General features: G+C 40.6%; 4 protein-coding genes, 1 long non-coding RNA gene and 1 pseudogene across 11 annotated transcripts in view; 4 read left to right on the top strand and 2 right to left on the bottom strand.

The window, feature by feature from the left end:
• Positions 1 to 3,355: 3,355 nt before the first annotated feature.
• ZNF189 (zinc finger protein 189) lies at positions 3,356 to 14,990 on the bottom strand. 4 transcript variants are annotated; one of them, XM_043453679.1, is made up of 3 exons: positions 14,621 to 14,990; positions 13,819 to 13,945; positions 3,356 to 6,082 (listed from the first exon to the last, which is right to left on the bottom strand). In XM_043453679.1, exons 1-3 carry the CDS (start codon positions 14,651 to 14,653, stop codon positions 4,362 to 4,364), a joined length of 1,881 nt encoding a protein of 626 aa, XP_043309614.1. In that variant the 5' UTR covers positions 14,654 to 14,990; the 3' UTR covers positions 3,356 to 4,361. The 4 variants fall into 4 exon arrangements, with proteins under 4 accessions (XP_043309614.1, XP_043309615.1, XP_043309618.1 ...); XM_043453680.1 differs by having other exon boundaries at positions 13,819 to 13,903; positions 14,621 to 14,987; XM_043453683.1 differs by lacking the exons at positions 13,819 to 13,945; positions 14,621 to 14,990 and adding an exon at positions 9,952 to 10,037.
• Positions 14,991 to 15,158: 168 nt separating this feature from the next.
• Positions 15,159 to 22,503, top strand: MRPL50 (mitochondrial ribosomal protein L50). Its single transcript, XM_043453688.1, has 2 exons — positions 15,159 to 15,302; positions 21,722 to 22,503. Exons 1-2 carry the CDS (start codon positions 15,214 to 15,216, stop codon positions 22,107 to 22,109), a joined length of 477 nt encoding a protein of 158 aa, XP_043309623.1. The 5' UTR covers positions 15,159 to 15,213; the 3' UTR covers positions 22,110 to 22,503.
• Positions 22,504 to 34,007: 11,504 nt separating this feature from the next.
• Positions 34,008 to 63,079, top strand: LOC122431787 (annotated as a pseudogene).
• Positions 63,080 to 70,135: 7,056 nt separating this feature from the next.
• LOC122431993 (acyl-coenzyme A amino acid N-acyltransferase 2-like) lies at positions 70,136 to 83,736 on the top strand. Of its 2 annotated transcripts, none has more exons than XM_043453684.1 (4): positions 70,136 to 70,229; positions 76,871 to 77,365; positions 77,575 to 77,777; positions 81,269 to 83,736. In XM_043453684.1, exons 2-4 carry the CDS (start codon positions 76,903 to 76,905, stop codon positions 81,860 to 81,862), a joined length of 1,260 nt encoding a protein of 419 aa, XP_043309619.1. In that variant the 5' UTR covers positions 70,136 to 70,229; positions 76,871 to 76,902; the 3' UTR covers positions 81,863 to 83,736. The 2 variants fall into 2 exon arrangements, with proteins under 2 accessions (XP_043309619.1, XP_043309620.1); XM_043453685.1 differs by lacking the exon at positions 70,136 to 70,229 and adding an exon at positions 73,890 to 74,365.
• Positions 83,737 to 88,240: 4,504 nt separating this feature from the next.
• Positions 88,241 to 124,093, top strand: part of LOC122431996 — a 164,370-nt gene continuing 128,517 nt past the window's right edge. For both annotated transcript variants that reach the window (XR_006266688.1, XR_006266687.1), the window contains exon 1: positions 88,241 to 88,960. This is a non-coding gene — a long non-coding RNA (uncharacterized LOC122431996). The remainder of the gene's footprint in view (positions 88,961 to 124,093) is intronic.
• Positions 93,247 to 124,093, bottom strand: part of PLPPR1 (phospholipid phosphatase related 1) — a 558,611-nt gene continuing 527,764 nt past the window's right edge. For both annotated transcript variants that reach the window (XM_043453687.1, XM_043453686.1), the window contains 4 exons: positions 107,382 to 107,632; positions 103,020 to 103,196; positions 100,301 to 100,432; positions 93,247 to 94,373 (listed from right to left, as the gene is read on the bottom strand). In XM_043453687.1, the coding sequence (XP_043309622.1) occupies positions 94,341 to 94,373; positions 100,301 to 100,432; positions 103,020 to 103,196; positions 107,382 to 107,632 (593 nt within the window). In that variant the 3' untranslated portion in view covers positions 93,247 to 94,340. The remainder of the gene's footprint in view (positions 94,374 to 100,300; positions 100,433 to 103,019; positions 103,197 to 107,381; positions 107,633 to 124,093) is intronic.

Here is a 124,093-nt window from a genome sequence, read left to right as displayed (position 1 = left end):
AATAAAAAAAAAAAAAAAAGAGACGTGGGTTCAGTCCCTGGGTTGGGAAGAGTCCCTGGAGTAGGAAATGGCAATCTGCTCCAGTATCCTAGCCTGGAAAACTCCAGGGACAGAGGAGCCTGTAGGACTAGAGTCCATGGGGCCGCAGAATTGGACAAGACTGAGTGACTGAGCACACACATTAAAAGTTCCGCCTTTTACTTCAGCTGGGCCCTAAACAAAACTCCAAAAGCCCTCTCCAAGTTTTTGATTGGTTCTTTCCCATTGTCGCTAATGACTACTCAAAACTTTCACTATTGACAAGTTTCCCTACTCCTCATGGTATTCACCCCTCTTCCTTCCCTCTCATGAATTTGACTATTTTTGGAAAATGGGTCATCTCAAGTGTATTCCATTTCTTTCTCTTCCCTCAAAGTGAAAGCTGCTCAGTGGTGTCCAACTCTTTGCGACCCCATGGACTATATACAGTCCATGGAATTCTCTAGGCCAGAATACTGGGGTGGGTAGCCATTCCTTTCTCCAGATCTTCCCAACCCAGGGATTGAACCCAGGTCTCCTGCATTGCAGGCAGATTCTTTACCAGCTGAGCCACCAGAGAAGCCCTCTCTTCCCTCAGCCAGACACTAAATCTGTACTCTTTCCTTTTCTCCCAATTGGGAGGAAGAAAGCTGCCATAGTAAATCCTTCCATTAGTGCTAAAATTCATCTTTGTTTATCCAATAATTCAATTTTCAGACCAGTAAAATTAATAATAATCAAAAAAGGGTTGTCATTTTTCTTTAAGTAAAGACATATAGTCACAGACCAAAATTACTATTATTTCATGAAAGGACTTTTTTAAAAGGGGGCATTATTTCAGAATAAGGTTAAAGTCTTGAATCAATTTAGCTTTTTTACAAAGACATTATATTGTCCTTGTTTTACCATTGGAATGTAGAAGTTACCTTTTCACCATGAATTTACAGCATTTGAGAATTGATGTACTCTTCAGACACTATTTAAGCCCCTGAAAACTGGCTCTTCTCTATTTCAGAAGCTGCTCTTACAGAACTCATTACCGACTTTCTAATTATCCAATCTAAAGGACACCCTTCAACCCTTCTTTGACATCTCTGCAGCACTCTTCCAGGTCACTTCCCCGTACCAATTATCACTATATACTGGGTCTCCCAGGTGGTGCTAGTGGTCAAGAACCCACCTGCCAATGCAGAAGGTATGAGACTTGGGTTTGATCCTGGGATTGGGGATTCCCTGGAGGAGGGCATAGCAACCCACCCCAGTATTCTTGCTTGGAGAACCCCATGGACAGAGGAGCCTGGCAGGCTATGGGCCATAGGGTTGCAAAGAGTTGGACACGACTGAAGTGACCGAGCATGCACACTCTGGGTTTTCCACGCTTCTGGCTCTTTCTCAGTCTCCTTTGACTCTTTCCCACTCACTAAACAAGGCTGGACTTCATGATTCCACTCTGGATTTCTTATTTTCTCCTTAAATCTTAACTCATTTCTGTGTCTAAGCACTGGTGAATTCCTAAATCAAATTCTAATCCAGATCTTCCCTATGCACCATATCCACATCTCCAATTATCTTTAGACATCTCTCACAGATAGACCGAACATTACATGCTCAAAAACTTTGGTAATTAACCTCTTCATTCTACACCAGGTGACCTTCCTCCTCCCCCACCCTCATGATTGAGTACCAACCACCCAAACCCACCTTGCACCTTTAGTCTTCTTCAGCCTTTCTCAATCAACTAGCAATCAAGTTTTACTCTACATTCTAAAGTTCATATCCTTCTTTTCGTCCGGTCTTCAAGACACCACAATGTCTCAATAGTACTACTCTTAGGAGACTCTTGAAATTAACATGGAAACAACAGGCCCTTAAACCCTTACTTTGTGCAATTTTCTGAGGTTAAGATCCCCAGATGTAAGAAAGGTCAAGAACCAGTCTTTTCACTCCTATTCATTTCCACATCACCTCGAGTTAAAATGAAGGCACCACAAGATGTGTTGTGTGTATATTTGAAAAGGTACACAAGAATCTGGGGTATCCATAATATTTCTTAAGTGGAGTACCAGTTACTTAGGGGTTTACTTGTGAAAACTCACTGAGCTATATTCTTAAAATGTGTCCTTACTCAACATATCATAAATAGAAGGAAAACATTACCACGGGATTTTAGGCAGAAATCAAGTCCTGTCTCTTAAGCATGATGCTTGTTTATGGGCAGTCTTGCCTCTTGTCACATTTCTATCACGAGTTCACTCTGTAGCTACCAGATCCTCTCACAACTCTGTCTTCAGACAGTATTCACCTTTTCTAGTACTCGACTTTGTCTCATCTTAGGTGTCATTTCCTCCTGAAAGACTCAACTTTTTCCTTCCCGGTCTTCTATGAACTTCATATCCCTCTCTAAACTCCCCTGCCTATTTCTATCTTTTTCTTGGAAAAAAGCAGTGTATACTGCAGTGGACTTGCTTAAAAACAAAAACAAAAACCTTTCTGGCTATGCTTTTTTGTAGCCAATGAACTGAACACATAAGAACCATTTCATTGTTACTGGAATTTGGAGCTAAGATTCAAGATTCATATTCATGTTAAAAATTATGTACTTTTAGTGGGAATATTTCATACCACCATGGCCCCAAATTACAGTGAAGTTGACAGCCAGAACTTCTGCTCAGCTAGATAACCATACATGAAATAATGCAACTTCAGCAAAAATCAGAGAAAATGTTTAGTGTGCATGCAGCAAAAATACACTTTGCATTAGGTTTTCAAAACAGAGAACAGGTCGAAGAACCTCATTATTAGTTGTGAACCTGGGCTGGGGAATTACTGGTGCAGAAAAAGTAAAATGGGACGATTTAGGGTAGGAGGATAATTTTACTGAAAAATGCATTATCAATTATGTTTTCTAACTTCTTACTTGTACAGTTAACTATAGTCAACGGTTCAGTTAACTGTACGGTAACTATGAGTACTTGAAAAAGGAAGTGCACAAAGAGGTATATTTTTACACACACCGTAACATCCACACTTACATGTGCACACACACACACACACATTCAGAGGTGGGAAGAGGAAAATTTAGAGGTGATATCAAGAATGTCTAGGTTATAGGAGAAAATGAGGTCTTTTGCTTAAAACTATTAAGAAATCTAGAATATGAGTGTGCTAGTGATTTGGAATTAGGAATGAAAGACTTAACCTCAAATGAACTATCCCAGAAAAGGTAACTAGTCAGAAGTAGAACAAATGAAAGCAATTTAAATTCTTGATTCTAATTTTTAAATGCAGTAATGCATTTGACAGGATAGATTTTACAATGGAGTAATAAACTCTTACACAAAGCAAAAAACAAAACAGATTTAATGACTAGAACAGATGAATTAATAGGTTTATAATAACCATTAACTAAGGGAAGCCCTAGAACCAGAAATAAAGATTGCATGCAAAGTCTAGTTACCATAAAAACCAAAGCAATACCAAAATATCTGTTTCCTAGCATAGACTCCAGGTCTTTTTATTTCCAACTCTCGTAATCAAAATATTTACACTTTCACATGCTACTGGTAGTAGAGGAATAAGATTTAATCTAAGACTACAAATATCTTTCACAGAATGGAGGGCATAAAAAGAACAGTGTCTTTTCCTCCACCTTTTTGGGCCCATCTTAGGGGGAAAAAAAAAGGCACTCCCAAAGGTTCCTTGGTAACACCTTTGCTAGGTTTGTTACATAATCTTTACATATAAAATTAATGGTCCACTCATTTCACAGATCTGGGAACCACATGGCATTGGAATTGCCTTTAACCCACATGCCAAACTGGCTTTAACAAGGACAACAGCTTTGGACGTCAGTTCTTTAAAAAAAAATGGGGGCTTTGTTTCCTTGAAAACATAATCATATGCTTAACCATTGAACTTTGGCATACACAGCCAAACATATTGTGGAACTGAAAGAACCACCATATATTTCAGTGCCAGAGGACTAAGTTTTCTAACATCAGCTGCTTCCAACTCCCCTAGGCATTATGCAACTTTGTTCTTCTCACTTTTATTAATTATAATTAAGTGCTCTGAACTTGGCCTTAACCTCTCCACTGAGAGATCTGGGGGGGAAAAAAAGGCAGCTTAAATTACTGAGTCTTTCTCTGATCAAAATGAAGAGTAATGAAGTCTTCAACTACTTGTGGGCAGCTACCCATTATTCACAGAATCTTTAGAAACCATTTGCCTGAGGCCAAAGAGCATCTGCTTTGATCACTAAGTGGGACTCACATTGAGCCATACTGAAACTGCACTTGGGTACCTGATCTAAAGTCAAACTGAACTTAAGTATTTCTCCACATTTACTGCATCCATGTAGCGTGCAATTTTTGATGCTGAATAAGAGAAATGCGGCAATTGAAGGCTTCACCACAAGCATCACATTCATGGGTTTCTTGAATTTTCACCTCTGCATGGATCTTCTGATGGTTGACAAGGCTGCGCTGCTGACTAAAACTTTTGTCACACTTCTCACACTTATAAGGTTTTTCTCCTGTATGTATTCTCTGATGCTGAATCAGGCCAGAGTTCCGGCTAAAGGCCTTCCCACATTCATCACATTTATGGGGTTTATTACCTGTGTGAACGCCCTGATGTCGAATAAGATTACAAAGTTGACTAAAACTTTTGCCACACTGTCTGCACAGATAGGGTCTCTCACCAGTGTGGATTCTCTGGTGTTCAATAAGAAATGAGCTCCGACTGAAGCTTTTCCCACATACAGTACATAGGTAGGGCTTTTCACCAGTGTGGATTCTTTGATGTTGCACAAGATGAGCACTGACACTGAAAGTTTTCCCACATTCATCACATTTGTAAGATTTTTCCTTAGGGTAGACTTCCTGTTGTATAACAAGACCACCATTTGGGTCAAAACTTTCCTTGGTTTCACTGTATGAATAAGTCTTCTCCCTGGTGTGGATTCTCTGGTGCTGAATAAGACCTGAGCTTCTACTAAAGGCTTTTCCACATTCCTCACATTTATGGGGTTTGTCCCCTGTGTGAATTCTCTGATGACGAGTAAGGTTGCAAAGTTGACTGAAGCTTTTCCCGCACTCTTTGCACTGATAAGGTCTTTCACCTGTATGGATCCTCTGATGTTCGATAAGGAATGAGCTCCGACTGAAGCTTTTTCCGCATTCAATACAAAGAAAAGGTTTTTCACCAGTGTGGATTTTTTGGTGTTGTATAAGATATGTACTTAATCTAAAGGCTTTCCCACATTCACCACATTTATGGGGTCTTTCCCCAGTGTGAATTCTCTGATGTTCAACAAGTAACGAATTTCTACTAAAGCTTTTCTTACATTTGGTACAGTGATAGGGTTTCTCACCAGTGTGTGTTCTCTGATGTTCAATCAGGTGTGACTTCCAACTGAAGGCTTTCCCACAGTCACTACATTTATGGGGTTTCTCACCTGTGTGAATCCTTTGATGTTTAACAAGGCTTCTTCGCTGGCTGAAGCTCTGTTTACAGTGATTACACTGATAAGGTCTCTCTCCAGTGTGGATTCTCTGATGTCTAATAAGGGTTGAGCTCACACTAAAGGTTTTTCCACAGTAATTACACTCATAGGGCCTTTCCCCGGTATGAATTCTCTGATGTTCAATAACAAATGAACTGCGACTAAAACTTTTTCCACATTCATTACATTGGAAAGGTTTCTCTCCAGTATGGACCCTTTGATGTTGAATGAAATGAGCTTTGCGGGCAAAACCCTTTCCACATTCTTCACATTTATGACATTTCTCTTCTGAATTTGGTCTCTTACGGATAATGTTAGTGTTTCCTCTGAACATTCTTTGTTCCTGGGTCAAAGATTCCCTTGGTATTTCCCATAAGAAGATTCCTCTTTGTTTATCTAACCTACCAACAAGTTCAAAGGTTTCTCTATGCATGGGATCCTGATCAATTTCACTTTTGATTCTTGTAACTATTATACCCTGTGGTTCCATTTCTTCCTCAATTTCCTCAATTTCTTGTTTCACAGTTGGCTCCTCATCCTTATCTCTGTTCAAAACATCTGGAATAAATGGAAAAAAGAAATGTCAGCCTAGTTCTTTGCCAGAAAGAAGAAACTGTCATAAGATAATTAATCTACTATGTACATAAAATGTAGTTCACTATATCATAGCACGTTTGTGACTACATTAGTTCAAATACATAAAGTATTTAAAACTACCTGGCAAACAGTACAAGCTATATAAATATTATTTACTATTAGTTTTCTGATAAAATGAAATGCTTTTCTTAAAGAAAGGGTAATAAAGAAATTAAGTAATGGTAGGATAAACTAGCTATCAGGAAAGAAAGGACAATGTGGAAAGAAAACAATAGGTTCAGAAAAACTTAGGATGAAGTAGCATTATTGTAATGTGAATAAGCCAAATAACTGAACAGAAAAGAACACATAAAATGATGCTGAAGGAAAACAGACAAAAACCAGAGGAAACAACAATTCATTCATTAATAAGAATTTATTGAGAATAAAAGCATTCCAGGCATTGTATTAATATAATGAATTAGAATTTAGAGATAAGGCAAGAAGCCTCTTACCAAGTGGAATAGTTGATAAGTACAAACAGGGAAAGAGTAGAATATGACAAAGAAGATATCAAGTAAAATAGTTCTTATATGGAGATAAATGGCTTTAAAAAACTGAGTTGAAGTGACATGGACTCTATTATATAGAAAAACAGGGGAAAAAAAAAGAACATGTTTAGAGCTAATGGAAGAAACTAGGAAAAAGAATAGTCTGTGGTAGTTCATGACTTCACCTACCACAGATACCACATTCTTCAGGTATAGATGAGTCTCATTCCTCTAAAGATATAAGACCCACGTTGGAACTATCTATTTCCAACTGGGAGTCTACATGACATCTGAGAAATGATAAACTTACATGCATTGGAAGAAAGATAACATAATGGTCTATAATAAAACAGAGCAGCATATGCCTCTTAGGTATGCCTCCGACTTCTTTCCTGATTTTCTATCTCTTGCTGCCTGGTGGATACTCCATGAGAAGATTCAGTCACCACTAAATTCTTATTTGACCCTAACAATTTTTCCTTTTTTATACTTCCTTTTTTCTTTCAGTTTTATAATATTCTAACTGTGGAGTCATCTTTGAATTTTCTTTTCACTTACTTCAAACTAGTCATTATTTTATTCAAAAAAACCCCTCTTCTGTTATTTCCCTAAGAAATTTTATTTTTACTTAAGGCTACTTACAGTGCTGTCTCTCAAATTCATTTTCAGTAGACAGTGTTTTCTTTCACTCAAAGAAAAAGGATGAGAACTGCCTCACCAATTTGCCTCCTACCTAAAATTACCTGCACTGCTACATGAAGATATATCCCATTCTTATCCAAGGCTAAGTCATCTACTCTCTTGATCCCACTTGCCTCTGGGCACTTGTTCAATTACCATTTCTTCCTCTTTCTTCAATCTGTATTCTCCACAGAATTCTACATACACCTTCTTACCAACATACAAAATATATCCAACTTTATCTTGAACCTGAAATCCTTTTCTAGATGAAATCCAAGCTTTGAAAAAAAAATCTTAACACTGTACCTCTCCATTTTCTAACTAAGTTTTCCACACTCAATCTCTTCCCATTCAACCTACTCAATAATCTATTATAAAATCTGGTTTCTGTTTCTAGTATCTAGAGAAACTTCTCATTAAATCACCAATGACTTTCAAGTAACAAATGCAATGGACATTTTTTAGTCCTTATTTTACTTGCAGCATGTGATATTGTTGACCACTCCCATTTCTTTGCACTATTTTTGGTTTTTATGCTCTTGTATTCTAGTTCTCTTCCTACTTCTTATTTGGCCTTTTCTAATACATTTCCCGCATGCATTTCTCTTCTCCTCAATTGTTTAAGGATATTATTATCCATGTTTATATCCTCATCTTGCTCTATATACACACTCTCTGAATATTGCCACTAAGCTGTCTCAAAAAGGTCTCACAAATAACATGACCATCATCATTTGCTGTCATGTCTATCTCCACCTTTAATCATGTTCCTTTAGGGAGCATTAACTGTCCATCACCCTACAGTCCCACAGCAGGAAATCATTCTAGATTTCTCCCTTTTTCTTACTATTAATCAATCACCAAAATCAATGATTCTACTCTTTAGCATTTGCCCTCTCTGTTTTCCATAGATTATTGCAAAAGCCATCTAATAATCTTTGGCTCTGGTCTTTAGGTTGCATCTATTTCATTGAATCCAGAGAGATTTTCATGAAATGGAATTCTAATCATGTCACCACCTACAGATCCTATTATCTCTAAAATCAAACCAAATCTCTCTATACTATGATACTCAGTACTTCTTGAGGTCTCTAAGCTTCAACTCACTCTCCTTCCCATGCTCTCACACTTTAAGTGGGTAAATTGCTTATGCTTTAGTCATTTATGATAGTTCTTTGCATATTTCATTTATGAAATATCCACTGACATTGTTTACTTGGGAATCTCTTGGTTTCTTTTTAAAATTCAATGCAATGCAATAGTTCCTCTATAAAGCCTTCGCTTAATCCACTAGATGATTTAAGTGTTCTGTTTTTGATGACCATCCCTTGTCCATAACTGCATTATAGCTATTATTACACTGTACTTCAGTTTGTATTTTCCATTGGATTACAAGTTCTTTCTGAGACTTTGTGTTAAAGTCTCTTCATAATATTTACTCAGTGGATACTGTTCCAGGGTTTTACTCAAATGAGTAATACAATTACACTATTTGCAGATGATATGACTGCCTCCCCTTCATAGATCACACCTATGTTGTGGCAAAGGGGCTTGCATAACTCAATGCAGCTATGAGCTATGCCATGCAGGGCCACCCAAGACAGACAAGTCACAGTGGAGAATTCTGAGAAAATGGGTGGCAGAGGACGAAATGCTTAGATGACATCACCAACTCAATGGACATGAATCTGAGCAAATTCTAGGAGACAGTGAAGGACAGGGAAGCCTGGCATGCTGCAGTCCATGGGGTTGCAGAATCAGACACAATTTAGCAACTGAACAATGACCCCCTACCCAAAATTCCTAAAAGAATTAAATGAAATATAATAGCTATGAAAGGACTAACATATAAAACAAATACTGGTTCTTACTACCAAGAATAACTAGTTAATAAATATTATAAGAAAAGAAATGTGCTCTTCATGATATTAAAAACCATAAAGCCTAGGAATATATCTAACAAGAAATGCAAGATCCATAAAAGAATCCATACAATTTTTCTGAAGGACGTAAGACAGTTAACTAGAATCAACCAATTGCCAAAGACAGTCAACATTATAAGGCTCTTACTTCTTCCCAAACCAACTAACAACTTAACAATCCAAACCAAAATCCCATGAACCAATTAAAAAACCCCAATGAATCTAAATTTCAACTGGAAGAATGCAGAAAACTAGTTAAGTACAACTGACCCTTGAACAACATGAAGGTTAGGGGCACTGATCCTCCACTCTGTTGAAGATGTACATATAACTTTATAGTTGGCCCTCCATATCCATGGTTTTGCACCTACGGATTCAGTCGATTGCAGATTGTGTAGTACTCTAGTATGTATTTAGTGAAAAAAATTCATGAACAAGTGGACTTACATTTCAAACCAATATCGTTCAAGGGTCAACTGTATAACTTGAAAGAGAATGTAAGAGTGACTTTATCTTACCAGACACGAAATATAATATATTGCTAAAGTAAATAAAACACAGAGGCACTAGCATGAAAACAAACAGGTCAAATGGAGAGACATGTAAAACGAGTGAGTCTAGGCTTCCAAACAGAGCAGCCTGGAAAGGACTAGCCATTAGGCCTGGGCTTGGGAGCCATAACCACCTTCTGAGGTACCTGCCATGCTTGTACTGCAGGTTCCCATCCTCTGGTCATAGCTAATTTTTCTAGAGTAAACAGGTGCCTCAAAGTGCAGTTCTCTCAGTTTTCTAGGAAAAAAAAAAACAAAACAAAACAATGAGAGAATGGGGAAGGACTTGCATTTTTAGGCCAAGCACAATGCTTTATAATTATTTACTGAATGAATGAGCAGTTGAATAAATACTTGGAAAGAGACTAAGGTCCAATCTGGCTCTAGCAGTCTGGAGAGAAATTATCAAAACTGAAGAAGTCTAATTCAATTGAAAGAACTGAAAGGTCAAGAACTGAGAGATCAAGCTGTCATCAACGTAGTTATTGCAGTTTTTAAAGAAAAATCAGCATGGAAAGGATAGGTATGACTAAAGAGGCAAAATTACAAAGCTAGACAAGTTGTGTTAAGTACAGTAACAGAATGAAATACCAGAAAACACTACACTCGAATAGTTGAGTAATCATAGTCTCTCATCAAGGGAGCACAAATCAAAGGAGTGGATACAGAATTTATACAGGAAGATGAAAAGATTGTGGAGGAAGAAATAATAACTCATGGAAAGCTGTATTTCAGCTACAATAAAGAAGAGAGCCTGAAAGCAGGAGATCACAGATGGGCTCACTGCCATTTTACAGCACTAGGCACAGGCAAGGCTGGGCATTCGCCTGATATTATCAACCAGGACACCATATGGGTGGAAAAAGCTGTCAGTGACTCAGAGATATCATAGCATAATGGAAAAAAATAACCTAGCATCTGATATGGCTGGAGACTAAAGTCGTATGCTGAAAACAACAGATGAGGCTAGAAAGCTACACGGGAGCTACATAAGGTGGTTCTAGTATACAGGAAAAGAAATTAAGATTTTTTTTTTTTATCCTTTAAAAGGTGTCAGAAATCACCAGAAGTTGTAAGCAGTTAACTAACACAAAATTACTTTGGTAGCAATAGAGAGAATATATTAGAAGAAAGGGAGACTGGAGGCCAGGGGCTCGATTACAAGCTAGTGCAATCAGCTTGTCAAAAGATACTGAGTCTTAAATATACTCACTCAGTTACCCATTATTTAAGAAGCATATAATATATGCCTGGCTCTACGCTAAGTCCTGGAGAAATCAAATGAAAGAATACAGTTACTCTCCTCTTGAAGATCAGTCCGCTTAGAGAAATAACATAATGATTATGGTACACTATAATAAATTCAACAATGGAAGTGTATAAAAGACAGCACAGAGAATGGAGTACTGAATTCTGAAGAGGAGGCCCTTATATCTTAGTAGATAATTTGAGATCTGCCAGATGTGAGTTACTTATGTGATCTTCAAAGGAGATGACTAAGAAGTTGGAGTTCAACAGAGAAGATAATGACAATGATGATGAAGGTAACAATTGACATTTATACATTCTACTTAATACATGCTTGTCAGTGTCCTAAATGCTTTACATGTATTAACTGAGTTAATGCTCACAATAATGCTAAGAGGTAAGTACTATTATTATTTCCATTTTTATATAAAAAAAGAAAATAGGCACAGAAAGGTTAAGTAATTCACCCATGGTCACAAGTCTTGTAAGTAGTAGAATTGGGATTATTTTTAGGCAGTTAGGCTCCATATTTTCTCTCTACTTAAGTAGAGATAAAGATTTGAGACTTATCATCACATTCTTGATGACCTGAGTGTAAATAAGATCTGCTAAGGTAGGTTTATAGACTGAGAAAAGTCTGAGAATGCAAAGAAATAGAAGGAAGCAATAAAGAGTTTCAAATATCTATAAAGAAATTAAATTAAATATAGTCCCAAAAGAATCTACTGTATTTGACAACTGGGCCATTATTGACAAATGTTAAACAACTGAAGTAGCAAAGGTACAGAAAGAGGCTTAGAGATAATGGAAGTAAAGTAGTAGAGGATATACATTAACCACTCTCAAAAAAATCTGGCTGTGAAGCAAACAAGTAGTAGGTTACAGGAGCAGCAAGAAGGACTCTGGCTCAAAGGAGAGCTCAGGCACCATGAACATACCCATCATCAGAATAAAGGTACCAGGGTAGAAAGAATACAGACTAAAATTACACGGGGGTGGGGTGGGGGTGGGGAGACTGATAAGTTCTTGAAGAATGTGCAACCTTACATGTGCAATGAGGGGTAGAAAACTTGAGAGTTCATGTGTGGTAGTCTCTATCTTCTCCGTGAAACAGAAAGTGAGGTCCACCACTGAGTGATGAACCCAAGGAAAACTCAAAGTTTCTGAAATAGTCACTAAAAGAAACAGGGGTAGGAGCAAATCAATGATAAAAAATTTGCTGAGCTATATAAACCCAGTGGTTTTTATATTCAGAAGAAGGAAACCACCTGTATATATGCAGGGCATCAATTCTTTCAGTTACAGAACTTCTCTTGCTGTGTTCAGCAAATCAGGTAAGAGAAAAAGGCAGACTTTATAACCAGTACAGGACTTCAAGATGTAGAATGGGTAGAACATGATGACAAAGTGGCAAGAGAGCATGCTGGTGATCATTTTATGTATAGGTCTATGAGTTAGCGGAGAAGGCAATGGCAACCCACTCCAGTATTCTTGCCTGGAAAATCCCATGGATGGAGGAGCCTGGTAGGCTGCAGTCCATGGGGTCGCTAGGAGTCGGACACGACTGAGCAACTTCACTTTCACTTTTCACTTTCATGCATCGGAGAGGGAAATGGCAACCCACTCCAGTACTCTTGCATGGAGAATCCCAGGGAGAGGGGAGCCTGGTGGACTGCCGTCTATGGGGTCGCACAGAGTCGGACAGGACTGAAGCGACTTAGCAGCAGCAGCGGCTATGGGTTAGATGAGAAGGTGAAGCATGAGGGAACTAAGAGCCTGGGGGGGAAGAAAGGAAGTCAAGGAACAGGAAAGATTAAGAATAAATAGGTTCAGTAGGAAAGGAGGAGAAGAGATAGACAGGTAGGAAGTTACAGTAAGCTCCACATGGAGCTTAGCAGACATAGCAGGGATCGTGTCTGTTTTGTTGACTTGTTTAGTTATAGTCAATAAACATCTACTGCCTGAGAAAGAATAAGGTATTAGTCAAAATACAAGATACCGGGGTTTAAAATTTGCCTGTTATAACAAAATTGAGGGTGTGATCATTGATGTGAGGTGCTTAATAAGAATGGAAAAGCAGGGTCCTTGAAGATACAATGAGGCAGAAGTAATGACTGTATGATGGATGGTGTGGGTTAACAAAGAGAAGATTCTGAAATGTGACAAAATCTATGTGTGAGACACCAAAAAAAAAAAAAATTGACAGATGATAGTGAAAAGAAATTAAGAGGGTAGAGCAAGACAGCTGAGACCTCAAAAGAGAAATTACATTTGAAAATGGAAAACTAATGCTTTGGGAACAGTACTGAAAAGTTAGGAGAACAATTATTTTTCCCTTTCAGCCCTGAGACAAAGGAAGGGGAAGGAAGAGGATGTGGGAGAATAAGCCGCCTCTGCCAGAGAAGTAGTGTCCTTGGGAAATTGCCAGGTTTCAGTTAAGACCAGGAGGGGTAGGGAACACCATGTGAAGAGAAACAGGGGCTCCAGAAGGCAGAGTGAAAAGGGTGGGAGGAAAGCAGTGGGAGGATGAGCTAGGAGGGAAAGTACAGAGCAATATGGGAATGAGAGTAAGAGGATGGAAGCCAGAAAAGCTTGTATTTTGGTCACTGCAAGGACGGTAGGGATGAGAGCCATGGAAACAATTCATGGCTGAAAGGTCTGAATTGGAGCCTTGGAACAAAGCAATTTGGTATGGTACTAGCTCATGTGTTCTGCTTTCTTACAGTTTCTTAGCTATTTTGATCCAAGAAATAGCAGATTCTTACCCAGTGAGACCAGGTTTCCATAATTCTCCATCATGACATCTTTATACAGGCTTCTCTGAGCTGGATCCAGATAATCCCACTCCTCCTGGGTAAAAAACACAGCCACATCCTCAAATGTCAGCAAGCCCTGAAATAGTATGATTTCTGTAGTCAGTTCTTGTTGTCTCAAGGACAATTCTACCACTGAAAGTAGCAGACACAACCACTTATCAGGGCCGGGTAGGCTAGCAGGAACATAATAACCAAGAGTTACAAATGGGGCTCAATTCCGGGAACTGACAGAATTCGGACACCTCAAATTAGAGGAAAACACAGCTGGATCTCTGTCCTCTGTAGTGAGGAGCCTAAGGATAAGGTTTACCCAGTATGCCCTAATAATTTAATTTTAGTAAGCTGCACTAAGGCCTTCCCAAGTTTCCTGCACCTCCTCGCCCCGTTCCAACTCAATTATGACTCTTTTCAACTCAATTTTATGTTAATTCTTCTAAGCGTCTACTTTGGGTCCAGGCATGGGGCAGGTGTAGAAGACACAAGGGAGGATGAAAAAAGCTAACTTCACCTGGAAGAACTCATAAATGAAAACGCTAGTTTGGAGCATTACTAATTTTCTTTAGATTTATCAAGTCGCTCTTGACAAAAGCAGCCACTGGGCAGTGATGGCGAAGGGCTCCCCAGTACATTAGGGGGTACTTCATTGCACCGCGCTGGCCCTAAAGACCCGAGAAGGGGGGTGGGGGCGGTGGCGCGGCCTAGCGAGCTAGGTAAAGGCGAGAGAACGGGGATACTCGGAGGGGCGACTTACTTTTGGCTCTGGCGGGGGACTCGGCGAGGCCATCTCTCAGACAGAAAATCAGGGCAGGAATCCCGGGTGGCCGCACGAAAAGGAGGCTCTGGCAAGGCCTACCCGGCCGCTGAATATTAGGCCTGAAGAAAGCCAGGCCTCTAGGCTGGATCTGGTCAGGTCCTGCCCCGAGCGGTCACGACCTCAGCAGCCTGTCAGACGCGCTACTTGGCCGCCCCCACCCCGCACCCCCTCCCCTGCCTGGCTGTGCAGCCTTCCAGGCCTCGCTAGAGCCTCCTCTCGGTCGCCAGTTCCTGCTGCTTTCAGCCAAAGAGCGCTGTGACCGCCCGCCCCCGGACCAGAAGGCGTCACCGGGAACCTTCCCGGGACGCCCCTCAACTACAACTCCCGTCATGCTCTGAGAGAGCGCTGGGGTCCAGCCTGCCAAGGCCATGGCTACCGAACTACGCTTCCCGGAGTGCAAAAGGCGAGGGAGCCTGGCTTAGTCGCAACCGGAAAAGGACACATGCCACTAAGCTTACATTTTATTGGCTGATCTTCGCGTGCCGCTGCCGCCCTGGGGGTGGAGCTCTGTCACCAAGCTCTCCCCGAAGATGGCGGCGCTTTGGGTGGCCGGCGTTGCCAGAAAAAGCCTCACAGTAGCTTCAGGGGCGCCACGCAGAGAATTTTGGTCTCGATTCAGGTAAAGCGGAAGGTTAGACCGTGGGTCATGCTCACAGAAAGTAAGGAGAGGAACTGAGAATGATGAACTTAAGACGGGACCGTGGCCCTGCGCCTTACCAGGGAATGGATGAGAAAGTGCGTGAGGGTTCTGAGTTCAGGAGCTTCATTCAGCTCCTGTTTCCGCGAGTGGTGGGGTCCAGTTATTTCGTTTGTCCTCAGTTTACTCATTTTAGAACCGAAATACCGCCCCCTTCTCCTTCCATTTCACTTGTTAATTTATTAGGTAAACCAACTTACAGACCACGTGTTCCAGACGCGCAGTATAGTGTGGTGTCGGGAAACAAATGACTGCTTTATGACAGGCAACTCAGGACATGAATATGAAAGTGTTCGCTGAACTAAATTCATTTGGAGTGTATTTATTCACAAGAAAGATTCAGAGTGCAGCGTTCTCATTTTGTCCGCTCGTTGATTTACTCAAATAGTTATTAAACAACTGCCCAGGCCCAGCATTTCTTTATATAGGATGCAGCAGCGAAACAGAGTCCCTTCTCAGAGCGTGAGTACTCTGGCAAGAGGGAACCGAATCTGCACCGGAAGGAAATAGCAATATTTTGCTCAAAGTCAGAAAGCAAGTTAATGACAGGGCTGGATCTGGAATCCCGGTCTCTTAACTCCCCCATCTGCTGCTTTTTCTGCAGGGCCAAGTGGAATTTTGTGAAAGTAAGTCTGTGACATAGTGTTAGGACATGAAGATTTGTAGGAACCTCAAGAAATTGTGTATACCCTCTTAAGTTTCCAACAAAAACTTCTTCAACCCAAAGGGATTTTTCTCATCAGCTCATGTTTTATTAGCTTTCCTTCTGTTCCATTTTGTTTTGATTCTTTTTTTAATATGTGATCTGTTTATTTAATTTTTGGTTGCACTCGGTCTTCCTTGCTGCTTTCAGACTTCTGTAGTCATTGCGAGTGGGGGCTACTCTTCGTTCTCTTGTGCGGGGTTCCCGTTGCTGTGGCTTCTCTCTTGTGGAGCACAGACTAGTGCCGGGGCTTCAGGAGTTGTAGCATATAGGCTCAGTAGTTGTAACTCCTGGGCTCTACAGTATAGGCTCAGTAATTGTGGTGCATGAGTTTAGTTGCTCCTTGGCATGTGGGATATTTCCATACCAGAGATCTAAGCTGGTATGCATTGGCAGGTGGATTCCTATCCACTGCACCGCCAGGGAATTCCTTGTTTTCCCTCTATTTTGGTTAGTATTTATTATTATCTCTCAAATCTCCTTCAAGTTTGTTTCACTGACTCATGTAACAAGTATTTCTAGAGTGTCTACTGTATACCAGATGTGAGGAATGCAGTTGTTAATAAGATAAACCAAATCTTTGTCCTCATAAAGCATGTTTTGGTGGAGGGAAAAGTGAACAAATATAATTTCAAAAAGTGGTAAATTATGAAAAAAACTAGAGCAGTACAGGCATACCTTGGAGTTACTGAAGTTTGTTTCCAGATTACTGTGATAAAGCAAGTATCTCAGCATGTTATACAGATTTTGGGGTTTCCCAGTGCATTTAAAGTTATGCTTACATCATACTGCAGTGTTTAATGTGCAATAGCATTAGTCTAAGAAAACAATAAACATATCTTAGTTAAAAAATAGTTTATTGCTAAAAATTTCTAACCATCATCTGAGCCTTCAGAGAGTTATAATCTTTTTGATAATAGAGGGTCTTGCTTTGATGTTCAGGGTGTTGGTTGCTGAAGGGTTGGGTGTCTGGTAATTACTTAATGTAAGACGAAGTTTGCAGCATTGATTGACTCTTCCTCTCATGAGTGATTTCTCTGTAGCATGCAGTGCTGTTTGATAGCATTTTACCCACAGTAGAACTTCTTTCAGTATTAAAATCAATTCTCTCAAACTCTGCCCCCTCTTTATCAACTAAGTTGGTGTAATGTTCTCAGTCCTTTGTTGTCTTTTCCACAGTCTTGACAGTATCTTTACCAGGAGTAGACTCTATCTCAAGAAACTATTTTCTTCTCTCATTCTGAAGGAACAACTCTTCAGTGATGAGGTTTTATCCTGAAACTGAAAGTGTTAGTTCCTCAATTGTGTCCGACTCTCTGCAACCCAGTGGACTATAGCCCGCCAGGCTCCTCTGTCCGTGGAATTCTCCATGCAGGAATGGGTAGCCATTCCCTTCTCTGGGGGATCGTCCCAACTCAGGGATGGAACCTGTGTCTCCCGCATTGCAGGCGAATTCCTTACCATCTGAGCCACCAGAGATTGCAGTAATTCAGTAACGTCTGAGGGTCCACTTCTAATTCTAGTTTTCTTGCTATTTCTTCTATATTTGCAATTACTTCTTCACCTACATCTTGAACTCCTGAAAGTCGTTCATGAGGGCTAGAATTGGTTTCTTCCAAATTTGTTTCTGTTGCTATTTTGATCTCTTCCCATGAATCATGACTGGGCTTCTCTGGTGGCTCAGCTGGTTAAGAATCTGCCTGCAATGTGGGACACCTGGTTTCGATCCCTGGGTTGGGAAGATACCCTGGAGAAGGGAACAGCTACCCACTCCGGTATTCTGGCCTGGAGAATTCCATGGATTGTATAGTCTGGGGTTGCAGAGCTGGACACAACTGAGTGACTTTAACTTTCATGAAACATGAATATTCTTAATGGCATCTAGATTGATGAATTGTTTTTAGAACATTTTCAGCTGACTTTGCCCAGATTCATCAGAGGAATCATTGTCTATGGCAGCTATAGCTTTACAAAGTGTGTTTCTTAAATAATAAAACTTGAAAGTAAAGCTCATTCCTTGCTCCATGGACTGCACAGTGGGTGTTGTGTTGGCATGCATGAAAACATTAATCTTGTACATCTCCATCAGGGAGCTTACTTAGGTGACCAGCTGTGTTGTTAAATGAGCAGTAATATTTTGAAAGGAATCTTTTTCTGAGCAGTAGGTCTCAACTGTGGGCTTCAGATATGCAGTAAAACTTGTTGTAAGCAGATGTTCTGTCTTCCAGGCTTTGTTGTTGTGTTTATAGAACACAAGCCTGGTAGATTTATCATAATTCTTAAGGGCCCTTGGATATTCAGAATGGTAAATGAGCATTGATTTTAACTTCAAGTCACCAGCTATGTTAGCCTCTTGCAGAGTAAACCTGTCCTTTGAAGCCAGGCATTGACTTTCTTCTGTCTGTCTATAGAAATTCTAGATGGCAGTTTTCAATAGAAGGCTATTTTGTCTACATGGAAAATCAGTTGTTTAGTGTAGCCACCTTCATTACCTTAGCAAAATTTTCTGGATAACTTGGTGCAACTTGTAGTTGCTGTTTCACCCTGCACTTCTATGTTATAGGGACAGCTTATTTCCTTAAACCTCGTGAACCAACCTCTGCTGTTGTTCAGTCACTAAGTCCTGTCCCACTCTTTGCTACCCCATGGACTGCAGCATGCAGACTCCCCCATCCTTCACTTTCTCCCAGAGTTTGCTCAGATTCATGTCCATTGAGTCAGTGAGCCTGTCTAACCATCTCATCCTCTGCCACCCCCTTCACCTTTTGCCTTCAATCTTTCCCAGGATCAGGGTCTTTTCCAATGAGGCAGCTCCTTGCATCAGGTGGCCAAAGTATTGAAGCTTTAGCTTCAGCAGCAGTCCTTCCAATGAATATTCAAGGTTGATTTCCTTTAGGATTAACTAGTTTCATCTCCTTGCAGTCCAGGGAACTCTCAAGAGTCTTTTCCAACACCACCATTTGAAAGCATCAGTTCTTCAGTGCTCAGCCTTCTTTATGGTCCAGTTCTCACATCCATACATGACTACTGGAAAAACTATAGCTTTGACCTTTGTCAGCAAAGTGTCTCTGCTTTTTAATATGCTGTCTAGTTTTGCCATAGCTTTCCTTTCAAGGAGCAAGTGTCTTAACTTTTGTGGCTGCAGTCACCATCCACAGTGATTTTGGAGTTCAAGGAAATGAAATCTGTCACTGCTTCCACTTAGAGCTTCCTCACCTTTTTCAGCCTTCATAGAATTGAATAGCATTGGGGCCCTGATCTGGATTAAACTTTGACTTAAGGAAATATTGTGGCTGGTTTGATCTTCTGTTCAGACCATTAAAACTTTTTCTACATCAGGAATAAAGCTGTTTTGCTTTTTAACATTTGTGTGTTCACTGGAGTCATACTTGTAATTTCCTTCAGTAACTTTTTCTTTGCGTTCACGACTTGGCTAACTATTTAGCCGGAAGTCCTAGTTTTCAGCCTAGTTTGGCTTTTGACATGCCTTCACTCAGCTTAATCATTCTAGCTTTTGATTTAAAGTAAAAGATGGGCAAGTCTTCCATTCACTTGAACACTTAAAGGCTCTTGTGGGGTTAATTGATCTAATTTCAGTATTGTTGTATCTCAGGGAATAGGGTGGTCCAAGAAGAGGGAGAGAGCCCTTGGTGGCGCAGTGAGAACATGCACAATATTTGTCAGTTAAGTTTGTTGTCTGTAGGAGCATGGTTTGTGACACCTCAAAACAATTACAATAGTAAATCAAAGATCACTGGTCATCACATAGCAAATAAAATATTGAAAAAGTTTGACATATTGTGAGAATTCTGAAGATGTGACAGACATTAAGTGAGCAAATGCTGTTGGAATAATGGTGCCCATAGACTTGATGGTTGCAGGGTTGTCACAGACCTTCAATTTGTAAAAAAACACAGTTTCTGTGAAGTGCTATAAGATGAGGTATGCTTGTATAAGAGATTACTGAGATGAAGGGAATAGACTACACTTCATTGCGATGGGTTGTGAAACTGGGGTAGTTTCAATAGAAAATGGGAGATCAGGAGGTACAGAAGTTGTGTAGGCAACTCTTGAGAAGTTTTGTTGTAAAGGCAGCTGGAGTGGAACATGGAATTTGGAGATTATTTCCTTTAAAGATGGGAAATACTATAGACACACATATTTGTATGTCTTGAGAATAGTAGATAGGGAGAAATTGATAAAGAATTGATGTAGAAAGAGGAAATTGATAAAGAATTGATATAGAAAGAGGCGAAAGAGTCTTTGAATAGACACAGAGGAATAGCAATACAAATCATTTCCTTGACTAATGTCCATTTCTGATACTCTCCAATATCTGTATGGATGACCGATCCCAATCAGGACAGCTCCATAGGAAGCAGGAGTTAGTTTATGAACAGATATTAAGCACTGAAATAATGTGTAAAGACAGACTCCCTCACATTGGCCCATGTGTAATAGTTACACAAGCTGTTTTAAAGGACTCCTAAACACATCTCTGTATTCAAGTTTATAATCTGACACAGTGATTCTTAACTGGGGCCAGTTTTGTCCACCAGGAACATTTGACAGTGTCTTTTGGTTATTATGACTGGAGGACAGGAGTGCTACTGGAATATAGTGGGTAGAGGCCAGGGGTGCTGCTGAGCAACCCACGGTGAACAGGACAGCCTCCTGCAATAAAAAATTATCTGGTCCAAAATGTCAGTAATGTTTGCGCTGAGAAATCCTGATTTCTCAGGAGAAGTAAGAGAAGTAGAATATAAATAAAATTGAAACTCAGGTGGAATGAGGTGTGCTCTGAGAACAATATTAAGTACTGTAATATATGTGGGATCTTAAAAAAAAAAAAGAGGAACTTACTTACAAAGCAGAAACAGACTCACAGACATAGAAAGCAAACTTATGGTTACCAAAGGGGAAAGGAGGGGAGGGATAAATTAGGAGTTTGGAACTGACGTATACACACTACAATACACACACATATATATTCAAAACTAAATCACCGCTGTACACTTGAAACTAACACAACATGTAAATCAATTATACTTCACTTTTTTAAAAAGTGCTATGAGAAATCAGAGGAGCTTATAGTTATATTTGATTGAGGAAATCAAGTAAAGCTTGAGAGAAGAGTTTTGTCCTAGGACTTAAAGGATGGATTAAGAATTCTGTAATTGGAGGTGAAAGATAGATACTTCAGGTAGGATATAACTTGAGCTAACGTGATATCAGAAGAGTGGGAAACAGAAGGTAGTTCAGTTTGAGTAGGGCATAGAATGGATATAAGATGTTAGTGCAAGATGAGGTTAGGTAGATTGGGTTTGGATCTGGGAGGACCAGAAATTCCAGAGGATTTATCATCTTCATCCATTCTTGGAAATTCTTAGGGCATGTAAAATCTGAAGTTAGTTTCTGTTTTCTCCTTGTGCCACTTGAGTTCAACTATGAATGTATAAGTGCAGAAACCTATTTAATTCTTCTCTCAACAGTGCCCAGAGAGAGTTAAGTGTAAGTAGTAAGTGTGCAGTATATTGATTTAGATTGATGGGCAGAATTAGGTCTGGTGTTGGTCAGCACGTCAACTTCGTTAATGCAGTGAACTGAAGATTCACTTACTTGTTTTTGATCCCTCCAGAAAAGAGAAACAGCCAGTGGTAGCTGAGACAGTAGAAGAGGTGAAGAAAGAACCTATCTTGGTGTGTCCACCCTTACGAAGCCAAGCATACATACCACCTGAAGATCTCCAGAGTCGTTTAGAATCTCATGTCAAAGAAGTTTTTGGTTCATCTGTTCCTACCAGTTGGCAGGAGATCTCCCTGGAAGATGTTCATATGAAGTTCAGCTTCTTAGCACGTTTAGCTGATGACTTGGGCCATGCAGTGCCTAACTCCAGGCTTCACCAGATGTGCAGGGTTAGAGATGTTCTTGATTTCTATACTGTGCCTGTTCAGGATAGATCTAAATTTGATGAACTTATTGCCAGTAATCTGCCTCCCAATTTAAAAATCACCTGGGGTTACTGAACAGTTCAAAGGAAGAACCCATTGAAATCTTTTTTTTTTTTTCCCCCTGAAAAGGGGGCTGTTTATCAGACTTTTTGGTACTTTACCTTGTGAAATGCTGTCAGAACTGGTCTCTACACCCACTTATCTCTGTGGAAGGAAGTTATTATTTTTTTTTGTCATTAATTGAAAAATAAGATTTTTCCACATTTGCAGAAACTTTTCATGGAATCAGGTCATTCATAATTTGTGAAAATATATATTACATATACAGATAAAGTAACATTTTTAAAAGATAAAAATTGTATATTATGAAAATTGTCTCACTATTTGCTTTACTGTACAACTAGAAATAGTAGAAAATAATACTGTTCAATCTAGATAAATCTCTTGGAATTAAAGTAGATTTGAAGAATGTTTTTGTTTTATTTAAGGTGATATTTGCTTTTCTGCCTCATCATTTTCTTGTTCAGTTGCTAAGTTGTGTCCTACTCTTGTGACCCTATGGACTGTGACCCACCAGACTTCTCTATCCATGGGATTTCCCAGGCAAGAATACTGGAGTGGGTTGCCATTTCCTTCTCCAGGGGTCTTCCCGACGCTAGGATCAAACCCAGATCTCCTGCGTTGCAAGTAGATTCTTTACCACTGAGCCATCTAGGAAGCCTGTCATTTTCTTCAGTATTATAAATGGAGAAGAATATGTGCCAACTATTAAGAGCTATGGGCTTCCCTGGTAGCTTTGCTGGTAAAGAATCTGCCTGAAATGCAGGAGACCTGGGTTGGTTGGATTCCTGGTTCGGGAAAATCCACTGGACAAGGGATGGGTTACCCACTCCAGTATTCTTGGGCTTCCCTGGTGGCTCAGCTGCTGAAGAATCTGCCTGCAATGCGGAAGACCTGGGTTCAATTCATGGGTTGGGAAGATCTGGAGAAGGGAAAGGCTGCCCGTTCCAGTATTCTGGCCTGGAGAATTCCATGGACTGTGCAGTCCATGCAGCTGCAAAGAGTCGGACACGACTGAGTGACTTTCACTTTTGTTAAGAGATATAATCTTTTGGTCAGATATATACCAGATTCTGTATTGGAATGGATATTCTCTTCAAAGGAGATGATGTTTATTTCAAACCTTTTTTAAAAGGTGGCCTTGAATGCTTTATGAGTATCCACTAGAGTTTATCTTTGCAGACTCATGTACTTTAATTTGTGGAAATTACTTATATAGCTAAACAGATGGTTCTAAATGATAAAAATGATAAAGTGATTAAACTAGGAATTATTATTGTTCAGACTTTAGAGGTGGCTAAAGAGTAATGACATGAGGAGAAGGAATGTCGTATATTTTGTCTAATAATTCTGAAAGAAAAGTGACAACTTTTTAAACAAAGGAATTTGCATTTATTTTTTTCCTAGGGTGACTCCTTTGAAGAGGGCAAAAATTAGTTGGTTATATAAATTCTGGCATGTTTATTAGAAAAATAAGTTACAGTACAGTCATGCCCTATAAATACCATCAGTGGATAATCAGATTTTCAGTAACCTCTACACTGAAGATTCCCTGGTGGCTCAGACAGTGAAGAATCTGCCTGCAGTGCAGGAGAACTGGGCTCAATCCCCAGGTCAGGACAGAGGAGCCTGGCGGGGTACAGTCCATGGGATTGAAGAGTCAGACACAACTGAGTGACTTTCACACTACATTGAAGAGCTTCAGAAGTTTCTGCAGTGCCAAAATGTCTAGAGCCCTGGGACTTAAACATTCGAGCTGTTGTATCCCTTCTGCTTCTATGTGGAATGGGTTCAGGGTGGAAACATTTGGATTCTTTGTACAGGATTTGATTATCTCATTTCCCGCACAACTTTTATGTCTGATCTGGAGGTAAAGAAAAACGTCCAGAGGGCAAGATGGAAGCAAGGAATGGGCAGTGTGGGAAACACTTGGTTTCAGCTTTGTTGTTGCTCAGTTGCTAAGTTATATCCAACTCTTTGTGACCCCATGAACTGCCAGACTTCATGTAAATATGACTAAAGAATTACTCTTGTAGACTGGAGTAGTTTCTCAAAATTTAATGTGCTTATGAATCACTTGGCATCTTTTTAAAATACAGATTCTGATTCTCTAGGTCGATAGTGGGTCCTGAGCTTGTTTAAAAAACTCCTAGGTAATTCTTACATTTTGAGTACCATGACCCTGTGTGTGCTGTGTTGTGCTAAGTCACTTCAGTTGTTTCTGACTCTGCGACCCCATGGACAGTAGCCTGCCAGCCTCCTCTGTCTATGGGATTCTCCAGACAAGAATACTGGAGTGGGTTGCCATTTCCTGTTCCAGGAAATCTTTCTGACCCAGGAATCGAACCGACGTTTTTTAGGTCTCCTGCATTGGCAGCCGAGTCTTTTTTTTTTTTTTTTTTTACCACTAGTGCCATCCTAGACACTGGTATTGAAGTGGGAGACAAGTTGTGTTGCAGGGAGGAAGCCAATTCTGACTCCATGTTGGAACTGTTTCTCTGACTTGCTTTTCATTGCTTTTATTATAATCATACAGAATGGTTTGCCTCAGAGAATCCTGCCCCTCTGCCTAACCGTTAAACTGAAGTGCCTTTGTTCAGAACCCTGTCTACCTATTGATGGTAGGAAGGAAGAAATGAACACATTCCCCGCCTGAGGAGATGTTTGTAAGATTAACGGCCTTTTTACTTTGCTTCCTCACTGCTCCTCATCTCTGATCTATAAAAGAACCTGGCCTCCAGACCCCATAGATGGTTATTTTGAGGCGTTAGCCTGCCATCTTCTCAGTCTGCCGGCTCCCCGATTAAAGTCTCTTTGCCTCCACACCTCATCTCTCGGATTCATTGGCCTATCTATCATGCGGCCAGCAGAGCAAGCTTGGACTTGGTAGCAGTTGTCATTGTTTAGTCGCTTAGTCCTTTCACACTCTTGGTGACCCCATGGACCATGCAATATGCCAGGCTTCCCTGTTCTTCACTCTCCGAAGTTTACTCAAATTCATGTCCATAGAGTCAAGTAATGCCATCTGTCTCATCCTCTGCTGCCCTCTTCTCTGCCTTCACTCTTTCCCAGCATCAGGATCTTTTCCAATGAGTCGGCCCTTGCATCAGGTGGCCAAAGCATTGGAGCTTTTTTTTTTTTAATAAATTTATTTATTTTAATTGGAGGCTAATTACTTTGCAATATTGAAATGGTTTTGCCATACACTGATGTGAATCCGCCCCGGGTGTACATGTGTTCCCCATCCTGAACCTCCCTCCCCATCCCATCCCTCAGGGTCGTCCCAGTGCACCAGCTGCAAGCATCCTCTCTCATGCATCGAACCTGGACTGGTGATCCATTTCACATATGATAATATACATGTTTCGATGCCATTTTCCCAAGCTTAAGCATCAGTCCTTCCAGTGAAACGCTTTAAGAATATTCACAGTTTTTATTCAGTGAAGCATAAGTAGATGTTTCTTCTAGAATTCCTTGGCTTTCTCTATGGTCCAGCAAATGTTGGCAATTTGGTCTCTGGTTCCTCTGCCTTTTCTAAACCCAACTTGTACATCTGGAAATTCTTGGTTTTATACTGCTGAAGCCTAGCTTGTAGGATTTTGAGCATAACCTTACTAGCATGTGAAATGAGTGCAATTGTATTGTAGTTCGAACATTCTTTGGCACTGCCCTTCTTTGGGATTGGAATGAAAACTGACCTTTACCAGTCCTCTGGCCACTGCTGAGCTTTCCAAATTTGCTGACATTGAGTATGGCACTTTAACAGCATCATCTGTTAGGATTTGAAATAACTGCTGGAGTTATATCACCTCCACTAGCTTTATTTGTATTAATGTTTCATAAGGCCCACTTGACTTCAGACTCAGGATATCTGGTTCTAGGTGAGTGATAGCCACACCATCATGGTTATCCCAGTTATTAAGATCTTTTTTGTATAGTTCTTCAGTGTATTCTTGCCACTTCTTAATCTCTCTGCCTCTGTTGGGTCCTTACCATTTTTATCCTTTATCAAGCCTATCCTTGCAGGAAATGTTCCCTATCAGCTCCAGTTTTCTTGAAGAGATCTCTAGTCTTTCCCATTCTGTTGTTTTCCTCTACTTTTTTGCATTGTTCATTGAAGAAGACCTTAAATTACAAATACTGCCCCCTGAAACAGTAGTCCTGGAACGTTTAGCTAACCAGGAAAGATAAACTGCACATTCACCAATAACTCTAGAGGGCAGCCCTGATTTATTGCCCAATATAATATACCAGAGTAATGACTTTTAAGTTTTCATGGAAAGATTAAATTAGGTTTGCTAACTTGTTCACTAAAATAAAGATGTGCTATAATTATAAAAGGCTTGCATTTTTAAAAATTAAATGATGACTATATAAAAGTGTTGGCAATTTTACTTTGTTGGGCTGTTGAGCTCACTATGAATGTTTATATAAAAACTATAAAGATTCAGGATTAATAGAATGATCTTACGTAAACAGTGCCAGTGCTAAATAACAAAGATTCAATTGATTAGTGATTCTAATTGGCTTTATTAAATGATTTAGGAATCAGGCAGCATCCCATCCAGCAACAGAGAGGTGCTTTGTTGAGCTTCAGAAAAGGAAAGGTTTTTAAGGCAGAGAGGGAGCAGAAAAAAGGAAATTACTAGCAAAAAAATGTATTATTTTAGGCATTCTCCTTAAGGGGAATGGATAGGGTCTATCAATGGGTTTCCTACTTCTGCCAACCAGGAAATTCAAGATTAGCTGGTTAAAGGTCACATTCCTGGGGAAGTCAGTTCAGTCACTCAGTCATGTCTGACTCTTTGGGACCCATGGATTGCAGCACGCCAGGGTTCCCTGTTCATCACCAACTCCCGGAGCTTGCTCAAACTCATGTGCATTGAGTCAGTGACGCCATCCAACCATCTCATCCTCTGTCATCCCCTCCTCCTGCCTTCAGTCTTTCCCAGCATCAAGGTCTTTTCCAAAGAGTCAGTTCTCGTCAGGTAGCCAAACTATTGGAGCTTCAGCTTCAGCATCAGTCCTTCCAGTGAATATTCAGGACTGATTTCCTTTAGGATTGACTGGTAGGATCTCCTTGCAGTCCAAAGAACTCTCAAGAGTCTTCTCCAACACCACAGTTCAAAAGTATCCACTCTTCAGCACACTTTTTATAGTCCAATTCTCACATCCATACATAACTACTAGAAAAACCATAGCTTTGATTAGCTGGACCTTTGTTGGCAAAGTAATGTCTCTACTTTTTAATATGCTGTTTAGGTTGGTCATAGCTTTTCTTCCAAGGAGCAAGTGTATTTTAATTTTGTGGCTGCTGTCACTATCTGCAGTGATTTTGGAGCCCCCAAAAGTAAAGTTTGTCACTGTTTCCGTTGTTTTCCCATCTATTTGCTGTGAAGTGATGGGACCAGAAGCCATGAACTTAGTTTTTGGAATGTTGAGTTTTAAGCCTATTTTTTCACTCTCCTCTTTGACTTTCATCAAGAGGCTCTTTAGTTCTTTGCTTTCTGTCATAAGTGGTGTCATCTGCATATCTGAGATTATTGATACTTCTCCCAGCAATCTTGATTCCAGCTCATGCTTCATCCAGCCCAGCATTTCACATGATGTACTCAGCATGTAAGTTAAACAAGTAGGGTGAAAACATACAGCCTTAATGTACTCCTTTGCCAATTTGGAAACAGTCTGTTGTTCCACGTCTGGTTCTAACTGTTGCTTCTTGAACTACATACAGATTTCTCAGAAGGCAGGTCAGGTGGTCTGGTATTCCCATCTCTTGAAGACTTTCCCACAGTTTGTTGTGATCCATGCAGTCAAAGGCTTTGACGTAGTCAGTAAAGCAGAAGTAGATGTTTTAGCTGGAACTCTCTTGCTTTTTCAATGATCCAGTAGATGTTGGCAATTTGATCTCTGATTCCTCTGCCTTTTTAAAATCCAGCTGGAACATCTGGAAGTTCATGGTTCATGTACTGTGGAAGTATGGCTTGGAGAATTTTGAGCATTACTTTGCTGGCGTGTGAGACGAGTGCAATTGTGTGGTAGTTTGAACATTCTTTGGCATTGCCTTTCCTTGGGATTGGAATGAAAACTGACCTTTTCCAGTCCTGTAGCCTTCCTGGGGAAGGTTGAGTCTATAAAGAGATTAGATAATGTCTTGGTTTGCTGCCCTGGGGCCTAGCACAAATGACTTCATTTTGAGCCTGTCTCCTTTTTAACAGTGGTATATATTTGAAGCAGCATTAAAAGAAACTTCTCCCTCTCTTCTTTTTGCTATTTTTTACTACACTGGGTCTTCATTGTGGTGCACAGTCTTAGTTGCCCCTGGGCACGTGGGAACTTAGCTCCCAGACTGGGAATCAAACTCTACTGGTTGAGTTCCTGGCATCCCCTCCATTGGAAGGCAGATTCTTAACCACTGGACCACCAGGGAAGTCCCCCCTTAACTACTTTTGAAATGCTTTTTTCATCACCTCAAATAAATAAGGGCTCATAGTTTTATGGAAATAGTGCTTTTATTTTCTTGTCATGTAAAATCCCACTAATGCTCCATTCTGTAGGTATTTCAAGAACCCCTGTGACTTAGCTGAGAGGGGAAGGAATTGATGGGAAATTTGGTGTTGGCCAAGTTCTGAAAGTAGAAATTGTGCCCACAAAAAAGTATTTTGTTGGTTACTGTGACCACATTTGTAATTCTTGGCTAGTTCAGAATGCTTTGGTAGCAGGTAGCCTTTGGCTTCTTTCTTTATAAAAGAAAGATGTCCAGTGGAAATCCCATTTGTTAATTTTAAAAAATTAGTAAAATACATGAGCAAAGATTTGAAAGCAAATCTTTCCCTATTCTTAAGAGGGATATATTTAGAGAGCATAGAGAAGGAAAAGAGAGAAATGAGGGGACTGGATTTCTTATGTTTCGAAAGTTAATAGGAAATTAGAGCAAGAAGAGGGCAGTGGTCTGCTATTTCACTAATACCACCTTGGTTAATCTCAAAAGACATATTTGAGTTTTGACCGGGACAGCTCTAGGTTGTGTCAGTCTTCCTTGGCTGCTACGAAGAAGGGCTCAAGAAGTCAGGTACTTTGTCCTGTAATCGGAGCTGTTTCTTTAGGGCTGATTGGAGTTGGGTTAAAATTGGCTCTTGAATGAGAAGTAAATCTGATTATTGACTCCAGTGTTTGGAATTCAGTAGTTCATGAGGACAAATAGTCCTTTTACTTAGAGAGCTGTGGAATTCAAGAGTCTTCAGGTAAAGGTATATCTTTTCAGTTAGATTTTGTTCAGAAAGGGTCCCAGTGCTGCTGCTGCTGCTAAGTTGCTTCAGTCGTGTCCAACTCTGTGCGACCCCACAGATGGCAGCCCACCAGGCTCCCCCATCCCTGGGATTCTCCAGGCAAGAACACTGGAGTGGGTTGCCGTTTCCTTCTCCAATGCATGAAAGTGAAAAGTGAAATTGAAGCCACTCAGTCGTGTCCAACTCTTCGCGACCCCATGGACTGCAGCTCACCAGCCTCCTCCATCCATGGGATTTTCCAGGCAAGAGTACTGGGGTGGGTTGCCGTGGCCTTCTCCCTGTAATTATGAGGACATCAAGCCAGAATTTGTATTTCTGAGGGAAAATAAAGTATATCTTTTCAGTTAGATTTTGTTCAGAAAGGGTATCAGTAGAGGCTTGTAATTATGAGGACATCAAGCTGGAATTTGTATTTCTGAGGGAAAATGAAAGGCTATCTGAAATTATTAACTTTTCTTTATTCCCCATCCCCACTGGGATTTATACTTCTCCCTATTTTAAAGACTATTTCCTAGAAAACTACAGAAGAAACTGTCCTATTTTTATTTTGTTTGAAGGATGATTTTCTTTTAATTAAAACTAATGATATGTTAGAATTACATTCTGTGAAAATATTTCTTGAAGGTTGACTATGTGTTATATTTATGCAATTCAGAAATGAGGGGGAAGTGATGACATTTGAAAAGAAGTGTTATTTGAACTAAAGTTAATGACTGTCATTTCTTAATGGGTACACTGGTTGATGCATGTGATACTTAAATAGGTGCTTAATTGATCATGTGTGGAAGGAATAATGCACCTTTAGATTTATTTAGGGCAAAGACTGTATGTAATTTCCTAGTGAATATCACATATGGACCCTTGATAAATTCTTGATGAGCTTCTAATCGGTTATGACTCAAAGTTGGAGATACGAATTCTGTTCCTAGCTCTGCCATGTATCTCTGTGTGACCTTAAATACTCAGTTTCTTGAATACTTTTGCAAGTAAAGAATTACACCTCAGGGCTATAAATTACTTGTTTTTAAGCTTCTGATGAAACAGTATGTTATTTACCATCACATTCTCACTCTCTGTGCTTTTCTCTCTCTAGGCTGATTCTCATCAGCATGTAGTCATGCCTGTTTCTACCTCATCTCATAACTACCCTTCTCTCTCTGTCTCTGTTTCTCTCTGAATACACACACACACACACAATCATTAAAAACAAAATACAAAGTTAGCAGATACTTTTATTGCCTTACCCTACCTGTATTTGTGATTAGTGCAGAGGTCTGACTCAGAACATTCAAAACTTGGATTTGAAGCTTTGCCTTCCCACATGTCAGGTTAGAAGTGGTAAGAAATTAATGCACACCTCCCACCAGCACTACCAGGAGCAACCCTCAACCAACAGTTTATTGGATATTTCTCATTGCTCTTCTCCACTCACGTTTCCTAGAACCTCCTCAAAATAAACTACTTTCTCCTGAGTTCTTGCCTCAGAGAAGGCTTCTGGAGGATCACAAAGTAGGACACAAAGCAGACTCTTCCTTGACCCTTTCCGCTACCACCCTGTTTCTCTCCTCATTCTTGAATAATTAAGCTGCCCTATTCAGAGCTTTTGAACTGTGGTGTTGGAGAAGACACTTGAGAGTCCCTTGGACTGCAAGGAGATCCAACCAGTCCATCCTAAAGGAGATCAGTCCTGGGTGTTCATTGGAAGGACTGATGCTGAAGCTGAAACTCCAATACTTTGACCACCTCATGTGAGGTGTTGACTCATTAGAAGGGACCCTGATGCTAGGAGGGATTGAGGGCAGCAGGAGAAGGGGACAACAGAGAATGAGATGGCTGGATGGCATCACAGACTCAATGGATATAAGTTTGAGTGAAGTCCAGGAGTTGGTGATGGACAGAGAGTCCTAAAGTTCACAGAATAGATACAGGATCAGCAGATAAACTGTGCATGGAAAATAGTTCAGCATTTGCATGGCTCTGTTTTAAATATCATAGTGTGTATATTTCAATTCCAAACCCCCAGTTTACCCCTGCCCCCCACCAACGTGTGCCCTTTGGTAACTGTAAGTGTGCTTCCTAAGTCTTTGAGTCTGTTTCTGTTTTATAAATAAGTTCATTTTTTTTAGATTCCACATATAAGCAGTTATCATATATTTGTCTTTTTCTTTCTGACTTCACTTATTATGATAATCTCCAGGCCCATCCATGTTGCTGCAAATGCCATGACTTCATTCTTTTTACCGGCTGAGAAAATATTCCATTGTATATGTGTACCACATTTTCTTTCAGTTCAGTTCAGTTCATTTCAGTCACTCAGTCATGCCCAACTCTTTGCAACCCTGTGGAATGCAGCATGCCAGTCTTCCCCATCCATCACCAACTCCTGGAGCCTGCTCAAACTCACATCCACTGAATTGGTGATGCCATCCAACCATCTTATCCTCTGTCATCCCCTTCTCCCACCTTCAATCTTTCCCAGCATCAGGGTCTTTTCCTATGGATCAGTTCTTCTCATCAGGTAGCCAAAGTATTGGAGTTTCAGTTTCAGCATCAGTCCTTCCAGTGAATAGTTAGGACTGACTTCCTTTAGGATGGACTGGTTGGATCTCCTTGCAGTCCAAGGGACTCTCAACAGTCTTCTTCAACACCACAGTTCAAAAGCATCAATTCTTTGGCACTCAGCTTTCTTTATGGTCCAACTCTCATATCCTACATGACTACTGGAAAAGCCATAACTTTGACTAGACACGCCTTTGTTGACAAAGTAATGTATCTGCTTTTTAATATGCTGTCTAGGTTTGTCGTAGCTTTTTTTTCCCAAGAAGCAAGCATCTTTTAATTTCATGGCTGCAGTCACCACTGCAGTGATTTTGGAGCCCAAGAAAAAGAAGTCTGTCACTGTTTGCATTGTTTCCCCATCTATTTGCCATGAAGTGATGGGACCGGATGCCATGATCTTAGCTTTTTGAATGTTGAGTTTTAAGCCAACTTTTTCACTCTCCTCTTTCACTTTCATCAAGAGACTCTTCAGTTCCTCTTTGCTTTCTGCCATAATGGTGGTGTCATCTGCATATCTGAAGTTATTGATATTTCACCTGGCAGTCTTGATTCCAGCTTGTGCTTCATCTAGCCTACCAGGGTCCAGCCCCGGCAGGATCCAGGGGTACCCTCAGGATGAATGGCGTCAGCGAGAGAGAGAGAGAAAGAGAGAGAGAGAGAAAGAGAGAGAAAGAGAGAGAGACCAGATGGAGTGTGCAGCAGAGTCTGGCAATGCTTTATTTTTTGCCATAGCCTTTATACCCTAAGTTAGTACATTTCTAAGGGTAAGATAGTTTAACATTACATCAGCTTGTCCTTCAAGAAACCAGGGTGTTTTCTGCATACTTCTCTGTTTATGAGGGTCTTGTACATTATCTTCTGGCCTTGGGGCCTGTTAACATTTTATGCAAGTCAGGTGAATGTAAACCTATTTTCCATTTCTGTGGTGATCTTAACAGAAAAGTTACAGTCTCATAGGGCAACAGTACAGCATGTCACAACATAGTAGAAGTATAACCTTGTTAACATAAAAGTCAATTCTTCTGCAGAAGTTGTCAGTTGAATTTATCTAAGAGGTTTACCCCATACAGACTGTGTGGCTTCAGTAAGGCAGCCTCTGCCTAGCACTCCTGGCTGACAATTAGCAACCATCTCATTGTTACCACACTAGGGCTAAGCTCTTATTTTTCTAGATCTTTAACTATATTAACAATGGTTTCCATAACACAACCTTAGCACATTAAGAGCAAAAACACAGTAAGCAAATGTTAACCTAATAGCCACTTCTAGAATAATTTTTCTTGTGTTTTCTAATAGGGCTTCCTCACTCCCCGAAGGGCTCTATGTCTATTAGGGCCTTTATATGATCAGGTTCTTTATGCTGTTTTATGATTAGGGTATTATGAGCAGTCATGCATATTAGTACCAAGGGCATAGACGCATTTGCCAAACAAACTAAAATACCAGCAAAGGAGCTTAAATTAAAACACTCCTTTCACCCTGGATAATCTCATAAAATACCACCACCCGGGAAACTTATTGATTAAAGTTCTAAATTGATTCTTATTTGGAAAGAGATCGGGGAAGGCCTTCTGCCTGTGTCACAGAAATTAGGGAGTAGTCTTTTGAAGCAAGCATCAGAAAGACAGATATCATCTTTAAGGTGAGCACTGGGGGCAGCTTTTTGGAATCCCTGAAAACCTGATCCGCCTTGCCTGTCAGGTTTTCTCCTCATGACCTTGTTATGGGTGGGATCTCATGAGCTGGCTCCTGGCACTAGCCTGGCATTTTGCATGATGTACTCTGCATGTAATTTAAATAAATAAGGTTAGGAGTCATTATTTTTTAATCTTTCTCTTAGGCATTTGTTCAAGGTATAATGTCTTCAGGCATCTCTACTGAGGCCTCTTTATGCATGGAGGAAGGAATTCAGTTCTTTTTTCACTCGTAGCCCTTTCCTCTGTTCTCTTCTGACTCCAAATTGCTGAATCCTTTGGGGTTCCCTCAGCTATGAGATCACTTCCACATCTGGCTGATCCAACGACCCTCCTTGATCCCTGTCTTGTCTCAGGCACTTTCTCCCATCATGGTAAGTGATCAAAGGGGTAACTCTGGTTTTTGGCTTGTCACTTTAATCAGCCACTCTGGACTGGCAGTTCAGCTGTCTGTTTCCTTCAGCTCAGCTGACCTTCTGACAGTAACTTTAGGTTATTTTAGTTTGCTTACAAATAATCTTTTGTTACTTGAAAAATAGTAATACAATAATCTTTCAGCAATATAATTCTATATTTCATTCCCATCTTTCTGTCACATTTTATTTCTATGTATTCACAGGTTCCACAATGCATTTTTATTATTTTTGTTAAACAGTCTTAATTATATTTAAATACACACATGTGTATGCATACATAGTAAGTATTTTTTTAAGGGCTTTTATAATTTTCATCTTTTTGTGTTCTCCATCCTTTCCCCACAGATCGAGTTGTCCAGCTAGTATCATTTCCCTTTAACATTTTAGCATTTCTTATAGTGCTGGTCTGCAGTAGACATATGCCTCAGGTTTATGTGTTTGTTCTTTTTTTCCTGGAAATGTCTTTATTTTGCCTTCATTTTTGAAGTGTATTTTTGTTAAAGAATTTAATTTTTTTTCCTTTAAACATTTTAGAGATTCATTTTATTGTCTTCTGGCTTCTGTTGTGTATGACGGGAAGTCAAATGTTATTTGCATTGTTTGATCTCCTCTAAGTCATGTTTCCATTTTCCTCTGGTTGCTTTTTAAGATTTGCTGTTTATATTTTATTATTAACAGTTTGACTATACTGCCACAGTTGTGGTTTCTTGGGATTGTTTTCTTTGTAGTTTGTTGAGATTCTTGCAATTGTGGCATGGTGTTTTTCAATGATTTGGGCAAAATTTCAGCCATTATCTTTTTTAAACACATCTTCTGTGCCTGTCTCCCTCCTCTCTTTCTAAGACACCAGCTACACATATATTAGAGCATTTGCCATTGTCCTACACATCTCAAGTGCACTGTTCTTTTATACCCTTTTATCTTTGGGGGGTTTAGTTTGGGTTGTTTCTCTTTTTTAAAAAAAATATTTATTTATTTGGCTTCTTGGGTCTTAGTGGTGGCACAAGGGATCTTCGTTGCATCATGTGGGATCTTTCACTGAGGTGCTCAGGCTTAGTTGCTTTGCAGTATGTGCAATCTTGGTTCCCCGACCAGGCATTAAACCTGCATTCCCTGCCCTGAAAGATGGATCACCAGGGAAGTCCAGCTTGGGTGTTTTCAATGGAAATGTCCTTAAGTTTATGGTCCTTTACTCAACTGTTTCCTGTCTTCTATTAAGTCTATCTAGTGAATTCTTCATTTCTGATATTTTATTTTTATTTCTGACTTAACTGTTTGGTTATTTTTTGTTTATAGCTCCTGCATCCAGATGAAATTCTCAGTTTCTTCATGTATTTTGTCTGCCTTCCCAGTAGATCCTTTAGCATTTTTAGCATAGTTATTTTTAAAATTAGCCTTTTTCTTTGAGACAATGGTAGATTCGTATCAGTTGTAAGAAATATAGAGTGAACACATGACCCTTTACCGAGTTTCCCTGTGACAAAATCTTCTAAAATTGTGGAACAACATCACAACATGAATATTGATATTGACACAATCAAGATATAGACTATTTGTACCACCACAGTATTCTCTCTTAGTACCCTTTATAGCCATCTCCCCCCATCCCAGTCTCTGAACCTAGGCAACCACTAACCTGTTCTCCATAATTCTGTCATCTCAAGAGTGTCATATAAATGAAATCATACAGTATGTAACCATTTAGGATTGGCTTTTTAAAATTCATATCATTCCCTTGTAATTCATACACATTACATATATCAACAATACAATCTTTTTTTAAAAAAAAATCACTGAATAGCATTCTATTGTATCAAAGTTCCTGCCTGATATATACACTTGTTTGTTGTTGTTTAGTCATTAAGTTCCCTTGAGCCACCAGGGAACTTACACTTCTATGTGTAAATATGTAGTTGATGGGAAGCTGCTGGATAGCGCAGGGAGCTCAGCTCAGTTTCCCTGACGACCCAGAGGGGTGAGAGAGGGGGTACAGGGAGGCTTAAGAGGGACGGGATATGTGTATACTTATAGCTGATTCATGTTGTACAGCAGAAGTTAACACAATGTTGTAAAACAATTATGTTGTTGTAGTTTAGTTGCTAAGTTGTGTCTGACTCTTTGGGACCTGATGTACTGTGTAGCATGCCAATTATACTCCAATTAAAAAAAGAAAAGATCTTTCTCCATCTCTACCAAAAAAAAAAAAAAAATTCCCTATCTAATTATTCCAACCTTTGGAATATTTCTGTGTCTCGTCCTAATGAATGTTTCCTCTTATGACAAGGGTCAATTTTCCTGCTTCTTTTATGCCTATAATTGGTTTTTGTTTTTTTTTTTTTTTTGTATCCTGGATTTTTTGTATAAAATAAAAGCAATAGCTAAAATAAGTAATATTTGCCTCAAGAAAAGAGCATACTCCTGTCAAAATGTTAGAATTAGGGGCTGAATCAGTCTGATTTGTAGTTGAGCTAGGTATGGGCTTTGTTGGGGCTTTATCTGATTCAGTGCACCACTGGCTTCTAATATTTGGGGGATTAGGCCCTTCTCATTAGAAGAGCCTAGGGTTTCAACATCAGTGAGCTTCTGGAGATATTTTTTTTAATATGTTATTGTCATGTTGCTAGCTTTTCTAACTGTGGAATGTATCTCTCTGATTTACAATCCTTGTGGAAGGAGGGTAACTAAGGAAATGTCTTTGCTCTGTCATTCTACTCCTGGCTTTCAGAACCAGGGGATATCTCTCTCTTTTGCTATTCTGCCTCCATCTTTCGGAAGGCAGCTGCCTTACTTTATATAAAGGCCTGCAAAGTCTCAGAGGGATTTCTCTCAGCCAAGTCCGTGCTCTGACTCTGATGTATTGTCCCTGAGCACATTGTCAAGTCCTATAGAAAGGGTTGGCAGTTGGAGAGAGACTTACTCTGTCACTGGCGTTTCTCAGAATTCTAATCTATTAAGCCAGCCCACGCACATCCATTAAAAGTGCATTAAATTTTCTGTGGATTTCTCTATTTTTCCCCTATGGGTTTTTGTTGTTGTTGTTCTTGTTGTTGCTTTGCCGTGACTGAAAGTCACTGTGTAGGAGTGAAAATATCTTCTAAGAGGAGCTTGTCACTTGCTAGAGTTTAATTCATTTAGATTCTTTGCATTCTTGGCAATCTAATGAGTTTAAAAAAACAAAAGAAAACAAAAAGCACTTCTGTCCACCTGAAGGGCTTGTCAGTTTCTAGTTTTGCTTAAGGACTGAGTAAATCCTAACTATGAAGCTATGAGTAATTTTTTTTCTAGGGAGCAATATATATCAGTCTCCTTGTTCTCCCTTGGCATTTTATTCTCATTCTTTTGAAAAAATCCTTAGATTTTTTTCATGTTCTTTTGAGGTACAGTTTTAGATGCCAAAGGATTCTGTTTGCAGGACTCAGAGAGGGGATTAGTAGTGAAGTCATCTGTTCCTTACAGAAAGATGTTCATCAATTCTCCCTGTTTTCATCCCCACCTCTCACTCCTATTCTCCATTGCACTTGATTTTTCAAGGGCTCTAAGTAGCAGATGGTGATGTCTTCCTTAGATGTGTTAATGTCATTCATGCATATTTTGACTGCTGCTTCCTCAACCTTGGTTCATTATTATTATGACACTTACCACCTTGCTTTATAGTTTCTAGAGATTTGTTGAACACTCCTAGGGATCTTGAACTAGAAGATTACATCAGGATATATGCTAACCATCTGAAGAGTTAGAGCTGAAACCCCAGTAGCCTGACTCCTGGTCCAGTTTACTTCTCATTAACCCTATCACTGCCTGACTTCATTCTCCCGTATTTCTTTCTGTGTTGAGGTTTCCTGAAGGCATTACTGAAGAATCATCCAAGATGCCACACTGTAACAGTGGGTCAGCTGACAGCTGCCCAAGCAAGTGCTCTTATTGATGAGCCAGGACATATCCAAGATACAGGCCTGACTCCATTTCAGATAGAGCTTCTTTGAGAATCACTGGAAGATGAAAACGGGAACCTGTTTCATTCTCAAGCCAACTATAGGGCCAATGAAGTTGGTGAGCAAGCACCTTTTCTTGGAGGTTATTATGTAGGGGTCCACACCATGGGTCTCCTTTGGTCCCTGAAACCTGAGAAGATATTAATTAGACTGTTGAAAAGAGGTGTGATGAATAGCCCTTTGCAGGTCCAATTAAAACTTTATGATTCAGACGTAATGGTAACCCATGTTGCCATCACTACTCCAAATGTCAGTATGATTTTGGAGAGGTGGTGTGTTGTACCTGGTGTCACCCGGATCCTAGTCAAAGAAGGCTGCCTTCAGGTAGCCTGCTTTCTCCCTCCAGGTGAATAGAATTACCATGGTTATTGTCATCCTTTTTCCCCCCGTTTTGAATCCCTTCTCCTCCAAAAAGTTTGTCTTAAAAATGGATGTATAAAGAGTATTCCTTTCCTGACTTAGAATCAGAGTTAACTTTCGAACAGAACAAGAATGTGGTGATAGCTTTAGTCCAACTCAGGCTTTTTCTCAGCAATTCTGGAGCCTAAGGATATGGCAGTAGTTTACTAGAGTGCTTGCATTTTGGAATTTCCATCGCTTTGGATTTGTGTGAAATTCATTCACAGTGAAACCTGGCTATCTGAAGACCCTCATCCTGATATGGAACTGTGTCCCAGGTGTTTTAGGGAATTCTGTCATGCCTAAGTTTTAATTTAGGCATAGGTCATTACTTGACTGCCACAATAAACTGATGATATAATGAACTGAAATATTGTAAAAAACACAGAGGATGCAATGGAACTTTATACCTTTTAGTTGCATAAATATTGCATATTTACAGGAGATTCCATAAACCAGCAGCTAATATAACATGCTTCCTAATGACTATCAGTTCAGTTCAATTGCTCAGTCGTGTCCGACTTTTTGTGATCCCATGAACCACAGCACGCTAGGCCTCTCCGTCCATCACCAACTCCCAGAGTTTACTCAAACTCATGTCCATTGAGTCGGTGATACCATCTAACCATCTCATCCTCTGTCGTCCCCTTCTTCTCCTGCCTTCAGTCTTTCCCAACATCAAGGTCTTTTCAAATGAGTCAGCTCTTCGCATCAGGTGGCCAAAATATTGGAGTTTCAGCTTCAACATCAGTCCTTCCAATGAACACCCAGGACTGATCTCCTTTAGGATGGACTGGTTGGATCTCCTTGCAGTCCAAGGGACTCTCAAGAGTCTTCTCCAACACCACAGTTCAAAAGCATCAATTCTTCGGCACTCAGCTTTCTTTATAGTCCAACTCTCACATCCATACATGACTACTGGAAAACCATAGCCTTGACTAGATGGACCTTTGCTGACAAAGCAATGTCTCTGCTTTTTAGCTGTCTAGGTTGATCATAACTGTCCTTCCAAGGAGTAAGCGTCTTTTAATTTCTTGACTGCAATCACCATCTGCAGTGATTTTGGAGCCCAGAAAAATAAAGTCAGCCACTGTTTCCACTGTCTCCCCATCTATTTGCCATGTAGTGATGGGACTGGATGCCGTGATCTGAGTTATCTGAATGTTGAGCTTTAAGCCAACTTTTTCACTCTCCTCTTTCACTTTCATCAAGAGGCTCTTTAGTTCTTCTTTACTTTCTGCCATAAGGGTGGTGTCATCTGCATATCTGAGGTTATTGATATTTCTCCCGGCAATCTTGATTCCAGCTTGTGCTTCATCCAGGCCAGCATTTCTCATGATGTACTCTGCATATAAGTTAAATAAGGAGGGTGACAATATACAGCCTTGACATACTCCTTTTCCTATTTTCCTAATGGCTATAGAATTTATCATAATTCCTCATAGTAATCTCAACATATCAGTAAGTGGTTCAAAACATCTGTTGGTACATTTCTCAGAGTTTATTATGGGACTGGTTGAATCAAAGTTAATTTCCGAGAAATAGCCCTCAGTAGGTCCAGATTTTTGGGCTTCCCTAGTGGCTCGGAGGTTAAAGCGTCTGCCTGCAATACGGGAGACCTGGGTTCAGTCCCTCGGTTGGGAAGATCCCCTGGAGAAGGAAATGGCAACCCACTCCAGTATTCTTGGCTGGAGAATCCCATTGGACAGAGGACCCTGGTGGGCTATAGTCCACAGGGTCGCAAAGAGTCGGACACGATTGAGCGACTTCACTTTCACTTTCTTTCACTTTTCAGGTCCAGATTTCAGATGTATATGAGATAGCTTTGATCTGGAATCAGGATGTATTTTCTTTCTCTGTTATTTTTTTTTTTTTCTTCTAATAGTCACCTTCCAGAACTGAGACAAGGAAACCGGAAGTGTTAGAGGTGGTTTCTGACAGCATGGAGTTTTAGGTGGCATAGAAGGGAAAAAAGATTTCCCTTGCAAATTCACCATGATCCATGCACTTATTTTGGGTAAATTTGAAATTTTTTATACTCAGTATTTAGCATATAGACAACTTTATTGTCTATAGGGATCAAGAAGTGAGTGACACAAACTTCCTTGCCTCTAATATTCAGTTAAGAATATGAATATTAGTGCAGGGCTTTCACCTTGGGATTATGTGATGGTTTGGGTTGTGCCAAGAGGTATAAACCCTCTTAGACTTTGTGTATGCTGGGTCTCCTGATTTGGGTGCTTATTTTTGGGGGGTACAAAAAAGGGTTGTGTTGTGTGGGGCCAAAAGAGTTAAGTCTCAAAGAAGTTCTCAACAACATTTTTTCCAGAATAAGATGCTCAGTATTCTTAAGTACTGTCAGTCAGAAGATGCAAAACATCCCCATTCATATATTCAAATAGTAGTTTTAAACCAAGATATACTCAATATCACTTTATTTCTTCTTTACTCAAGGTGATAAAATATAGCAATATTTTGTTTTGAATATTCCCAATACTCCTTTAAACCAAGTCCCTCTTCTCAGATATGGATAGGATCAGGCTTTCTTAGCTAAAATCACTTATGCCATAATAGAATATCCCCAATAAGGGCATCAGTAACCTCAGATATGCAGATGACACCACCCTTATGGCAGAAAGTGAAGAAGAACTAAAGAGCCTCTTGATGAAAGTGAAAGAGGAGAGTGAAAAATTTGGCGTAAAGCTCAACATTCAGATAACTCAGATCACGGTATCTGGTCCCATCGCTTCACGGCAAATAGATGGGGAAACAGTGGAAACAGTGGCTGACTTTATTTTTCTGGGCTCCAAAATCACTGTAGATGGTGATTGAAGTCAAGAAATTAAAAGACGCTTACTCCTTGGAAGGAAAGTTATGACCTAGACAGCATATTAAAAAGCAGAGACATTGCTTTGTCAGCAAAGGTCCATCTAGTCAAGGCTATAGCTTTTCCAGTAGTCATGTATGGATGTGAGAGTTGGACTCTAAAGAAAGCTGAGCACAGAATTGATGCTTTTGAACTGTGGTGTTGGAAAAGACTCTTGAGAGTCCTTTGGACTGCAAGGAGATCCAACCAGTCCATCCTAAAGGAGATCAGTCCTGGGTGTTCATTGGAAAGACTGATGCTGAAGCTGAAACTCCAATACTTTGGCCACCTGATGCGAAGAGCTAACTCATTTGAAAAGACCTTGATGTTGGGAAAGATTGAGGACAGGAGGAGAAGGGGACGACAGAGGATGAGATGGTTAGATGGTATCACCGACTCAATGGACATGCGTTTGGATAAACTCCGGGAGCTGGTGATGGACCAGGGAGGCCTGGTGTGCTGTGGTTCATGGGATTGCAGAGTCAGACACGACTGAGCTACTGAACTGAACTAATAAGGGCATAGTAAATTACTTTCAAGGTGTGGGCTCTACTGTATTTTGGAAGCAAGCTGCCTACACAGTAAGTATAGAAAGATACCCTGACCGTCCCTATTTTAGTGTAAAATGTCATCATTGTATATTCAGATGAGTATAACAGAGCAATATTAGGTCAGGATTTTAGATAATATAATCATTTCAATACAGTTTTTCTTTTTAAAGCCATATACTTCTTTGAGAACCCAATTAAATCTGTGGGCACGCTTATCAGTAAAATGTACATATAAACATATATGGTCTTGCACATAATTTCAGGACCAGCACTGGTTTCCTGATGCCTCTTTGTGTATCTCTTTATAGGTTAAGAAGCTGTGGCCTAATTTCTATGGCTTTCTTTACTCCAACACTATAGAAATGACTCATTATGAGTCCTCAGGTCTCTGATTGTAGAGACTGAACATTGTCAGTGAACATGGTTTCCAATGAAACTTCTGAATATTATGCTCCATTATATATTTAATCAGCTTTAATTCTGCCCCAGATACAAGGCTGAAAATGTAGAGATTCTACTGAAATTTTATACTAAAATTATAAAATTTGTGGTGCATTTCTCCTTTGTGTTATCAGTATTTGTCTTCTGTTTTCCTCACCTTCCCCTCATACTCAGTTCTGTGGGTTTTGTTTTTGTCTTCTTTTCAGGAGAGGGTTGTTTCCCAGGTGTAATTGATTGGTTTGGTGGTATTGATGGACTGATTGAAATCCAGGCCAGTCTCCTGGCCAGTCATGGCTTTGGTGCCATGGCCTTGACCTATTATAAAGAAGACCTGCCTATGAAAACCTGCCTTTCTGACAGGAGAAAGTAGATTTGGAATATTTTGAGGAAGCTGCCAACTTTGTCCTGAGACATCCTAAGGTAAATTTTGTCTTTTTAGTCGGTTTCGGTCCCTAGTTTTCAATAACCATGATATTCTGTGACTTCTTTTCCAAGTGTGATTCACCCTCAGTGAACTTGAAATTCTATTACATGAAATTCTATTCACATGATTTATTTTGCATCCTATGTCTTTAGCTTTGAAAGCTGAAATGCATAGTCTATGTCCTTCATGGAATCAAAGGCATTGGCTTTGGATTCAGACATAAATGGCTTTCACTTCTGGCTCCGTACCATCTGGTTGTGGGAATTTGGGCAAATTGCTAAGAACCTCTAATCCTCAGTTTCTTTATCTGTTAAAAATATTGCAATGTGACTACTTTACAAGGTTATTGTGAGAATTAAAGGGAATACTAAAAGCCAAGTCTTTTTAGAGTAACTGACAACACTAAACACTCAATAAATCTGATCAATTATTATTATTATCACCTTCTCTGATAATTATTAAATCACCATACTTAACCAAGTAGAAAATCTGTATTTCTTTGAAGAGAGGGTCTGAATTTTTAGTTACATGAGACATCTTAAACATAATGCTGTAGTACTTTCTAACCCACGTAACTTCTTAAAATTTCATAATGTGCTTTGCTGCTGCAAGAGAGTTGATGAATTGCCGGGGTCCAGCCCCAGCAGGATCCAGGGGGTTCCCTTAGGATGAATGGCGTCGGCGAGTGATAGAAGACACGTGAGACCAGCCTTGATAGGGCCAAGTCTGTCTTTATTTTTTGACAACAGTTTTTATACCCTCACTCAGAGTGTATCCAGGATACAAGATGCTCACTCATGTCTATACAGGGTTAGTTTACATTACGTCAGTTTGTCCTTAAGGAAGAACAAGATGCTTTCTGCATTTCGTTTCTAGAATAAATCTTTACACATTATCTTTTGGCCTTAGGGCTTATTAACATTTTATGTAAGTCAGGTGAATGTAGGCCTGTTTTCTGTTTCTGTGGTGACCTTAACAGGAAAGTTACAGTCTCATAGGGCAACAGGACAGCATGTCACAACATAATAAAAATATGACCCTGTTAATACCAACATCAATTCTTCTGCAAAAGTTGTCAGTTAAATTTATCTAAAAGTTTTACCCCATACAGACTCTGTGGCTCTAATAAGACGGCCTCTGCCTAGCACTCCTGGCTAATAATTAACAACTATTTCGTTGTTAGAATACTAGGGCTAAGCTCTTATTTCTCTAGATCTATAACTATATTAACAGTGGTTACCATAGCACAGCCTTAGCACACTAAAAGCAAAAACACAGCAAAGCAAACGTTAACCCAATAACCACTTTTATAATTTTTCTTATATTTTTTAATAAAACTCCTTCATCCCTCCAAAATGCTCTATATCTAGTAGGGCTTTTATATAATCAGGTTCTTTATGCTATTCTATGATTAAAATATCATAAGCAATCATGCATACTAGTACCAAGGGCATAAATGCATTTGACTAACAAACTACCAGCAAAGGAGCTCAAATTAAGACACTGCTTTCACCCTAAATAATCTCATAAAATACCACCACCTAAAAAACTTATTGATTAAAGTTCTAAATTGATTCTTATATGGGAAGAGATCGGGGAAGGCCTTCCTGCCTGTGTCAGAGAAATTAGGGAGTAGTCCATTGAGGCAGGCATCAGAAAAACAGATATCATCTTTAAGGTGAGAGCTGGGGGCAGCTTTGGGGCAGCTTTTTGGAATCCCTGAAAGCCTGATCCGCCTTGCCCGTCAGGCTTTCTCCCCATGACCTTGTCATGGGTGGGATCTCGTGAGCTAGCCTTTTTGGAATCCTTGAAAACCTGATCCGTCTTGCCCGTCAGGCTTTCTCCCTTATGGCCTTGTCATGGGTAGGGTCTCGTGTGCTGGCTCCCGGCAATGAATGTTAGCCCTTATTTATTGTTAATATTTTTTTCTTAATAAGAATTAATCTAAGTAATTAAGACTCTGTATTACATCTTTTTACATATAAGGATCATCAAAATATGATCAGAATTGCTATTGTAAGATGAGCAACAGTTGCTGACAATCTACTGATGCGTTGACTTTTTAAATAGCTATTTTTGATGAATATAATGGAATTATCCTTGAATTATCAAATAGACATTGTTATAATTGTGCTAGTCCTCTTGTTGGCTTAAATAAGAATTTAAGAGGTTATGCAATTATCTTTCTCACTCTTTTAGCCTGGGTCTGCTTTTAGGTGCTGGTGACTTTTCTATCATTGTTTCTACCGATTTACATAGCTAGCTCGTTAGTGACCAAGCCAGGCCTGGAAACCAGATTTCTTTCCTAGGCTCTAAGTATTTCCATTAAACCTGCTTCACACTGTCTGTTCTGCAGAAGGCTAGACCTCAGATATTGCAATTGCTTGGAAGTCTTATTTCTCCATCTGTTGATTTGAGGTGTATTCCAAAGGTCTCTAAATTCCCTGATCCAAAATTTGGTGGCAGAAGTTGTAGTAAGAGTTAGTGTTCTGCCAAAGGCCAGAAATAAATTAAATAAAGCCTGCATATATATCTGAGTCACCTTTTTGTTGTTGTTGCTTATCCATGATATACTGGCTTTACTTTATTTTCCATGGCCACATCCATTCGGAGTTCTCATCTCTCCTGCCACATCTGTGACTCTGTATATTTTATATTGACATAGAATTTCAGAACTTGAAAGGTTCTTTTAAACCAAATTAGGGGTGAGGGTGGAAATTCAAGCTACTTCTCTTACTATGCAGGGTAGAAAATGGAGAGTACATGTGACTCACTCAATTTGTTTCATTTTTTCCTTTGCTGTAAGAACTTCTCACATTTCTGTCAACTAGATACAAGTGGTACATTCATTCATATTTTTCTAAATAATAAGAAAAAACCCAAACATTACTTAATAAAAAAAATTTTTTTTCTAAGAATATCTAGGTAATCAATATGGCTTTAGAAGAGATGTGACTCCCTGAATCTATCCTTGCATGGGGTCAGTGCTCAAGGAGAATGAAGGCTTTATTTTGCACTATTTTTTTTTAAAAAAGATCTTTAACTCCTTCTTCCTTTTTTTTTTTTTTTGCTCTCCCATACAAAGTTGGTAACTAGGAGTTGTATATTCTACTCTCATAAATAGCTCACGGACATGTTTCCTTTTTCTCACCACCAGTAATAAAAAAGGCACCTTCTTTCTTGCCTGTACCATTACAGTAGGCTTGACTTTTCTGCCTCCATTTTTGCAAGTCAGAGTTACAAGACTAGGTTTTTCTAGAGCACAATTATTTTACTCATTTGCTTAACAGTCTCTCAATTTACTACAGGATAAAGGTCAGGATTCCTAGCATCTTTAATAAAGTTTTTCATAATCTGATTTATGTATGTGTGTGTGTATTCTTAGTTGCTCAGTCATGTCCGACTGCAACCCCATGGACTGTAGCCCTCCAGGCTCCTCTGACCATGGGGATTCTCCAGGCAAGAATACTGGAGTGAGTTGCCATGCCCTCCTCCAGGGGATCTTCCCAACCCAGGGATTGAACCCAGGTCTCCTGCCTTGCAGGCAGATTCTTTACCACCTCAGCCACCAAGGAAGCCCAAGAATACTGGAGTGGGTAGCCTATCCCTTTTCCAGGGGATCTTCCCAACCCGGGAATCAACCCGGGGCCTCCTGCATTGCAAGTGGATTATTTACCATTTATGCCTTATCTTACTCTTCTCTTTAAAATTTCTCCTGATTCTCCTCTGTGTAAGGAAGCGAGTCAAGGCTGCTTATTAGCATTTTCTTCCAAGTCATTCTCTGTCAAGCTGCTATTTTCCATTCCAGCCTTATTTTACTACTTCCTGTTTTATACCTTAAACTCAAGTAATAAAGAACTACGGTGGTCCCCTGAATGCACCGCTCCTGAGTTTTAGCAGGTGTTCTTCCCATGGTGAATCCACTAGGAATGCTTTGGCTATGTTTTCAGAAAAGTCACTGAGGGTGGCTTAAGCAGCATCAACATAAGGCATTTTATTTTCTCATGTAACAGACCTGGAGATAGGTGTTTTCCAGCTTTAGTTTGGAGACTCAGAGGAGTTTCTGAACAAGGAGACTAGACTGACATTTCTGTAATTTCCTGGCTTTCTCCTCAAGGTCACAAGATGGCTGTGGCATTTCAGGCATTAAATCAACATGTCAGCATTATAAGTAGGAAAAAATGGTCAGGAAACTTGGTTTTCTCCTCATGATTCTATTCTATGTCGGGGGAAAAAGCCAAGAGCGTAGGTAAAATTTACTGTCTTTCCAGGAGAGGCTTGAAAAGGATGTAGCAAAGGTGAATGGATTCATATCCACCAGAATTTATCTTTTGAGACTAGATACATTGCTATGCCCTAAAAAAACAAGGCCATGTTAGTTTTAAAACTGTGGAGATTGGCCCCTGTATAGGCAGTTAACAATGTTTACTATATTCAGCCTAGAATGCTATTTCTTCTTGTTTGCTCTAATTTTTTTTTTTAACATAAAGGCTCAACTTATAGCCCATTTCTTCTGAGAATCTTTTTTTTTCCCCTAATTTTTATTCGAGTATAGTTAATTTGCAGTGTTGTGTTAGTTTTAGAAAACATAGCAAAGTGAATCAGTTATGCATATACATATATGCACTATTTTTTTTTTTTTCAGATTCTTTTCCCATTTAGGCCACTATGCAGTATTGAGTAGTATTCCCTATGCTATACAACAGATTCTTATTTGTTATTTATTTTACATATAGTTATGTGTGATTCTGCCTTGTGGGTTGGCAGGCTTGCCTATGTGCATTATTTTATCATAGAATTTATGAGATACTCTAATTGTCTGCTTCTTTCCTCCTGTCTCTTCATTTGGTGATGAGTGCCTTGATAAAAAGAGATTATGCCTTTTTTTCTCTGTGTCCCCCCAGTGCTTATACAGGGTAGATGATCTAAAGTCCTTGCCAGGTTTGATGACTGACAATGAAAGAGGAAGCTAAGCCAAGCCTTTTTTCTGAAACCTTTTCCAGAGGAGAAACCTTTTGGAGAAATCAAAGCAAGTCTACAATTCTCTATGCAAGTTTCCATGTTCTATTCTACTGAACTCATCGTTTTTACTCAGTCTTTTCCTACAGAGCACCCTTTCCTCTGAACTTGTAGATAGCTCAGAATTAGTGCAACAAAGTTTATTAATCAATTTGATGCTGGCTAATATTATTTACAGTAAGTACATGTCTTTTTTCTCTCTATTTTTTCATGTAACACACACACTTTAATTGAAGTATAGTTGATTTACAGTGCTATGGTTTCAAGTATACTACATAATTATTTGATATTTTTATCATGTCTTTTTCTTATTGTCCCTTCTACATTTTTTTTGAGGGAATTTAAAACAGCATCTAACACAACCCATAGTATTCAGTCAGTAAGAGACTGACATATTCTTGAAGGAGTCATCTCCTTGGGCATTCCAAAGCTCTAAACTGGGCATGTAGGTGGGATTAGTACTTGCTTTGTTTCCACTAGCCACTGAAGTTCATTGATAGAGATGGTAGGGTTTTGCTAAATGATGGATGGAATCAATATCTCATTTATACTATTTTCAGGTCTGTTTACCTAAAACAAATAGACCTCCAGATATTTCTCTGCCAAGGTGGGTTTAATCAAGATCAGCAGAGAACTGCAATTTGGTGTTTCAACCATGAAGAGCCACATGCAAGTCTCCACACAGCAAGGGAAAGGGAGTGCTTTTATGGAGGGGAAAGGAAGTTGGGGGTTGGGAGGGGAAGAGCTATAGTAAACAAGACTCTGTGGCTTTTCATTGGCTGAATCCTGGCCAAGAAAGGAGTCTTTCTTCCTCCAGCTGGCCTTTGTTGCAGGGTATGAGAGCTCCCCTTTCTGGTCTCCCAAGTCCACTTAATTGAGGTTTCTTGTTTATTAATTTTTTGCATTTCCCACTTTAGATCAAGATCTTTCTCTGAAAGCATCACTGATCAAGAGTCAGGTTTTCTAATTTAAGCAGCCACTTGTTCTTCAATGCCCAGAAGGACCTTCCCTAGGTGTAGAGACTCACATTGGAGGGCAGGTGTATAGATTGGAAACCAGTTGAAGTCCCATGCAAGTAACAAGGAGGGACAACTATCTAGTATTTTCATCTAAAATCCATATGTTATCGAGATCATCTAAAGCATTATGTCATCACCAAAAGCTGACGAACTTCCAGGGACTTCCCTCGTGATCCAGTTAAGACTCTGCCCTTCCACTGCTGTGGGCAATGAGTTTGACCTCTGGTAGGAGAACTAAGATCCCACATATAGCACAGCACAGCCAAACAAAACAAAAAAGCAAAAACATAAAAAGAGAGTCCCTTGGATTGCAAGGAGATCCAACCAGTCAATCCTAAAGGAAATCAGTCCTGAATATTTGTTGGATGGACTGATGCTGAAGCTGAAACTCCAATACTTTGGCCACCTGATATGAAGAACTGTCTCATTGGAAAAGACCTTGATGCTGGGAAAGATTGAAGGCAGGAGAAGGGGACGACAGAGGATGAGATGGTTGGATGGCCTACTCGATGGACGTGAGTTTGAGTAGGTGTTGGCTCTAGGAGTTGGTGATGGACAGGGAAGACTGGCGTGCAGCAGTCCATGGGGTCACAGAGAGTCGAACACGACTGAGTGACTGAACTGACTGAAAAAAAGTTAGCAAACTTCCAATAGGTCTAGTCTGAATATCTTGGGAAAGCTGTCTCATCAGATATCATCTGCTTCGGTTCTGGGAAATTTTTACTTTCAGGTCACTAGATGATGTGCAGGTCTAGTCAGGGTTTGATACTTTCTTTATATGTGTCACATAAATTCAAGAGTCTCTTGGAGTTTGGTGCACAAGGGCCTTCCTGTGAGGCTGAAGAGAGCTTTTTTTCTGGAAGGGTCTTTTTCAATAGATGAAATCTCCAGGTTGCAGAATGTGAATCATAAAATCCTTGTGTCCTAAGACGACACTGTGAAAAGATTACTCTACCAAAATATGATTATTGTTAATAGAAGCAATTTGTGTGCGTTAGTTGCTCAGTCGCATCTGACTCTTTGTGATCCTCTGGACTCTAGCCTGCCAGGCTCCTCTGTCCATGGGATTCTCCAGGCAAGAATATTGGAGTGGGTTGACAATTCCTTCTCCAGGGGATCTTCCCAACCCAGGGATTGAGTTGGTAACAGGCAGGAAGGTGAGGGGTCTCCAAATGGAGGAAATAGGCTGCAAGTGTCAGACATTTTTTTATCTCTTTCTTAAGTGGCAGGAGGAAACAAACTACAAGTGTCAGATATTTTTCCCTTCTCTATACAAAATTAAAAGGAGGTTTCTCTTAAAATTCTCTGTTGCCATGATGACACCTGGTTCCACCTGAACTTTTATCAAACCTTGAGCTAACCAAAGTGTTTTTCTTATGGAAATGTTTTTTCTTAAGCTATGTTAATGAACTATGTATTTACCCTAGATTCTGTCTTTCTCCAAGTCAGTTCTGCTTAAGATTCAGAACCAATAAGGGCTCAGCAAACCAGTATGTTTTACTCATACATTGTTCTCCTAATCTGTGTTAATGAAACTATATATTTACTTGGAAATCTGCCTTTCTTCAAGATTCATGTCAATCATTTTATGGCCCAGGACAGCTCACCTTGTGCCAATGTTATCTCAGAATGCATGTTGTGGGTGAGGGCCTGGTACCAGTCTCTGAGTTTTGAGAATTCCCTTTCTCTAATTAGCAGCCTGCTAGTAGCTATATAACATCTGGCTAAAGACTTGCAGGGGGGCACTCTTTCTACACTTCTGAAGTCTATGTCAGAAGCTTTCCTATCTCTTTTATGCTTTAATAAAACTTTATTACACAAAAGCTCTTTATGATCAAGCCTTGTCACTGGCCCTGGATTGAATTCCTCTCCCCTGGAGGCCAAGAATTCCAGCATCTTTCACGGTTCCGCAACAGCCTTTCAGGGTTGAACTCAGGTCTCCTACATTGGAGTCAAATTCTTTACCATCTGAGCCACCAGGAAAGCCCAGAAGCAATTAGGTCTTTGCAATATTGGAATATCTCTTCTTTTATTGGCTGTGGGTTGAAAGAAGCAGAAGCCAAACTCATTAGGTGTCCTTTGACTAGAGTAAGAGTTTATGGGTTCCAAAAGGTATGTATCTGAGATTTAGAAGGACAAATGACAACGTTTTTGGTCAAAGTACTTACAGGGTTTTCACTAGTTTTGCTAATTGACTCTTAATAATGCCACTAGTGTGTTCAACTAAGCCAAAGGATTGAGGGCAGAAAGTACAATAAAATCTATGTAAACAGCCAAACAGTAAAGACTTATCAAAGCACCTGGCCAGTAAAATAGGTTCCTTGATCATTATGAAGTTCAAGTGGGGATAAGGTAAGGATAATCTTTTCTGGAAGGATGTTAGCCACAGAAGGCAGTAGCTCATCTTTAAGGGAAGGCTGCAGTCCAGTGTGAAAATATACAGACAATGACTAAAACATACTTATATCCATGAGATGCAAAAAGTTATATGAAAGCCATTTGCCAGACCTCGAATGGTCCATTAGGCAGTTAATAATGTCTGGGAGCAGTATGAATAGGTTTCCATTGGTTGTGTTTTGGACAGGTGGGAGAAGCAAAGTGTGCATTTTTTGTGGCTTAGTTAATATTTCCCCACCAATATTGACTCATGAATGCTATCATTTGGTCAGTAAATCAACAGTTTAATGCATGTACAGTGGTGAGGAGTGAGAATTTTAGAGTCTCTGGTAGGATGGGTTGTCATTTGGTCTAAACCAGAGCTTTCTCTTTTTATCAAACCAACAACTGTTGAATTCCCAATCTTGTTTTTCCTTTTCTGAGGTCAATTGTTGGGCTTCTCTAACAAGTTTTCTAAAGTTATCATTTAGGGAAATAAAACTTTGGACCATAACAAAGTTTTAGCTACTGCTGGATGCTTTAAGACTGGTTTTTGTGTGTGTATGTGTGTGTGTGTAAATATCACAAAGTGGTTTCCTTAGCTTTCAGAGAGTAAGATTTAGAATGTTCATAGAATCTTAATAATAGCTAAGGCAGCAGGCAATGTTAAAAATGAAGCCATTTAAATTTTTGTTGTGGCTGGAAGTATGGAAGCCAGGTCTTCTACAATGTTCCAAAATCATGAGCTTCTCTGACAACACATCTGCTATCAGCATAAATGCTTCCAGTTTTGCCATTGGCTAAAGTACAAGCCCACGTAATAGTGTATGATTCAGCCTGTTGGTCTAAAGTAGCCGTACGTAAAGATGCTGCCTCAACATCAAAAGGAGTGGAAGTAGCTTACCCAGCACAGCACCTTCTATATAATAACCACCAGTGAACCATGAAAGGTCAGTATTACTCAGAGGATTTGCCTGTAGATCATCAGGACCAGTCAGGAGGTGATCTCTCAATGTTAGGCTGTCAAAAGGGACTTCTTCAGTGAAGGAGAGGTGAAGAGTAGCAGGGTTAAGCTTAATACAATGTGGAAGAGTTATGTGAGGAACAGTTAACAGAAAAGACTTCACAGGGGGTGAGGTGGCTGACTGAGAAATGTTGAGAGTGATGAAAATTCAGGAAAGCTTCTAATGCATAAAGTACAAAAGCAGTTTAAGGGGATTCCATGACAATTTTCTCAGTGGTCTTAACTGAAAGAGCAGGGGCCTAATGAAAGAGCAGCTCCACCCATCAACAGAAAATTGGGTTAAAGATTTACTGAGTAAGGCCCTGCCCATCAGAACAAGACCCAGTTTCCCCCTCAATCAGTCTCTCCCATCAGGAAGCTTCCATAAGCCTCTTATCCTTCTCCATCAGAGGGCAGACAGACTGAAAACCACAATCACAGAAAACTAACCAATCTGATCACATGGAACATAGCCTTGTCTAACTCAATGAAACTATGAACCATGCCATGTAGGGCCACCCAAGATGGAAGGTTCATGGTGAAGAGTTCTGACAAAATGTAGTCCACTGGAGAAGGGAATGGCAAACCACTTCAGTAGTCTTGCCTTGAAAACCCCATAAACAAATGAAAAGGCAAAATGATAGGAGGACACTGAAAGATGAACTCTCCAGGTCAATAGGTGCCCAATATGCTAGTGGAGATAGTGGAGAAATAACTCCAGAAAGAATGAAGAGACAGAGCCAAAGCAAAAACAACACCCAGTTGTGGATGTGACTGGTGATGGAAGTAAAGTCCAATGCTATAAAGTGCAATATTGCATAGAAACCTGGAATGTTAAGTGCATGAATCAAAGCAAACTGGAAGTGGTCAAACAGGTGATGACAAGAGTGAACATTGACATTTTAGGAATTAGTGAACTAAAATGGACTGGAATGGGTGAATTTACTCAGATGACCATTATATCTACTACTGTGGGCAAGAATCCCTTAGAAGAAAGAGTAGCCATCATAGTCAACAAGAGTGTGAAATGCAGTACTTGATGCAATTTCAAAAACGACAGAGTGATCTCTGTTCATTTCCAAGGCAAACTATTCAGTATCACAGTAATCCACGTCTGTGCCCCAACCAGTAATGTTGAAGAAGCTGAAGTTAAACAGTTCTATGAAGACTTACAAGACCTTCTAGAACTAACACCCCAAAAGATGTTCTTTTCATTATAGGGGACTGGAGTGCAAAAGTAGGAAGTCAAGAAATACCTGGAGTAACAGGCAAATTTGGCCTTTGAGTACAGAATGAAGCAGAGCAAAGGCTAATAGAGTTTTGCCAAGAGAACTCACTGGTCATAGCAAGCACCCTCTTCCAACAGCACAAGAGAAGACTCTACACATGGACATCACCATATGGTCAACACTGAAATCAGATTGATTATATTTGTTGCAGCCAAAGATGGAGAAGCTCTATACAGTCAACAAAAACAGGACCAAGAGCTGACTGTGGCACAGATCGTGAACTCCTTATTGCCAAATACAGACTTAAATTGAAGAAAGGGAAAACCACTAGACCATTCAGGTATGACCTAAATCAAATCCCTTACAATTATATAGTGGAAGTGAGAAATAGATTCAAGGGATTAGATCTGATAGACAGAGTGCCTGATGAACTATGGACAGAGGTTCATAACATTGTACCGGAAGCAGTGATCAAGACCATCCCCAAGAAAAAGAAATGCAAAAAGGCAAAATGGTTGTCTGAGGAGGCCTTACAAATAGCTATGAAAAGAAGAGAAGTGATAGGCAAAGGAGAAAAGGAAAGATATACCTGTTTAAATGCAGAGTTCCAAGGAGAGATAAGAAAGCCTTCCTCAGTGATCAGTGCAGTGATATAGATGAAAATAATAGAGTGGGAAACACTAGAGACCTCTTCATGAAAATTAGAGCTACCAAGGGAACATTTCATGAAAAGATGGGCACAATAAAGGACAGAAATGGTTTGGACCTAACAGAAGCAGAAGATATTAAGAAGAGGTGGCAAGAATACACAGAAGAACTATCCAAAAAAGATCTCAATCCAGATAATTACAACAGTATGATAACTCACCGAGAGCCAGACATTCTGGAATACGAAGTCAAGTGGGCCTTAGGAAGCATCCCTACAAACAAACCTAGTGGAGATGATGGAATTCCAGTTGAGCTATTTCAAATCCTAAAAGATGATGCTGTGAAAGTGCTGCACTCAGTATGCCAGCAAATTTGGAAAACTCAGCAGTGGCCACAGGACTGGAAAAGGTCAGTTTTCATTCCAATCCCAAAGAAAGGCAATGCCAAAGAATGCTCAAACTACTGCACAATTGCACTCATCTCACATGCCAGCAAAGTAATGCTCAAAATTCTCCAAGCCAGGCTTCAATAGTACATGAATCGTGAACTTCCAGATGTTCAAGCTGGATTTAGAAAAGGCAGAGGAACCAGAGATCAAATTGCCTACATCTGGATCATCAAAAAAGCAAGAGAGTTCCAGAAAAACATCTGCTTCTGCTTTATTGACTATGCCAAAGCCTTTGACTGTGTGGATCACAACAAACTCTGGAAAATTATTTAAAGGATGGGAATACCAGATCACCTGACCTGCCTCCTGAGAAATCTGTATGCAGGTCAAGAAGCAACAGTTAGAAGTGGTTATGGAACAACAGACTGGTTCCAAATCAGGAAAGGAGTACATCAAGGCTGTATATTGTCACTCTGCTTATTTAACTTATATGCAGAGTATATCATGAGAAATGTTGGACTGGATGAAGCACAAGCTGGAGTCAAGATTTCCAGGAGAAATTTCAATAACGCCAGCTATGCAGATAACACCACCCTTATGGCAGAAAGCGAGGAACTAAAGAGCCTCTTGATGAAAATGAAAGAGGAGAGTGAAAAACTTGGCTTAAAACTCAACATTCAGAAAACTAAGATCATGGCATCTGGTCCCATCACTTCATGGCAAATAGATGGGGAAACAATGGAAACAGTGGCAGACTTTATTTTTCAGGGCTCCAAAATCACTGCAGATGGTGACTGCAGCCATGAAATGAAAAGAACTTGCTTTCTCCTCTTTGGAGAAAAGTTATGACCAACCTAGGCAGCACATTAAAAAGCAGAGACATTACTTTGCCAACAAAGGTCTGTCTAGTCAAAGCTATGGTTTTTCCAGTAGTCATGTATGGATATCAGAATTGGACTGTAAAGAAGGTTGAGTGCTGAAAAATTGATGTTTTTGTATTACCATGTTAGAAAAGACTCCTGAGAGTCCCTTGAACAGTAGAGAGATCCAACCAGTCCATCCTAAAGGAAATCAGTCCTGAATATTCATTGGAAGGACTGATGCTGAGGCTGAAACTCCAATACTTTGGCCACCTATGTGAAGAACTGACTCATTTGAAAAGACCCTGATGCTGAGAAGGATTGAAAGCGGGAGGAGAAGGTGATGACAGAGAATGAGATGGTTGGATGGCATCACCGACTCAATGGGTGTGAGTTTGTGTAAACTCTAGGAGTTGGTGATGGAGAGGGAAGCCTGGAGTGCTTCAGTCCATGGGGTCGCAAAGAGTTGGATACGACTGAGTGACTGAACTGAACTGAATCACTCTAAGGCAAGGAGGGTATCCCTATGTCACAGGATCCAGCTGCTGGCTAGAATACCCTAAGGGTCAGTGGTGGTCCTTGTGTTTTGGGGTGAGTACCCCAAGGGCATCTCCTTCCTTTTCAAAAAAGGTAAAAGGGAGTCTGATCATTAGAATTCCCCAGGGCAGGTGAGTTCATCAAGCTCTCCTTTAAGGCCTTAGAAGCTATGTCTTCTGGTTTTTCCTCTTAAATTGGGCTGGGGTTGTTATTCTTGAATAAAACACAAAGAGATTTGGCCATAAGAGAGAAATTTGAAATCTAACTTCAGCATAAACAACTATCGCAAGAAAATGTCACAGTGGTGTTTAGTTTGGGGTTTGGGGAAACTCTGAACACTGTAAAGTCTATCTGGATCTACGTGTAGTCCCTGTTCTCATATCAGATGCCCTAAATATACACCTGGGTTTGGACAAACTGTACTTTTCCTTTGAAGTTTTGGTGGCTTTATGTCCCTTTGAAGCTAATACTTTAGCAAGTGTATGCTGTCTTTCTTTGAGGAGGCTTGAGAAGAAGAGCAAAGAAGCAAATCATCCACATATTCTGTCATCCAGACCAGCCTTCAGAAATTGAGAAATAAGGACTCTTAGTAAAACCTGAGGCATTAGTGTTCAGGTGAATTCTTTTTCTTTCCAAATAAAGGCAGAAGTTAATGGGTGGCTTCATCAGCTGGAGCACTAGAGAATGCACTGCATAGATCAGTTATGGTAAAGAGTTTACTTAGTGACAGTTATATTAGTAGCATATAAGAGTTAGGGACAACAGGGCATCGAGGGATGTGTTGTTACTACCTGGAGATTCTGGGTGAACATCCATTCTGGGGTCCTAGGTTTTCTCACAGGTCAAGTAGAAATATTAGAAAGACTAGTACAAGGGATAATGAGGTCTTGAGACTTGCAGTCTTCTATTAAGGGCTTCTTTACTTAAAAGGTATTGATTAATTCCAGAAAAAGGTTTTGAGGGACCTATCTGAATCATGATGGGAGGTGTGCTGTAAATTTTGCCCATGTCAGTTACAGAATTTTGTCCATAGGAAAGTGGTAGCTAATTCAATAGAACAAATAATCAGTGTTTTGAGAATCAGCTCTAGGACTCAGAGCTGAAGCAATGAAAAGATGTCAAAGGGTCATTTAATTTATGTGGTTGGTTACTTTGATGACTACTGTCAAATGCTAGAATAATTTTCCCTTTTTGGGATAAAGAAATTCTGGCATGATGCTTATCTAGGAAGCCTCGACCTAATAAATGGCTAAGGGTAGAGGAGCTAAGGAGAAAAGGGTGTGTATCTCTCAAAGGGCCTAAACAAAAGGGAATAGGTTGAGACAGGAAGCTCTTTGGGGTTCACTAGAGATCCCATATTTGAATTGTTTTAGTACTCCGAGGCAGGGGCTACTTTATAGTAGTGGTGCTGAGCACCAAGATTGTGGTTCTGGTGTTACTTAGAACAGGAAGAGACCCATCCCCAATCTGAGGAAATGTTTCTCCCATTCTATTAAGAGGGAAGGTGGGAAGGAACCCCTGTAGTACCCCCCAAACCCTATTATTGAGAACTGGGAGAACATTGGAAAGACTGGCTAGAGGGTAGAACGTGTTTAAAACTAAGAGGGTTTTGGTTTTCACTTAGGGACTGTCATTTGCTGGAGTTTAAGAATTTCGGTAGTCTTTCATTTTGGTGACTCATTTGAGTGTGAGAGAGAGAGTTTGCTAGATTAACTAAACTCTGGAGTGGAAAATTCTAGTCTCCCGTTCCATCTTGGTTCTTTTTACTAGGAAGGAAATATTCTGGTTTAGTCCATTAATAAACATAGAGTTAAAGCTATCTGGGTGGAATCAACCTCTAAAAGATCAGAATTTTCTTTTAAAATAATCTGAAGTTAATTGTAATAGTCATGAGCAGATTCATCGGGTTTTCATGTAAAAAGTCTGAATTTTGTTCCAATCAACAGGCTTTGAAAAAGTCACCTAGCAATTGCCCAAATTAGATCATATAAGTTAGTAGGTTGGTCTCTGTGTTGTAATCTTAGGTGTTGATGGAAATAATCAATAAACCACTTGTAATAGGAATAGAAAGGAGTTTTGTTTGAGCCAAACTGAGGACTATAACCCAGGAGACAACCTGTCAGATTACTCTGAGAAACTGCTTGCTTGAAAAATGGTTTTTAGTATAGTTATATACTTTATCAGAACAGAGAACATACATCAAACATGACAGGGGGATATTCCTTCAAGTTTCCAAAATAGATTTAGTATATAGAGAGTGAGGCAGTAGGACCTGGTGTCTGGGAAGGGAAACATCTTCCAGGGAGTGTTAATATGGATGTCGTAAGAAGGGAGTTTTTCCCCTTATCTTCAAAACAGATATTCTTTACCTTGATGGTTAAAGCAGATATGCTGTGTGTGTATAACAAGCTGTTCTAGTTCATACAAAGTTCAGGCTGCTGTGTATAAGCCAAAATTACTTCCCCATGCCTCAGTGTTTGAAAATTGTCTCCATCAGAGGGAAATCTCAGGATTTTCCCATTTGGGGATTTTTATCTATCCTGGGCTTGACCTTTACTGACAAGCATATGAAAGTAGTAGGTGTAAGTTAGAAAAACAAAGTTGATAAGTTTGAATAACGATGTTAAATTTTTCACAAAATTTGTAAGGATCTTCGGTTATTTTGGGGAAATCTTTGACTATGGCTCACAGTTCAGCTTTAGTTCAGGAAATATAAATAAAGGTTCTGCATCCTCAGAAGGCTTAGTTTTAAAGGGACTAGCTTTGATAAAAGACTCCCTTCTTACGACGTCCATATTAACACTCCCTGGAAGATGTTTCCCTTCCCAGACACCAGGTCCTTGAACAGCAAGGAGATCAACCATTCAATCCTAAAGGAAATCAGCCCTGAATATTCATTGGACGGACTGATGCTGAAGCTGAAACTCCAATACTTTGGCCTCCTGATGCGAAGAACTGTCTCATTTGAAAAGACCCTGATGCTGGGAAAGACTGAAGGCAGGAGAAGGGGACGACAGAGGATGAGATGGTTGGATGGCTTCACCAACTTGATGGACATGAGTTTGAGCAAGCTCCGGGAGTCGGTGATGGACAGGAAGGCCTGGCATGCTGCAGTCCATGGGGTCGTAGACACAACTGAGCGACTGAACTGAACTGAGCTTTGATAAGTTTAGAGAGAAAAGGTGGGGAGGGTTTCAGGCAAAAAGAAAATTAAATGAGAGAATTAGTATAGAAAAATTGAGGGTATAGAAGCAATGTAGGTGGCATCACAGGAAAGAAAGAAGGTGGTGCCCAGGGCAGAGCCTGGGAGGTGAGGGAGGAAGACAAGATGGCATCAGAGGCAGCTTCTGTGCACGCTACATCACTTTAGCCAAGTCCGACTCTTTGTGACCCTATGGGCTATAGCCTGCCACCCTCCTCTGTCCATGGGATTCTCCAGGCAAGAATAATGGAGAGGGTTGCTGTACCCTCCTCCAGGGGATCTTACCGTCCCAGGGATCGAACCTGCGTGTTTACATCTCCTGCATTGGCAGGTGGGTTCTTTACCACTAGCACCACCTGGGAAGCCCCCATCAGAGTCAGAGCCTGAGACAAAGAAGCCAATGAAGAACCTGAGGTCTCAGGCATCATTTTATCTTTTTAAAATATTTCATTTGCCTTGGTTAATCTTAAAATCTTGTTTTTCAGAAAGGCAGTTTTAGACTTCTGATAATGTTGGGAAGTCTCTGTGAATGAAAAATTAATCAATAGTTAATCTTCAGGAGAAATAGAAAATTTTACTGAAGCCAACCTGAGGATTATAACCCAGGAGACAGACTTTCTGAGACTGTTCTTCTTGTTTAGAGGTCAAAGGCCCAGTTACATACATTCTTGAAACAAAAGATCATACATCAAAGTGGCACATTGATGTTTTATGTAAAATTCATCAGCGATACACAGTCCAGACAAATACTATACAAAGCCAGCAATGGGTCCCCATGATCTCTTCTAGGACTAGGAAAGGAATGTTATCTTTTAAGGAGTGACATTGCTGGTATATGAAGAAGGGAAAAGGTTAATTTTTACAGTCAAGTGGGCATTCCTGCCTTGAGGCGGTCTGGTTAATGGATAATGCAGATGCAAACTGCACATAGGGAGGGCCCAGCTCTGACAGGGAGTATGTTATGCTTTAATTTTCTTGTCTGGATGCAATATCTAAAATTTATGCCATCATCCCCAAATACCATTCAAAATAGGCATTTCACTCAGTTCTAAAGATTTTTGCGCTATTGTATTCCAGTTTGGTTTTAAGAAAATTAAGTTTAGGAATTTCAAAGGTTACCCATAATGGCCATTGATATTCTGAATTGCCTTTGGTTAGGTCAGTCCATTAGCATGAGGAAAAATAAAGATTTTAAACTTAAAATTTCCTGGAATCTCAGTGTGTGTGTGTGTGGGGGGGGGGTGCCCTCAAGATATGTAGATAACTAGGATACCATTTCTCAGAGACTTTTTCTCTAGAAAAAAGAATAATTTCCCAACAGCTTAAACAATTTATATTTTAAACAGCTCAGTTTTAACAGCTTGCAGCTCAAACTGTCTGCAGGCCTAATACCCGCCAGTCCTGAGGGAGCAGCTTGGTCCTGGAGGAGCCAGGCCGAAGGCTTCTCAGCTAATTCCTATGAAACCACGCCCATTCCAAAGGTACAGGTTGATGGTTCAGTTTCAGTGAACTGACTGTTTCAGTGAAATAACCCCTGTGCCTGAAGGAACTGGGCTGATAGCTGCTCAGCCAATTTCAGTTGAAGCAGTCTGATCTCAGAATAAGATTGAACTGCCAAAAGAGTACTTGCATACAGAACAAGGCTTTAACCAGAAAGAGTGAAACCTAAAAACACATCCCTAATACAACCTGAAGAGCTTCAAGTACAAACAGGGGTCAACTGAAAAAAAGAAAAGCACAACCTGAAAGTTGAGAATTATGTTTTAATTGGTGGACAAACTGAGGACTTTTAAGCGGGGTGGGGGGGGGGCAGCTTCTCAGATCACTCTGAGGGACTGCTCTCTAGAGGTAAGGGAGAAGCCAGGATATGTAAGAGTTTTTCAACAAAAACCAGGTTTTTGCAAGCCAGGTTTCACTGATCAAAAGATTACTATTTATTAAAGAAAACCAGTCATCTCAAATTAATGAATTTGTACTTTTCTACATGCTGCTGCTGCTGCTGCTAAGTCGCTTCAGTCATGTCCGACTCTGTGTGACCCCACAGATGGCAGCCCACCAGGCTCCCCTGTCCCTGGGATTCTCCAGGCAAGAACACTGGAGTGGGTTGCCATTTCCTCCTCCAATGCATGAAAGTGAAAAGTGAAAGTGAAGTCACATATAGGAAGAGAAAAGAATCTGGGTTCACTGAAATAATTCCTTTGATATACACATCAGCTATCTAGGATCAGCATCCTGTTTGCTTCCATCCTGAGTTCCCTCGGGGTTGTCTGTCGGAGGAGGGGCTGTAGTGGCTAATGGCTTGATGGCCACCACATCCTTTTTCTACTGATGTGGCAGACAGCATTCTTAGTCCACAGAATACAAAGGCTTGAATCAGGAGAAAGATGTGCAGGGTCAGTGAGAAAAGGAATGAGCAATAAAGGGCTCAGTTGTGGATACATCACTTCTTTGCCAGAGAATGCAATGGCACCTGACTCCAGTACTCTTGCCTGGAAAACCCCATGGATGGAGGAGCCTGGTAGGCTGCAGTCCATGGGGTCGCTAAGAGTCAGACGCGACTAAGCAACTTCACTTTCACTCATTGGAGAAGGAAATGGCAACCCACTCTAGTGTTCTTGCCTGGAGAATCCCAGAGATGGGGGAGCCTGGTGGGCTGACGTGTATGGGGTCACACAGAGTCGGACACGACTGAAGTGACTTAGCAGCAGCAGCAGCACTTCTTTGCTCATTAGCCCTAAAGTCTTTGGGGGTTTCCTCTGGTCCTTGTGGTGGTGGATTAGTTGCTAAGTCATGTCCCTGTGGACTGTAGCCTGCCAGGCTCCTCTATCCATGGGGTTCCCCAGATTGCCATTTCCTTCTCCAGGGGATCTTTCTGACCCAGAGATGGAACCCAGGTCTCTTGCATTGCAGGCAGATTCTTTACCACTGAGCCACAGGGAAGCTCTCTGGTCTTTGTATAGGCCACCAAATGTTGACCTAAAACAAATAGGATGTCAGATATTCTTCCAGCAAAGATGAGGTTATTCAGGATCAGCAGAAATTGCAAGTTGGGATCTGGAACCATGGTGAACCACATGCAAGTCCCTGACAGCAAGGGAAGGATTTCCTGGAGGGGAAAAGGAAGATGGGAGGGCTTACAGTGAGCAAAGAACCCAAGACTTTTCATTGACTGAGTCCTTGCTGGAAAGAAGAGGAGCCTTTCTACCTGTTGGGTTTGCCATCGTTGCAGAAATGAGAGGTCCCCCTACTGGTCTCCGGGTTGTATTAATAGTTACTTGAGGTTTCTGTATTAATTTTTTACAGGTCCTTGGGCCAGGCATTGGGGTAGTCTCCATATGAAAGGAGCAGAGATTGGCCTTTCCCTGGCTATTCACCTAAAATAAGTCACAGCCACTGTGCTTATTAATGAGCCCAGCTTTGCTGTTGACATTCCACAGATATATCATGATCAGATAAATCAGCCCTTGCCAGTCTCTCCTCCTCTCCTATCCATCAGTGCCTTAGGATTAGTAAGGTTATAGCACATATTTGAGGAAACTAGAGCTGAAACCAGTGAGACTTCTTTTCTCCCCATTGAAAAGACCCAGGGACATTTTCTCTTCATCGTGGGAGAAGATAAGAATGTCAGTAGGAAAACATAGGCAGAGCAAGCACAGAACAGCTGAGGAGACGTGGGAGGAACAACAGGACTCTGCTGTCTTACTTTGGAGTGGGCCACGTGACGCAGCCTCCCCCCACCCCCCTGTGCTATGCCTCCAGGATCTCTAGTCTCCACTTCTCCATGCACCGAGGAGGCAATTCCTTTTCCCACACGCAGCTGGACATGAACATTCTTGGAAGGAAATCCAGAAGTTTCTCAGGAAACACCTTATTCCGGTTGTGACCAGTCATCTCTGAGAAGAGCAAATATTCCTAGAAATAGAGAAGGAATAGGATGCTTTACCAGACCTTCACTTGATTTTCATGGAACAATAGAACCAGGTGCTGGCAAATGGATTTCTTAAAACCCAAATTAATATGCTTTTTAGCACAACATTGTAAATCAACTATACTTGAATAAAATAATTTTAAAAATATGCTTAGTTTTCTCATATTTGAAGATATGCTCGTGAGACTTCCCTAGTTGTCCAGTGACTAAGGCTCCATGCTCCCAAAGCAAGGTGCCTGCATTCATTCCCTGGTCAGGGAACTAGATCCCACATGCTGCAACTAGGAGTTTGCATGCTGCAAGTAGAAAGATCGTACGTGCCACAGCGAAAATTGAAGATCCCACATACTGTAACTAAGTCCCAGAGCTGCCAAATAAATAAATAAGCATTTTTAAAAAGAAAGAAAAATAATATGCTCATGGTTACTTTGTTGGTTTGGAAAACTAGACGTGAGTAAAAAATATATTAAGACAATATGGAAGCAGTTATGGAGGTAACATTGAATGAGCCTACAATCAATAATTTAACAAAAGCTAGCTAAAGAAAATATTTTTATGTGTCTAAACATGTATAGCATTTTTCAAGAGGAGCAATCTAAGATTCACAGAATTTTCAGTTTAGGAAAGTAGTTTTGATGGTTATGATGGTGTGGATTATGTGCTTCCACATTGGGGGCCAGCAGGGAAGGGGGCAACAGAGGATGACATTATTGGATGGCATCACTGAATCAATGAACATGAGTTTAAGCAGACTCCAGAAGAGACAGTGAAGGACAGGGAAGCCTGGTGTGCTGCAGTTCGTGGGGTTGCAGAGTTGGACATGGCTTAGCAACTGAACAACAATAAGACTCTTTCTAGCAAAGTACTAGGTAGTAAATATTTTTGACTCTGTAGTCCATAAGGTCTCTGTCACTTTTATTCACTCCTACCGTTATAGCACAAAAGCAGCCTTAGATAGGACGTAATGAATGATTGTATCCATGTTCCAATTAAATTTTATTTGTGAACACTGAAATTCGGATTTCATATAATTTTCACATGATGGATAATCAAGGTGAAGAGGAATCAGTAGGAAAGTATTCTGAATCATTTTGTAGGTATGATGGGGAGCCAATATAGAATAATAGAAGTAACATGAGGACACTTCAGTTTTATCTGCCTAACCTCTTTATTTTCTCTGCTTTTGATACCTTCTGTTTAGAGTAAAAACATTCCATTCAGTATGAATGGGGCTGTTAGCCTCCTTCCTCTTTCACTCATAGAAGTTTTCACATTTCCCAGACCTGGCCAGTCAGAGTACCTCTCTAGGAACTTTCCTGGTGGTCCTGTGGTTAAGACTCTATGCTTTTACTGCAGGAGATGCAGGTTCGCTCCCTGGTGAGGAACTAAGATCTAATCCCAATTCTAACATTAAATAAGATCAAACTTTTTTTGTGGGTTCTTTTGGGGGATCAGGTATTATGTCAATTTTGTACTTATTTCATAAAAAGAATTCAGAAATTTTCCTTCTTTCCTACAGTAGTTTAATTAGGACAGAAATTATCTCTTTTTAAAAGCTAGTTGCTCTATCCTGGGTATTACATTTTTCCTGGTAATTTTTTTTTAATACATCCTGGATTTTTATTAATATTTAGTATATTGCATCTTGTCTATATTATAGTAGATATTTTCAATCCAAACAAGTTCTTCATATATATGTATGTGTGTGTACATATATATAAAGGGCTTCCCTGGTGGCTCAGTTGGCAAAGAATTCTCCTGCAATGCAGGAGACCTGGGATCGATCCCTGGGTTGGGAAGTTCCTGTGGAAAAGAGAACAGCTCCCCACTCCAGTATTCTGGCCTGGAGAATTCCATAGACTGTATAGTTCATGTGGTCGCAAACAGCTGGACATGACTGAGTGACTTTCACTTTCACTTTCATATGTGTTTATATATATACACACATATACATATATTTGGCATTTTACCTATCAGAAGAACTAGAAACATTTAAGACTAAATTAAACTATATGATAAAATCTAAAAAATACAGTAAAACAAAAAATCCCTCCAATTCTGGCATACTAATGTTGCTAGAGTTAAAACAGAAATTAATTCCATATTAATTTTATTTAATTTTTTAAACTGTATGAATAAAACTTTATAGAAGATCCTGGCTTTTTTCTTATTGTGGCAAATAGATAAAACATAAAATTTGCCATTTTAGGCATTTTTAGATGAATATATGCTGCATTATACAGTGGCTTTAAGCACTTTCACACTGTTGCGCTACCGTCAGCACTATCCATCTCAGATCTGCAATACCTCAATCTCTGGTCCACTGCAGGGATCGCAGCCATGTGGTGGTGAAGGGGCTTGTATAACTCATGGAAGCTATGAGTCATGCCATGTAGGGCCAACCAAGACAGACAGGTCACAGTGGAGAGTTCTGAAAAAATGTGGTCCAGTGAAGGAGGGAACGGCAAACCACTCCAGGATTCTTGCCTCAAGAACCCCATAAACAATATGAAAAGGCAAAAGGATATGATACCAGAAGATGAGCCTCCAAGGTCAGAAGGTGTCCAATAAACTACTGGGAACAGCACAGGGCAATTACTAATAGCTCCAGAAAGAATGAAGTGGCTGGGCCAAAATGGAAAGAATGCTCAGTTCTGGATGTGTCTGGTGGTGAAAGGAAAGTACCATGTTGTAAAGAACAATATGGCACAGGAACCTGGAATGTTAGGTTCATGAGTCAACGTAAACTGGACATGGTCAAGCAGATGGCATGATTGAACACTGATATCTTAGGAATCAGTCAACTAAAATGGATGAATTTAATTCAGATGACCATTATATCTACTGCTGTGGGCAAGAATTCCTTAGAAGAAATGTTCAGTTCAGTTCAATTTAGTCGCCCAGTTATGTCCGATCACCAACTCCCGGAGCTTACTCAAACTCATGTCCATAGAGTCGGTGATGCCATCCAACCATCTCATCCTCTGTCATCCCCTTTTCCTCCTGCCTTTGATTATCCCCAGCATCAGCGTCTTTTCCAGTGAATCAGTTCTTCACATCATGTGGCCAAATTATTGGAGTTTCAGCTTCAGCATCAGTCCTTCCAATGAATATTCCTTTAGGATGGGCTGGTTGGGTCTCCTTGCTATCCGAGGGACTCTCGAGTCTTCTCCAACACCACAGTACAAAAGCATGAATTCTTCAGCACTCACCTTTCTTTATAGTCCAACTCTCATGTCCATACACGACTACTGGAAAAACCAAAACTTTGACTAGACAGACCTTTGTTGGGTAGTCCTTATAATCAACAAGTGTCCAAAATGCAGTACCTGGGTACAACCTCAAAAACGACAGAATGATCTCAGTTTGTTTCCAGGCAAACCATTCATCATCACAGTAATACATGTCTACTGATGCCAACTGATGCCAGAGAAGCTGAACCTGAGTGGTTCAATGAAGACCTATAATACCTTGTAGAACTAACATTAAAAAAAAGTCATTTTCCTTGTAGGGGATTGGAATGCAAAAGTAGAAAGTCAAGGGATACCAGGAATAACAGGTAAGTTTGGCTGTGCTTATAAAATGAAGCAGGGCAAAGGATAACAGTTTTGTCAAGAGAATGCACTGGTCATAGCAAACACCCCCTTCCAAAAACACAAGAAATGAGTCTACATGTAGACATCACCAGATGGTCAATACTGAAATCAGATTGATTTTATTCTTTGCAGCTGAAGATGGAGAAACTCTATACAGTCAGCAAAAACAAGACCTGGAGCTGACTGTGGCTCAAATTATGAGCTCCTTATTGCAAAATTCAGGCTTAAATTGAAGAAAATAGGGAAAATCACTAGGCTATTCAGCTGTGACCTAACTCGAATCCCTTATGATTATACAGTGAAGGTGACGAATAGATTCAAGGGATTAGATCTGGTAGACAGAGTGTCTGAAGAACTATGGATGGAGGTTCATAACATTGTACAGGAGGCAGTGACCAAAACCATCCCAAAGAAAAAGAAATGCAAGAGGGCAAAGTGGTTGTCTGAAGAGGGCTTACAAGTAGCTGAGGAAAGTAGAGAAGCGAAAGACAAGGGAAAAATATACTCAACTGAATACAGAGTTCCAGAGACTAGCAAGGAGAGATAAAAGAAGGCTTTCTTAATGAACAATGCAAAGAAATAGAGGAAAACAATAGAATGGGAAAGACTAGAGATCTCCTCAAGAAAACCGGAGATATCAAGGGAATATTTCATGCAAGTATGGGCAATATAAAGGACAGAAACAGCAAAGACCTTAACAGAAGCAGAAGATATTAAGAAGAGGTGGCAAGAATACACAGAAGAACTAAACAAAAAGGTCTTAATGATCTGGATGATAACTATGATGGTGTGGTCACTCACATAGAGCCAGACATCCTGGAGTGTGAAGTCAAGTGGGCCTTAGGAAGCATCACTATGAATAAAGCTAGTGGAGGTGATAGAATTCCAGCTGAGCTATTTTAAATCCTAAAAAAATGATGTTGTTCAAGTGCTGCACTCAATATGCCAGCAAATTTGGAAAACTCAGCAGTGGTCACAGGACTTGAAAAGGTGTTTTCATTCCAATCCCAAAGAAGGACAATGCCAAATGAAAGTTCAAACTAGCATACAATTACACTCATTTCACATGCCAGCAAGGTTATATTCAAAATCCTTCAAGCTAGGCTTCAGCAGTACACGAACCAAGAACTTCCAAATGTACAGTCTGGCTTAAAAAAGGCAGAAGAAGCAGAGATCAAATTGCCAACATTCATTGGAACATAGAGAAAGCAAGGAAATTCCAGAAAAACATCTACTTCTGCTTCATTGGCTACACTAAAGCCCTTGACAGTGTGGATCACAACAAACTGTGGAAAATTCTTAAAGAGATGGAAGTACCAGGCCAACTTACTTACCTCCTGAGAAACCTATATGCAGGTCAATAGAACTGGACATGAAACAGTCGACTGGTTCAAAATTTGGAAAGGAGTACGTCAAGTATGTCATCCTGCTTATTTAACTTATATGCAGAGTATATCATGCAAAATGCCAGACTAGGTGAATCACAAGCTGGAATCAAGATTGCTGGGAGAAATATAAACAACTTAGATATGCAGATGAAACCACTCTAATGGCAGGAAGTGAAGGGGAACTAAAGAGCCTCTTGATATGGGTTTGAAAGTGGCGAGTGAAAAAACTGGCTTAAAACTCAACATTCAAAAAACTAAGATCATGGCAATTGCTCCCATCACTTCATGACAAATAGATGGGAAAAAGTGGAGGCAGTGACATATTTTATTTTCTTTGGCTACAAAGTCACTGTGGATGGTGACTGCAGCCATGAAATTAGAAGATGCTTGCTCCTTGGAAGGAAAGCTATGACCAACCTAGACAGCATATTAAAAAGTAGAGGCATCACTTTGCTGACAAAGGTCCATATAGTCAGAGCTAAGATTTTTCCAGTAGTCATGTATGGATGTGAGAGTTGGACCATAAAGAAAGCTGAGAACTGAAGAATTGATGCTTTTGAACTGTTGTGTTGGAGAAGACCCTTGAGAGTCCCTTGGACTACAAAGAGATCAAAGCAGTCAATCCTAAAGGAAATCAGCCCTGAATATTCATTGGAAGGATTGATGCTGAAGCTCCAATACTTTGGCCACCTAGTGCAAAGAGCTGACTCCTTAGAAAAGACCCTGATATTGGAAAAGATTGAAGGTTAAAGTAGTTGGGGGCAGCAGAGGATGAGATGGTTAGATGGCATTACCAACTCAATGGACATGAATCTGAGCAAACTCTGGGAGATAGTGAAGGACAGGGGAGCCTGGCATGGGGCAGTCCATGGGGTTGCAAAGAGTCAGATTCGAATTGGTGACTGAACAACAACAAGAACAACTGGAGCCCTGTTTCTTGTGCTTCTCTTATTTATTTATTTATTTTTCACCATACTCCAAGGCATGTGGGATTGTCTTTCCCTGACCAGGGATCAAACCAGCATACCTTACATTGGAGGGCTGAGCCTTAGCCACTGGACCACTGGGGAAGTCTCTGTGCTTCTGTTGGAGTCTAAGTAAAAACAGCACTCTATTTCTATGTGTTTCTCCTCAGTCAAACCCCATCCTTGGATCTAGTCCTGGGAATTAGTCACTCAGCTGGGAGCTTTGCTATCCTACCAAGGTACCTCTCATCCAATGTAAGAGCTGTGTGCCAAAACAGCCTCCTCTTGTTCCAGATGTTCCAGTTTGCTCATGACTCCCAATATTTACCCCTTCTCCTCAAGGCTTACATTTCACTTTCAATATATTTTATCATACCATTCACATTTCACAAATTAGAAAGCTGAAGTCCAAGGAAAGGTCAGTAATTTGTCTGAGGTCAATCACAATGACAGATGTAAAGGAATCAGGGTTCCAATCATGGTTCTCTGATTCCAGAGGCTAGCTACACTTCGCTGGCTGCAAGAGATGCAAAAATGAGAAGATGTGGTACCCTCCCTCAGGGAACTCACAACCTGGAGACGCAGTCTGCAGTTTGGTTCATTTGTACATTTTGACAATAGACATTGACTAATAGGATTAACAGTGGAACGGATATCAGGGATTCTTGTCCTGAGGAGGCATTTTTGCATGGACAGGGCTTCAGCCCTGCCTTGGGAGAGTGGTTTGCAAACTGTTTTAGAATCTGTTGTTTTAGAACCTATGTTTTAGAATCTGTTGTTAAAAGTACAGATCCCAGAAACTTAACCAAAACCTATCAAGTCAGAATCTCCAGGTAAAGGGCCCTGAGTCTGTGTATAACTGACTCTCCAGATGAGTCTGAAAACCACACCACTCTGAAGATGAATGTTTGGGACTCATCTTCTCCAAAACCAACAAAAACGTGCTGCCTAAGAGACTACTGACTTAGGGGAGGAGATAGGGAAGGAATTGAAGCAAAGGAGAAGAGAGCTAGGAGTCGAGAGAAGTTCAGAGAAGAGGCACAGAAACCAGACATACGTGATGAAATGAAAGACTCCACTATGAAACACTTGGATTGAAAGGCACGCCAGCTAAACTGAGTCTTTGCCCAGAGCTGGTGGCAGCATGTGCTGATAACCCTGCCCCTGAGAACTTAAAAAAAAAAAAAAGTCAGCTGATTGTTTCTATGGAGATAGTTTCAACTTTGACCAGTAGGCTGAGGTATTTTGAAGGATCTAAATTAGCAAGCAACAGGCAAGTGTCTAGTGCTCTTCGCTGGCTCAGTAAGGCACCTCGCTCCGGACTGCTCCCTACAGCTGAATTCAGGGTGAGTCAAGTAGAAAAGATCTGCTTTTTGATTTCAGCCACAGGGCACCCGGGAAGGCTGTTTGCGTCTTGCTGTGCGTATTTTGTTCACTTCAGTGGGTAGCTCAGTTCTCTGAAAAACCAGCAGGTGGTTTTACTATCCCAGGTGGTTTATTGTTTAAATGCAGATTGATGCTAGCTACATCAAGCTATCTGGAAGACTGTTTAGGAAACTATCTTGGAGGCAAAAGGGCTTTCCTGGTGGCTCAGACGGTAAAGAATCTGCTTGCAATGCAGAAGACCCAGGTTCAGTCTCTGGGTTGGAAAGATACCCTGGAGAGGGGAATGGAAACCCACTTTGCTATTCTTGCCTGGAGAATCTCATGGACAGAGGAGCCTGGTGGGCTATAGTCCGTGAGGTCACAAAGAGCTGGACACAACTGATCAACTAACACTTTCACTTTTACTTTGGAGGCAAAATGCACACTTGCCTACAAAAGTCAAGATCCAGCCTAATGTGACTACCGGAGAGATGTTTCTTGACTCAAGGAATATTTTTCAGGGATTTATTAGGAAGAAGAAGTGCTGGGGTGAAGAAAGAAAAGCCACAGGCTTCTAAAGGGAATGGAATCTTTGTTTCTTGATTAGTGATGGTAATTTTAAGTTCCATGGGAACTTTGCTCTCTTTTACTCTTTGCTTCCTGCTTCTGATGTGTTGATGTCCTGCCAGTTCTTGACTGCCGTTCCTCTAACAGGTCAAGGTCTCGAATAGTGCAGGCTTGATCCCCACCCTTCACCCTGGGACTCTGGGCGGGGGCGGGGGGAGGGGTCTGAAACCTGCTTAGCTATGTGGGTTTCAGCTTTCAGACCCTATCAGGTTGCTTCCATTTTGCTGAGGGGTCCCTCTCTACCACCACATGTGAGGCAGCTGAGTTCTTGTTTTTTGCCCTCCGGTTGCTTTCTACTTTTGGTTTCTTTGACAGTTACCAGTATACAGGGTCCTGCCTTCTGCTGCAAGGAAGTGAGGAAATCTGGAAATTTTGTGCCATTGAATTTTGAGGAATTTTGCATCTTATTAGCCCATAAAAATTCACCTGGTCTTCTGTTCTATCTTCACACTATCTCTGAGATATGTCACTCATATTTTGGTATTTCTATTTTACCTTGTTTTCCTTCTTCCTCCAGAGGGAGGCCAGTTGATACTTTTTGCCTCAGAAAAGGACAGTACACCAGGAAGAGAAAACAAAGATCTTTACTTGGCCTTTATGGTGCAATATCCTAATGGATGACCTGAATTCCAGAAGTCACAAATGGGTGTGTTTCATTTGGTCCACACCTTGGATTGATTTTTGTTTGTTTGGTGGTTGTTGGGTGGTTTCGTATGCATGTGTTTTTTTTTTTAATATAATACATTTGAGTGCCTATAGATGGGCTGGTAGTCTTAGGTTCACTACAGTCTTATATTTTGTCCACCTCTGGTCTTTATCTATAAACTTATATTACCTGTCTGACCCCAATAGGTATACGAATTTGGAACCCCTGGCATCCATTGTAAAATGGGTTTAGAAGAATGCATCATCAAGTAAGCTCATCATCAAGCATTCTCAGTCACTCAGTCGTGTCCAACTCTTTGCGACCCCATGGACAACAGCCTGCCAGGCTCCTCTGTCCATGGAATATTCCAGGCAAGAATATTGGAGTGGGTTTTCATTTCCTACTCCAGGGTATCTTCCTAACTCAGGGATCGAATCCACACCTCTTTGAGTCTCCTGCATTGGCAGGCAGGTTCTCTACCACTAGCACCACCCATTGGGCCTGCACTGGTTCAGACAGTAAAGAATCTGCCTGCAATGCTGGAGACCCGGGTTTGATACCTGGGTCAGGAATAGAAATTACTCTGAATCTAGAAAAATAGAAAAAATTTACATTTCCTGCATATGTGGGTTTGTGGACTATAAAGTTTAACTCTACTGTTCCATTACTAGTTCCGCCACATCACGGTATATATTAATATTTAACCAAAAGGCTTTAGAATTAAGGAACAGGAAAGATAAAGGTATAATCAAGAAAGAGGGTATACCAGGATGTATATTAATATTTAACATAAGTCTTCAGAGTTGGGGAAAGGAAGAGATGAAGTTAAAATCAAGAAAGAAGTAGGAAAGAAAAGCAAGAGGAAGGGGCCCGGGAAAGAATGAGCTTTCACGTGTCTATCCTCATTTGGGGAAGATAAGTAAGGTGTGTAAGTAGGGAAGGATGGCACTGGTTAAAATTCTTACTTCACCATTAACAACATAGGCAAGTTTGGGTAAGTCATTTAACTAGCTGAGCTCAATTTTCTAATTTACAATGTAAGGATAATAATAATTTTTTTTTTATTCCCATAGATTTTTTTGTGAGGGTCAAGAGAAATAATAAACATAAAAGGGTCTTGAAAAGTGAAAAGGCTTTACTATGCAGATTCCTATTACCCAGTGACAAGCCTTTAGTAAGTGCTCAGTAATTGTTTCCTATTACAGAAAAAAGGGAAATGAGGGGAATTGAATTCCAAAGGCCACTTAAAATAACCAGCCCCATTACTTGTCAAATAATTGTGATATTCGATTTGTCTTTTCCCCTTTCCTGGAGTCACTGCTGCGTTTTTTAGTTGTTAAAGATCATGCCCAGTGAAACAGGACCACTTGTAATACCAGCAAATTTCCCTCTATGTTACACCAATAGACTTTGTTCTCTTCTTTATCTCAGTCCACAGAGCAGAGAGGGGTTTGGAGGAGGTAATTCAAGGAGGAGAGGCACTCATCAACACAGTGTCCTCCTCTTCACTAAACATTGAGCTCACTAACCTTCACAAGCCCCCGCTAATTGCATCTCAAACTGAGAATGGTCTCTGGCTATGGTCCTTTCACATAGTACCCTATGGGGCTAAACAACCAGGAATGGAACTGCTTAGCCCCGTCCTTTACCTCATACTTGGAGTTCAAAAACACATGTAAATCCATGGCTGATTCATGTCAATGTATGGCAAAAACCACTACAATATTTTGTAAAGTAATTAGCCTCCAACTAACAAAAATAAATGGAAAAAAAAAACTGTTTCTCTTTTTTTCCAATTAAGAGCTCTTGTGGAAACCCTAATGACATTTTGCAGAACCTCAGAGTTCCTCAGAACCCCAGATTTGAGAATCCCAAATCTTCTTTTGTAAGTGTGTGTGTGTGTGTGTGTGTGTGTGTGTGTATACATGTGCATGTATTGGGTGGACCAAAATTTTCATTCTGGGTTTTCTGTAAGATATTAAGGAAAACCCAAATGAACTTTTTTGCCAACCCAATATTTAAATCTTGGATTTTTCTTGTTTCTTGAATTTATAAGAGAGTGTTATATAAAGAACAGATGACACAGAGGTTTGATTAATCTGAGGTCCGAGAGGCTTACAACTAAGTTCTGCAAAGGAAATCTGTCAAACTTTGCCTTGGATCCCTACCACATCTTCCGGAGATCTGCCTCATCAGCCTGTGAAAGGCGACTTTGTTTAGCCCACGTTCCAAAGGCAGTGACTGTGGGATTGCTGATCACGTGGCTTCTTCCTACTGTGTGTGGCCAAGAAACCAGAGACACCATTCACAAGCACACATTGTTGACTTACCGAGTGATCTCTCTCTATCTCTCTATTTCATGTGTTCTTGTTCTTACAGGTACTATCATTATAATCTAATCCCTTGCATATACCTTGGTGTAAATGGCAAAATCCAGACCTAGAATACTATGACCATTACAGGGAATTTCTGACAATTCAGAATCAATAGCTTTACACATTTAACAGGAGCTCCAAAAAAACTAGGAGATAAAACAGTAAGCATAGTCAGCTAAGTCCTGAGACCCCAAAACAAAATTCTAAGAAAGATTCCTTTCAAAGACTGAAATCTTCTGAAACCTATCTTCTGGCATCTTTCTTTCCTCTGACGCTTATTTCCGTAATTGCAGACCTTCTTTCTTCAGGGGCTTCTCAGGATAGGAACAAACTAATTTCTGTCTCTGTCTCTCTTTCCTCAAATGTCCATACTCTACCCTAAGGCTGGTTTTCTGTGATAATCTGGATGCAGTGTCTGCACTTTATGGATACACTCACACAGAGAGTCCAGGGACAGGACTAGCGTGAGGTAAGAGGGCACCTTGGGTGCAAAATTTCAGGATGTCAAAGGCGAGGCCACGCAAGTCAACTCTGCTACCAAAGTTGGTACCCAACTTTGCTACCTCTGCTTCACCTTTAGTCTTTATCTTGATAAAGGGACTGGTGAGCTCTGAGTCCCCATTCCAGATTGGCAAGGGAGGAACATTCCAGGCATATCTTGAATCAGGTGACCAGTCCTGATCCAGTCAGCAACAACCCCCAGGAAGGAGGTCACATTGTATAAACATAGGATGGATGGTCCATCTCTGGGCTTAGGGGGCAATTCTCAGATAAAGAGAGACCATGACTTGTAAAGAAACTCTAATATTTTACATTACAAAAGCACTATATAAGTAGAGTATCTTCATTACTTGTTTGGTGCTTTTTTTTTTCTTGCTCCCATTATGAATTTCATAACTCTGAAGTATGTACAATGTATAATTTACTACACGAGTATTGGTAAGATTTCCTAAAGTTTTAACACATGGTTGCTGCCCTTGAGTTTGCAATCCACCTGGGAGAATGAGACCAGACGCAGAATGCATGCAGGAGAGTAGTTATGTTAAGTAATTCAAATGAATTCTATTTGAAAATAAAATCTGTAGTGAGTCACTATTATACGGAAGTTTTGAGAAGGAAGAAGAATGTGTGGAATAAGGCTCTCAAGTACCCCTTCTTAATGATTTCTTTTTTGGGAAGAAAGAAATAGCAGATACAAAGAGTTATAGGAAGGACCAGATCAGAAAATACCAAGGGAGCCCTGAAATGTCACACAGGATATGGGGTGTTCTTATTCATATTACATGTCCTGTCTCCCTAAGATGAATGAAAGACCCAGGAGGTTTGAACTGATGCAACCTCCTTCTGTGTAGAACTCTGCTGGTATTAAAGGAAAACATTCACAATCTTTCTATTTATTCCAAATTATTCTATTGATCATGAGTTTTCAAATGGTCAGTAATACTGGTTGTTGATGGGGAAACAGGTGCGAGGGAGTGTGTCCTTTGCGGAAAATTACTTTCTTTTAAAAATTGTTTTGCTTTTTAAATTTTTGGCTGTGCTGAGAAGTTTGTGGAATTTTAGTTCCCCAACCAGGGATGGAACCCAGACCTTTGGCATTGAGAGAGTGGAGTTCTAATCACTGGACCACCAGGGACTTCCCAGGAAATCACTTTTTCGTAAAAGAAGCACAAAATGCATTTTTTCCTTGACCCTCTCTTTCCTCTGAAGATCCCCTTTCAACAGTGAAAAACTGAGCATTAAGACCCCTCTCCCGCCCCTGCACTGCCAGACCCTGTTTATTTTCTCCAGAATCTTTTCTGGTCACAAATATAAAGCCTAAAGCCCTCACTTTGCATTCCTCCATAAAATAAAATCAAGGATCCCTTAGAGGATCAAACTTTCTGAGGGGACACCTATTACTACAATTTGTCTGAAGATATTGTTGGAAAATGATGCATATCTATATCAAACTCTCATGTGAGAAATTTCTTTTAGGAAGATATTGGAAAGGCCTCACTTTTTCCTTTCCGTTGATAAACTGGTAACCCTTTCTATGAGAATAATTAGAACAACATGACTGACAGGTTGCCTTTTTCCCTTTGGTTGTCATTCATTCAGTGTTTCTGATTCTAGTTCATATGTTCCCAGATCCTATTTTTATTTTATTATGTCTCTGTTACCTATAAACAGGTTCAAATCCTTTGTGAATGAGTTATATAAGAAAGGAGAGAAAGAAAGAAGGAAAAGAGTGAGGGAGGAGAATACCCCAATTTTGCTCATAAAAGGGCAGAGTATGAAATGGCTGACCAAATGTATATTTCATTCTCTTTGCTACAAACAACATTTGATATTTACCACTCCACTGGAAAGCCATAGAAGCAGATCATGAAATTTTATTTTCCCTGAAAAAGAACAAATAATGGGAATTCTGAAAAGAGCTGGTGGTTGGTCTTACAATGGCAGGGAGGGATTGGAAATTTGAAAAAGTGAAAAAGAAATAATACTATAACATATTTCTTGTTTATGTAGATATGGGAATTGAAAAGCAGCACTGAAAAAAAAAAAAAGAAAAGAAAAGCAGCACTGATCCTTCCAGGAAATCCTTAATCTTGCTTTACCCCTTGCAGCCTAACAAACACCTGTGAAACAGGTCACCTGGGAATGATCTACTGAAGCTCAATTTACTCAAAACCACAAAAATAAGATTTCCTTCAGTGCTGTAATGGCTAAGACAGGAGGCTATAGTGTTAAGACTAGCTTGAATTTCCAGTTCTACTATTAATTATTTACAATACTTGGGCACGCCACTTAACCTTCCTCATATGTAAAATGAGAATAATGAGTATGCTCTGCACACCTTATTTTTCCCTCCTCCAAATGTTCTGTGTATTTTGTACTAATCTCCAGAAGTCTTCTGGGCCAGTGTAAGCCTTGTCTGAGCCTCTTCCTTGGAACCAAAGTCTCCAACTCAAAGTCTTCTCTCCCACTGCAGGAAACACCACTTGGTCTCTTTGCCTGTTGCCAATGTTCCAGCTGACAGTCACCCCGGCAAGTGCCCTGGCGGATGAGCCTGTGCACATCCAAGCGACAGGCCTGCCCCCACTGCAGATGGTGACCCTCATAGCGACCATGAAGGATGACAAGGGGAATCTATACCGGTCCCGAGCTTTCTACAGGGCTAACGAGGCTGGGGAACTGGACCTGAAGCGAGATCCTGCCGTGGGGGGCCACTACATGGGGGTCCATCCGATGGGCCTTATCTGGTCCCTGCAATCCGAGAGGCCTTTTGCCAGGCTAATTAAGAGGGATGTGATGAACACACCCTTCTGGATCACTCTGGATCTATATGACTCAGTTCACATACACAAGGTAGGCAATGTTCAGCCCAAGGCCAGCCAGGTGCTGCAGCGCTGGTTCTCCAGCCCTGACCTGGAGCGGGTGCCTATCCGAGAAGGCCGAGTGAGAGCAGCCCTGTTCCTGCCTCCAGGTGAGACTCATCTCGGGGGACCTAGAAAACACGGTTGGTGGGGATAAAAGCAAAAACAAAGGGCATCCAGTTGTTGAACTAGGATTTCCCACAATCTTTTAAAAGTAACAAGCCGTTTCATTCTGCTCAGCTTATACTTTTGTTGTTATCTACTCAGCCCTTCTGATACTCTTTCTGATCTCATTTTCTTCTCTTTTTGCTGCTCTTAGGGGAAGGCCCATTCCCAGGACTCCTTGATTTGTTAGGGGGCATCGGGGGTCTTGTTGAATATCGGGCCAGTCTTTTGGCTGCCCGTGGATTTGCAGTGCTGGCTTTAGCATATTTTGCCTATGATGACCTGCCCAATCAGCTGGAGGAGGTGGACCTGGAATATTTTGAGGAGGCTGCCAACTTGCTACTAGCTCATCCCAAGGTACTTAAAATACTTTTCATTTTACCTGGCAATATTATAGCAAATATATATATATATTATCACAAATGTCTGTTTTGCCTATGTTACCAGTTTGTTTAGACTGGGGCACAGCACACTTGAGTTAAAATTGGGGATAATAATATCAACCCTGTAGGATTGCTGGGTTGATTAGGATCAGCTTAATGCTTACTGGCACAGAGAAGACAATAAATATTGGGTATATTATGATCCTCTTCATTTTCTAGTTCAAAAAGGTTTATATATTAGGTATTTCTTGAAAGTGCTGCACTTGATATGTCAGCAAATTTGGAAAACTCAGCAGTGGCCACAGGACTGGAAAAGGTCAGTTTTCATTCCAATCCCAAAGAAAGGCAATGCCAAAGAATGCTCAAACTACTGCACAATTGCACTCATCTCACATGCTAGTAAAGTAATGCTCAAAATTCTCCAAGCCAGGCTTCATCTATACGTGAACTGTGAATTTCCAGATGTTCAAGCTGGTTTTAGAAAAGGCAGAGGAACCAGAGATCAAATTGTTAACCTCTGCTGGATCATCAAAAAAGCAAGGGAGTTCCAGAAAAACATCTACTTCTGCTTTATTGACTACGCCAAAGCCTTTGACTATATGGATCACAATAAACTATAGAAAATTCTGAAAGAGATGGGAATACCAGACCACCTGACCTGCCTCTTGAGAAATCTGTATGCCAAGGTTAGAACTGGACATGGAACAACAGACTGGTTCAAAATAGGAAAGGGAGTACATCAAGGCTGTATATTGTCACCCTGCTCGTTTAACTTATATGCAGAGTACATCATGAGAAACGCTGGGCTGGATGAAGCACAAGCTGGAATCAAGATTGCCGGGAGAAATATCAATAACCTCAGATATGCAGATGACACCACCCTTATGGCAGAAAGTGAAGAAGAACTAAGGAGTCTCTTGATGAAAGTTAAAGAGGAGAGTGAAAAAGTTGGCTTAAAGCTCAACATTCAGAAAACTAAGATCATGGCTTCTGGTCCCATCACTTCATGGGAAACAGATGGGGAAACAGTGGCTGACTTTATTTTTCTGGGCTCCAAAATCACTGCAGATGGTGACTGCAGCCATGAAATTAAATGACACTTAGTCCTTGGAAGGAAAGTTATGACCAACCTAGACAGCATATTAAAAAGCAGAGACATTACTTTGTCAACAAAGGTCTGTCTAGTCGAGGCTATGGTTTTTCCAGTGGTCATGTATGGATGTGAGAGTTGAACTATTAAGAAAGCTGAGTGCAGAAGAATTGATGCTTTTGAACTGTGGTGTTGGAGAAGACTCTTGAGAGTCCCTTGGACTGCAAGGAGATCCAACCAGTCCATCCTAAAGGAGATCAGTCCTGGGTGCTCATTGAAAGAACTGATGTTGAAGCTGAAACTGCAATACTTTGGCCACCTGATGTGAAGAGCTGACTCATTTGAAAAGACCCTGATGCTGGGAAAGATTGAGGGCAGGAGGAGAAGGGGGCGACAGAGGATGAGATGATTGGATGGCATCACCGACTCAATGGACATGGGTTTGGGTGGACTCCGGGAGTTAGTGATGGACAGGGAGGCCTGGCGTGCTGCAGTTCATGGAGTCACAAAGAGTCGGACACAACTGAGCGACTGAACTAAACTGAACAGTTCAACCTGACGTGGTAGAACAATCATATCACCTAATGTTTATTCAGTGATTATTTGTTAGACTCTATGCTATATACTTTATATGTACCCTTTTATTTAATGCTCATAATTACCAGATGAAAGTACTTTTGACATGGTCCTCATCTTTCAGATGAGAAGGCCTACCCATCTCAGTTGAGTAAGATGCCAAAACTCCACAGCCAGTTAGCGACAGAGCCTTCGGGCAATGTCTTGGCTCCAAACCATTGTCATTCTGGCTCCCCGAATTGTATCTTTCTCCCCTGGGAGAGCCTTGACTCTTCTCAAGAAGAGACAGAATATGTATCCTATTGGAGCATCACCAGTACTCCCATTTTGTGTTATCATCATTATAATCAAATAGATGTATGACTTTTTCTAAGCGTATTTTGGCTCTTTTTAAAGGATTGCCTAGAAGGAATTAAATCCCAGATAAAATGTTTTCAACTGAATTTTTTTGTTTTTTCATTTCAAGATTTAACTATTTGTGACACTTTAGGAGGAGAAAGGGCAATTGCCAAAATTCAATTTGTGGTTAAATTCAGCAGAAGAGGTTCAATTTCCACCTCTGCCCCTTGATACTGTTGTAACCTTGAGCAAGACTTAAACTTCCTGAATTTCCATTTTCTTGGAAGGAATGAGATGACATGTGTAAAGCACTTATGGAGGGCCTCGCGTATAGTAAATGCTCAATTAATACACCTCATCACTTGTGCCCATCTGGCTTCTTCCCTCTTCCTTTTCCCATACCCTCAATCCATGCCAAAGTGTTTTAGGTTCTCTCTCAATACATTATGGCCTCTTCTCCCTCTTGGCTGATGTTCTAGTCCATTCCCTCATCACAGCTCACCTGTTATTCTGCAACAGTGCATCAGTCAGCTACAGCCCTCCTTTTTCACTCCACGTGGATTGTTCCCAGATGTGGTTGCACACTGGATTTCCTTGGCCATAGTTTATAGTATCAGATTCTTGGGGCCACTCAGACCTATTAAATTAGCTCTCAAAAAAACTGGATCTCAGAAAGTTCTGATTTTAAAGTCTCCCCCCCCCCCCAGGTGATTCTGATGATAGAAAGGTGCTGGGATACAATTGTGAGCAAAGTAAATACACAGGGTTACTATGTATTTGCCATTGTTCATCCAGATTGCCCTTCCTTTCCTCGTTCTTCTCTCAGACTTCTTCCCTTCCCACTGCTCCCTCGGCCCAGCACAAAATTAAGGACTCCCTCCTGTGACCCCTGCTTTGCCTATTGGACTGGGTACTGAAATCCAGTTTATAGAATCCGAGTCTTTCATCTTTACCCTTCCAATGCTTCCAGGATTAGCGTTTAGGTTAACCAATATGCAAATCCTCTGTAGCTGTAAAATGCCGTTTAAATAGGAATTACACTTACCTAATAGTTGAAAGAACCCAGGACACCTCCTTTTCTAGCTGGAGAGAAGAATTTGATTCTTCAGAATGTTTACCTGCCTCTGCTTGAATGTTGCTGGTACATTAGACCCTTTTTGCTTTATATAGAACTCCGCTTTTGATGAGCAGTTTTAGTGTCTATTGTTTTACTTGATCTTTATAACAGTCGTGCAAGGTAGGTAATATTATGACCCGCCCCCTCTCCCACGTAAGACAATAAGGCTTAGGGAGTGTAAGTAGATGATGATCTCTCTTGGTCTCAGAAGCTGGTAAACCCTAGTGCCAGGACTCCCACTCCCCATTTCCTGACTCTCCCTGTCATCCCAGCTTACTGGCCTGTAAGCCAGCTCCTTCTCAGAGAATGGCCCTCAATGGGTTCCCTTCATTTTGTCCTTCAGGTCCAAAAGCCGGGAATTGGAGTGATATCTGTGAGCAAAGGTGCAGAGATCGGGCTGGCCATGGCCTGCTACCTCAAGCAGGTGGCAGCCACTGTCTGCATCAATGGGACCAATGCCATCCATGAATTTCCGCTCAGGTACAAGGATCTGGTCATAGCCCCCATCCCCTCGTACCCAGAGCGCATGCAGGTCAACGTCGAGGGCGCTGTGCGCATCCGCCACTTCAAGGGCGACCCCAGAGATGAACGGAATCAACATAGTGTGCTTCCTGTTGAAAAGGCCCGGGGCCCAATCCTCTTCGTCGTAGGCGAGGCTGACGAATGCTTCAATAGCAAGGAATACGCTGAGCAGGCGCTGGACCAGCTGCGGAGGCACGGGAAAAGCAGCGGAAGGATGCTGGCCTACCCTGGGGCGGGCCACCTGCTGGAGCCGCACTACGGGCCCCTGTGCTATATGTCCTGGAGCCGCGGCCTCTTCCTCCCCATGCTCTGGGGCGGCGACCCTGAGGGCCACGCCGCAGCCCAGGAGCACTCCTGGCAAGAGATCCTGAAATTCTTCAGGCAACACCTTGTTCTGAGCAGAAGCACACTCTAAGGGGGATGATGGGGTGGGGAGACCAGGGGAAAAAAAAAAAAAAAAGAATCAGGCAGGGCTATGGGTGAGGGAAGGGGCTCTCTTGATTTCTCTAGATTCACAGTCATCTTGAGTCAACTGGAAGGAAATTGGACAAAATCAAAGAAATCAGATGCATCTGAACTATTTCTGATAAAATTGTATGTGTTTTGTAAATCTTTGTAAATTGAATCTTAGTTGATATGCACCAGGGTACGTTGCTCCTTCAAAATTTTGACGCCCTTGAACATTGAACAACCTTTTGTATCCCTACTGGGGAGACCGTGGGCCCGGGTATTGCCAATCTAGATGAATTTCCTGGAACGCTGAGGTCCCTTGTGAAGTCATATTCTGCTTAAACTGTTCTGAGTTGAACTTGACATTTGATTTGGAAAGTTCCAATACCTTATGTGCTTCTGGAGCATTTAGTGACTAAATGAGTTATATTTAAAGTGATTACAGGAGTGCCTGGCACATAGTGATTTCAGTATCAGAGTTAGCTATTATCATTTCCATAATGCTTTTCTCCTTCAATCTGTTAATATGGTGAATTGTATTCATTGACACACTAATTTTTCTTATTCATCTAATTCTACTAGGTCAGTTTCTCATCTTGACTAGTTTGGGTTTTAAAATTAAAAAATTTTTTGGCGCTAACCTAGTCATTTATATTTTCTAAGAATTTCATCTCTATTTTCCGGAACACATTTCTCTCTCTCTCTCTTTTTAACATATCAACTGTCGTTTTATTTGCATGCTTTTGCCTTTTACTTTGAATCCGACCTGCTAAATATTTGTCTATTTTATTGATCTTTTCCTGGAACAGCTTTTGGGTTGTTTATGGGTCAAATCTAATTTTTCCTGATTCATCAACTTCTGCTTCTTTGAAATAAGTTTATTCTTTCTGTCATATTTGTGTTTTTCTGGCTTTTTGATATACAATGTTCTCATTTTGTTAATGTCTAAGTAGTTTGTGATTTACTCCCTGCCCCTCCCTTAAACCCAAGAGTCCTTTTACAGAAGTACCAAGTATCATCCTGTAGTTAACTTGTTCTTTAAAAGGGAATCTCACTTTGTATTGGAGGGGTCAGATTGTCACCCTCGGAACGCACTGATCAAACTTAGTGTCTCTAAAAATGGTCAACTTGAAATAACATGTTTCATGATGAGATGTAATGTGGAGTGCCCAGCACTTCTTAGAACTCTTCTAACAACACTAGTAAGCTTGAAGTTTTAATGTCAAGCTTTAAATCCAGTCCTTAGATCAAACTTCTTACTAATGTGGTAGCTAGTGAAAAAGATAAATGGTACTACAAGGAGACAGCCATAGATTGTTATCATTCTATGATCTGATCTCTTCATAAGTTAATTACCAACTGACCTGGTCTCTTTTCATAAGTTAATTGCATGGAAATTTTTGGAATTTTTCACTTTGTAGGATTTTGTTTTTCTTTATGCATTGGAGTGAGCTGGAGAATTATTCACAATTAAAAGGGACTTGAGAGGCATATCAACCAAATGCTGTGTGTGGGACGGGTTTGAACAAAATAACTGTAAAAAGATTTTTGAGTGGTAACTAGAGAAATATGAATATGACTAGATAGTAAACAATACTATGAAATCGTTATCTTGTTAGGTGTCAGAATGGTATTGGGGTTATGTAAAAAAATAACTTTTTAGAGACGGATATTGACATATTTAGAGGTAAAGAGTCACAATATCTGGGAATCATTTTAAAATACCTCAGGCATATGGAAAATGTGAGAAATTATTATATCTAGATGATGCATATACTGAGGTTTGTTTTCTCTAATGTATGCTTGCAAATTTTTAATAATAAAAGTTAAAAAATAAGATACAATTGGTATATTTATTTTTCTGCCCAACAGATAAGCACTTTAGCATGCCATACATCTTTTCTCCATGATATACCTCATTAATTTCAGATTAATTTTTTGCAATCAGTAATCATTATTTTAAATTAATTTTCATTGGAGTGTAGTTGCTTTACAATGCTGTATTCGTTTCTGCTATATAGCAAAGTGGATCAGTTACATGTATATACACATATATCCCTTCTTTTTTAGATTTCCTTCCCATTTAGGTCACCATAGAGCACTGAGTAGAGTTCCCTCTGCTATACAATTGGTTCTCATTAGTTATCTATTGATATTTTATACATAGTAGTGTATGAAGGTCAATCCCAATCTCCTAATTTATCCCCCTCCTCCTTCCCTGCTTGGTAACCATGAGTTGGTTCTCTATATCTGTGACTCTCTGCTTTGCAAATAAGTTCATCTGTACCATTTTTCTAGACTCCACATGTACATGATATTACACAATATTTGTTTTTCTCTTTAGTCTTTTTATTTTGGCATCCATTGTTGCCAATGAGAAATCTGATTGTTGCTACTTTGTGGGATTTTTTTCTTCTTTTTCTGAAAATTTCTTACAATTTTCTCTTTGTTTTTAGCGTTCTGAAATTCCATCAGGATATGACTAGGAGTGGGCTTATTATTAGTATTTTAATTTATTTTGCTTGGTACCCCAGGGGCTGAATCTGTATCACATGTTCATGCCTAAATTGATCACAGGTGAGGGAGATGAGACCACCATACTAACTTAGACAATCAAGACTAACCCAGGGGTACAGCGATGGGCCACCATCCATTGAAAACCATGTCCATTTAGTGGACTGTGAACAAAAATAAGATCCATTATTAGGGAGGGCTATTCAGTTGCCAGTCAGCACAGTTTGCCCCGCCTGCTTTCACTATTTCCCCTAATTATTTCAATAACAAGTGAAAATTTGGTTGGGGGAGATGTGCTCTTCTCATTTCTGATGCATTTCAAGTATTTTCTGTATCTAATGGGCAAAGATTACCCCTCAATTAACCTGTCCAGACATTTTGACTCTCTTAGCTTTGCCTTCCTTGTTTGTGTCCTTTGGCTGACTGCAGAAGTATTTCTAGTTTAAACATTTGTAGAATACTTCTCATCTGTATATATGAATCCTAGTAACGTTCACCCTATCACATTCCCTTTCTAGGGTGTTTGGACAGTCTATCCCAAAGACAAAGGTTTATGTGCCCTTGAACACAAATAATTTATAATGCTGGAAACTGGCAGCCTCTTAGTCTCTGAATTTTCTTTATCTCTAAGGCTTCCCATTTCACTGTTTCTTTGTTGTGTCTTAACCTTGACTAGGTATTTTCCTCTCAGCCTTTGTATGTGGTTTTCACAGATTTCTATTGCTTCTGGTAGAAAGTTCAATCGGTTTAAAAATCTCTGCTGCTTACATGCTTGTTGCATAACCTTTCTCCTTTTTAATTGTACCCACATATGTCCCGGTGCTTCTGTGATTCTGGATTTACTCCATCCCCCACAGGTGAGTGGTGATTGGTGTAGACCAATCATGGTGGTCTTTTTTCCCTCATCCAGTGATTTGTGTAAGGCACAGAATGTGGCATAATTCTGGCCAATGAGATGTCAGAGACATCTGAAGAGAATGGAGATTGTCTGAAAGAGACATTTTTGGAATTTGGAGGGAAGTTTTCCATTTGGATGTTGTATCTTAAGGTGGATGATATCCTGAGACCATGAGGGGAGTTTGTCTGAGGACAAAGCCAACACCCAAGGTCTGAGCCATTTATTAGAGGTCTGACATTTATTAGACTTTTAAAGTTTCATAAGATTATATAATATGTATAACCTGAGAGGCATGGATTGTGTTTTATTCTTTTTTAAAGTGTTTTTTTTTTTTTTTGATGTGGACAAATTTTAAAGTCTCTAACGAATTTGTCACAATATTGCTTCTGCTTTATATTATGGTTTTTTGGCCTCAAGGCATGTGGAATCTTAGCTGCCCAACCAGGGATAGAACTAACCCACACCTCCTGCATTGGACGGTGAAGTCTTAACCACTGGACTGCCAGAGAAGTCCCAAGGACCATGTATTGTTGCTGGAGGAGATTGTATTACATTTTCCTTGTGATGATGCAATAGTGGGGAGAAGTGAAACCTCTGATGGTGAGTAGAGTCACCTCCATCTTCCCAATTGGAAGGGAGCTGAAAATAAGCCATCTATATAGAAAAAATACAGATCAAAATGCTTACTGAGTTTTTACTGTATACCAGAAACTTTGCTACAAGGTTTTTTTGAGTTATCTAATTGAATCTTCAGAGCAGCTTTAACAGTAGACATCCCAAGAGGCTCTGAGATGGATTAGCATTGTCATTCAGCTGGTCACAGGATAGGATCCTGGGTTTGAGTTTTAGCAATCTCAGTCCTGTGATTATAGGAGAGAAGGATCTTTTTCAGAGCACACATAGAAGCTTTCAGATCATCTGTAGGGCATACAAGTTGGGAATTTAAATTCCTGAGTTCATCTTCTTTCCCTACTTTGTCCAGTAACACTAAGAGCAACAAGCTAATCTTATATTTATCAGTTTGCCAAAAATGTTCTAAAGTATCATATACAAATTTACCCAGCCTTTTCATTCTTATAAGAGGTTGATGAGAAGTATTCAGGGGTGCCTTTTTTTTTTCCTGTCTTCATTGCCAAGTCATGCCATAGACTATCAGTGTTCTCCTTATTACTCAAAATAGAATAATTATCATATTTAAATCTAATCAGATTAAAGAGCCAATTCAAGAAACACCAGAGCCAATTCAAAAAAACTCAATCTTAAAATTCTGTTTTTTTGTTTGTTTGTTTTTTTAGAAACACTGTCTGTACAAAAATCTCAGTCAGAGTTCTCAAGAGAAATAGAACCATATGATAAATACAGAATTTTTTTTTTTAAGGCATTGGCTCTTGTGGTTACAGAGGCTGAGAAGTCTCCAAGTCCACAACCTGCAGTCTGGAGACCCAGAAGAGCTGATGGTGTAATTGTAGTCCAAGTCTGAAGGCCTGAGAACCACAAGAGTTAACAATGTGAATTCCAGTGTAAAAGCTGGCAGCCTCGATATCCAAGGAGAGCTGATGTTTCAGTATGAGACTGAAGTCAGGAAAAGACAGATGTCTTAGCTCAAACAGGCAGGCAGAGTTCCCTTTTTAAAGGAAGGTCAGCCTTTTTATTCTATTCAGTTTTCCATTAATTGGATGAGGGCCACCTATGTTAGGGAGGGCAATCCATGTTTTTACTCAGTCTGTTGAATCTCATGTAATCTCATCCAAGAACACCCTCACAGATATACCCACAATAATGTTTGACCAAATATCTGGGGCTCCAGTGGCTCAGTCAAACTGATACATAAAATTAACCACCACAGTATAGATAGTCACTAAATTATTTCCATTTTATAGATGAGTAAACCAAGCCTTGGGGAGCTTAAGTTACCTAAGCTTACACAAATATAGATGAATTTATAATAGGATTGAATTTACAGTCTTTCAGAACTCATGTAACTATCATTACCTGCCTGACAGCAGTATCTACCCAGGTTGCAGTATCTAGGGATAAAATAATCTAATCTTCTCTTATCTGTTATATCAATATTATGGCTTCCACTATAATTGAGGTTGGATGTGGTAAGGGCCTTTATAATTTTCTGGTTATATTAAAAGACAGACTAGTCCAATGACAGAGGACCTTACAATACTTTAATTGATAATATCACATATACAGAAAGAAAAATTCAGACAAGCAGAGTATGTTCTGGCCTCAGTGAGAAAGGTTTAGTGAATGTCTCGCATTGTTCTGAATGAAAAACACTGGGTTAGAGAAGAAAATCCACAAGTAAAGGAAATAGAGTTGAGTTCACAACAGAGAAGTCATCTTATCCATGGGATCAGGACTGTGCAGCAGGTTTTTCCCATGGCTATTCAGTTATGAAAGTGAAAGTAATAATTGCTCAGTCGTGTCTGACTCTTTGCAACCCCATGGACAGTAGCCCACCAGGCTCCTCTGTCCATGGAATTCTCCAGGCAAGAATGCCGGAGTGGGTGGCCATTCCTTTCTCTAGGGGATCTTCCTGACCCAGGGATTGAACTTGGGTCTCCTTCATTGCAGGCAGATTCTTTACCATCTGAGTCACCCGAGAATACACTATTCACCTTTAAAAAGAAATTCACGCTAATCAAGCAACATTTTAACTAATAAAATGGTTTTCTAGACACCTCGATTACAAGATGAAGTATGGATTGTTGTTGAGTTGCTAAGTCGTGTCTGACTCTTTTGCACTCCCATGGATTTTAGCCTGCCAGAACACCTTTGTCCATGGAATTCTCCAGGCAAGAATACTTCAGTGGGTTGCCATTTCCTACTCCAGGGAATCTTCCCAACCCAGAGATCAAATCAGTATCTCCTGTGGCTCTTGCATTGGCAGGCGGATTCTTTACCACTGAGCCACCTGGGAAGCCTGGGATGTCAAATTTTGGACATAAATGAGTGATCATGCAACCATCGATTAATAAATGTTTCTTGAGTATACACATGGTGTGTTAAAGATAATATTTGAAAATGTTTTTACATGCTTTTATCCTCACATTTCCTTGCTCTTTTTTCCCCCTGGTTTTATCTGAAACCAAATACATTGATTAGTCAAACCCATTTCACTTGCCTTCACTAATCAAGGTTGTTTTAAGACTTGTATGTCTTATGACTACTTGTCTTCTAAGAGGCGTGTAGCATAAACAAGATGTTTGCCTGAGTTATTTTCAAGGATGTTGGACTCTCAGCTCTGTCTAGTTCAGGCTGAACTGGTTAGGACAGGGTAGCACCATCGACCCTCTGGCTGGGCACCTGCTGGTGTCCGCTGGGTGACCTTTTGAACATGGAGAGGCTTGGAGATTAGCTACGCCTGTGCAGGACCATGAGCCTTGCACCTTTTCCCAATCACCTTTCCCCCACGCCCCCTCTCGCCTCAGCCAGCTCCCCTCTGCTTCTTCATTGGTCATCCCCTGAATACTCCACCCTCTTGTCTTCTGGGGCTTTGATTTGAGGCTTGTTCTCCCATTTCCTCACCTTGCAAGTAACTGTCCTTGCTGCGAGCCTCGCTGATTCAGCGTTTTGGCTTGCTCTGCCTCCCGAAAAATGAACCTGGCCCAGTAACAAATTTGGTGGGTCAACCAGGAGGTAAGTCCAAACAGGATTTTGCCCGTTGGTTCTTTGGCCTCTCCCGGGGGCTGAGCGGCTGAGAGCCTGTGCGCTGAGTCCAAGAGGTAGCCGGGTCCATTTGCGGCAGGAACGGTCCCTGCGGCTGACCCAGGGAGGGGCCGCCAGGCCTCCGCACTTAGTATCCTGTTGCGGTGAAACAGTGGTTTGGGGGAGATTGAGGGTTTGGAAGATGACTTTTGGGTAACCTTGTTAAAGAAACACACCTGCCCACGTTCTGTGTGGGATCTGGGACCCACGGGTCATGGGTGGAGGCCCACCTGGCGGGATGTGGGCAGGCAATATGAAATGTTACCGTTCCTGGGTTAAAAGCTTGAGACTTCATTTTTTGATCTTGTAAGGTGCGGCAATATCTTTCAAGCCAGCGATCCCCAACCTTTTTGGCACAGGGGACCAGTTGTGTGGAAGACAGTTTTTCCTGGGTGGGGTAGAGTTGGGGAATGGTTTTAGTTTCTCCCGCTGCTCACCTCCTGCTGTGCGGCCTGGTTCCTCTCTGGCCACAGATCAGTACCAGTCGTGGTTCGTGGGGTCGGGGTCCCCTGTTTTAGGACTAGTCCCCACTAGGGGTGCGAATGCTGAAACTGGGCAGCCAGGGGGGTTGGTCCCAGTCCATTCTCCTTTTTCAACTTCAGATTTATTTAATTGGAATAAATAATGGGAATATGTACTGTTCCCTTAAGATGTCAACATACAGAGATGACCCAAGGAGAATCGAAAAAAAATTTGCAGCCCACAGCCCAACCTTAGCTGATGTTCAAGGTTTATTACCCATACTCCTCACTTCAGAAGAGCATAGAAGGTGCTGGATAAAGCTGGGGAGGAGGCAGGTGGGCCTCATTCAGAATCCCTGGCAGCCCAATAGAGGCTGCTGCAAGGGCAGCAGAACCCACAGTGGGTCCTGTTTGGGAAGTGGTGCTGGAGACGGGCCCAAACGGGGCCAAAACAAAGCTACCTTAATAAAGCACAGGAAGGAAACAAACTGAGTGAAGATCCTTTGGAGTTTCTAGAAAGGATCTTTAAAGCCTATAGGCATATACAGATAGTCTCTGAGGCCCCAGAGAATTTAAAGATGGTTAACATGACTTTTATCAGTGCCTCTAACATACAAAGGAAAGTACAAAAGGTGGAAGGGACTTTGGGTATGCCTATGTCCCACCTTGTTGAGATTGCCTTCAAAATTCCTAATGGCAGGGCCCAGGTTTAGGAAGAAGGAACAACAGAATGAGACAACAGGCCACTCCGCTGGCGGCTGCTGTAACACATTTGGTCCACAGAGCTGACCAAATCAAGGACCCCCACGAGGGACTTGGCAAAAGGTAGGGGGCCCCAGGGCCTAAACTCCTTGAATGGATAACTGATACTTGGCACCTCTCTGGGTTACTTTCAGGTCTTCACATGGATAAAGCTCATTCTGCCCCAGGACGTTGGTACACACTGTTCCCTTAGCCTCGTGTGCTTTTTGCTACTTTTCTGTCTGGTCATCTTCTCCTCATTCAAATGAATATGTCATTTCAAAGAAGACGTAACACTTGTCTTACCTAAATCAGGTCTTCCTTCAAAACACGGAGTATTCTGTGGTGGTTCTCCTTTTCTTCCGTTTGACCCTAAATTCCATAGGGGTGAGTAGTAGGTCAATTTTGTATATTCCCAGTTCTTGGCATGATTCTTAACACATAACAGATGCTCATTAAATTCCTAGTGAATGATCGTATCACTCAATCCTGGGATATCTGGATCAAGAACTAGGATGGAAGCAAGAGATTAGCTGTTCATTACAAGATTCCCGTGGTAGTAGAGGGGATGATTGTGAATGACAGGCTAGTTCTAGTACACACCTTGACTTCAGCAGGGCAAGAACAGTGTAACAGTCTTAATGTAACCTCCTTGAAACTAACTAGGGCAATCTGGTAATTGTGTCTGCCTCCAAGATACTTAACACCTTCAAAGTTCTGGTCATTGCAAATAGTAGAAAAATCAAGGCAATTTTTTAGAAACAAAAGTGCTATTCCTGGCACTCTTCTCCTCTTTAAATCATACTAGTGATGTCTACTCCTCCTCCTGTGTATGCGATTATGCCTGTTTACATTCTAATTAACTGGAGCTGCATATAGCCTTTCTGTCTATCATAGCTTAATTAGATCTCTAGAATTTACCAAGAGTCACCCACATGTTCATAACTGCTGACTGTAGTTTCCTCACACTTAATTCTGTATCTAAATATATTTTATGTTTCATCTACCTGCAGGCTGTATGCAAATTCTCTTTATTTCCAAACTAGACATAATCTCTTTCAGGCAAATTAAGTGGAACCCTGGCATCCATCTATTTGACACAGTTTTCTCTGTCAGATCCTATTCTGGGTGCAGAATCAAAGAACTGAAAGTGTCATAAATAAACCCTCAGGGGCTAATAGTTTCATGAGGTTGCTTATGTCCATACACTTTATCAGCTTTTCTTTAGTTTCCTTTCACTTCCCTCTCTCAGTGAATCAGACTTCTGACACTCCTCTGGGCTTCTTTAAAAAGAAGAAAAGCTCATTGCAGACTTCATCCTAAGGTGATAGTGACCACTCCTACTTGGAGGGCTTTATCCTGGGTAGACAGCCCACATGGAGGGGTCTCTAGCCTTAAGAAACGAGTCTCAGATGGCAGGCTTGAAAGGTCAATGAAGTGACTTGGCCTGTGAAGTGACGTGGGCCTAAATCAGGGGTAACACTGAGGTTGCCTTGTCATATGGAAGGAATCAGACTGACTCAGTGATCCCAGGGGATGTGAGCCCAGACATGGTCCTTGGTTCTAGGTGCCCCAGTGTTGTGTTCTGTGGAACATCATTGAGTCCTGTATCAGTAACTTCCAAAGGCCAGGAAATTGGAGTCTGTGGTTGGAGCCCTCAGAACACTTCTAATAGGTCCTTCCAGACTGAAATCAAAGTGAAGAGTGTAAGGGTAACCCTCACTTGGTCAACTTATGTTCTTGGAAATACCATTTGATATTTAGATGGTCTCTTACTGTGATAAGAAATGGGCAATGTAGAGTCAGGGGTGTGCCAGTATTTTTCAGAATGTCTTATGAACAATGAAACTGAGCTCTCATTGCTGTTATTAAAAGAACTATAAAATATATTTGGAAGATGAATCACTCTGAAGTTGGGCAACATTATACTTGGGTAGCTTATCCCAGAATGGAAGGCTCAGAGCTTGCAAATCATTCCTTCTCATAAGTAGAATGCCTCTTTCTTAAGATGTGCTTTTGTCACCTACACCACCCTGAACCACATAAGTAGGTGATGATGTCAAAAAAACCTCTGAGAAGATGCAGACTTGGTTCAGAGACATTTTAACGTAGTGGAAAGAATGGAATTTGGAGTCAGGCAAACCTGGATTCCAACATTACTGCTGATGTATATAACACCACCTTGGAGTTGTTACAGCTTCTTTGAGTTCACTGTTTATATATGTGTGTATAGTTATTTAATTTTAATTGGAGGATAATTGCTCTACGATATTGTATTGGTTTCTGCCATACATCAACATGAATCAGCCATAGGTTTAGTTGTGTCCCCTGCCTCATGAACCGCCCTCCCCCCCCGCCCCCACCATTGCACCCCTCTAGGTTGTCACAGAACACCAGTTTTTGTCTCATTCAACAAATTCCCACTGGCTATCTGTTTTACATACGGTCATCTTTGTGTTTCCATGCTATGCTCTCAATTCGACCCATCCTCTCTTTTTCCCACTGTGCCCAAAAGTCTGTTCTCTATATCTGGGTTCACTGTTTTGAACAACCAGATTATGGTTGTGGTTTAGCATTGGGGATGAGTAGGGCTTTCAACACTTCCCTTTCTTGCCCACTTCCCCAACTTTTAGTCTGATGTCTCTCAAAAGATGGTGTGAGTGTTTATACATGTAAGTGCAAATAAGTTTAGGCCAGAATGAGATGCAGGATGAGTTTTAGCAGAGTCAAAATGACTGAATTTTTACTGATGCCTTAGAAGTATCTATGGGAAGACTGAAGACAAAGGTAGCTTGCTAGAAAACCAGAATGTGCTTCTGAGTGTCTTAAATACACAAATTATTTGGCCTAAGCACACATACTTCTTCATGAAAGGACATATCAGCCATGCCTCTATTATGACTGATCCCAATAGCCAGGGAACTGAAGAGGATAAACACTTACTGAGGTCACATCATTGTGAGTCTTCAAATACTCAGGGGATGAAGCATAAAACAAAGGACATGAGCCAAAATTCATTTTGTGAATAACTTTTTTCTTTAGAAAAAAAAAAATATGTACAAAAAAATCTCAGAAGAACCAACATGGAAGTGTTGAGAAAACATTCTGATAGATACAGACAAGGGAGCTCCTGCTCTCAAGGAAGTTACACATTAGTTATTACCATGCTAGAAAAATGAGATGCAGTTAAAGTCCTAGAACAATTAAAAGCCCCAAAGTCAAGCTGTTGCTTTGGGGCTCTAGGTTGTAGATGCTCTGATACCCTCTCTGTAAAATAATACTGTGCAAACTGTAAAATATTCATTTTCATATAAAGTCCATACAATATGATATACAAAACTGAGTTGACAGGGGATGCTGGTACTGGCTGGTTTTTTGGGAAAGAAGGCTACAGTGTTACCTGCCAACCCAAGGGCATGATTACAGAAAGATCTTGAATTTCTTAACCAGGAGAGGCCATTATCTAAGGATCATACCAACATCCTGCCATTTCTTGTGTAAGAAGAATTTCCTGCCATTGCTTGTGTAACTTAGGTGATTTTTTTCTTATTAATATGTTACTTTAACTTGGGATGCAATCACATGTTAAGAAGTCAGAATATAAAGTCCTTTTTCAAAGTAATACTTCTTTCCACACAACTGATTTTGAGATTTACCATTAACCAACATTGTTTACCCTGCAACTCAAAAGTTTTTTTTAAAATTCAAAAATTCTGGAGGAGGCAGCAACTGTGATAATAAAAGATTAAAGTGAATTATTATATTTCATTTCAGTGTCTATAAAACTGATAAAAGAAGGTTTGTGTACAAATATCACAAAACAACATCAATCATTGAATAAATGTGGTTCTTCAATGCACACCTGAACAAGAAGAAAACTTTGTTTAAAATTCTGGCATAAATATATTAAAGCTGACCAAAAAAAAAAAAAAAATCAGGGCAAGCTACATCACTTCCTCATACAAAAAATGTACAAAACATTAGCCTCTAACTAGATAAACATAATACTTGTCTTCACAGTTTGATATCAAGTAACTGTGTCTTGAAGTATCGAATTGGAGGGTGATTTAAAAAAAAAAAAAAAAACAGCTTGTGACACGTCAGCCGTTTCAGGTAACTTCGGTCATGGAGGCAGAGTGATTCTGCAAACATAAGCAGATACAATCTTAGTTGACTCATGTACACACTCTCACTTCCCTCAATATCCCCTTGATTCCTGTCTCAAGTTCACAGTCTGTTCCTGCTCCCTGACGTGTGTTTCCAAGGCCCCTCAACTTTTTACCTCTTCTATTAAACCTTCCCTGATTTTTTTCAGCCAAAATAAACTCATCTGTCTTGTATTATACTTAATTATATTCTATGAAACATTTGAAGATCTCAAAGTAGTTTTAGCTGCATCCTACATTTTTTTTTTTTAGTGTTGTGATTTTAATTTTGAACATTTCTAATCTTTGAAAAATTTCCATATGATGTATTCTGAGCCATGAATTTTCAGAGCGGTGAGTTTAATGTTTTCAAATGTATAGCAGTTTTGGTTTAAGGTATCTTTGAATTTCTGGAGAATGGCATCTGTGTGATCTATTGAATAGATTTTTTTTTTACACAAATTTTTTTAAATTGTGAAAATATAACACTGAATGCTTTTAAAGTTTCTTGATTGGCTTTATAGTCTTACATGTAGTTTGTTTTAAATGTTTGTGTTTTGAGGATTATATATTGACTTAGATGAACCTTATTAACTTTTTACTGTATTTTGTTTGCTTATTACTGAAGAAAGTGTTAAAATCTATGATTGCCATTTTATCCACTTTTACTTGTAGTTCTGTTAATTTTTGTTTATGTGCTTCGTTCATAACAACCCTTATCTCTTGTTTTATATAACATTTATAATCCCACCTTTTTTCAATCCCATCTTTTGTTTGAACTTAAAATTCCCAGTTTATGGTACTGATAATACCTTAAGAAATGGTGGCTTTAGAGCTAATTGATTATTATGGGATTCCAGATTCCTGTTTGTTTTTAGGACATTAGAGAATCATATTCTTGAGAGGGCAAACGTGAATTTTAGAAACTGAGTATTCCATATTTCTCAAGGTACTTTTATCTACCGTATTTGTGAAAACTGAGGTTTTTGCATTTCTTGCTATAATGTGAGAAACTTATGCTTTTGCTTTTATAGTATGCTTCCTTAAAAAAAACTTTCATCAATAGCTTGGTCATTTATATGTTTTTAAGATTTCATTTAAGAGTGAATGGTAAAGATAAAGTTGTTCAACAGCCTAAGATAACTAACTTGGTGACTTTGTACAGATTTCTTTAACTCTCCAAGTCTTTTTTTTTCTCTCCTATTTATGATATGAAGTCTATAAGCATTAGAATTCCTGTGGGATGATTTTCTTACATGGCTTTTCACCCCAGAATGGCTGAATCAGAATCTCCTGGAATAAGGTCATAAGCATGTGGGTCCTGGGATAGAGTGGATCCTTTCGTTGTTACTGTTGTTAAAGAAAAATATAGCTCATCTCCCCCTTGCACACATCAGGAGACACGAGACTTCATACCACACAGTGAGTTAACACATTGGCTCCTCTCTCATTTCTTTGTTAATATAAACTGTGTTCAACAAGAACACATTTGCTCAACATTAAGCTTGATTTCGCAGGTGGAAATGGGCATGAGGCTGCAGGGCGAGGAGAGCTCGGAGCAGGTCTCCAGGATACAACTCTGTGGGGTTGCAAAATCACACTTTGGAAACGTGACCATTTTTGTTTCATTTGGATTCTACAGTTTTTTTTTTCCCCATTTATTTTTATTAGTTGGAGGCTAATTACTTTACAATATTGTAGTGGTTTTTGTCATACATTGACATGAATCACCCATGGATTTAAAAGTATTCCCCACACAGGATTCTACAGTTTTTTACTTTCTGGTGTCTCTTTAGTCCTGGGGAAAGATATTAGAGAATGTACTGTCTCAGTCACAGAAGGCCAAGAATTTAAATTTGAGCTGATCGTTTAGAGGGGAAGAGAGAAGCAACCTGGGGCAGCCTGCAGCCCTGGGGCTCCGTGTGGCAAAGGAGAAAGTGTGTCTCGGGGGGACAAAAGGGAGGGTGAGGGGTTCCCTCCCCAGCGAGGCGGTCTTCTCCTTGAGGTGCTCAGAATGGCGGGATGGATTTCTCATGTGAGAATGTGTGCCCTAAAGAGAGGTTCATGTCTTCTCTCAGAGCTCCAGAGTCCTCCTCCTGGGAAGACGGCTCTATCCCCAAAACTACAAAGGAGCAGCCGTTTCTAGTAGAAGCCATGGCCACTGCTATCACACAGGAAGCCTTGGCCCCCAGGGGAGAACACACGGCATGTTTGTTCTGGAAGAGCGGTGTTCAGTGTAAACTCTGCCGGGGCTGCGCACCTCAGCCCCACGCACTGGCCCCCGCAGCGTGTCTCCATATTCCATAGTGCAGAGAGCTGTAGATTTCAAAATGGAGTTTTCCTTAAACCTCAGGCTGTGCGGTGTAGAGAGCAAGCAGGGCCTTTAGAATTAGATGGGCCCGTGTCTTAATCTTTGCTGAGTGACCTTCAGCATATTACTTAAACTCTCTGTGCCTTACTTCATCTATAAAATAGAAGAATAAGGCCAATTGCAGGATTATGGTAAAGATTGAATGTGATAACTTGCACCATATGCTCATTTCCTTTTCTTGACCCACAAATAAAGGGCATGTCCTTCTAACCACCCACGTGGAAAGCAGATGCTTGGATAGTGCACAAATGGCATGGAAGGCATTGCTTAAGAGGCAGTACTTTCCATCTGGCTTCCTGTAGCTTCATTGTGACCAGCCTGTAGAAGTCCCGTTCATCATTACTCATAAACTGTTTACTATGGAGGTTCAGATATTGACTGTAGTCCAATTTTGGGTTCTTGGTTTTGACTAAAGGGCCTAGTTCATATTTTGATTCTGGCTTGCATCTGTATTCATCTGACATTTATTTCACACCTAGTGAATGTCAGGAAATATGAAGAGTAAGAAGGACATGGTTCATAGGGTTTGTATCTTTAATCTCTTAGTTCCTGGGAGAGGCAGATATGAGGGCACTCCTGACATGAACTGTGAGGGGCAAATACACGTTGGGCCCTGAGGGTCCTTCAGCCGAAGCCTGGTATTCACAAAAGGCCTCAAACTGTGCGCAGATAAGGTGATACACACGGAAATAAAGACATGTGGACAGATTGCAAAAGTTCAGTGACTGCCTGTAGTGAATAATGATACATATATTTAAAGATTTTTAAAAACCTGTATTGTGGATTGGTCGGTTGCGTAGTCATGCCCTACTCTTTAAACCCCATAGACTGTAGCCTCTCAGGCTCCTCTGTCCATGGGATTCTCCAGGCAAGAATACTGGAGTGGGTTGCCATTTCCTTCTCAGGGGATCTTCCTGACCCAGGGACTGAACTCTTGTCTCTTGCTTCTTCTGCATTGGCAGGTAGATTCTTTACCACACCACGTACGTGTGTGTGTGTGTGTGTGTGTGCGTGTGTGCGTGCGTGCGTGCTAGTTGCTTAGTTGTATCTGACTGCATCACCTGGAAGCCCCTATAATTTCGGGTTTGAAACCCTATTTTGGCACTTCATTTTTCAGTGTAAGCAGAATCCCCCAAAACATGGCCTGGGTGTCTCTTGGCTTAGTCAGCTACTAATGGTCCTGAGGAGAAAAGAGACATCTGGAGAAGGCTTCAGACAGAAGGTGACACTTGAGCAGTGCTGAGGTGGAAAGAAGGTGCTCTTAGACCAGGACATTCAGGGCAAGGTCAACAGCATTTACAAGGACAGACTACATGTCTGTGGAACTTGGCAAACATTTCAGCTTGCTTTTTAAATTCACCTTTGTCACTAGTTGCTTCATCTCAAAAAGAGAGGGAACCACTCTGACTTTGGGACCTTCCTGGTGGCTCAGATAGTAAAGCGTCTGCCTATAATGTGGGTAGACCTGGGTTCAATCCCTAGGTTGGGAGGATCCCCCTGGAGAAGGAAATGGCACCCCACTCCAGTACTCTTGCCTGGAAAATCCCATGGATGGAGGAGCCTGGTAGGCTACAGTCCATGGGGTCACAAAGAGTCTGACATGACTGAGCAATTTCACTTCACTACTCTGACTTCACTGGGTTTAAGAACATAGTTAGAAGAAAAACTAGAGTTTTTCATTATAAGGTTTCATTATTTAGCTAACTTGTCACTCAGCCTGCATTAACTGGCTGTATATAAATAAACCAGTGACAAAATTTTCAACATGTTATAGATTAGACCAAGTCAAAATTTTCACCTTAATATAGGTGAAGGCACCTAAAACAAAGCATTTGGTACTGGGTTTAATAGAGACTCCTAAATATTTTTTTCCCAAGGTGGAAATAGATTTTTTTCCTGGTTCATTAATAAAATTGGACTTCATTAAATGAAAACTTCATTAAAAGAAATAGGATAGTTTCTCAGATGTCTGATAGTTAATAATCTTTAGTGAAATATTTTATACTGTATTGATAGGAAGTATCTGATAAGTCCAGTGGGAGGAGATTTGCTTTCCTCTTGTATTCTATAAAGATTTAGTAAGGAGATGCCAAATACAATAAGACTTCAAGGTAAACAGACTATTACAGAAATAAACATTTTAGCAAGACTCAGCTACATGAAAATAAAATCCCTATTTTATTATTAGTTACCCCTCCTCTGTCTGCTCAAAGAACTATTCACCCCGACTCTCCCACTTGCTTGCTATGAGTCTTGGGTGAGTAATTTCATATTGCTATCTTCCTATTCCTCTCTCTCTGTGAAATGGGAATTACACTACCAATTCAGTAAAAAAAAATATACCAATTCAGTTCAAAAAATACATATATTTGTAAAGCACTTAGCAACTGTCTCAGGCAAAAGTCAGGCTTTATACCATGTATCAGGGCTCATTTTGGCTGGCACATCTCTGTCTTTCGCTGCCTTACAATAAATTTTTTCTTCATTTGTGTCCACAGAACACTTTGTGCATCTGATTCAGCATGCCATATTATGATTATTCATTTATATACAGGGCTACCCAGGTGGCAGAGTGGTAAAGAATCTACCTGCCAATGAAGGAGATGCCAGTTCTATCCCGGGGTCGGAAAGATCCCCTGGGGTAGGAAATGGCAACCCACTTCAGTATTCTTGCCTGGAGAACTCTATGGACAGAGGAGCTTGGCAGGCTACAGTCTATGGGGTCACAAAGAGTCGGGCACAACTGAGCATGCGTGCATTTATATACACCTTTCCTGATTATCTGTATGTTCCTTGAGCATAAAGACTGTGTGGCTAGTTGTCGTCTTTATCTCTGGCATGAAGCAATGTCCTGGGGTAAATAAGGTCCTAATGTAAACAGTAAGTACTGTTGCATTGAATTTTTGATGGTCATCAAAAGAGATCCAAAAGGATATTTAGTTACCTTTTTTAATGTGCTTCCAGTTTATATCTATCATGGAATGTAACAAAGCATTTCTTTCCAAGTGTTGTCCTACATACTAAATTGAATTGGCCTCCCACAAGAGTTGGTCTAAGTTTCACAAGTGTGTTATTACACTGAAGGTCAAGATATCCTGAAGCAGCTGGGGTTTAAGTTAGACATTACTAAGAACCTCCTGAGGATTCATGATGCCCATGCCCTGAAAGGAATATGGGACTAACTGAGGGAAGCTGTGAAGTTTTTGAGGGCCTTTATGTCAGATTTTTATTGTGGGTTTTTTTTTGTTTTGATGTGGACCATTTTTAGGGTCTTTATTGAATTTGTTTCAATATTATTTCTGTTTTATGTTTTGGTATTTTTGGCCACGAGAGGCACGTGGGATCTTAGTTCCCTGACTAGGGATTGAACCCACACCTTCTGCACTGGAAGGCGAAGTCTTAACCACTGGATTGCCAGGGAAGCCCCCAGATTTTCATTGTCGCTGTGTGGATTCAGTTGCGTCCTGTTTCCACTAGAGGAGGGGTTAGCTGACCTCCCAGATAACGAGCCTGCAGCCTCCAGGTTCTGTCGGCTGAAACCATTTTACTGTACCTGTGCGCTTAAGGTTTCCAGGGGGCTTTCTACCCTCGGGAAAGCCATGAGGGGTACTCCACGGGGGTCCTCGGGCTTGGGTTTGGAAGGCGATCCTTGTGTTCCTTTAAAGTTATGGACCACACACATTCCCTGTGGGATGAGGGGAAAAAAGATTAGGGTCAGACTGCAGCCATCAATGCCTGGCTATCGCTGTGGGTGGCCGGCCTGCCCCTGAGAATGTCATTGCACAGTGACCTTTGAGCCAGTGGGTAGGGACCATGGAAAGATCTGGGGCATGGGCCAGGCTGTCTACTGCTGAGCATGTTTGGGGTGATGAGGAAGCATCTGTTTGATCACCAGATGGCCAGGGATACTCAATCTACCCCCACTGAACTTGTTTCCTGACCTGTAAAAATGGGAATAACACCTGCCTTGTAGATTCACATTTAAAAGACATGACGCATGTAAACCATTTGACTACTCAACATTCTTATAACGGAGGTGCTGTTATCCTCTCCAATTTAGATAAGGAGGTACAGAGAATTTAGATAACTTTCCCAAGGCTACATAAACTCCATAGCCTCTAAATCAGTCCACTGTAGGATTTGGCTTCTTAAGTGCCAAGTGAAGTCGCTCAGTTGTATCTGACTCTTTGCGACCCCATGGACTGTAGCCCACCAGGCTCCTCCATCTGTGGAGTTTTCTAGGCAAAAATACTGGAGTGGGTTGCCATTTCCTTCTCCAGGGGATCTTCCTGACACAGGGATCGAACCCGGGTCTCCCACGTTGCAGGTAGAGGCTTTACTATCTAAGCCACCAGGGAGGCCCCTCAAAGGGGTTTTCATTGACATACTATTGATCCCTCTCTGAGTCATCTGTATTCTCTCCCCCTTTTAAGAAGCACCCTAGGGGAAATACCCTCTGAGAGATCAGTGTCTCAGGATCACTCGGCACCACTTTTGCTGCCGCTTCACAGAGAATGTGCATTTAAGTCTCCCATCTCAAAAAGAATTTTGAATTCAAGTGGAGCTTGCCAGTGTTCTGAGTAAACGTGAGCATTTTCTGTGTGTGTCTGAGCAGGTAAAAAACGTTGGGGAACTCTGAGTTAGAAGTTGGGAGAGGCATATGTGCCTTTTGTATGTTGGGGAGGACATGTATGCAGAATCCCTGTATGGAAGGGATAGGACAAGGAGAAGTTAGGTCACAGGCCTGTGAAATCCATCTACATGTGATGTTAGTCTCAATGGGTGCCTTGGACCAGAAAGGGCAGAATGGGAGGAGGTACAGCAGGCTCTGATGATTTCTGTCTGCTAGGAGAAGCTTGCTGAATGTTATTAGGAGACTAATTTCATCATGCACAGCATCTTTAAGTCTAGTGATTTACTATAAACCTTCTGGGTATATTTTAAATCCTTAAATATATATATATGCACACATATATACACACATATGTATTTATATAAATTTATTTTTGGCTGTGCTTGGGCTTCATTGCTGCTCAGGCTTTTCTCTAGTTGTGATGAGTGGGAGCTACTCTTTAGTTGCGTTGTGCTGGCTTCTTACTGTAGTGGTTGATCTTGGTGCAGAGCACAGGTTGGGAAGCCCAGTCCTGGACTATATTTTTAAAAACTGTACCTCCATGGTATGTCCGTGCAATGGAATATTATGTAGCAAGAGAAAGGAATTACTGATACAACATGGATGAATCACAAAATAATTATGCTGAATGAGGGAAGCTAGGAAAAAACACATATATATTATATAATTCCATTAACATTAAATCTTACAGTAACCTAATACAGAAGATCAGTGGTTGCTTAGGAATGAGGGGGAGGGAAGGGTGGGAGAGAAAGTGGTATCTGAAGGTCAAAATTGATCACGTTATACAATTCCTGTACCATTTATTATATGCCTAGCTTCCTTGGTGACTCAGATGGTTAAGAATCTGCCCGCAATGCAGGAGACCCAGGTTCTATCCCTGGGTCGGGAAGATCCCCTGGAGAAAGAAATGGCAAACCACTCCAGTATTCTTGTCTGGAGAATTCCATCGACAGAGGAGCCTGGTGGACCACAGTCCACGGGATTGAAAAGAGTTGGATATGACCGAGTGGCTAACACTTTCACTTTATCACACCTCAAATCTATAAAAATTAACCAAAACCCTTCTTCAGGAAGTGTTATGTGGTTGAGAAGTCACTTATAGCAGAAATAAGATGCCCAGGAGGCATGTTCAGATAATAACAGGGGTCCCCTGAGTGCGATTAGCTGAGGGTTTTCCTATTTCTGAGTGGGACTTGCAAATCTGGGCCAGAGTGGAGTTTCTCGAAATGCTGGAGAAGGAGCTGCCTGCTTCCATCAATACTTTGTTCTCTGTTCTTCCCCCAAGCGGCACTTAGCTTATGCTGCTGGTATGTCTCTGAGCAAGTATTTAAAGAATCATGGCTTGAAGGTACACTGAATTTTTGCTAGTCTGCCCAGCCCCAGCCCCAAGGACAGGGTGGGAAGCAGTGGAGCAAGCCATCCTTCCTGGAGTGATCATACTCCTGGCCCGCAGAGGGACTATGCAGTCATATTTCTGAAAGCAAGGACGCAGGGTACTCGCTGAGTAACTGCAGCAAGTTGAGGCTGGTGGAGCGTGGACTGAGACCGTGGAGTCTGGGCAGCCTGACTTACCAGGATCTTGGGCAATGTTTCAGAGAGCACCAGAGCGGGAAAAAAGTAGAGGAAGCTGACCTACCAGAAACAGGGCGACCGCAGTGCCCAGGATGAAGCCTGCGATCACGTCAGAGCAGTGGTTCCGATACTCGGAGACCCGGTTGAGGCCCGTCAGGAAGGCTGTGCAGAGGGTCCCGAGGCACAGCACTGGCTTGGCCAGTCGGCTGCTTTTCGTCTTGATTGTGCTTGTGATGTACATCTAGGTGAGGACAGAGACCGGGAGTGACCGGCAGCCTCCGCACACGGTGCACATACACACGCACACGGACACACACCAACACACACAGATGGGCCCACACCAAAGCATGAACGATGAATGAATGAACACTCATCTCAGTGCTTTACATTCTGGTGGGCGTGGGAACAGAATTACAGTGACGTGGATGACTGCATAATCAGGTCCAGAGCATGCAGTTTTTATGGTACAAACTAAAGAATCACTTGGAGTGTTAATAAACCCATATGAGAATCTCAGATGCCAGAAAATCTTCTATGAGGATTAATTTTATGGAGAAGACCAGGTAAGGGAGTAGCAATACATTTCATTTTTTGTGTCCCCCATAATCCTAGCTACTTCTTCACACTTTCAATGAATATGAAAGCATTGACTTCCAAACCAGTTTGTAACATAGATAGGTTTCAGTTGTGCTGGGAAATTGATTCTCACATTGCTTGGGATGGCTGTGATCAGTTATATTCATTCATTTACTTGAGCATGTTTTAAAATTTTCCATGTGGGCGTAAAAAAGGTTGGGAAGACCTGATGTTAGTAAATGATGATACAATTTTTGACACGTGAGACATACTCTGTTTTTATGACATTGTGAGGAGCTGAGTAAGACTTAAATATTTTGCAGGCTCGGTTACCAAATATGTCCCTGGTGGCTTGGACTAAGCAAGATATGCCTCTTCGAAACACACACTTTGTCACACAAACTTTGGTAATGGTTGTAAGAAACCACTAGAGGGCGCAATTGATCTATTGTCTCTGTCTTAGTCTCATTATGCCCAACTCTGCAACCCCATGGACTGTAGCCCACCAGGCTCCTCTATCCATGGGATTCTCCAGGCAAGAATACTGGAGTGGGCTGCTATTCCTTTCTCCAGGGGACGTTCCTGACCCAGGGACCAAACCCGGATCTCCGGCATTGCAGATTCTTTACCATCTGAACCACCAGGAAAACCTTAACACGTGTGCTAAATGAGTTTGTGACTCAGAAAAATAGTATGCCAATACTCAAGTTACAGTATAGTGTGCTTGTATGGCCTGAACACCTATAAGTTCAAATAGATACATTTTAAAATATTTTAGTGGAAACTTAATTTCCTAGGATGATCCTTCAGCATTGGTGTGAATACAGGAAGATGGGATTTTCTCTACTATATGTAACACATACCCTACAAAACTGTGGTTAGATCAGAGTTATATAAATTAGAGCGTATCATCACACCATTCTGAGGCTGAGTAGGAAATGTTATTTAGCACATTATTGACGAAAGATGTATTAATATGTCTTTTGGTACCGAATGTTATTGACCAGAGACATAGTTGTTAGAGCTTAAAATTGATAGAGTTCATTACACAACTTATGATAATAATAATTATAACTTATAATATTTATCATGTTATGATAATTATCATTATCATTCACATTTTACTCCATTCAATTTTTGTTCCAATGCTGTGTATATTATAAATGCAAGTTTATTGCTGTAAAATTTTCAAAAATGATACATTGTGAAATTTTGAGTGAAGAATTTTATGCACATACTTTATCTGATTGTCTAAGCGGCATATATACTAATGTGTCAAAAGATGATAGTTCTTCAGAATATAGTTCTGATTCAGACAGTGTGAATATTAGACCACCAAAAAGACAAAAAAACCTTAGTGATCAAGTCTGATATGGAAAGTGATAGATAAAACTCAAGGTGTTGGAGAAGACTTTACAGGTGTGTCAAGTATAACTATTAAATGCAGTAACCCACCAAGTCTTAGTTAAATAACAATTAATTTTTGGCTGGCCAAAATAAAAATCGCTGGCCATAGGTATTGGTTTTTGCAAAAATCCCCTAGTCAATAATGGGTTAAATTCTATATATATATTTAAATTTAGTGTTTTATGCTTCTATATTGTTTTTAAATTATAGCCTTTATAAATCTTACAAGATTACAAACTATTAAAACATGGGCCTATGGTTCATTAGTATTCTTCACAGTATTAACTAGTACTTAGGAAATCCTTGTTGAGTGATTTCTGAAAGCACACATAATAGGCACTCAGAGATGTTTACATAATTGGAATCTTGTATCAGGGTTTATCTGATTATAGTCTGTCTGTGGGGCATGATTTGAATTGGATTATATCTGAATCCTTGAAAACACGTGCTCTACCAGCATATATTCTGAGTAAGATGACCATACTTCTTTCTTCTCAAGAGAAATTTATATTTCACTTGATGAGACAGTAGCTTAGGATGAGTAACAGATTGGTTTTTGTAACGGTGTTGTAAAAATTGATTTCATACGACAATGACTTAAGTCTGATAAAAATACAGGAACGGGTGCAAGACCACATTGTTTCATATAACTTAGGTTCTAGATAAGTTCTAGATAGTCTAGGATACCAATTGATACAATATTTTGAAAGCTGGAAATTATGCCAAATGCCTGAAAAGACCTTGTTTAAAAAATACCTGGCATAGATTTTTTTTTTTTTTTTTAGTGGGTGGGGAAAAGTCAAGAAACTTCATTGAGCTAAACTGGTCTGTTTTTAAATCAAGGCTGCTGTATTGTTTACATTCATGTTTCCTTAATGTGGGGGTAGCTGAAATCATTTTTGCCATGTATTCATTAAAGAGTAAATCTAAAAGAAATAGACTTATTTTGGAAAGTTGATCCTATAGATGTGATTCTATAAATTGGACACAAAAGAACCATTGTTCTAAAGAGACTATTCAGCAATTTCTTTTAAACTACACTAAATGGACCAGACCTGTAGTCAGTCACCTTTACTCCTCCCTGAATTTAGGACAATGTTTGGGATGATGGCATGGACACGCTTCCATCAGAAGCAGATGCAGTGGGCAGTGAGGTTACTGTCATTGGAGGGGAACGTGCTCCCGGGGGCTGGGGTGAAGGCTCACGGGGAGTTTCCAGGAAGACTGCAGAGCTTGAAAGTGGTCTTTGCTCTGCCTTCTCCTTACCTCACCTTTCACCCAAGAATCTCTAGACTAGTAGTACCCTAAATATAAAGTAAGTTGAATGAAAAGGGATGTTTTTAGCCAATAGTCACTCATCCATAGGTAAATACACATGATATCCATTAGTGGAACGTTTGCATTGATCCCTCTACTGCAACACATTGGGTTCTACAGAAGCAGAGGTCAGGCAAAGGTGAAATGAGGTCATTTCTATGCATGCTGTCACTTCAGTCATGTCTGACCCTTTGTGACCCTACAGACTATAGCCTGTCAGGCTCCTCTGCCCATGGGATTCTCCAGGCAAGAATACTGGAGTGGGTTGCCATGCCCTCCTCCAGGGAAGCTTCCCAACCGAGGGATTGAACCCATGTCTCTTACGTCTCCTTCAGTGGCAGGCGGGTTCTTTACCACTAGTGCCACCTAGGAAGCCCTAGGTTATTTCCAAAGTGGGGCGGAATTAAAGAGCAGGAAATATAGACGGACACCATTTCTTCCATTTTAAGATGTTAGACACACTTTTGCGCTTTCTCTTTGACGAGGCCACAAAGTTTAGACTATTATACCCCAGTGGGGGCAGTCAAGAGATTTTGTGATCTAGAGAACAGTGAGAAGTGAACTGTTGGATTTTGGGGGTCTTGCAGGATTGCCCATCTGTTCTGCTAAAGTGTCAAAGAGTGTTAGGAGGAGCAGAGGAAAGCCCTGTCTTCATCTGGTATTGCACATTGCTTTGGGCAGGCATTTGCATGAGGCCTACATCTGCAATCTACAGACAAGCGTGAGGAATACGTGTTGTTCTGGAACCAACCAGAGCTTTGGCCCAGAGTGCTATTCTGGGCAGTGACAGAACCCCGTGCCCAATGCCAGGAGCCTGGGCCTCTGCTCTGACTGTGCTCTTAACAATTCTCTGGGCCTCAGTTTCTGCATCTGTAAAATGGGAGGCTGGGACTAAGGGATCATCAACAGTCATGCCAGAATTAATATCCTCTGGCAGGTCTTACATGGGGGTATTGAGGGTGGGGGCATGATAGAATGGAGGAGAAGCACATTGTCACATGACTTCAAAAGTCACCAGAAGTGACTGCCATGAAAGAAGTGATGAAAAAGGCAGTTGGGGGGGGGGGGTGGGTGAGGATGGCAGAGACACCCGTTGCAGCCAAAACTCCACTCGGGTCATACTCACCGTGGCGTACAGGGCGGAGTAGATGCTCAGAGCAGCGTGTTTGGAGGGAAAGGACCTCCGCGCCTTCTCTATCACTTCCAGGTCCCCAGTGCAGATGTTCCCGTTGTTGATGAACTGGTGGTGCGCCCGGCAGTCTGTACTGGTGTAGTTGGGCTTGCACACCGTCAGGAAATACGGGGTCAGGTGCCCCGTGACCACTTGTCCAGCATTTACAAAAATGTCAGTAGCAAAAAGCCCAAAAGCAAATACTCCTATGAGGAGATTTAAAGCAATTAGGAATGGTGACATACACCATAAATTGGTTTTTGTCCCTGAGAGTAAAACAGCAGTGTGAGCTCGTGACAACCTATCAGAAAGGTCCTCTCTGGGGTCAGACTGTCCCCTCACCTTTCCCTTTCCTGCTTCCTAAACCACTGTTTCTTCCAAATTGATGCAGTCACGCTGCTGGTAGCGCTTTACTGTTTTGCATCAATAAAGTAGAAGCAGCATGTTCTCATAGGAGGAATTGAATTTTGGAGTCACGTAGAGCTGGGCTCTAGGCACTGTTTTGGTGATTGGTTCACAGTGTAAGCTATCTTCTTTGAATCTTAGTACCCTAATCACAGAGTGGTTGCAGGGAATGATACCTCAGAAAAGAGTTAGAAAGATAAAATGTGTGCAAAATAACCCCTAGGGTGCCTGGCATTAAGTATTGTGTTGGCCAAAAAGTTTGAAAGGTGTTACGGAAAAACATGAGCGAACATTTTGGTCAACTCAATAGTTACTCAACATGGGTTATCTTGCCTTCTGCAGAGTATATCTCTTCCCTGGTCCTGTTGGAGATGCGAGTACTCCTCGAAGGAGTTATTATGGCAGGTGAGAGAGAATGAGTATGTTAGGAGTCGTCCTTCAAAGAAAGAAAGAGATCGCTCTAGAGAAACCCTGATTGAATTGAATGTCTCATTTGATGTTGGCAACAGAAAATGAGAATGTTGTTGACTGTATCGAATAACCAACTGAGTGGTTAAACCACCATGAATGCATCCTTTTACAGTTCTGGAGGTCAGAAATCCAAAATAGGTTTCACTGGGCTAACATCAAAGTGTTGGCAGGGCTGTGTTCTTTCTGGAAGCTCCAGAGCAGAACTTTTTCCTTGCTTTTCCCAGATTCTTACCTTCATTCCCTGACTTATGCCCCTGCTTCTAGCAATTGTATCGTAAGAGCTCTATTGCTGTTGTCACGTCTCCTTCCCTGACTATCTTGCTTCTCTTATAATGTTACATTGGTTACATTGTGTCTGCCTGAATAATCCAGGATAATCTCAAAATCCTTAGTCTGATCACACATGTACATTCCTGTTTGTCATGTAAAGTAACATGCCCACAGTTTCTAGGGATTAGGGCATAAACATTTTGGGGTGAGAAAGGCATCATTTTACCTACCATGCTGACTTGATCTGTTTGGCTAAGAATCCTGTAGGTAGGCTATACTTCTTGGATTTTATCTGTTCTCTGGTAAATTCCACAGGAATATAGGATTGCCCCTGACTAGCTTGGACAAAAATATGAATTCCTTATAGGAAGTTGTACTGTGGATTCTTTCAAAGGTTATGCATACATCTATAGAGTATCTGTTAAATGTATCAAGAGCAGCTGTGGAGAGCCAAGCTATACACAGGTTGTTTGAAGAGGTAAAGAAGACTTTGCCAGTGCATCTCAGCTGTGGGAGGAATTGGCAAGAGTGAGAGGCAGCATTAACCCTTGTAAATTTCAAGGGTCTGCTATAGGTTTTGATTAAATTTCTATCCAGTTTTGACTTCCATATTCAATGTCTTGAATCTGCAAATTGTGCTGATTTCAGCACCCAGAAGTCAATCCATTAGATCAGAAGTGAAGACAAGTTTGGCTGAAACCTTCATCCGGTTTCCATTTTGACTTGTATTGATTCTTATAATTTTCTTTTCTGTGGCTTTGCCAGGATGTGCTTTATCACAATGAGAACTGGCTCTTTTAATAGCTTCAGCTGACTGACACTCCTGGGTCTGACCTCTGAAACTAAGCATTCATTGATCATTCCTTTCACTCCCAGGTTCTGGTTAGCAATTTTTTATATCTTCGAGATACTCAAAGACCAGGTCTCTAGCCTTTTCAAGGGGCAATAAGTCTGTCTAGACATACTTTTCCAGGAAAACGAGGATAATTCATGATTTGAAAAGAGAAAAGTGACAGCATTTTCCCCTGGCATTTTATTTGTTGGAGTGCCTCCAATTAGGGTGACTTCTTTCCGAGACATTTCTGAGGATTTCTAGGTTCCTCAGATGAGTATCTGAAATACCAGGTCTGTGGTCGCAGTGGGTCTGTGATGGGCAAATTTCTGCTTTGTTGTCGTGTGATACTGTTGCTGAAAGTTTCTTTCCCTTTTTCTCCTGGCCTCCCCTGGATTATGTCTGCTTCTCCTGATGGCTTAACAAGCATTTGCTTTCTAAACAGCTCATTCTGGTGTATTTGATGTAGCTTCAGAAGGGCAGCCCCAGGACTCTACCTGCCTGGCACATGCCATGCCAACAAAGTGTGGTGGAGCCTACCCTGGTGATTCACAGACAATGTCAGATCATGCAGGGCTTTTGTAAGGCATTCCAGGCATTCCTCTGTTAATCCTGAGCTGCTTGTGTGTATGTTACAAGCCTCAGAAGCTAAAAAGTGTTGCTTTTGTCCTTAGAGTCAGGTGGAACACTGTTTATGGCCTCCTCTACTGCAATATATGATTTGAAGGAGATGCTTTTGAAGTATCCTACCTTGGTGTCTAAAATTCTTTAAGTGTGATAATCTTTTTGAAGTTTTAACAGATACATTTTTCATTCCTATGCCCCTCCCTAGCTGGTTCTGTTGATACTTAGCTTATGGCTCTGCTCCCAACAGTATTCCTTGCTTCAGGGGAGCTAATCACACTTCTTTTTTAAAAAAATATTTTTATTTATTTGCCTACTCCAGACCTCAGTTGTGGCATGTGAGGTCTTTGGTTGTGGCATGTGAGATCTAATTCCCTAAATAGGGCCCCCTGTATTAGGAGTGCTGAGTCTTAGCAACTGGACCACCAGGGAAGTCCTTGATCACATTTCTGAATGGATTTACAGCAGACACAGAAGTCTAAAAGTAAAACTCTCTTAGCTTGCCAGAGCTATATGCTTGAGACAGGTATTGTTTTGTTTGGAATTCTGAAACGAATTGGATGGGAAAACCAAGAGCCATGGTCTAGAGCACAAGACCATTGAATTTCTAAAATAAACCCTGGAATGGGGAGATGTGGGAAGGATGTCTCCCAAGGAGGAGCTAGAAACTTACCTAGTCTGGCTGAAGGAGTGAAGGGGCTGCCCCCTTCCCTGCCCATGCTGGCTGTCAAACCCCAGGGGCAGGGCAACAGAAACCTCCTGAATGATTTTTGAAAATCAAGTTGAAGTCTGTCCTGTGCCTTCCAGGGTGTAGCTCAGGAGCCCTGCACATCTTTCAGAGAAGTTCCACACCTCCCATGGTACTGGAGCTATGGGTGCCTGTGTTAGCAGTGATGGATGAGGGTCAAATTGGTTGAGCCCTAGGGTACCCCCAGGACCCATACATTCTGGTGTAGAATGGGGTGGGCACTTGTGAATCCATCAGGGGTGAGGGGCATTAGAATGCTCAGAGAACCAGGAGGTAGAAGCAGCCTGGCTTTAGGACAGAGACTGGCATTGTTGGTGAGGTCTATGGTCCCTGTTTTCTTTTTTTTCCCATTTATTTTTTTATTAGTTGGAGGCTAATTACTTTACAATATTGTAGTGGTTTTTGTCATACATTGACATGAATCAGCCATGGATTTACATGTATTCCCCATCCCGATCCCCCCTCCCCCCTCCCCCCTCCCTCTCCACCTGATCCCTCTGGGTCTTCCCAGTGCACCAGGCCCGAGCACTTGTCTCATGCATCCATCCTGGGCTGGTGATCTGTTCTACCCCAGATAATATACATGTTTTGATGCTGTTCTCTCGAAACATCCCACCCTCGCCTTCTCCCACAGAGTCCAAAAGTCTGTTCTGTACATCTGTGTGTCTTTTTCTGTTTTGCATATAGGGTTATCATTATATGGTCCCTGTTTTGATGACATGGATCACCATGGTAACCTGAGCTTGCTGCCACCTTGTGGCCTAAAAGAATCTGACACACATCAGGCAAGTCAAAGGATGAAGAAAGAGGAAGATGAAAGTGTTAAAAATCCTTTCTCCTCCCTCTCAGGGTTTTACCTGGATTCTTTGGACAAATTAGGATCTTTCGTCACTGGTAAATGAGGACACAGAGGTGAAACTCTGTGACCCACTTCTTGTCATGGGATCAGTTAAGGGTTCCATCCTTTTATTCAGCTGAGAAGGTTGTAGGGGAAACAGTGACGTAAGTAGGAAGCACGCATAACAAAGATCTTCTCGGCCACAGGTAACTGGGGTGCTGGCGAATGCTAACAAGGCCTCCTATCAGGATGTCTTTTTGCCTCCCAAACAAAGAACTGGTCAAAATGCAGAAATCAGACTGCTCGTTGCTGAGAAAGACACACAGGAGGCCTTCATTAGGAAGCCTAGACCCAGACCACAGAGTAATAATTAGCAGGGGCTGATGGGGTGAGCAAAGGAAGGAATATTTCCTTTTAGCCATAAAGAACCTGTGACCTGGAGGTGGAGCCACTGAACTGAAGGCCAATTATTCTATATTAAATTGCAAGTGTGCGATTTTCCAGTTTAAAATGGCACTTTGCTGACAGACTCTAACAGAACACTTCTCAACTAAAATATACATGATGACAGTGAAAAAAAGATGGAAATTCAGAGTGCCAACTCAAAGGGATAATCAGTGAGGATTTCTGTCTCTCTCCCTTTCTCACATGTGCACACACACACCCAAGGTTTTATCTCATGAAAAACCCTAGCTTCTCTCTGAAGATCCATCATGGGAGAAAACCTAGGGAGATTTCCTTTCTCTCTTGTCTGCCCCCTACTCAGAGATCCGGGATTTAGATTGCTCAGAAAACAGGGATGCTGTCACTCCACTGGATGAGTTCCTTTTCCCCCTCGCTCTGCTAAATGTACTTAGAGACACGCTCTGGGACAACAGCTAGGCAGGCAGTGGCAGGGGCCCTGGTGCTGGCATCTTGCTTCCGAGTGGTTTAGACCTGCATGCGGTGGAGAGCAGCTTGTGCTGGGCGCCATAGCTTTGCGTGCATTGCATTGTCATGGCACTGGGGGGTAGGACGAGATGCCGGTTCAGTAGCTGAGGAGCTCCAGTAGGAAACCTGCTGATTTGGAATTGGACTCAGTGCTGTGCATGCCAACCTGCTCTCAGGCTTACGCTCTGAAGGTTGGACCGGGAGCAAGTCATTCTGTTCTTTCTGTTGAGGAAAACAGAATGTATAGATCTTGCCCCACCTAAACCTGAAGAGTCAGAAATAATCACATATCACATGGGATCTTGGGGAAAAAGCTACTCTTATTTTTTTTTACCTTGTATGATCAATTTATATGAAATGCCTAAAATAGGCAAATCCACAGGTAGTAGAATAGTGAACGTCAGGGTCTGGGGAGAAGGGAAAAACAGTGGGTGACTGCTAATAGGTATTGGTATTTTGGGAGGGATGAAGAAATTTTCTAGAATTAAACAGTGCTGGTAGTTGTACAATTTTGTGAATATGCTAAAAACCACCAAACTGAACACTTTAAAGGGTGAATTTTGTGGTATGTAAATTGCATCTCAGTAAAAAAAAAAAAAGAACTATGAAATGTTTGCATATTTGAGTTACTCAAATTCACAACTGCTATATATAAAGCATATTTTTTGGGTTTATGAAGTTTTTTTGAAGTTCAGTTTACAATGTTGTATTAATTTTAAGTGTACAGCAAAGCGATTCAGTTATATATTTTCAGGTTATTTTCCCTTACAAATTATTACAAAATACAGAATATAGTTCCCTGTGCTATACAGTAGAACCTTGTTGGTTATCTGCTTTATGTATAGTAGTGTGTATATGTTAATCTCAAACTCCTAATTTATCTCCCCTTTTCCCACTTGGTAACCAGTAAGTTTATTTTGTAAGTATGTGAGTCTGTCCCCTGTTTTGTAAATAAGTTCATTTGTATCATTTTTTCTTTTTAAATTTCACATATAAGTGATATAATATGATATTTGTTTTATCCAGCTTACTTCACTTAGCATAATATTCTTTACATCCATTCATGTTGCTGCAAATGGCATTATTTCATTCTTTTCTATGGATGAGTAGTATTCCATTGTGTACCACATCTTTCATTGGCTGATGGACATTTAGAGTGCTTCCATGTCTTAGAGTAGGAAGTGGCAACCCACTTCAGTATTCTTGCTTGAAAATATCCCATGGACAAAGGAGTCTGGTGGGCTACTGTCCATGGGGTTGTAAAGATTCAGACACAGCTGAGTAACTGAGCACATATGTCTTGGTTATTCTGAATATTGCTACTGTGAACACTGGGGTGCATATATCATTTTGAATTATATTTTTCTCGGGATATATGCCTAGGAGTGGGATTGTTGGATTATATGGGGACTCTCTTTCAGGTTTTTAAGAAAACTCCGTACTATTCTCTATAGTGGCTTCATCAACTTACATTCCCACCAACAGTGTAGGAGGGTTTCCTCTTCTCCACACCATCTCCAGCATTTACTGTTTGTAGACTTTTTGATGATGGCTGTTCTGACTGATGTGAGATGATACCTCACTGTAGTTGTGATTTGTATTTCTCTGATAATTAGTGATGTTGAGCACCTTTTCATGTGCTTTTTGGCCATCTGTGTGTCTTCTTTGGAGAGAGAGCTACTTAGATCTTTGCCCATTTTTAAAACATTTAAATTTTTAAAACTTCATTTAGTAATTAAAAAAAATTTTTTGGCTGTGCTGGGTCTTCGCTGCTACATAAGCTTTTCTCTAAGTTGCGGGAAGCGAAGGCTGCTCTATAATTGGGGTGGTCAGGCTTCTCATTGAGGTGGCCTCTCTTGTTGTGGAGCATAGACTCTAGGGCCTGAGAGCTTAAGCAGCCGTGGCTCCCAGGCTAGAGAACACAGGCTTAATAGTGGTGGTGCATGGGTTCATGGCATGTGGGATCTTCCCAGACCAGGGATCAAACCCATGACTCCTGCACTGGCGGGCGGATTCCTTACCACTGAGCCACCAGGAAAACCCCTGTGCCCACTTATTTATTTATGTATTTTTGACAGAGCCACACGAGCTGTTTGTATATTTTGGAGATTAATACCTTGTCCGTTGCTTCATTTTCAAATATTTTCTCCCATTCTGTGGGTTGTCTTTTTATTTTGTTTATGGTTTCTTTTGCTCTGCAAAAGCTTTTAAGTTTATTAGGTGCCATTTGTTCATTTCTGATTTTTGTTTTCCTCTATCCAGACAGGTATTGCTGCAGTGTATGTCAAAAATGTTCTGCCTGTGTTTTCCTATAGGAGTTTTATAGTATCTGGTGTTACATTTAGGACTTTAATCCATTTTGAGTTTATTTTTGTGTGTGGTATTAGAGAATGTTCTAATTTCATCCTTTCACATGTAGCTGTCCAGCTTTCCCAGCACTTACTGAAGAGTGTCTTTTCTCCATTGTACATTCTTGCCTCTCTGGTGTAGATTAATTGACCCTAGGTGAGTGAGTAAAAATACTATTTTAGACTAGTATTATACCATTATTCTTTTTTGTACCTCTTATATATGATTATTCAATAATGTCCATCTCTCCCATTAGAACTGTAGAATATGCACGCTGTAAAGAGCAGAGAACGCATCTATTTTTTGCTCAATCCTGTATCCAGGCACCTAGCATCAAACCTGGCACACAGTAAACACTTAATAGACATTTGTGGAATCAGTGAATCAACTGCGGAAGAGATTTCAGAGAAGACTGACAGGAGAAGACAGTAAAAGAGCATAGAAACTTGTCCAATTGTCTCACTTCTGTTGGGTCTCACATCCCTGACTCTGTTGAACATGGGGTTGAGACCAAACCACTTAGCATGTAAGAGGTAGGGACCATTTCTCTTTTTAATAAATGCCATGAAATCCAGTAGAGTGCTAGCTGCTTAGAATTGAAAACTGGCTCTTTCTAAGTGTCTCAGGAGTCAGAAAACTTGTAAATCATAATTTGGAAATCAAATCACTCTCCCTTTTCAATACAGCAAGAATGAGAAAATATCCTTAATTTGGAATATGAAGATCCACACTACATATGCAGGAGAGATTTCTTCCTGTGGATGTTTATGAAGCACAAGAAATCTGGAGGTCATGATGCACTTGGGCAGTTTTATGTAGACATGAACAATCTTTGAGACACATTGCCCCATTTCTGATTCTGAGAAGGTGCAATGGTTGTCAGTTTAAATATTAACATGTGCACACATGAAAGCATGACTCCTATATGTTTTTCATGTGGAGAAACTAACACATAGAATTTTGAAAGAATAGTGGAAAAGACATAAAAACAAGTCATCTGGGTTAGAGTGGTAATACTACTCTCTGAAAAGGGGAGAGGATCTTAGTTCTTCCTCAACATATGTTTTCAACCTCTTATTAAACATTTCTAAAAGAGAATGGCTCTTCTGTCTATGCTAGCAAATCAAGGTAATGAAAGGGCTTCTCAGGTGGTGCTAGTGGTAAAGAACCTGCCTGCCATTAAAAAGAATACATTTGAATCAGTTCTAATGAGATGGATGAAACTGGAGCCCATTATACAGAGTGAAGTAAGCCAGAAAGATAAACACCAATACAGTATACTAATGCATATATATGGAATTTAGAAAGATGGTAACGATAACCCTATATGCAAGACAGAAAAAGAGACACAGATGTATAGAACAGACTTTTGGACTCTATGGGAGAAGGCAAGGGTGGGATGATCTGAGAGAACAGCGTTGAAACATGTATATTATCGAGTGTGAAACAGATCGCCAGTCCAGGTTGGATGCATGAGACCAAGTGTTCGGGGCTGGTGCACTGGGATGACCCAGAGGGATGGAATGGGGAGGGAGGTGGGAGGGGGGTTCAGGATGGGGAACACATGTAAATCCATGGCTGATTCATGTCAATGTATGGCAAAAACCACTACAATATTGGAAAGTAATTGGCCTCCAACTAATAAAAATAAATGAAAAATTAAAAAAAAAAAAAAAAGAACATGCCTGCCAATGCAGGAGATGTAAGAGACATGGGTTCAATCCCTGGGTTGGGAAGATCCCCTGGAGGAGGGCATGGAAACTAAGTCCAGTATCTTGCCTAGAGAATCCCCATGGACAGAGGAGCCTGGCAGGTTGCAGTCCACAGGGCCCAAAGAGTTGGACACGACTGAAGTGACTTAGCACACTTAGGCACCATACTGTTTGAGATTAAGAATGCTTGAACATTTTCTCACTTTCAGAAGTTAACCAGCTTTGTGAATCTTTTGTGGTAGTTTTCCCACCATGATGTTAAAAAAAAAAAAAACCAACAAAACAAGAAAACATACCCTTAAATCAATTCCTGGCCTTTATTTTAGTGGGAAAATTGATGACAGTCTTATCCTACATACAGGTACAAGCAAGAGGAATAGGGTCACCAATGCCATTTTTGACAGTGGAAAGGGGACCTCTAAGGAATTCTTATGTTCAACTTTCCTCAAAATATATTCTGATGCAATCACTGGGTCTTCATTCTAGATTGCATCTTTCATCAAAGCACCATTGCAAATGGAATATAAGATACAAAGAAATGAACGTAGTTCCTTTTTGCTTCTCCTGTTGCCATGTGGAGATCCCTAGTAGAAAATCTCAGTGGAGAAAGTCATCCAGCTGTGAAGACCATTCCTTCAGGAAACAATGATGTCTTTAGGAAAAGGAGAGACAGTGAAATGTTTTCTTCTCCTTCACATGTTTTATTCAAACTGGAAAATTCCTAATGAAGATATTTTATCTGCAGTTACCATGTTCATCTCATTTCCTTGCAAGGTGTACTGAGCTGATGAGATAGATGTTTAAATAAGACTGCCATGGATACTAGGTAATGATGGTAACAAGGTAGCTAATACATGGTGCTTAGAATGTGCTCAGTATTAATCTAAGTGCTTGGAAATATTAGTCCACCACAACTCTTTGAGGTAGACACCATTATCTCCATTTTACAGGTGAGGAAACTGAGGCACAGAGAGGTCAACTAATTTGACCAAGTTCACACAGCTAGTAAGTAGAAGAGCTGGGTTTGTTTTTAGTCTCTAAGTTGTGTCTGACACTTCTGCGACCCTATGGACTATAGCCCGCCAGGCTCCTCTGTCCAAGGGATTTCCCAGGCAAGAATACTGGAGTAGGTTGCCATTTCCTTCTCCAGGGGATTTTCCCAGACCAGGGATCGAACCCATGTCTCCTGCATTGGCAGGCCAATTCTTTACCGCTGAGTCACCAGGGAAGCCCATGCGATGGGAATAGAAGAGCTGGGATTAGACACTAAACGCCTATGGCTCTAGATCCAAACTCTCATTCACAACCCTCTAAGCTTATATTTTTATGTACTTAAAAATATATATACATATAGAGATAGGCATTAGGCTGTGAAAAAAAGGACTTTAGTTCTCACTCATGCACTAAGAGGTAAGGATTTAGAGCATTTCCCTGATGAAATGTTTGCCTTGTCAACTCAGAAAAAGAATTCCTCTATTTTTAGCCAACAATTTTCCAACAAGAAGATGGTAGAATACCTAAGACATGTCATCACTGAATGAGGCATTTTTCTTATCACTTTAGCAATTAATCTGATTGTTTCTTGTTATACTAGAAACAATCAGTGCAAATTGATTTACACACATCAAATATTGTTTCGAAAGGAAGTGTCTAACAGACTGCATATGTCAGTTCCTTAGATAGTTAAGTTCAGGGGTTTACAAAACAAAGATTCTGGGGTCTCTTTCCTATATAAGTCACAGAAACATGAAAAGCTGACAGCAGTCTACTTGTCTTGATGTCATGGTTTTAATCAAAAGAATAAATTTAATGTAAATAAAGTAATCTAAACTTCAGTTACTTTATAAGAGGTTTTATTTATTTAGATGCTTTAAATAGTCCTAAATCACTGGGTTATTACTGAAAAATCACAGAAAATAGTTGTAAAAACATTTTGTACATTGTGAAATTTATATATTAGTGACTATTGTTTTTATAACTGAAGGATATTTCAAATAAGTTGATTATAAAGTAATTTTAAGACAGAAGGAGATAAGAAGACTGATTCTAACAAACTCAAACATATATTTGACTCTGTTATTCATTCTTTGTATTAATAAAACACCTTTAAAACATGAGGAGCTGGTGGTGTTTAAACAACACTCTGTCGTTACTATAACTACGCATCATGGCAAAGGAAGAGGAAGAGTTATCAGCCAGAAAACCTCCCAAATGTTTTTATAAATGAAGGAGCAAACCAATAGACTTCTGCTCCGCCAAAGTATAAAGTTGTCTGATTTTTAAAAAAAGTCTACTTTTGGCCACTCCACATGTCATGTGGGATCTTAGTTACCCAACCAGGGATCAAACCTGTGCCCTCTGCACTGGAAGTGTGAGGTCTTAACCACTGCACTGTCAGGGAAGTCCCCAAAGTTGCACAATTTCTTGGGAAGATGGTTCTATCTCAGCAAGAGGGACTTTACTCCTCTTCACTCAGGACAGCGCCTCAGGGCTTCCTCTCTCAGGATCTGCTTCCTTTTTCACTCCTGTTGTGTGCGTGCTGTGTGCGCAGTGGTCCCGGCTCTGCAACCCCACGGCCTGCAGTACGCCAGGCTCCTCTGTCCTCCACCATCTCCTGGAGTTCGCTCAGATTCATGTCCATTGAGTTGGTGATGTTACCCAATCATTTCATCCTTTGCCCACCCCTGGCTCTTCACCTCAGGTGACCAAAGTATTAGAACTTCAGCAACAGTCTTTCCAATGAATATTCAGGGTTGATTTCCTTTAGGATCGACTGGTTTGATCTCCTTGCAGTCTGAGGGACTCTCAAGAATCTTCTCCAGCACAATTCAAAAGCATCAGTTCTTTGGCACTCAGTCTTCTTTGTGGTCTGACTCTCACATCTATTCATGACTACTGGAAAAACCATAGCTTTGACTATATGGACCTTTGTCAGCAAAGTGATGTCTCTACTTTTTAATATGCTACATAGACCTTTGGTGGCAAAGTAATGTCTCTGCTTTTTAGTACACTGTCTAGGTTTGTCATAGCTTTCCTTCCAAGGAGCAAGATCTTTAATTTCATGTCTGCAGTGATTTTGGAGCCCAGGAAAATAAAATCTGTCACTGTTTCCTCTTTTTTCCGTCTATTTGCCATGAAGTGATGGGAGTGAGTGCCATGATCTTAGTTTTTTGAATGTTGAGTTTTAAGTCGGCTTTTTCACCTTCATCAAGAGGCTCTTTAGTTCCTCTTGACTTTATGCCATTAGAGTGGTATCATCTGCATATCTGAGGTTGTTGATATTTCTCCTGGCAGTCTTGATTTCCAGCTTGTGATTCATCCAGTCTGGCATTTTGCATGATATACTAGAAAGTACACCTAGATACAAACTAAAGGTGGAGAGGGAAGATTTTAGATTCCTTATGTATCAAGGAACCTAAAAATAGAAAATCAAAGCCTGGAGGGCTTCCAGCCTTCAAATTCTGCTCTTTCTGATTCATATTTATAAGTTTCTAAAGCCAAAGCTGTTGATCTGAATCCACCCCTATTCCCACCACCTGACCAGCCTCAAGTTCCATCAGCAGGCAGCTGCCAGCCCTATTGGTGACCAGCCATCCTGATCTGGTACTGTTGCTCTCTGCATCAGCATTTCCCATTCACTTTTATGATGTTTTAATGTAATAATTTAAATCATTTCCAAAACATGCACTTATACTTTTTAAAATTAAGGTGTGAGTGACATGTAGCATTGTATTAGTTTCAGGTATACAAAGTGATTTGATATTTGCATATTTTGCAAATTTTATTATTATTTTTTAATCATAGAAAACTTTGAAACTGCCCTTTATCAGTTGTTGGGAGTCATTTCTTTCTTTCTTTGGCTGTGCCGGGTCTTCTTTGCTGCGAGGACTTTTCCTCTCGTTGTGGCGAGTGGGGGCTACTCTCTAGTTGCAGTGGGCAGGGTACTTATTGAGCTGGCTTCTCTTGTGAAACACAGGCTCTAGGGCCTGCAGGCTGTAGTACTTGTGACACATGGGCTCAGTAGTTGTAGCTCCCAGGCTCTAGAGCACAGGCTCAGTAGCTGCGGCATAGGAGCTTAGTTGCTCTGCAGCATGTGGGATCTTCCCAGGTCAGGGATTGAACCTGTGTCTCCTGCGCTGGCAGGCAGACTCTTCTACCACAGCCAGCAGTGAGGCCCCGGGATTCATTTCTGATATCCAGACAGTATTTCTGCAGCTCGCTGTGTTGATTTTGTGTGTAGTCTTATATAACATAAACATTCATAAAACTCTTTTAAAAAGTCTTTGAAATCCTCGTTATAGCAGTGGATTTTGACTGAGGGGGATCCTGTCCCCAGGGGGCATTTTGCAATGTTTGGAGACATTTGTGATTGTCACTCATGGGGGAGGGGGCGCTACTGGCATCTGGTGGGTGGAGGCCAGGGACGCTCCTGTGCATCCTACACTCTGCAATGTAGGATGTCCGCTCCTCCTGTACAGAAAAGAGCTAACAGGCCCAAGATGTCCACAGTGCTGAGGAAGAGAAACTCTGCTTTGCAGCAAATAAGTTCACTGAGGTGTCATGAATTTGCACAGGTTAATTGCAAAGTGCTTAAGAAAGAAGCAATCCTTAGTTCTTTTAGTTCGTTCTTAAGCATTAGTCTTTACATAGTCCTTCTAGTTAGCACTAAGCCACTCAGTCTTTTTATTTGAGTCCAGTCTCTAAACACTGGTGCTGGGAAGGGTCCTTGGAAAAGAGTCACTTGAGTCTCATGGCTAAATAACTTTCCTCTTGATAATTAGGATAACTTGTAGAGTTCTGGTTCAGGAGTCTTGTTAAGGTCTGTAATGCTCTGGTTCAGTGAGGATTGACATTCAAGGAGGACGAGACTTGTTCTCTGCACTGAACAGAGCCACCAAAAGCAGCCTCGTCACACCTTCTTGAGACCTGAGCAGTGCTTGATCCCTGGTTATGCCTTCGCGGTCAACCAAGGCTGTCAACCTCAGCATGCCTCCCTCTCCTGCATCCAGAGTCAATCCTGGTCCCTAGAGGGAAGCATCAAACATCTTTGTCTCAAAGGCTGGTGGTCTGGATGTTCACGGGGTCCAGAAACTGAGATTCCACTTATTTCCTAAGATCCATCCTGGCTTTCGCCTCCTCAGCTTATACCTGGGTTCAAATCTGGTTCTTGTTGCTGAGTTCTAGAAATATCTCCATCTACTTATAGGCCCATGCCCTACCTTGTCTTTGACATGTTTGTTTTAGGGTCTACTCTGGACTCAGAACTAAAGTTGGGTGCCTGGACACTGATACTCTCTTTCAAACTCTCCAGCCAAGGTCAACTTCCACGGTCAACACTTGGAGCTGGGCTAGTTCGCTGGGCACCTAGTTTCCCGGGATGGTCATTGTCCTGCTATGAAGTCACTGCCAACTCTAGATAATTCTCATTGGAGGACAGCCTCTTCCTTCCCACTTAAAATTGCATGTTTGCCTTTGCAAACCCCCTATTTCCTTTTTCTATATTATTTCCCCCCATAACACAAATACTATGATATACTTAGTTTAATGCCTAGCTTCCCCCATTAGAATATAAATTCAATGAGAGCAAATAAATCTCTATTCAGTTCACTGATATGTTCTCAACACCTTAATCAGTGTTTAGCATATGGTAGACACCAACAATTGTTGAAGATTAAACATATGATCAGAACCCTGTTTATAATTATAAACACTGAATGCAAATAAAAATGGAGTGATGGAATCAAATGGAGTTTCCTTTCAGGTAAAGTACATCTAAATGAATTTCTAAATTGAGAAAATCTCAGTTGAGATTTAAATTTAAATTTAAATCTCAACTGAGATTTTCTAGTTCTCAAAAAGGCTGACATTAAGCTTGTCTCAGGGTATCAATTCTTACAACCATAAAACACTGTGACCTTTGAGGCTGCATTTAAAATATTCATGCTTCATTTAGATCACACTTAATTTATGGCAATTAATTACTGTTACATGAATTAACTGTTTACCATGGTACTTTCCAGTCTGTCCATGGCTACCTAATCCTTAGACATGACCTAAGTAAATGGCCTAAGACTTATTTGGTATTTAATTAAAGTTTTATTAGAAGTAATAACGGAGCAACCATGTGATCCCAAATGAAAAGCCCATAATGAATAGCTTCTGGATGACAGTCTATTTTAGGTGCTAATAGACAATCTAATCTTGGTATATTTGGATTAGTTTTTTTCTTTAACCCAAAAGAAAGTTACTCAAGAAGGCAAATAAACCAGAAACCCTCATCAAATTCTAATATTTTTTATCCATACTTTTCAGTTTTAAACAAAAAAGCTATTATTTAATAATCAATATTTACAAGATATGCTTACTCAGGTATATTTGTGAATGAAAGGAATTTAACTATGACTTCCTTAGTTTGTTTTTGTTTCTGAAAAGAGAATGTAGAGGTTTATATCTTTTTAGAACTTAAGCCTGTGTATTTTTGTTCAGTTTAATGCATACCAAAAGAACTGGTATAGGAAGGGAAAGCAATGGAGAGGAAAAAATGAAAGGGAGAAGTCTAAATATGTGTTATTGATTTGACAACATTTGCTTTGATAAAAGGTTGGTCAAATTTGTTCGTTCAACCAATTCCTGTTCTCCCTTCCCACGTCATGTAACACAGTGTGAGAAACTATATAGCAGTTTGAAAATGAGTACAGAAGTTAACTCTGAGGGTTTACAGCTAAAGCCTGGGAGACTTCTTTTTGTTCATTGAAGTAGAGTTGATGTATCATATTGCATTAGTTTTAGGTATACAGTAATGTGTTTCAGTTATATATATATTTACAGGTTCTTTTCTGTTATAGGTTATTATAAGATATTGAATATAGTTCCCTGTGCTATTCAGTAGATCCTTGTTGTTTACTTTATACATAGTGGTATATATCTGTTACTCCCAGACATTTCCTTTTTTGTAATCACAAGTTTTCTATATCTGTGAGGGTGTTTCATCTTCCTTATAATGAGGACCCTGGGAAAAAAGTTACTGTTGGATTTGGCAATCAGAGGAGTTCAATCCTTTCTGTCAAGGTCAACACAGTGAGCATTTGTCTGTAGGACAAGATGGCTTAATTTGAATGTTTTCCCTTTGACTTGGCCATTGCCATTTTCTCACTTAAAATTTAATGATTTTAGTCCATAAAAATTGATTTATATTTCCAATTATTTCCTTAGGATAGATTATTTAAAATAGACTTTTGAGTTAAAAAGAATGATTATTTTAAGGCTATTGAAATATACTGTCAAACTGCTGTGCAGAAAGGGTATATCGACTTACCCTCGCTAGAAATGTACTAGAATCCCAAGTTTTTTCTCATCTGTGATAGAATAAAGCATTTATTTTGTTTAAAAATACTTTGCTAGTTCATTGGCCATTTTTGCAATGTGAAACTGATTGTACTTGTTAGGAAACACTATTTGTAATGGGTTCTAGGATAATTATATAAACCA

Source organism: Cervus canadensis, chromosome 30 (genome assembly GCF_019320065.1).
Source record: "Cervus canadensis isolate Bull #8, Minnesota chromosome 30, ASM1932006v1, whole genome shotgun sequence".
Lineage (NCBI taxonomy): Eukaryota > Metazoa > Chordata > Mammalia > Artiodactyla > Cervidae > Cervus > Cervus canadensis.
Note: the sequence above shows the minus strand (reverse complement) of the source record. Positions and strands in the feature narration are given on the sequence as shown.

What these genes read in the sequence shown, in the direction of transcription:
- LOC122431993 (XM_043453684.1), top strand. Translation starts at nt 76,903, where the DNA reads ATGTTCCAGCTGACAGTCACCCCGGCAAGTGCCCTGGCGGATGAGCCT. An exon ending in AGCCCTGTTCCTGCCTCCAG is followed by an intron (nt 77,366 to 77,574) that starts GTGAGACTCATC and finishes TGCTGCTCTTAG; the next exon opens with GGGAAGGCCCATTCCCAGGA. An exon ending in TGCTACTAGCTCATCCCAAG is followed by an intron (nt 77,778 to 81,268) that starts GTACTTAAAATA and finishes TTTGTCCTTCAG; the next exon opens with GTCCAAAAGCCGGGAATTGG.
- MRPL50 (XM_043453688.1), top strand. Translation starts at nt 15,214, where the DNA reads ATGGCGGCGCTTTGGGTGGCCGGCGTTGCCAGAAAAAGCCTCACAGTA. An exon ending in GAATTTTGGTCTCGATTCAG is followed by an intron (nt 15,303 to 21,721) that starts GTAAAGCGGAAG and finishes TGATCCCTCCAG; the next exon opens with AAAAGAGAAACAGCCAGTGG.
- ZNF189 (XM_043453679.1), bottom strand. Translation starts at nt 14,653, where the DNA reads ATGGCCTCGCCGAGTCCCCCGCCAGAGCCAAAA. An exon ending in GTCCCCCGCCAGAGCCAAAA is followed by an intron (nt 13,946 to 14,620) that starts GTAAGTCGCCCC and finishes ATACTATTTCAG; the next exon opens with GGCTTGCTGACATTTGAGGA. An exon ending in TGGAAACCTGGTCTCACTGG is followed by an intron (nt 6,083 to 13,818) that starts GTAAGAATCTGC and finishes CATTTATTCCAG; the next exon opens with ATGTTTTGAACAGAGATAAG.